At 42.7% G+C, this 117915-nt stretch overlaps 2 long non-coding RNA genes and 4 other non-coding genes across 9 annotated transcripts; 1 reads left to right on the forward strand and 5 right to left on the reverse strand.

The window, feature by feature from the left end:
* Positions 1 to 3545: 3545 nt before the first annotated feature.
* On the forward strand, positions 3546 to 48846 carry LOC136872072 (uncharacterized). 3 transcript variants are annotated; one of them, XR_010859865.2, is made up of 4 exons: positions 3546 to 3686; positions 4725 to 4963; positions 31979 to 32101; positions 48650 to 48846. It is a non-coding gene; the product is annotated as an uncharacterized lncRNA (long non-coding RNA). The 3 variants fall into 3 exon arrangements; XR_010859866.2 differs by having other exon boundaries at positions 3546 to 3590; XR_010859867.2 differs by lacking the exon at positions 3546 to 3686 and adding an exon at positions 3957 to 4182.
* On the reverse strand, positions 32087 to 67479 carry LOC136872073 (uncharacterized). 2 transcript variants are annotated; one of them, XR_010859869.2, is made up of 4 exons: positions 67410 to 67479; positions 44565 to 45017; positions 35061 to 35168; positions 32087 to 32376 (listed from the first exon to the last, which is right to left on the reverse strand). It is a non-coding gene; the product is annotated as an uncharacterized lncRNA (long non-coding RNA). The 2 variants fall into 2 exon arrangements; XR_010859868.2 differs by having other exon boundaries at positions 35061 to 35181.
* Positions 67480 to 78557: 11078 nt separating this feature from the next.
* Positions 78558 to 78676, reverse strand: LOC136873000 (5S ribosomal RNA). The gene has a single exon (XR_010860147.1). It is a non-coding gene; the product is annotated as a 5S ribosomal RNA (ribosomal RNA).
* A 9287-nt stretch (positions 78677 to 87963) lies between these two features.
* LOC136886945 (5S ribosomal RNA) lies at positions 87964 to 88082 on the reverse strand. Its single transcript, XR_010861896.1, has one exon. It is a non-coding gene; the product is annotated as a 5S ribosomal RNA (ribosomal RNA).
* Positions 88083 to 97363: 9281 nt separating this feature from the next.
* LOC137500607 (5S ribosomal RNA) lies at positions 97364 to 97482 on the reverse strand. Its single transcript, XR_011018115.1, has one exon. It is a non-coding gene; the product is annotated as a 5S ribosomal RNA (ribosomal RNA).
* Positions 97483 to 106760: 9278 nt separating this feature from the next.
* LOC137500618 (5S ribosomal RNA) lies at positions 106761 to 106879 on the reverse strand. Its single transcript, XR_011018126.1, has one exon. It is a non-coding gene; the product is annotated as a 5S ribosomal RNA (ribosomal RNA).
* Positions 106880 to 117915: the final 11036 nt, after the last annotated feature.

The following is a 117915-nucleotide window of genomic DNA, read 5'->3' on the forward strand; positions in this document are numbered from 1 at the left end:
CGCGGATAAGGAGAAGAAGTTTGGTATTGGAAAGTTCTCGTGATCATGCGGATCGCGTTCCAAAATTTCGTTGCTCGAAGTTGTGGAGTTAATTGAGAAATAAAAGATTGCCAAGCTTTTCGTTTTTTTGCATTAAAGACGAGCTTTGTTTTCGCAATGTGATTTCGCAATTGAAAATAATGCTGCTGCGTCATTGATTGGCGATATTGTTTGAATAATTGTTTGCGCTTATGAATAAGATCGTGACATTCTTTACCCCACCATTTTAGTTCATATTCCTGTGGATGGGTCGTCACGTTTAATGTTTTTTTGCTAGGGGCTTTACGTCGCACCGACACAGATAGGTCTTATGGCGACGATGGGATAGGAAAGGCCTAGGAGTTGGAAGGAAGCGGCCGTGGCCTTAATTAAGGTACAGCCCCAGCATTTGCCTGGTGTGAAAATGGGAAACCACGGAAAACCATTTTCAGGGCTGCCGATAGTGGGATTCGAACCTACTATCTCCCGGATGCAAGCTCACAGCCGCGCGCCTCTACACGCACGGCCAACTCGCCCGGTCACGTTTAATGGTCGACACGGATGAAATATGTTGAAATATTGGGTTAAATAAGGGAGTAAGAGGGAAAAGGAAAGAGGGGACTTGTGTTTCTGCTGCAAAATATAATTGAGGTATGATTGATAGTTAGATACATTGAAATTTTTATAAGATCGGACGTTACTTATACAGGAGGGTGTCTGAAACTGGGAATGTGGTGGGTGAATACCATATGTGATGAGAATTGGGAAGTGGTCACTAGTGTGAGTATCAGATAATGTATGCCAGGTGGTGACAGGGGCCATAGTTGTGCGGCAGAAAGTAAGGTCTACTGCGCTGGGTGGAGATCCAGGCGGAGTTAAACGGGTCGAGGAGCCGTCATTTAAAAGGAACAAATTCTGATGAGTTGAAGTAGTTAGTAAATTAGAACCTTTGATTGTATCCATCATACATCCCCATTCAGTGTGGTGGCAATTAAAATCACCAAGAAGGAAAAGATGTGGAAATGTGTCAAATTGTTGAAAAAAATGCATCCATTGATTCTGAGTAATGTAAATGTGGGGAGGGCAATAGATGTTTATGAAACAAGTATTATGGTGTACAATACCTACAGCATAAGTGTGCGGAATGATATATTGTAAAGAGAAATGTGTAACTGATAAGGAAGTATGAACACATGTGGCAACTCCATCAAAGCCGTTACCATCATGTCGGAAAACTTGATAACCTCGTAATCGAAAAATGAAATGCGGTTGAAACCACGTTTCTTGTAAGCAGATAAAATGAGCTCGTGTTTCATTCAGCAATATTTGTAACTCATGTCTTTTAGAGGCAGCACTTCGACAATTCCATTGGAGTAAAGTAATCATGCTAGTATGTTCATGATAGAGTCTCGTAGTTTATATAATACATGGTGAAGTTGAGGCTCGTGACCCATACTTTGGATTAACATTACCAGCAATTGCTGGATTTCTTGTTGAAGGCGTTCCTTGGAAGGAGGATAATGTATATCTTGAGGGGTTGCGGAGGGTTGCTGCCTAGCAGATGTGGGCGCACTTGAGGGATATGCTAGTTGCAGAGATTGTTGCATGGCACTCGTTGACGGGATCGAATGTACTGGAACCGAAGGTTCGTTTCGCAGAATGGCCATGTATTCTTGTCGGTCGAAACCGGGTTCGGGTGTAGGAGGGGAAGATTGCATGATTACTTGGGTGAACTTACGCTTACGCGGGTTTGGAATCGAAGGGGATGGGGGATTCGACGATAGAGGAGGGAACTGAAGTTCTTGTTGCTCGGAATGATAAATTGGAAGGGCGATTCGGGCTTTAGCTTCGGGAAAAGATATGTGTTCAGTACTCATTAATTTTTTAATGGTGACCTGATATTTATGTTCAGGACAAATTGAGGAACCTGTGACATGGTTTTTCTTACAGTACGCACATTGTGTAAATTGCTCAGTACACGCCTGGGTTTCATGTTGTTGCGCACATTTCCCACAACGAGCGTTTTTCGCTTGACATTGCCGAATTGTATGCCCATAGCGCTGGCATTTGCGACAGCGAATGGGTGAAAAGATGTAAGGTTCAACTTCCATGTACACCTTATATAAGGCGACATGGGAGGGTAATGTTTGTGATCTGAAAACAATTTTTACTGAACCCGTAGGAAGGTATTGGGTTTCTCCATCTTGAAATGCACGGCGATTAAGTCGTTGCACGCTTTTAACTGGTGCTTCGGATTCCAGGTACTGTAATATGTCATCATTCGATAAACCTTTTTCAACTCCACGAATAATGCCTACTCTTAACTCTTGTGAGGATGGAATGTAAGCTTTAATTTTGAGGGTTTCAAGCATAGGATTACTAAAAAATGCGTTTGCTTGAGAAGCCGTATGGAAAGTAACTTGTAGTCGATTACGTCCTTTACGTTGGATCGATTTGACATTGAGTTTAGTTTCATAAAATCGGCGACCAAGTGCCATAGGGTGTAAATTGCCGATGTTTTGCTCGTTTATAGATTCAACAAATACAAAGAAAGGTCCATGACGAAAGCGATTATAATATTCCGGGGTAGAAGCCACTTGGGCCACCTCGGATTGATTGTTAGATTGTTCGGAATTAGAACGGTCTACCACTTCCGTATTACGCCTCTGTACATCAGACTCAGTTGACTGAGAACCTTGCTGTCGTGTCGTATTACTAGATGAATTAGTTATGGGTTCCTCTTCCATAGGTACGACAATTTCACGCTCCACTCGTAAGGAATTCCCGGTTACCGCCGACGTTCCTCCACTGTCGGTCTCCATTGCTTGTCACTCCCGCACCACACTTGAACGAAAACACAAGTGATTACCACTACCGCGCACCACTGACTCGCACAAGTAGAGTAGTGTACCGTACCACTATCACTGCGTGACTGAGTGGGGATATCACTCATTTTAAGCCGAAAACTAATTCAATCGCTTCAAAACCCGCTCTTTTTCACTTTTCCAAACACGATCTGGATCAGCTGTTCTCTGATTCACTGCCACTTTGATGGCTCTGCTACACACCTTCCTTAACGAATCAACACGGCAGTGGTCACTAGTTGCGCTGTTGCCAGATATATTTTCTCCACAGATTCTCAATCAGTAAATTGGAGAAACCTGATCGAGGTTTAGGTTTCCTGCAACGCGCTCTGAAATTAAAGTTGATGGGCAATCAGCTGATCTCCCATCAAGGACTGATTTGATGGACCTTTCCTCACTCTCAGTTGTCTAGGTGATACGTCTTTTCATGAACTACGTCAAGTGCTTTGAAACCATTTTGTGAGTCCGCTGCATGGTCTACTTCCCTCAATCTTCAAGTACTTCGTACTCAGAACAAATTGTGAACTGCATTGGTGTACTACTTGATTGGAATTGTGTCCGCGTGTAGAACTAGTACAAATATAATACAGTATTGTGACTGGGTGAAATAACGAGCCCAAATCAACTTCACGAACAGAACAGGACAGAACATATACAGTAAATATAAACCAAACATGTGTGTGACAAAAACGAGTAGCATGCTTTTAAGTATGTAGGAATATAAAAGGTTTATTTTATTTTTGTGTCAGTCCCGGTAATTCAACGTAAAATGCACATGCCTCGACGTGTAGAATGTGTTCTGTTGTAAGTTTCTGGAGGATTATTTATTTATTGTGATGGCGTGTCGTTCTAACCTGTTGTGTAAGCGATTGCTGTTTGGGGTGGTTTTTACTTTAAAAGAACGTACTACTAGGTTAGCATCCCCTTTTGACAATAATCACAAGTAAAAGCATTATCAGAATGGGATATGCTCGCCGTGGTCGCCATCTCGCGTTCCCAACGTGATAGCGTCACCATTGGTCTTCACCGGTCTTCACTCCCTCTTTTTACAAAAGGTGGCAGCGGAGAGGAAAAGCTTATAGTTCGGCGTTGTTGTTGGCATGGTGGTTGCATCCAGTTATAACCTGTTGGTGACAACATTGTGTTTGTTCTTGCGGCAGACTGTCAGGCCGCTTGTAAATTTTTCATGATTGGAGCGCTCTTGCAACGACAGTCGTTTCAGGTGGTTGGAGGACCGTCAGAAGAGTTTGAGAATTGATTTTGGATTTCTAATGGCACATACACATCCGCAGCTCTTTGTGTAATATTATTGTAAACATACGTATTTATTCCGTGTTATTCCCAAAATATAAACTCTGACAGCAGTACTGCGATAAATATGTAATGTACATCTAATTCCTTGTAGGCCCTAATGAATTTTATATTTACTTGCTGTCCTACATAGACTGTTGTTAATAGAGCTTGTAAAGAGGGAGTAGGCCTACAAAATGAAATCGGCCAGAACCCGATATGTTTCCTTGGTTTCCCATTTTCACACCAAGCAAATGCCGGGGCTGTACCTTAATTAAGGCCACGGACGATCCCTTCCACTTCCTAGGCCTTTCCTATCCTATCGTTGCCATAAGACCTATCTATGTCGGTGCGACGTAAAGCAAGTAGAAAAAAAAAAGAAACCAATATGAAATAGAGCACTAATCTGGTTTGATTAAACCAGAGATGTCAGTTGTTTTACGGGCATAAATGTTGTGTCCACGCCACATTATAACAAATTATACCCGATCTCCTGTAGGATTGAGGTTATGTACATCTGTGAGTAAACCACTCTCTTCTGTATGTTGATAGCAAGAAGATCGGGCACGTGAACAGACGTAATCGGAGGGTGATTTTCAGTGATATGCCGATAGGCCATCAGCGCATACCCAAAATATTGAAAATTGGTGGCAGCATATGAAACAGAGAATGCACACTATTCCAAGGTTTGGAAGAATGGAGAGGCTGAGTTTCTGTTCAGAACTCCTTAGAGATGAAAGTGCACCCTTTCTTCAAAGCTGCTGGTGAACTACATCCTTCTCTGCATTAAGGTATATTTCATTGAATAATTTTTTTTGTGATATCCTGATATTTTTGTATTCTCAAATATTAGATTTGCAAAGCAAAGGGGGACTGGGGGCATAAGCTTTCATGTTACAGCTGTGAATACATACAGTGGTAAACTGAGGTTATGTTCGTATGCTATGACAGTTGTCTTCTTTGGATATTTTCTTCTGTGGTGGTTGTTAACAAAATCTGCGTGTGTTCATTTGTGAGAACGATGGAACACATTTCATGATACTTCACCCACTTAACGAAGAATTTATTTATGACTTTGGTAAAACTTTCTATGACCCTCACCAGTACAGACTATGAATCTCATTGTTGAATCCGTATTGACGGTTGAACTACTTACAAAATTGTACAGAACTATTTTAATTCTCCTAGTCAACACTACAAAAAAATTTATGTTTATAAGTGAACTTTTGTCTTAATTGGACGTAAAAAAAAAAAAAAAATACTGACTAGGAGGATTAAAATAGTTTTGTTCAATTTTGTAAGAAACCCTCGCCAGGATAAATAACATAATGATGATACTTGATCATCCTGGCTGACGGCCACAGTGGGACGAATGGACTCTGCCATTGGTTGCAGATTACGCCAATGAAACGTCGCTTCCATAATTCCAGACAGCAAGAAGTTATGACCAACCTACGCGGTATAAAAAGACCTAAACCAATGAAGCAACGTTGCCGACAAGATAATCATCCTTATAGTCCGGAGTAAGAATGGAATGAATATGCCTATGAAATTAATAAGAATAATATCATCTTGCTGTCTTGAATTATGGGAGTGATGTTTCAAGGGCAGATCTTCAGCCAGTGGCACAGTCCATTTGTGCCACCACAAGCCATGATTTAACATGAATAACAAAGGCAAATAACAACATGTTTAAATAGTTCAGAGTACCGGTACAATAATTACAGATCTCGTCACTGTAAAGCGTAGATTATGCTGTTGTCGCTCTTGGAATTCATACGACCCAAATAATGGAAACAGAATTATATGTATACTGTAGAAGCAGTAGCATTTGTAAATGGTCCAGATCTGACGGTAATGTAAAACTCATAACAGTAAGGTGTATATTGTGCTGATGTCAACAGGCCTAAGTTCGCTTCGCAGCCCTAACCCTTTGCTAGATCACCAGAGATGAGAATTATAGGCACTAAAAGCACTTAAAATAGGCAGGCATCGTCGCCATAAGACCTATCTGTGTCGGTGCAACGTAAAGCAACTAGCAAAAAAAAATAGGCAGGCATATAGGCTCTTAAAATAGCCAAAATAGGCATATAATTAGGCACTAACATGTAAAATAGGCTGGAAAAATTGCTTATAATTTACTTGCATATTCAATTACTATAGAGGGAGTTTACAACAAGCAACTTTCAAATATTTTCCAGTAACAATATTGTTCTCTTATCATGCAGAATGTTTTTTTTTTTTACTGAGAGAAAGTTCTCCCAACATCACGTGAAGTGATCGTACAAAACTTCAATGAAGTCACTTCATCTGGTCGTAATTCTGTTGTTTCATCTACCTCACCTCGTAGGACCGTGGCTACTTTTACCATTGCTTTCCATCCTGGATTTCGCTGCAGGATCCTATCAAACTGTTTGCTGACAGTGGCTACCTACCCGGAGGTTCGGTCGAAACTTCCCTTGACTTCTTCTACAATCCTAAATGACTCCACCAGCGGCATGCCACTCTTCTCCAACTTGGTGAATGCTCCGGGCAGCTTGCTGAAGTTTGCCTTCAGGTATGCCAAATCAGATGGACCAATGAGCAGGACAACAACAGATTGTTATACAACAAGTAGTAAGATTGCATAAAAGTAAAGTTAATAGTCATGGCGGTTATAATTAGATGATGGCGAAAAATCTTATATAATCAAAGTAAAGAGGAGAGAATAAAAGTCAAACTTTGACTTTTATTCTATCTGTTGTTTTATCCATTGTACTTATTTTAGCAGCCTTCTAATGTTAATTTTGTTAATACTTCCACTATTGTATCTCATCACATTGTATTTTCAAACCATCATTGTTATTTTTAATGTTATTTTACTTCAAATCTCTTCAAGATTTTAAAATTCATTTCATCACTACATGTTATTTAGACGCTTATTTTTAATTTAAGGTTAAGACTATGGCTGATGATGCCTTCAGGGAAGGCGAAACATGTCCCACTATTAGCTAACAAATTTATGTAAATCATCAATACGGACAAAAAATGATATTTATTACATGTAAAACCCTGGTATCATCCATGCAGTGAACATGGCCTAACCATCTCAGTTGATGAGCGATGATTGTTGCCTCAGTGCTTTTTAGCTGCGCTTTGTTGAGAACTACTGTGTTGGTCACATAGTCCTCCCACTTAATATTCAAGATGGATCTCATTTTCTGTTGGTGGAAGCACTCAAGTTTTTTGATATCACGGCGATAGTGTGTCCAATTTTCACAGCCATACAGCAGCGTGGAAATGACAACAGCTTTGTACACCATGAGTTTGGTATGCAGTTTTAGGTCGTTATTCATGAAGACTCTGTGCATTATCCGTTCGAATGCTGCATGAGCAGCCCCAATTCTTTTATCAATGTCTTGTTCACAGGTACACCGTTTAGTCAAGATGCTTCCAAGATATGAAAAGTGATCAACCTGTTGCAGTGTTGTGTCTAAGATGGATTTGATTTAATTTGTTTATTTATCATCAACAGAGTTATTGATTCTCCAATTACAGATGATATAATACATTCAAATAATAACAATATTAACAGAACTTACTACTACCACTAATTATAACTAAGCAATATATAATATATACATATATACAAAACACATAAGGAAGGAAAAAAAAGACATGAAAACAGAAAAGTGTTTATACATTTGAAATGACCGAAGGAAGGAAGTTTAACTTTCAGTTACTAAATGGGCAGAACAAGATACAAGGAACACTCTGTCTATGAAGCGTCCATAAGATGCCTGCGAATTTCACTAGCTAACGAGTGAAATATATCCACTACCCCGCTAATTTCGTTCAGGGATCTTAGGGCCTGCGTAAACCAAGAGCTCCTGTGTGATTCTGTTCTGCACCTGGGTAAGTGAAAGGTGACAGCCTGTCGGGTATTGCAGGAAGGAACATGAATTGGTAGCAACTGGAGGAAATTGGGACAGTCAAGGAAATTACTTATACATTTGTGTATGAAACGTGCGTTGACATACCTGCGCCTAGTCCTTAGCGACTCAATACACAAGTTTGTACAAAACAAATCATAATCTGTCGATGACAACTTGATACCCAAACACTTTTTACTGATCCATTTTGTGAATCTGATCTGCACTCGCTCTAAGGCATTAACTAAGTATTGCTGTGAAGGAATCCACACTTCAGAGCAGTACTCTAGACTAGATCGTTTAAGCGAAAAATACAGGGTTTTCAATGGGACAACAGATTTAAAACTCTTGCAATTTCTTTTGAGGAAGCCTAATGTTTTAAATGCCTTGTTAGCGATATTTAACACATGCTCATTGAAAGATAGACCATTTTGATTACATACACATACATACATTATCATTGTAGACTGTTATGCCTTTCAGCGTTCAGTCTGCAAGCCTCTGAGAATTTACTAAACGTCGCCACAATCCTCAATTTGCAACTAGTGTTGTGGCCTCATTTAGTTCTATACCTCTTATATTTAAATCGTTAGAAATAGAGTCTAACCATCGTCGTCTTGGTCTCCCTCTACTTCTCTTACCCTCCATAACAGAGTCCATTATTCTCCTAGGTAACCTATCCTCCTCCATTCGCCTCACATGACCCCACCACCGAAGCCGGTTTATGCGTACAGCTTCATCCATCGAGTTCATTCCTAAATTAGCCTTTATCTCCTCATTCCGAGTTCCCTCCTTCCATTGTGCCCACCAGTTTGTACCAGCAATCATTCTTGCTACTTTCATGTCTGTTACTTCTAACTTATGAATAAGATATCCTGAGTCCACCCATTTTTCGCTCCCATAAAGCAAAGTTGGTCTGAAAACAGACCGATGTAAAGATAGTTTCGTCTGGGAGCTGACTTCCTTCTTACATAATACTGCTGATCGCAACTGCGAGCTCACTGCATTAGCTTTACTACACCTTGATTCAATCTCACTTACTATATTACCATCCTGGGAAAACACACAACCTAAATACTTGAAATTATTGACCTGTTCTAGATTTGTATCACCAATCTGACATTCAATTCTGTTGGAATTCTTACCTACTGACATCAATTTAGTCTTCGAGAGGCTCATTTTCACACCATACTCATTGCACCTATTTTCAAGTTCCAAGATGTTAGACTGCAGGCTTTCGGCACAGTCTGCCATTAAGACCAAGTCGTCAGCATAGGCCAGGCTGCTTACTACATTTCCACCTAACTGAATCCCTCCCTGCCATTTTATACCTTTCAGCATATGATCCATGTAAACTACAAACAGCAAAGGTGAGAGATTACAGCCTTGTCTAACTCCTGTAAGTACCCTGAACCAAGAACTCATTCTAGCATCAATTCTCACTGAAGCCCAAGTGTCAACATAAATGCCTTTGATTGATTTTAATAATCTACCTTTAATTCCATAGTCCCCCAGTATAGTGAACATATTTTCCCTCGGTACCCTGTCATATGCTTTCTCTATATCTATGAAATATAAACACAACTGCCTATTCCTCTCGTAGCATTTTTCAATTACCTGGCGCATACTGAAAATCTGATCCTGACAGCCTCTCTGTGGTCTGAAACCACACTGGTTTTCATCCAACTTCCTCTCAACGACTGATTGCACCCTCCCTTCCAAGATGCCTGTGAATACTTTGCCTGGTATACTAATCAATGAGATACCTCGATAGTTGTTGCAATCCTTCCTGTTCCCTTGCTTATAGATAGGTGCAATTACTGCTTTTGTCCAATCTGAAGGTACCTTACCAACACTCCACGCTAATTTGACTACTCTATGAAGCCATTTCATCCCTGCCTTACCACTATACTTCACCATTTCAGGTCTAATTTCATCTATTCCTGCTGCCTTATGACAATGGAGTTTATATACTATCCTTTCCACTTCCTCAAGCATAATTTCACCAACATCATTTTCCTCCTCCCCATGAGCTTGACTGTTTGCAACACCACCATGATGACTTCCTTTTACATTGAGAAGATGTTCAAAATATTCCCTCCACCTCTCCAGTGATTCCCTGGGATCTGTTATGAGTTCACCTGAATTACTCAAAACACTGTTCATTTCCTTTTTCCCTCCCTTCCTAAGATTCTTTATTACTGTCCAGAAAGGTTTCCCTGCTGCTTGACCTAGCCTTTCCAGGTTATTACCAAAATCTTCCCATGACTTCTTTTTGGATTCAACAACTATTTGTTTCCCTCTGTTTCTTTCATCTACGTACCAATCCCTGTCTGCCTCGGCCCTTGTTTGGAGCCATTTCTGATAAGCCTTCTTTTTACGTTTACAGGCTGCTCTCACTTCATCATTCCACCAAGATGTTCGCCTTTTCCCAGCTTTACACACAGTTGTTCCTAGGCATTCCCTTGCTGTTTCTACTACAGCATCCCTGTATGCCACCCATTCACTTTCTATATCCTGAACCTGCTTACTGTCTACTGTTCGCAACTTCTCACTAATCATATCCATGTACTTCTGTCTAATTTCCTCGTCCTGGAGATTTTCTACCCTTATTCGTTTGCAGACAGATTTCGCTTTCTCTACTCTAGGCCTAGAGATACTTAGTTCACTACAGATCAGATAATGGTCTGTATCATCGAAAAATCCCCGAAAAACTCGTACATTCCTAAAAGATTTCCTGAATTTAAAGTCTGTTAAGATATAGTCTATTATGGATCTGGTACTCCTAGCCTCCCATGTGTAGCGGTGAATAGCCTTATGCTTGAAGAATGTATTCGTAACAGCTAAACCCATACTAGCACAGAAGTCCAGCAAACGCTTCCCATTCCCATTAGCTTCCATATCTTCCCCACATTTACTAATCACCCTTTCGTATCCTTCAGTTCTGTTCCCAACTCTCGCATTGAAATCACCCATTAGCACTATTCTATCCTTGCTGTTGACCCTGACCACGATGTCACTCAATGCTTCATAAAACTTGTCAACTTCATCCTCATCTGCACCCTCACATGGTGAATACACGGACACAATTCTTGTCCTAATTCCTCCCACTGACAAATCTACCCACATCGTTCGCTCACTTACGTGCCTAACAGAAACTATGTTGCGTGCAATGGTATTCCTGATAAAGAGCCCTACCCCAGACTCTGCCCTTCCCTTTCTAACACCCGTCAAGTACACTTTATAATCTCCTATATCTTCCTCATTATCTCCCCTTACCCGAATATCACTTACTCCTAGCACATCCAGATGCATCCTCTTTGCTGACTCAGCAAGTTCTACCTTCTTTCTTCCATAAGCCCCATTAATATTGATAGCTCCCCATCGAATTCCATTTCGTTCGCCAAGTTGTTTCCAAGGAGTCCCTCGCCTGTCAAATGGGAGTGGGACTCCATTACTCCCATAGGTCCGAGGCTTGCTTAAAGTGTTCTGAGCTCGGTAAATTCATGAAGCAGGATGCTGCCCTACTTGCACATAGTCCAAGTGAGGATCCCTCCTCTAACGGGTTATGGACCACCGGTGAATTGTGTAGTCCTAGCCGCCTGAGCACAAGGAGGGCCACGACTCAGAATATGTCCGAGATGCCCACTCCCATTCCATAGCAACTGGTATCCCGACTCTCAGGACCACTTACTAGGCCACGCAGCCGTTGTCCATGGTTCACGAACTAGGACGTGACTACAGTAACCCACAAACATGGACCATCCATTTGAATTACTAAAAATAATACCAAGATCGTTAATTTTATTAACACGCTTCACTTCTTGATCCCCTACATGATAACTGAATACATTAACTTGCATTTTTCTCATGAAGGATATTGCACTACACTTTGAAATATTTAGGGTTAAATGCCACTTTTTCGCACCTATCACTAATATTATTTATATCAGACTGTAACAATTCAGTCACTCATCTTTTCAATTACCCTGTAGATTTTAAGGTCATCAGCATAGAGCAGGTAGTTGCTCGAATGGATTTGTGATGGCAGATCATTAACAAACCAGTAGTGAACCTTGTGGGATGCCAGACATAGGCTGATAAGTGCGAGAAATGATACCCTCGTATATTACTGAATACCTTCTTTCGTAAAGATAGCATTTAAACCATTCAAGCAAGCTTCCATGAATGCCATATGCTGACAACTTAGTCAGAAGAGCATTATGCTGCACTGAGTCAAAAGCCTTGGAAAAGTCCGTGTACACGGCATCAATCTGCTTGCTATTGTCCAGAGCGCTAGATATGAAGTGGGAGAACACAGCAAGAGCGTTTTTGGACAAAACCATGCTGGTTAATATTAATTAAAACCACTGACTGCACTGTACATGGCTTTGTATACGACTCTTTCCGCTACTTTGGAAATGAGTGAAAGAAGAACTACTGGTCTGTAATTGACAAACGAAGATCTGTCACCTTTCTTAAAAACTGGAATAACGTATCCTTTCTTCCATTCGGACGGGAAATTGCCTGTACGAAGAGACCAGCTGATTATCGTGGCTAGTGGGGTTGCCAGCTCCTCAGCACACTCACGTAACACAATTCCTGGAATTTGATCTGGACCACAAGACTTTTTCGTATCCATCGACTTCAAGATATTGCAGACTTCCGATGCTGAAGTTTCTACTGATGATAAATTAATTTCCCCAAATTGTTCGGTGTGAGAATTACAGGGAACACTGGGTGGATGGAATGATTTGAAAGTGTCAGCAAAATTATCCAGAATTTCTTTCAATGAGCTAATTTCCTTGTCTTCATTAATCATCATAGATGGTAGCCGCCTAGATTTTGATTTGGAATTAATAAATTTCCAAAATCTTTGTGGATGTCTGATAATATCTTCCTCAACAGACCCGACATAATCGTTGTACTTTCTCTGCTGCATTTGTTTGTATTCCTTTCTTAGCGTCGCAAATTCAATGTAATCTGAGGGAAGTGAAGACCTTGCAGCTCGTTTCCTTGCTCTTTACTTTGCCCGCATTTTGTCTGTAAGTTCGGAATCATACCAAGAGGGAAGATGCCTAAACTTCATTATGCGGGAAGGTAGGGCGTCTTTAAGAGCGCTGTGCAGTAAGTCATCAAACAAGTCAACTGCGGCATCAAGAGATGGACAGGATTCAAGCAAGTTCCATGGACAACGGGATAAGATACTTCGTAGATGGGGAAAGTCTGCTTTTGTCCAAACGAATAATGATTTTGTAGTCTGTAGTAAGCGAGGAACACAGGAAATATGAAATCTGAGCTCAAGTGCAGAATGATCTGATTGTACTAACTGTTCTGTTGCCTCACACAGGGTATTATTAGTGACTTTTTCAGACATGAAATCAAGGTCCAGGAAGTTATTTCCTCGTGTTGGAAAACCGCAAACTTGGTGAAGGTTAAATTCGTCGGTGATCTCTAAAAGAAAGCAGGCTTCCTCGTTGACATGGGCGAGAATAGGAATAATAGATCCCGAATCGTCTGAGGCCCAAGCTAATTGGCTTATATTAAAATCTCCGCACACGATAATAGTGTCATTTTGTTTTGCTACGCGATTGATTCGAGCCAGGGTTTCTCGGAAGTCTGTGAGCCGTACTTTCACCTCATCCGGGGGCAGGTAACAGCAGACTATGTATAGCGCTCGGCCAGGGGATGGGGTGGCTTTCACAACAACACATTCCCAGTTTCCCGTTAAGTCAGGTCGTTGCACTGGACCGTACGCAGAGTTCACTGCTATTAAAACCCCACATCCCTTGTTCTTACTAGTAATGATATTTTGCCTATCTTGGCGGAAAATAACATAATTGTCGTGCAGTATTTCACTATTGTCGATTGAAGAGTCGAGCCAGAACTCCGCTAAACACACGCAGTCGTAATGCATGTCACTCAGAGCGACGTTAAAGTTCACGAGTGATTTCTTAAGACTACAGACATTCTGGTAGTAGATGCTAAGGCTGGTATTTACCTCCGGTCCTGGGTTTAGCTGGACATCGCCGGCAACTGCTAGTAGTAGAACACTCAGCGTCAGGATGGATGTGTCACTGGCCGAAGGCTTGTGCTTTACACGCTGACTGGACGCCATAATACACAACACGTGGGCACTTATTTGCAGCTTATTATTAGAGAGTATATCTTCCCAACAAGTTACACCGCACTTAACATCAAAGTATACTCTAGTCGGTTCAATTTCATTCACACGTAACCGCGATAAAAGCACTTGGACCACAAGAAACACGATTATTATCAGGAACACACAACACGCCTGCAACCGTCCGCCATCTTACCTACATACTGAACTCAGGAAGTGTTAATCTGGGAGCAGGTTGTGCAAGTACTTTCGTTTTTTTTTTTTTTTTTCCGCACTAATGGCAAGACCAAAGCGATCACATGCAGTTTTAAAGCCGTTGCCTGTCGTAGTTCTGCAGGTGTTAGAGCAGGAGATGCGGTGTCATCGGCATACTGCAGTTCTGTCACCCGGGTAACCAGAGTACGTCTTTGTGAGCGAAGTCTTGCCAGACAGTGTTGCCAACTTATATTTTCAAGATCCGCTAAATACTACTAAAAATCCGCTAAAATTCTGCCAAGAAATTCCATATCAAATAATGAGCAATAATAATAATAATAAAAGTAAATGTCTACACTCACCTGATCTGTGAGTTTCACAGGGTTAACACCCTGCCTGCGAGCTGGCGAGTTAAAACTTGTAGGTGTTTTAGTGCCGGGTGCAAACTAGGTGAATCGCCTACCTCAAGGGGCACACACAGAACAGACCAGTTCATTAAACGGTCTTCCTTCATAGCATAAATATAAATGCTACTCTCTCAGTTTCATTATCTGTCGTCATTCGTCAACTAAGAGGTAAGTAACCTTTCCCCACGCATTAGAAGTTTATGATAACATCAAATCCAAATAGCATGTTTTCCTCATGTGAGTGCTAGCTCCTGACAAGAAATACGGAATAGCTCGGAGACAGACTGGAGTACAAATTTAAAAAGAACGTAACATGGATAAAACATTAAATTCCGCTATAATAAATCTAGAATTCCGCCAAATATTCCACTGTCCGCTCAATGATATATTTCTCCGCCGACAGTCTTCTAATTCCGCCAAATTTAGCGGAAAATCCGCTAAGTTGGCAACACTGTTGCCAGATTGAAAAGGCCTCCATCAAAACAAAATTTAATATCCATGCCTAAGTTGTTTGCAGATGATTCATGCAGCATGGCAGCCCTGTACAGTGCAAAGAGTGTAAGAGCAAGCACACAGCCTTGTTTCAATCTGTGAGTGATTGGGAACGAATCTGATACTGAGTTACCATGAAGAACCTGTCCAGACATGCCATCACGCAGAGCTTGAACCAATTCCACATAACGTTCAGGACATCCAAAATGTCTCAATACTTTCCACACAGCAGATCTTGGTACTGAATCAAAGGCTTTTTCCAGATCATAGAAAACTGAATACAGAGGCGGCTGCTGTTCTCTGCATTTTTCCGGGAGTTGTCTAGCACAAAAGATCATATCTGTTGTGCCTCTGGAGGTTCAGAAATCACATTGAGACTCAGGCAAAATCCTCTCTGAGATAACTCGACGCCGGTTTAATAGAATTCTTGCGAGAATTTTACCTGCAGTTGGCAAAAGCGACATACCACGGTAGTTCCTACATACACTACGATTGCCTTTCTTGAAGATAGTGATGATGGAAGCATTCTTCAAGTCGTCAGGTACTTCTCGAGTTTCTCAATTCAAAAGGATGAATGTGAAAAGTCTACTCTTCAAGGGTATGCCTCCATTTTGTATCGGTTCCAGAGGGATATTAGGACCAGGAGCCTTTCTTGGTTTTAGTTGATTGAGTGCTTTGGGGAAGTCTCTGTATGTAGGTGGAACTGCCGTCCATGGTTGTTGGGGCTGCTGAGGGATATTACGAAAAAGGTCTTCAGCAACATTGGAGACAACGATTTAGAAGTGAAGAGAATTCTTCCAATGCTCTAAAATTTCTCCATTATCAGTTAAAATGGTGTTGTCAGCAGTCTTCAGTGACCCCGATGAAGATCGAATTGGACCATATATCTCCTTTATGCCAGCATAGAAGTTTTGCAGGTCACAGGCATCAGATAGTCTTTGCAGTCTTCAGCTTTTTGTTGCCACCAGTTATTCTTAATTCCCCTAATTTGTGCCTGCTATTTTCCTTTAAGTTCCAAGAAATGTGATTTCTTCACATTGGAAGATGGATCTTAAAGATAGGATAGGTGAGCTTCCCGCTTGGCATTGATGAGACATTTAATTTATTATTTTCATCAAATCAGTCCTGTCTTTTTTCCCTCAAAAAACCAATTGTTTCCTCAGCTGACTCAGTGAAGCGTAGCCCATTTCTAATTTGTACTATCGTTACTGACTGGATGACTAGCCAGTTTGTTTGAGATTGCGTTTCTGTAATGTGTAGCAATGGATTCAGTTAGAAGTTTAGAAGTATCACATTTCTTTCTGGGCAGGTTGTGGATGGATCTTTTTGGTTTGCGACAGATTGAGATTCTCAACTGGCAAAAAGGGAGCTTATGATCTGTCCAGCAGTCATCTGCATTTCTTGTGGTCCTTGAAACAAGGACATCGTTTTTATCACAATGCCTGGTGATGAGATAATCAATTATGTGCCAGTGCTTTGAGCGAGGATGCATCTAAGTGGTCTTGTAGCGATTAGGCAGGCGGAACTGAGTATTAGTAATGAAGAGTTCATGTTCAGCACATGAACCAAGGAGCAGTACACCATTGGCATTACAGTTGCCAAGTCCATGTTTTCCCATCACATTGCCCCATAATCAGTGACCTTTAGCAACTCTGGCTTTGAAATTGCCAAGTAGTAAGAGTTTGTCTCTTGGTGGTACTTTGGTGATGGTAGTGCTCAGCAGGTTGTAGAATTGGTCTTTAGCTTTTACATCAGCATCCAAGGTAGGAGCATATGCAGAGATGAGTGTCATAGATTTGGCTCCAGGCAGTGGGATTCGGAGAGTCATAATTATTTCACTGACTGCGGTTGGAGTTAGCTGGTAATCATTAGGGCCCGGACTTTTTAAAAATGCATATGCGCATATGCAAATGCATATTTTGAACGTTAGTGCATATTCTGAACATTAGTGCATATACAGACATATTTTTCTCTTGTGTGTGATCGATTATCTAAGATTTCTGAACGAAATGAAAAATTTAACGAAATCTGTATGTTGCACATCACTTGGTAACATGAGAAACCTTCCCTAATCAAGGAAAGTGCTTTCAGTGTCGCAATACAAGTAGGTAGATGGATAATGACGTTTTCCACAACTGCAATTTCCTTCTTTCTAACATTCCTTCCTCCTTCTCCTTACAGTTGCCTGCCAAGGTTTGCTTAAACAAGTGCGTTCATCTGTTAACTTGCTCTTCGTCCATTGCAATGTTTTACCAGATTAAACTGCAAAAATGCCTAAAGTCTTTGCCAGAAGTTTTCACCGTATAAATTACTTATGTCCGACAACAGAATGTCATCGACTCCTGAAAACATTGAAAAACTGTTGAATCCTACTGCCATGTATCATTTTATAAGGAGTGAAACTCGTTTATCAATTTAACACTGAGTTAAAATTAAATAATTTGTTTGCTAATTGCAATGTTTTATATTTAGTGCATATTTTCAACATTTTTAGTGCATATGTGCATGCATATTTTCGGAGCTTTTAGTGCATATGAATCCGAGCCCTAGTAATCATTCACCTATGTGGTCTTCACAGCGAATCCCACACCATGAATGCAGTGTTCTCCCTCATCTTTTCCCTTTCAGAAGATTGTGTAGCCTGAGCTGAACTATGCAAGTTTACCCGCTGGGTGCGGCCTCCCAGCCGGCTGAGAGTGTTACTACCGATGTTTAGCCCACATTTTCTAGGGCCTTCCCCATTCGGGGCGGGTAGCGGTGATCCTAAATAGGCCTGGCTAAACATAGATGCAGGACCGAATTCCTGAGTAGTCACGGTGTCTCAGAAAGATGACCATCACACATCTTTGCAAGAGACTATCCTCATTTTTTCCGTATGGTATTGAAAGTCTATTAAAAGGAGAATGATAAAAAAAAATTTCCACCTATTCAATACATTAAAAGCAAATACTAAATTAGGATCTCATCCTTATTTTATTATTTTATTGCTTGATTGTTAAAACATAGGACATGTTTCGTTCATTTTTTGAACATCTTCAACCATAAATATTTTTACAAGGTTGATTGGTAACATTGTTTCAGAACTTACAGTTTGCCATTAACAAACTTATCCATAATAAACTTTTAAAAACCTCTTAAATATAAATCGTTTATATATTACGTCGTCTAATTAAGAATGATATGACAATTTGTTGAGTTTGAAATAAACTTATTCTAATACTCAAAATACAATGCCATTAGTAGGTTTCTGTATAACTACATTTACAATCTATTAAGCTGCTGAATGTCTTAAAATTATTCCTTGTTTGAACATAAAAACATTTATTTTTAATTGGCATAAACTTTTTCACATTTGTACCATATGGAAATGAAATCTTAATACACTCTCAAAACAGCTGAGTTTAGGCATGTGTATTATTCTGTTCGTCCACAAAATGACTAAACTGATGCGTCATATTGATTATAGGTTATGAATTTTGTAACACTTTAAAATATTTAACATCATTGTTGAATTCACACATTTCCTGTAGTTTTAACCAGTGTATGACAATCTTATGAACGTGTACAGGGTCTAAGTCAGATGGTGACACTCAAGCTTTGGTGATATATGAGTAGTGATATCTTCCAAGCTATGTAAGTAAGCCTGTTGACAAATCTCTAACAGGGAAATATGCGTAAGAATATGCTAAATGGTGTGATGTCGGAAAACTAACATTGAAGGATCAGCACTTACCCCTTCTACTCCTGCCTGCATTTATGCTAGTGCTCTCAGCTGTTTGACGACTGCTTGTCGTTCTACTTGCACTCCTCGTGTTGTATGTGTGTCTCCGTAGTTGCGGGGTATTGGGAGGGGAGGTAGCAGAGGGCGGCGCCCTAGCGAATGGTGTGATTCATGGAGGGGAATGTTCAGAAGTAGTGTAGGAGGGGGTATATGTACTCGTAGAATGACTTATTATTGTCCGGAATAAAAATGCTTGCATATTATGTGATATCGAGTTTGAATGTTTGTATTAACTTTGGTATTTGTTCAGTTATTGGGTTTTTAATTTCTATTTTGTCATTCAAGTTTTTATCTCTGTTGAAGTGTTTGTCTAGGTGGATATATGTTCTCCAGTTCATTAATCAATTTTCCTTTATCGACCTTTCTGATTATTTTAAAATCTTTTTCTGTAGTAGTAAAATGGTGTCTTTTTCCTTGCATATGATTACTCATAGCACAAAATTTGTTATGTTTAGCATCATTTACATGTTCTAAATATCTAATTATAAAGCTTCTGCCAGTTTGGCCAACGTAAGAAAAAACACAATCAGTGCAAATAAGCTTATAGATTCCTGAATATTGGTATTTGTTATTGCGTGAATTTACACTATTATGGTTGCAAAAGATATTTCTATTTGTATTTTGTGTTTTAAATGCAGTATTAATTTGTTGTTGAAACTGGCCACTAACCTTATTCCGATCAAAACTGCAAAGCCAAAGTTTGCATTGTTTACATTCACCAACCCAGCAGTACATGAAATCACGAATCTGATTTTAAAAACGACAAATTAATATAGCATTGAAAACAGAAAATACCAATAGAAATATCTTTTTCAACCATAATAGTGTAAATTCACGCAATAACAAGTACCAGTGTTCAAGAATCTATAAGCTTACTTGCTCTGATTGTGGTTTTTCTTACACTGGCCAAACTGGCAGAAGCTTTAACTGAAAACACCAATTGGGACTGAGGGAAATTTAAAAGACTTGTCAAAAACGTCTTCCCCGCATAAGCAGGAAAAGAAGAAGAAGTAGAAGAAGACAGTAAGTGTAATCTACTCGTAAATATGGTAGCTTCGACGAAGGGAAGATGGAGCAATAGTAATGTGTAACCGGGTGTGTTGTACTGGCCATATAGATGTAGCTTGCATTCTGGAGATCGTAGGTTCGAAACTCATCATCGGCAGCCCTGAAGATTGTTTTCCGTAGTTTCCCTACTTTTATACCAGGCGAATACTAGGGCTGTTATTATGGCCATGGCTCTTCTTCTTCAGTCCTCCTCTTTAAACAATAATCACCACCACCTGCCTTTTCCTGTCTGATAGTCGCCGAAAACTTATATGATTATATACATAAAAAACCACATACAATCCATTTTTTAGTTAACTTGGCAGTAAATATAAGTGAATCCCTCCCGGTTGATGTATGTGACAGCCTTCTGATGATTGGGACAAGTACTTCTGACATGTATGTAGTCGAAGTGACCTATAATTCCATGGAAATTACCCCCATGTATATAATAAAATATATTGGTTGCCAAGAATTGTTTTCAGGTTGAGAGTTAGCGGACTGTCCTTTTGTCAGTGTCAAGAAACAAGTCTCTTGAAAAGCGAAACCGTATTTTAAGATCTATCTCCCCGTACATGTCGAATGAATTGCTGCTGTTTAGCAGTGGACGACCCACAGAGAGGCTAACCTTTCTTCCCGGAATCGTCTCAACATGATAATACAAATTACATGTTTCATGGTACGTAACCTCTGATTGTGATTCACTCCTCTCATTTGAGGTTAAGCAATGTTCTGGACAGTGTTTAAACATGTCTGGTTAAACATTGGTTTTAAACAGTGTCTAAGTTATAAATAACGTCTCTGCAATGCGGCAGCCATACTTATGCGTTGTTTAACCATAGACATCGTCTAAACACTGTTTCTGCAATCGGCCCACAGAGTCTAGTCAAAAAACACCATTATAAAAATATACAGCATCCATAACACACATTTTACATGTATGAAAACACACTGTGGTGTTAAATTGAGATCTGGCATTAATGGACTATACTTGAAAAATTTTAATGTTGTAGCCTATGTAGTAACACACAAAATATAAGTGAGAGTTTGTAAAAATCATAAGATGTTTTTATACAATTATCAGTCAATTATCTGAAAACAAGTCATAAAAAAATACATTCAACACTTTTGCTGAAGGCTGTGGTTCCTATTAGATTGGGCTATTTTCAAGGGGAACCTTACCTTAAAAGTTTTGCAAGCTGAATGTTGGGCTTGGCTTCATAAAGACATTAAAAATGAAATAGTATCCTCGCTAGTCTCGCATCAACCTGGTCAACCTGTGTGCCACCTTGAGTTGAACTGCATGGTGAAAGAAAGATGTACCATGTCCGTGTATCATGATTTAATGTTATTCTGAAAGGAATAAATTTAATTTGATTCCCTGCAGATAATCCGCTGAACGTTCCTATCATCTACGTGAGCCATGACTTGCCGATACATTTCAGCAATATCTGCAGTGAAGGCAAAGTTCTACATTCTAAATCTTAGAATAATAGAGTAAAGATCCTCTTGTATTGTCGTTTCATCTATTAATATATCATTCAATGAAATCTTGTGGGATATTTTTGCAGATGCTTCAAATACAACCCTTGTTTTTGTAGTTGAGCTATTAAGTATAAAAACAGGGTGATGGGGTAGATAATAGCTTCTACCTTTATTCCCTGACCTTAACCATATGCCCCATAGCCTCATACTCATGAAGAAAGTTACAGTACTCTTGCTTAAGTGAGGGCTGTCTACTGAAACGCAGTTCTAGTTGAGTTAGTCTTGACGTGGCATGATTAAAGGACTTTCCCAGAACCTCAGGTTTCTGCTAGAGGGGTAAGTGAACTATAAATCTACCTGTAGCTTTCTGTGGCATCCCTAGTGGTATTCTCTGTAAAGTGCCTTTCTGTGGTTCTCTCTTCTCTTGTTATGACTGGGGATGTAAGCTCTTCTATTTCCCAGAACTGCTGTAGCTGGGTGTCCAACCTGTCCTCTGACTTCAAGAAATATGTGATTAGAGTAAGACATTTCTCTTCCCTCTAATGGTAGTGTCCAGCAATAATCCATCCTAGTTCAGTGTCTTGAAGAATAGGATAATCTGTTGATCGAGTTCTGCAACCAAGTTTCAATAATGAAATAAAATGTTCTGCGCCTATTAACAACTCAGTGTCACCTGGCTGGAAGAACTTGGGGTCAGTGAGCAAGTTCCAATGCTCATGTTGAATGTAGAGCTAACCATTTTACCCCACCAAGTGCCAAAGTTTTGGATAGTGGAAGCCTTTACCTATCACCCTTCCAATGGCCTTTATGGCTTGTACGGAGTTCACTTACTAAATTACTCAATGGCTCTACAGTCCTTTTAGGACATTGACCTCCTTGACCACAGCTCTCCAGTTGTCCTGATTTTCAGCACGCCTATGCCACCTCCTAACTTCAGCAGTCCTCAGATCAGTCTGCACATCCTCCAGCCATCTCATCCGGGGCCTACCGCTCCTTCTCCTGCCCCCAGGGTGCCCTTTCAGTGCCTTACTTGGAAGTCTTCTCTCCTCCATCTGTTGCACATGCCTCAGCCATTCAATTCATCTCATTTTGACTGAGGTCACCAAGTCCAGCTCCTGACACAGTAATCTTATTTCTTCATTTGTTCTAATCTGGAACACACCTACATACAACCATATGCATGACTTAACCATCCAGAGTGTCACAGTTCAACTCAGCGACCTTGTAAACGATGGTATTCAACATTAATATCAGTCATTTTCGTTTATTTTTATATTTCACCACCTCCACTAGGAGTTCTAGGGGTGTTTTACCCAACAGTATTTTTTTCAGATAGTAAGTCATATGTGCGCCAATTTTATATGTGGGCTATGATGGAAGAAGCACTCGTACATTCGTAATTTTGGTCATTTTCGACTATTTCTTTTCCACCCCTTCTCATCTCCATACTGATGGGGGATGAAGATGGACTTCAACAACATCCAGAGTGTCACTATTATTCTCAGCGACCACGAAAACTATGGATTGGACACTACCATACCTCATCGCAGTTTGTCTTCTGATAGTAAGTCGTAAGGGTGCCAAGTTTGGTTGAAATCTCTCCCGTAGTTCAGAAAAGTATGGTTTCAACACGAATGTAGGTCGTTTTTACATATAATTATATTTTGCCCCTTCTTTAGGGCTTCTAGGGGTGTATTGTCCCCAGAGTATTTTTTTTTTCAGATAATAGGTAATATTTTTACCAAGTTTAGTTGACATCTATGCTGGAACATGCATACAAACATCAATAATTTTGGTCATTTGGACACTTTCATTTCTTCAACCCTTCTCACGCCCCTGCCGATTGGGGCTCAACTTGGACTTAAACGACATTGAGAGTATCACTATTCATTTCAGCGACACTGAAAAGCATGGACTCCACACTATTTTCGATTTTTATATCTCCCCCTTCCTCAACCCCCGCCCATAAGGGATAAAAAGTCCGGAGTGTCACTTCGTTTCAGGGCCACTGAGGACAAAGGATTCGACATTACTTTGTTTATTTTTGTATCTTACCCCTTCTCCTCCACCCTAAAGGGGGCTGATCGTGGACTTTAAAAATCCGTAGTGTCACTATTCATCTCAGCAACCCTGAATATGGATTCAACACTATTTTCGATTATTTTTATATCTCTTCTCTTTCCCCTCGCCCCTCACCAAAAAAGGGGCTGTTCCTGGACTTTAAAAAATCCGGAGTGTCACTATTTCAGCGACCCCGAATATTGATTTGATGCTATTTTTGATAATTTTTGTAACTCAGATCCCCCTCCCTGTCTTCAAGGATGCTTGTGGTGTCTTTCCCCAGGAGGTTTGTCTCCTAATACTAAGTCACAAGTGTACCAAGTTTGGTTGAAATTGCTCCGGTGGTTTGGGAGATCTAATACATAGATCTAATACATACATATCCACATACAATGACATCTATATAAATAGACCTATAGATATATTACATAGACTCGCCTTTGCTTGTTGGGAACCCCCAGTTGCTCTTCGTCAAGAGTAGGTGATAACTCGTGTCATTTAATTGTTGATATTCTATATTTTTCATATTTTCACAAATATTTTACGCATCTAATATACAACTGCATTCTTCAAACAAGGCAGACCTATCAAAGTTAGTCATATGACATGAAAGTACATTTGGTCATGGTATGTTGGATTGTTATTTCCAAATAACAGGCATAAGAATGAACCTGCTATCAAGAAAGGTACTTAATAAAACATGGCTGCATGTTCCCATCCTCCTATATACAGCATTTATTAACAGACTATGATGATATAGCGTAAAAGCTGCTGTCGCCTAGCGACAATCTGTCCATCAAGTCGATCCAATCTTGGTGCGGCTTTGCAATTTAATAAAATTACATAACATTACTCATAATAATAAAACTACCTATCCGATTTCATTCAAACTACTTCGTAAACCCTTTCAGATGTAATAAGAACAACTTGTGAAATTTTCAGCGAAATCGGTCTAGTAGTTCTTGAGTCTATTCAATCAATCAATACTGATCTGCATTTAGGGCAGTTGCCCAGGGTCAGATTCCCTATCTGTTGTTTTCCTAGCCTTTTCCTAAATGATTTCAAAGAAATTGGAAATTTATTAAACGTCTCCCTTGGTATTATTTCAATCCCTAACTCCCCTTCCTATAAATGAATATTTGCCCCAGTTTGTCCTCTTGAATTCCAACTTTATCTCCATATTGTGATCTTTCCTACTTTTATAAATGCCACTCAAACTTATTCGTCTACTAATGTCATTCCACGCCATCTCTCCGCTGACAGCTCGGAACATACCACTTAGTCGAGCAGCTCTTCTTCTTTCTCTCAATTCTTCCCAACCCAAACTTTGCAACATTTTTGGAACGCTACTCTTTTGTCGGAAATCGCCCAGAACAAATCGAGCTGCTTTTCTCTGGATTTTTTCCAATTCTTGAATCAGGTAATCCTGGTGAGGGACCCATACACTGGAACCATACTCTAGTTGGGGTCTTACCAGAGACTTATATGCCCTCTCCTTTACATCCTTACTACAACCCCTAAACACCCTCATAACCATGTGCAGAGATCTGTAGCCTTTATTTACAATCCCATTTATGTGATTACCCCAATGAAGGTCTTTCCGTATATTAACACCTAGACACTTACAATGATCCCCAACAGGAACTTTCACCCCATCAACGCAGTAATTAAGACTGAGGGGACTTTTTCTATTTGTGAAACTCACAACCTGACTTTTAACCCCGTTTATCAACATACCATTGCCTGCTGTCCATCTCACAACATTGTCAAGGTCACGTTGCAGTTGCTCAGAATCTTGTAAATTATTTATTACTCTATACAGAATAACATCATCCGCAAAAATCCTTACCTCCGATTCCACTCCTTTACTCATATCATTTATATATATAAGAAAACGTAAAGGTCCGATAATACTGCCTTGAGGAATTCCCCTCTTAATTATTACAGGGTCAGATAAAGCTTCACCTACTCTAAATCTCTGAGATCTATTTTCTAGAAATATAGCAACCCATTCAGTCACTCTTTTGTCTAGTCCTATTGCACTCATTTTTTCCAGTAGTCTCCCATGATCCACCCTAAAAAAAGCTTTAGACAGGTCAGTTGCGATACAGTCCATTTGACCTCCAGAATCCATGATATCTGCTATATCTTGCTGGAATACTACAAGTTGAGCTTCAGTGGAATAACCCTTCCTAAAACCGAACTGCCTTCTATCGAACCAGTTATTAATTTCACAAACATGTCTAATATAATCAGAAAGAATGCCTTCCCAAAGCTTACATACAATGCATGTCAAACTTACTGGCCTGTAATTTTCAGCTTTATGTCTATCACCCTTTCCTTTATACACAGGGGCTACAATAGCAACTCTCCATTCATCTGGTATAGCTCCTCCGACCAAACAATAATCAAATAAGTACCTCAGATATGGTACTATATCCCAACCCATTGTCTTTAGTATATCCCCAGAAATCTGATCAATTCCAGCCGCCTTTCTAGTTTTCAACTTTTGTATCTTATTGTAAATGTCATTGTTTTCATGTGTAAATTTTAATACTTCATTGGCCTTAGTCTCCTCTTCTATCTCGACATTTTCCTTGTAACCAACAATCTTTGCATACTGCTGACTGAATACTTCTGTCTTTTGAAGATCCTCACATACACACTCCCCTTGTTCATTAATTATTCCTGGAATGTCCTTCTTGGAACCAGTTTCCGCCTTAAAGTACCTATACATACCCTTCCATTTTTCACTAAAATTTGTATGACTGCCAATTATGCTTGCCATCATGTTATCCTTTTTTTTTTTTTTGCTATGGGCTTTACGTCGCACCGACACAGATAGGTCTTATGGCGACGATGGGATAGGAAAGGCCTAGGAGTTGGAAGGAAGCGGCCGTGGCCTTAATTAAGGTACAGCCCCAGCATTTGCCTGGTGTGAAAATGGGAAACCACGGAAAACCATTTTCAGGGCTGCCGATAGTGGGATTCGAACCTACTATCTCCCGGATGCAAGCTCACAGCCGCACGCCTCTACGCGCACGGCCAACTCGCCCGGTCATGTTATCCTTAGCTGCCTTCTTTGCTAGATTCAATTTTCTAGTAAGTTCCTTCAATTTCTCCTTACTTCCACAGCCATTTCTAACTCTATTTCTTTCCAGTCTGCACCTCCTTCTTAGTCTCTTTATTTCTCTATTATAATAAGGTGGGTCTTTACCATTCCGTACCCCCCTAAAGGTACAAACCTGTTTTTGCATTCGTCAACAATTTCTTTAAACCCATCCCAGAGTCTGTTTACATTTTTATTTACCATTTTCCACCTATCATAGTTACTTTTTAGAAACTGCCTGCTTTATCAGCCATATGGTACTGCCTAATAGTCCTACTTTTAAGACCTTCCTTTCTATCACATTTATTTTTAACTACGACAAAAACAGCTTCATGATCACTAATACCATCTATTACTTCAGTTTCCCTATAGAGCTCATCTGGTTTTATCAGCACCACATCCAAAACATTTTTCCCTCTGGTTGGTTCCATCACTTTCTGAATCAGCTGTCCTTCCCATATTAACTTATTTGCCATTTGTTGGTCATGCTTCCTGTCATTCGCATTTGCTTCCCAATTGACATCTGGCAAATTCAGATCTCCCGCTACAGTCACATTTCTTTCCATGTCGTTTCCCACATAGCCGACTACCCTATCAAATAATTCCGAATCCACGTCAATGCTACCCTTTCCCAATCTGTACACTCCAAATATATCAAGTTGCCTGTTATCTTTAGAAATGAGCCTTGCACCTAGAATTTCATGTGTCTCAGCTTTAACTTTTTCGTAGCTTACAAATTCTTCTTTCACCAGAATGAATATTCCCCCTGCCACCATTCCTATCCTATCTCTACGATACACACTTCAGTGCCGTGAGAAAATTTCTGCATCCATTATATCATTTCTCAACCATGATTCAACTCCTATTACAATATCTGGTAAATATATATCTATTAAATTACTTAATTCTATTCCTTTCTTTACAATACTTCTACAGTTCAACACTAACAATTTTATGTCATCCCCACTTGATTTTCAGTTCCCTGTTCCCTTATCACCACTCCCTAGGCCACGCTGTTTCCCTGAATGTACCTCCCTATTACCCTTCCAAACAAATTTCCTAACTTATACGTACCACTGCGGTTTAAGTGAAGGCCATCAGAGCGCAGATCCCTATCTCCTACCCACCCATTAGGATCTAGAAATTTCACTCCCAGTTTCCCACATACCCACTCCATAATCTCATTTAAATCCCCAATAACCCTCCAGTCATTATCCCTCCTACACAGTATTCCACTAATAACAATCTCTGCTTTCTTAAACTTTACTTCATCTCAAATATACCAACATCTTGTTTTATATACAGTATAGATATTATGGCTGATCGATTACTTGACCATAAACCCTGTTCCTATTCTATTTTCTTCCTCCCCACTATTGAACAAAATGTAGTGCTGTAGATCTGCTGCCTCGATTGTCTTCCATCTTATCTTCTGTAATGCTGCCACTTCTATCTGATATTTAAGTAATTCCTCCTCCAATTTTCTACTAGCCCCAGCCTGAAAAATACTTCTCACATTCCATGTTCCAATATATCTGTATCGTTGCCAATTAGCACGCTTTAGTCGTCGTAAGTTTGGGACTGTCTGGTTATCTCATTTTGGTTTCTGAACAATATGTAGTTTTTTGGTGGTGGGGTTGTTAGTCCCATGTGCACCAACCCCAAACCTGGAAGACCAGGGTATCACTCTTAGTCTGGATCATCACCTTAGACCTGTCCGGCTTGTGTGGCCCTACCAGGAGCATATGCTCCCGCTGGCGTAGCTCTAAGGATCATTTCAACATTCAAGGTGGTGATACCATCGGGAGGACAGAGATGACTTTGCTTTTTAAATACGAGTACTCATGTTTATTATTATGTTTGACCGGGCGAGTTGGCCGTGCGCGTAGAGGCGCGCGGCTGTGAGCTTGCATCCAGTAGATAGTAGGTTAGAATCCCACTATCGGCAGCCCTTAAGATAGTTTTCTGTGGTTTCCCATTTTCACACCAGGCAAATGCTGGGGCTGTACCTTAATTAAGGCCACGGCCGTTTCCTTCCGACTCCTAGGCCTTTCCTATCCCATCGTCGCCATAAGACCTATCTGTGTTGGTGCGACGTAAAGCCCCTAGCAAAAAATAAAATAAAATATGTTTGTGTATTCTTACCCCCTGCTTTGTAATTCAGTGACAGTGGAATGGCTCATGATGTGTAAAGTACAATATTTTTATTTTTATTGCATACTTTTGTTGTTATTATTATTACTACATATCCCTTAACATGTAAACAAACTAATCTATATATATAAAATAAGAGTTTTGTCTGTACATTGCTCAGAATTTGAAAAGAATGGTATTTCTGTATCGGCCATATCCACAGTAACAAGAAAATACATTTTTTACTTTTCCGTAATTTCTGTCTGTCTGTCTGTCTGTATGTATGTATGTATGTACATGCATCACAAGAAAACGGCTGAAGAGAATTTAATGAAAATCAGAATGTAAAGTCGGGTGATGAACTGCTACAATCTAGGGTATAAATTATTTTAATCACGCTGAGTGAAATGGTAGTTTAGGGGAAGGCCTGAAATGTTTTTTCTCAAATATTTATGTTATTAGTGGTCGTGTCTTAATGAAAATCGCTAGACAAAGATGGGAAATAGGCTGTACACGCTGAGAAAAATGGTAGTTTAGGGGAAGGCCAAACATTTAATTGTCAAATATTTATTTTATTAGTGGTCGTATCTTCACGAAAATTGGTTCGCAAAGTCGAGGAATAGGTCGCTATAATCTAGGCTATCAATAATGTTATTCGCACTGAGTGAAATGGTAGTTTAGGGGAAGGCCTAATGTAATCTATATATATAAAATAAGAGTTTTGTCTGTATATTGCTCAGTATTTGAAAAGAATGGTATTTCTGTATCAGTCATGTCCACAGTAACAAGGAAATGCACTTTTTACTTTTCCATAATGTCTGTCTGTATGTATGTATGTATGTATGTATGTATGTATGTATGTATGTATGTATGTATGTATGTATGTATGTATGTATGTATGTACACGCATCACTAGAAAACGGCCAGAGAGAATTTAATGAAAATCGGTATGCAAAGTTGGGGAATAAGTCGCTACAATCTAGGCCATAAATAATTTTATTCACGCTGATAGAAATGGTAGTTTAGGAGATTGCTCAGAATTTGAAATGAATGATATTTCTGTATCTGCCATGTCCACAGTAACAAGGAAATGCATTTTTTACTTTTCTGTAATTTTTGTCTGTCTGTCTGTATGTATGTATGTATGTATGTATGTATGTATGTATGTATGTATGTATGTATGTACACGCATCAATAGAAAACGGCTGAAGAGAATTTAATGAAAATCGGTATGTAATGTTGTGTGATGAACCACTGCAATCTAGGCTACAAATTATTTTATTCACATTGAGTGAAATGGTAGTTTAGGGGAAGGCCTGAAATGTAATTCTCAAATAAGTTATTTATGTTATTAGTGGTCGTATCGATAAATACTAAATAACTAACATAACTTTTGTTATGTTGTAAGTTAGTAGTAGTTATGTAAGAAGTTATTAAATTTCCGATCACTTATGTCTTTTACATTGTTACCGTACCGCATATAATGAGAGATATTCATGAATTTCGATTTTTGTTACTAAGTCCATATCAGCGCCGAGTCACGAGAAAATGGGTAAACAGAATTTAGTGAAAATCGGTATGTAAAGTCTGAGAATAAGGAACTACAGTCTGCGATATAAATAATTTTGTAAGAGACCCTAATATCACAGAGTCGAAAGAAAACGAATGTGAAGGCCTGCAATATAGAAAGCTCATAAACTTTATCAACAATAACATTACATTGACCATTGTTTGTTGTGATGTGCTTTTAGTCTTCTGTTTCCTCTCATCCCCGATAGATAGGATTACTGCAGCGTACCAAGGTTTTTTTAATTTGCTTGACGTCGCACCGACACAGGTAGGTCTTATGGCGACAATGGGATAGGAAATGAATAGTGGTGTGAAGGAAGCGGCCTTGGCTTTAAGGTACAGCCTGGTGTGACTGGTGTGAAAATGGGAAACCACGGAATACCATCTTCAGGGTTGCCGGCAGTGAGGTTCGAATCTACTATCTCCCGGATGCAAGCTCACAGCTGCGCGCCCCTAACCACACGGGCAACTCGCCTGGTCGTACCGACTGTAACAGCCTGCCTGTATATTGGCGGGAAGTAGCTGGGGAGTAAGATAACTTTCTTCTTTAGCATGCCATTCCACTGGTTCATACATTTTCTGATATATCTGGTACGTAACACACTGGTTCATCGTAGTATTCGAGCTATTCAATCCCTACTCTGAGGCACTGATTGGAATGAGTAGTGTGCATATTTAACGGAATAATGACAGAGGAGTGTTCACGGCAGTCTGCGACCTGGTTATTCCAGCTCTGGAACTTTGGACTCTTAGATCGGCACCGTAGTACTGTTCGTTGAAAGTGAGAAAGTGTGCGGTTTTTCATTTGATTGAGTATTTTATTTGATAACATTGCTTTCAATCGCTACATTCCTACTGACGTTTTTGTAATGACCTATGTTGAATTCAGTTAGGAAAACCACCAAGTCAGTCTTTCTGAGAATCCCGTAGCAAAGCACGGGTGCATCAGCTAGTATTTAATAATAAATTTGCTTATCTCTTTGAATTCATTTAATTCATTGCATATTGTTATTGCTATGACAAAATGACTTCTTTATGATGTAGATTCAGTATAAAAGTATTTCTTCCCAAAGAGATTTGTTATACTATAATCTGTTAGCTTCCTGGTCCTTCTTGATATTTCATGTACAAGTATGAAGGATGAGTTCTCCACCTAATCAGTACTTTATTTTACATAATGTCATTAGTGTCAGAATACAATCGCAAATTTGGTAGAATACATACATGTACAGTTTATAGTTCTTTATACCTAGAAGTCATTATTGCATATTGTACCCACCCTGTGCCCTTACTTTGTACACCTATAAAAGCAGAGAAACAGGGGTCTAATATATGAGGAAATATGGCATTTTAGCAGGTTTAAATGAATTGTATCTGCTACTGTGATGGACGAGGGATTCTGTTCATGACGTTGAGGGAACTCTGCATGAAGTGGTAAAGTATTTAAATATTTGAAGTCTATTCTGAGGTAGTCCAATTTGCTTGTTTGCAGAACACTGTGAAGGAAAGAAGTTTACATCTTGGCCATGAAAGCTAACAGAGAAGAGGGCTGACACGGGAGTGAACTGGAAAATGGACCGCAAGCACTGTAGGCTCGCTGTAGTCGGCAAGTACTGTAAGTAATTTGCTCATGTTATAATCTTCAACTCCATAGTCGAATGTTGAGAATATTTAGTAGCCGTATTGACAAGTTTTTGTTCTGACCAACTTAACCCATTTATGCTCAAATTCTTTTTTGCCTCATTTTTCTCTGAAAACTTGCTGTGCTATCTTCATGCATCGTAGATGAGGGCTACATAAGTTGTTTTGGTCAAAAATAGATCTTGGGTTTTCTGTTGCAAAAATGCATCTTTAGGAAGATTCCATTTGAATCCAGCTTTTAATGTTGACCTAGAAATAATGAAACACAAATTTACACAGAAACTTCATCAGTGCTACAAGAAATTAAACTGCTTTCAAAATCATTCAAATAAAATTAATTAAAAATTTTGTTCACTGACTACATTGGGTTAGATGTAACTGATGTATTTTATCTTTGATGAAAAGCCTCAAAACACTTGTCGCGCAATGCTACATTGCATTTCTTACATTTTTTTGTGGTCTGCGATTTATGTATGGCACAACACAATCTTTTGATGTGTCTGTTCCAGTTAAATGCTCTTTCTTGTCAAATCGAACCTGAACAGGAACCCGGCTGGCAGCAGGAGTTTTAACTCTACCGCCTTTGATTCTCTTGGTCCCATCTTTCTATGGAAATGATAGAGCTACAGTCCTGCGAGATTCAAGTAAATCTACAGGAGGTTGGTGTAAAGAATCATGCATCCTGCGAGACAGAATCCATGCATTTTGTAGAGCAACGTCAGTACCCCACAAAAACAGGCCACCACCAGTTTTTACTACAGATGTTTATTCTGCATGTACCCACATTTTGGTCCATACCTCTGTGCCTCCCATATGCCAATTAGTTTAGGCTGAGACATTTTACCTTCTTATTTTTAACTGCAGAATACCTGGACAGCTCGTTCGTTGGCAAGACGTCTTTACGCTTCCAAATTACTCTAACCACACAATTGTCATGCCAGCATCACAATATTTAGGGGCGAACTGTCAGTACAGAAGTGAAACGAACCCCTTGTTTCCTTTGCAAGGGAACTCACACTCAGAGGACAATTCTCAATTCTAGCATTTCTTATTGTCCCGCCCAAACCAACACTACGACCACCTTTATTGACATGAAATAATTATCAGCGAATATGTGGAAAGGAGGTGTATTAAGAGTCATCTCATAGCAAGGCGTCACAGAATTGCAAAAGAACACTCCCACCAAGACCAAATTCAGATTTTTACTGATTTTGAGCATCTTTGATGGATGTCAAAACCATGTCTGAGATTCATACACCAAGTTTTTTAGCCAAATCGGACTGCTTTAGGCCATGGCAGCTGCAGTAAGGTACCATTCTCCCATGGGGCATGATCAATAAATACATTCTTCAAATGTTCAAGATTGGGTCTTACTTTAGATATTCGGTCATTTTTGTCAAGAAAATCATTATCATTTAAGTGAAAATATCCCATAATTTCTTCAAAGTGTCATCTCCTTCATTGTTTGTGTCAGGCACATTCGTCTCTGTGGTGCTGGTAAATATCCACTAACAACGAGAATTCCTAAGAATGTTTACACCGAGCTTAAGTGTGGCCAGTATCCAGTATTTAGGAGATAGTGGGTTCGAACCCGACTGTCGGCAGCCCAGAAGATGGTTTTCCGTGGTTTCCCATTTTCACACCAGGCAAATGCTGGGGCTGTACATTAATTAAGGCCACGGCCGCTTCCTTCCCAGTCCCAGCCCGTTCATGTCCCATCGTTACCATAAGACCTATCTGTGTCAGTGTGACGTAAAGCCAATAGAAAAAAAATGTTTTCAACTTGTCTGTACCCAATGTAAAAGACTGGCATAAATCACAATATGAGAACATTATTATAAAAAAGACTCGAAAAATATCTGCAGGGCTCACTATTTGGTCAAATGCTAGGGGTCGATACAGGGTACAGTTGGTGAGATTACGAGACCATTTTATTTGTAATGTTTGTCTTTTATTGGTGATAAGGGTAGTTCTGCTGCTGATTGTCTCCTACATGTGAGCTGGTGTCAGATGGCCAATTTTCAGGTATTTATTTATTTAATCGTATGGTGGTATTATACAATATATATACAAGGCAAAATCAAACTTTAAAGTCCATCCTTCTCAGCCATTCAGTTAAATCGGGTGTGAGAGTGAACAAGTCATCAGGAGTGCCTGGGTACAAATGAAGAGTACAGTGTTGGACCAGGTGCTCAATCGTCTGTTCTTCCAGATAACAGTCACACATTGGTGAACTGATCCAACCCCACTTGTATCTGAAATAATTGCAACAACCATGTCCAGTCCTTAACCAGTTGATACGGCACCAGAGGTTCCTCGGTAGGTCAAAACCATTTGGCTTCTTTGTGGGATCAGGATGGTGGACACTTGTTCCCAAGGTTTTTGTTCAGCTTCCAGCTTTCATTTAGGTCGAATCCATCCGCAATTAGTTGCCCTGCAGTGACACTTGCTAATTTACAGGTAAACATGTAGTGGCTAGTGTTATGGGGCCATTTCATTACTAGACAAGTATTTTCAGCTATATTCAGCTTGGAGCTGATTGTTTATGGTACCACCTTGGTCTTCATCAGTGTCTACACTAACTTTGGAAGCAGACTGACATCACATAGACAGTATACCATCTGCATCATTCTATGGGACAATATCTGCAAAGAGAAGCCTGAATTACAGCATGATGAATAGCCACTGGTATTATATACACTCTACCCTCCCTACACTCTTCCAGAAACAAAATTTTATACTTATGTTTGAATCCTATGGAAACCCCATGTGCCTATTGTTGCAAAAACACAATGTTCATAATTTCCTGGCAGTTGCACAGAAAGAGTGAGAAACATAACATCAGTGGTACACTAGAAGTCATCTTTCATATTCCAAAATTGGAATAACACCAATAAAACATGCTTTCTTTAGTTTAAAAGCTTTATACAAACCTTTGATTGGACATGTTGCACACATTACACTCAGTAAAAATGTACTGTGTGACAAAGGCAGCCACTGACAGCAACGAAATGCCTCTCTGTCAGAATTGTTGATGTGACCTGGAAGAGACAACTGTTTTCCAAGTGCTAAGCACAGCAGAATGTACAATTTAACAAAATAAAATTTCATACATGGTTAAATGTTACTTGTAGTAAAATGTTGCAGTAATGCATCACTAGACATAAATAGGTTAAGTATTTATCAAAAAGTGTCCTTGGTTCGTTATAAAATCTTAAAATGTTTGTGAGACTGGGAATGGTTATGTCTTGTAGTTTATCAATTAATCAATTCTTCTTCTGCTTCTTCGTTTTGCCTCATGACTGAGGCGTCGTGACTATCATAATATTCAGCCCTCTAGCCGATGAACCATACTCCGCCATTCTTCCCTATCTAAGGCTTTCAATGTGGTTACTCTGAGAGAACACTGTAGGGGGCCGCTCACCATGTCAATCCATCGTGTTGGTATTCGTCCTCGTTGTCTGGTTCCCTGGACTTTGCCCTCAACAATCAGCTTTTGTAGACTACCATCTCGGCGCATTATATGTCCAAAGTAGCGTACAATTCGTTGAGAGACCTTACACGATAGACGAACTTTTATCTGAAGTTGGTTCAGGATTGATGTGTTCGTGCGATGAGCTGTCCAAGGAATCCTTAACATTTTCCTCCAGCACCACATTTCAAAGCTTTCTATCCGTTCACGATCACGTTTGAGGATGGTCCACGTCTCTGCGCCATACAAGAAGACTGAGAAGACTAGAGATTCAACGAGCTTCTTTTTTGTCTTAATGGTGGTGTTGTTATCTTTCCAGATCTTCCGCAGACGGATCATTGCTACCTTCGCTATTGCAATTCTGCGCTTTATTTCATTATTTCATTTAGGACAGTCACCCAGGTGGCAGACTTCCTATCTGTTATTTTCCTAGCCTTTTCTTAAATGATTTCAAAGGAATTGGAAATTTATTGAACATCTCCATTGGTAAGTTATTTCAGTCCCTAACTCCCCTTCCTATAAACAAATATTTGCCCCAATTTTTCCTCTTGAATTCCAACTTTATCTTCATATTGTGATCTTTCCTACTTTTAAAGATGCCACTCAAACTTACTTGTCTACTAATGTCATTCCACGCCATATCTCCACTGACAGCTCGGAACATACCACTTAAGTAAAATTCTTTCAAGAATAAAATTACTTTGTCCGCCTATTCAATACAATTATATTTTGTAGTGATTAAATTCTACATGAATTATAAACGCCAGTTAGGGACATGTTTCACCCTAGTTTCGGGCATCTTCAGCCTAATACTAATCTTAAGGTCAAGTCTTAAATCTATTAACATTGGAACTTAATACAGTAGAACCTCGATAATTCGAAATCGGTTAATTCAAAATCCCACGTAATTCGAAGAAGCTCTCGTTCCCGGAAACATGAGATACAGTTTTGCATGTTATTTAAATTGTTTAATTCGAAATACGGATAATTCGTAATTCGAAGTACAATGTCGGCCCCATTACCGAAATTCAGACTTTTAATTCGAAACTGCCTTTACGTTTTAAAACAATAGTATGTTACAGAGTAATTCCAACTCGAAATTTATCCGCGTCATAATAGAACGCGTGTTCCAGAACGTGGAGGGGTAGCTTTCCGCACTTCCACTCACTTCGGTGGGTCTACAGTGCGCTTCATGATTGCCAAGTTGAATGAAATCGGAATTCTTTTGTATTCAATCTTTTCAGGAACGCCGTAATATCACGCAACAGGCAGTGTGCGGGAAAACAGAATGAGCGAACACTGGCGATGCCGACAGTTGACGAAAAAGCGTGGCTCATATAATAAATTCGTAGGCACCGAACAATATTGTCATTGCCGACGAAACTACATTGCTTTATTTTAATGCGAGCCCAAACGGTCTTATGGTTTTAAAGGAGAAAGTGCCAGCCGGAGAATCGTACAAGGGTCGGGGATGGGGGTCGTAGTAGTGCGTTGCAATTGCAATGCACATGGAAGCGAGAAACTTTATCCCTTCGTCTTAGCAAAGTTCGATAAGCTACCATGTTTAAGGGTGTCGGGCACTTTCCATCCCAGTACAAAGCATCTAAAAATGCAAACAGTACAGATATCCAAAAAATAATGCATTTGCATAGAGGAACCGGCATAATTTATCCTCGTCTTTGAATTGTGTGATTTTTTTTCTTTTGTTGCGTGAGGTTATGTTCGTCTGTGATTTATCCAAGTGCATTATTTGAACATTGTAAATGCACCTTGTTGGATACATTTTGGAAATAGTTTTTCCATGGCATAGGAAAGGTTTAAACTGTGAATCGAGGTGATTGCATGTATTAATGGGTCTTAGAATACTTTGTGAGGTGGCAAGTGTTTACATTTCTGAAGTACGAGAGAAGTGCCATGGCGGGAAATCGTACAAGGATAGAGTCCTAGGAAAGTTTGATTTTAAGGGCATCGGGTCCTTTCTGTGTAAATACAAGGCATCTAAAATGCATACAGTATAGTACTCCAATGAATAAAGCACTTGCACATGGGAGCCAGCATAGATTTCTCCTCGTCTTTGAATCATGCTTTTTTTTTTTCTTCTTTCTTCATTTCTTTCGTTGCGTGAGGTTATATTTGCCAGTGAGATATGCAAGTGCATTATTTGAATACTGTAAATGCACCTTTTTGGATACATTTTGGAAATAGTTCTTTTTTCATGGCATTTGAAAGGTATAAACTGTAAATCAAGGTTAACTGCATGCAGTAACGGGCGTTAGAATATTTCGTAACGCGGCAAGGGTTGGTACTTCTGAATTGCGAATTAGCGGTTAATTCGAAATCACGTAATTCGAAGTCCGATTTTTGAGTCCCAACTACTTCGAATTAACGAGGTTTTACTGTAGTAAACTTAACTTAATACTAAATACAATGGTTTTATGCTTTTTACAAAACAGTTGTTTTAGGTGATATTTACATAGTTTATAATATGTACAATAACTATCAGCCAGAATTTGTGAACAAGGAAGCAAATAAATTATTTTATTTTATAATGACTAGAAAACATCCAAAGTGTAGATTGGATTGATCACAGCGTGAATTGGGGCACGCAGTAATTTTCTTCTTGAATGAATTTTACTTATTGTATCTTCAATACAGAACAAAATGAGATTAGTTACTTATAACATACCACTTAGTCGAGCAGCTCATCTTCTTTCTCTCAGTTCTTCCCAGCCCAAACTTTGCAACATTTTTGTAACGCTACTCTTTGTTGGAAATCACCCAGAACAAATCGAGCTGCTTTTCTTTGGATTTTTTCCAATTCTTGAATCAAGTAATCCTGGTGACGGTCCCATACACTGGAACCATACTCTAGTTCGGGTCTTACCAGAGACTAACATGGCCTCTCCTTTACATGCTTACTACAACCCCTAAACACCCTCATAACCATGTGCAGAGAGCTGTAGCCTTTATTTACAATCCCATTTATGTGATTTCCCTAATGAAGATCTTTCCTTATATTTACACCTAGATACTTACAATGATCCCCAAAAAGAACTTTCACCCCATCAATGCAGTAATTAAAACTGAGGGGACTTTTCCTATTTGTGAAACTCACAACCTGACTTTTAACCTTGTTTATCAACATACCATTGCCTGCTGTCCATCTCACAACATTATTGAGGTCACGTTGCAGTTGCTCACAATCTCGTAACTTATTTATTACTGTATACAGAATAACATCATGAGCAAAAAGCCGTACCTCTGATCCCACTTGTTTACTCATATCATTTATATATATAAGTAAACATAAAAGGTCCAATAATACTGCCTTGAGGAATTCCCCTCTTAATTATTTCGGCATGTGATCTTCATGGGTTTACTTTCAGGTAATGGTGGGTGCTAGTCCAGTCTTTAATATTTGCTAACTCTTTGCTTTGTCTCTTGGTTTTGTGTGAATATCATCTGCATAAACATATTTGATAGTTTGTCAGTATCTCTGATTAATTTTTCTTGTAGGGTAAGTCTACCTAACTTTGTTATATTAAGGATTATTAATGAGAAACCAAAACAAATACTGGTTCTAGAAGTTGTATGTTTTACCTTTAAGAAACGTATACATTGTTTTTCCAACCCATGATAAAGAACATTCAGAAAAATGCAAAGCTGTTGGAGTTATAAAATGTAATGAGTGAAGTGGGCATGCTATTTCATTTCGTGATAGCAGTGTAAGACGTCACTCTATTAGCTGAGTAGGAGCACCAAGTTTGCAATCCACCAATGAACGCTACGCTTTGTGTAACCAATAGGCTTTGCCCATCAACCAATGTAAGATGTCACACTATTGACTGAGTAGGATTGCGATGTTTGTAATCCACCAATGAACGCGACGGTTTCATCGCATCATGCATTGCATGTTTCTTCTTCGAATTTAATTCGCAAAGCAACATGTTTCTGCAAAGGTTATATCATTAAACTTGCAAAGCTCATGTGCATTTCGTTAAATAAATAAGTTCATATCATCGCAAATGGATAAGCAGAAGCGACAGCAGTTTTTGTTGAGTGAAAAGTAGAGAAAGGCGGAAAGAAAGGAGCAGTAGCGAAGTAGCATTAGCCCGTCAACACTTTCTACTTTTTTTAAAACAGGAAAGTAATGTAGAGGAAAACATTGATGCTGATGCCCTAGGTCCACAGCGTAAGATGATCAGGACAGCCGACTACAAGGAGGTGGACCAAGCCATCTACACGTGGTTTGTGGAAATGTGGAGTAAAAACATTCCAATAAATGGCCCTCTGTTATGTGAGCGTGCGACACGTTCGTTTGGGTCCCCTGAGTTTATGGGTAGTGCTGGTTGGCTTCATAGGTTCCGGGAGAGATATGGCATATCCCACAAAATTATAAATGGTGAAGCTAACGATTCCCTGAAGGAAGTTGCATCTTCGTGGCACCAGAAGACTCTGACGGATGCCTTGAAGGAATATTCACCGACAGACATTTATAATGCAGACAAAACTGCATTATTTTATAAAATAATGCCGAACAAAACCCTTGATTTCAAGAGAAATAAGTGTTTTGGGGGCAAACATTCAAAAGAACGTATCACGGCTCTTTTGTGCACCCATTTCACAGGGACAGACAAACTGAATCCCCTCATAATTGGAAAGCCAAAGTGCTTCAAGGGGGTGTAACATCTGCCCTGTGAATACAGGCACAACTCTTAAGGCATGGATGACATCTGTGCTATTCAAAGAGTGGTTGTTGGACTTGGAACGTCGGATGAAGGCCGAAAAGAGGAGAATTCTTCTATTTTTGGACAATTCCCCTTCTCATAATTGTGTGTCTTGCCATTTGGAGCATGTAGAATTCTTATTTTTGCCTCCAAATACAACATCAATTCTGCAGCTGCGGGATCAGGGTATAATTCATGCAGTAAAGTGGCATTACCGAGCTCGTGTGGTCCGTCAAATGCTGTACAACGTTGCCACGAATAGAGACATTAACATCAACATATTGGGAGCAATGCAGATGTTTAATGCTGCATGGAAATCCCTGAATGCAGACATCATCACAAACTGCTTTAGAAAAGCTGGAGTGGTTTTTGCAGAAGACGTCGCAGAAAGTGAAGTGTTGGATGATGTGGAAAGCGAGAATTGGAAGCGTTTGTGTACAATGTTGGATGTGCCATCTATGGTAAGTCTTACTGACTACATCAATGTAGATAGTGATGTAATAGTCCACAAAGAAATCACCAATGAGGAAATTGTGGAGGACATTATGAATTATAGAGATCCATGTGATGAGGACGAAGAGGAAGACAACCCCCAAAATTATTATGATCGACAGAGCTTAACTCTTCAGCAGGCAACGAATATGGCACGTAGCCTTCAAGATTTTCTTGTGTCACAAAGTGATGTACCAGAATCTGTTTTAAATTCATGTGCAGTGGTTGGTGACTATTTGGAACGAGCTTTTGTGTCTGGATCTGTTCAGAAGAAATTCACATACTTTTCAAAAATGAGGTTCTGGAACAATGTAAAAAATAGATTTTCTGAAAACATCTGTCAATACTGTAACTCATAATTAGGGCCCGGATTTTTAGGTTTTAACCTATTTTTTTCCTCACTATTTAATTCACAAATTTCGATATATTTGTTCGTTTCGCACTTCCTGGAGCAGAATATGTGAATTTCATTGCACCTAAAATAACCTAAATAGCTGTTTTACCTTCTTCAAATAAAGAATGTTGTTTTCCCTGCATTGTAAAATTATTTCCACCGCAATTACAAGCAGTAGGATGGAGATAGTTCATGTTACTACCATTAAATGCAGCACATCCAAGTTTCCCACTACATATGTGACATCTGGTGGCTCCTTGATGCATCTGATAGAAGGTCAGGAGGAACGTAAACAGTTTCGCCTCCAGTCGTCCATGGAGAGTACAGCTGGCAGAGTGTGTAGTGACTAGCTGGCTAGCGTAGCGAGGAGAAATAAGACCAGCAGCAACAGTAAGCAAACGTTTATTTCTTCCACAATTGGCAAACCTGAAGATAACTTTAACTTTCGCCTATGTCAGGCGTTGGTGTCTGCAAACGTCCCATGGAACGTGCTAAGTAAGCTAACCATGAAAACTTTCTTAGGAGATCATCAGCGGCCGTAGTATACCTTATGAATCCACTTTAAGGAAGAATTATTTGCAACCTGTTTACCAGAAGACATTACATGAAATAAGAGAAGATATAGGCGATCACTGTATTTGGTGTTCTGTCGATGAAACATCTGACAGTTGCGGTCGCTTCATTGTGAATGTGGTAGTAGGTAAGCTGGATCAAAATGAACCAGGTAACGCTCATCTAATTCTTTGTAAAGAAATAGAACAAACTAACAACAGCACAATAGCCTGCGCCCTGAGGGGTGCTTTACGCATATTGTGGCCAGCAGAGAATCAAGATAGTAAGTTCCTTTTGTTAGTGACAGACAGTGCTGCCTACATGTTGAAGACAGGGCAGGTTCTACAGTCCTACCCGAGAATGCTACACGTTATGTGCTTGGCCCACAGCCTGCACCGCCTTGCGGAGGAGATTAGAAGCAACTTCAGTGACGTCAACAGCGTGGTTTCTTCAGTCAAGAAAGTTTTCCTCAAAGCCCCAACACGTATACAGTTGTTCAAAGAGAAACTACCAACAACACCTCTTCCACCTGAGCTGATACTTACCCGCTGGAGAATTTGGTTGTCTGCCGCTATTTACTATGCAGAGCACCTAGAAGGAATTTAAAATGTTGTCAGTGACTTGGATGAAACAGAAGCTTCCTGCATTGCAAAGGCCAAGAAATCTCTCGAGTGCCCGACCCTCGTCACTTCCGTAGCAGATATTAAGACACATTTTTGTTTTATACCAGAACCTATTCTCCAGTTGGAAGGTGCAACCTTGCCACTCAAAAGATCATTGGCAATGTTTCCAGAAGAGAAATACATGGGGCATTGGGAGTGGCATGTTCTTCAAAGCTGCAGACGATTCTTCAACGCAATCCTGGTTTTCAAGATATGAAAGTCATCAATTCATTATTACAGGGAGAAAAGTATTCAGGAAAATTACTCCTACAACCTAATGCATTAGCATCTATGTACTACGCTCCAATGATGTCATGTTCCGTTGAAAGAACTTTTTCGCCATATAAGAATGTGTTAAGTGACAACAGGAAATCATTTACGCCAGACAATTTGGGTATGTACGTTGTTATTTACTGCAATGCCAAAAAATAACTTACAAAGGAAACTGTACAGTGTATTCTTTATGTATTTTTATGAATATGACAATGTAAACTTTTGTGAAATAAGTACATAAATAAATTTTACAGAACTACGAAAACCAAAAACTACTGCTGCCTGGAGGCAAAACCTAAAATAACCTATTTTAAGAATACAAAAAACCTAAAGTGAAGGTTTATGCCACCTAAAAGTCTGGGCCCTACTCATAATGGTATTTTGAAGTTATATAGATCCTACAACGGATATAACAAGGCAGATGACCTCGTAGTTCCGCCCCTAAAAACAACAATAACTAGCGGATGTAATACTAGGTGAGTTCTTATGAATTGACTTATCTCAGTATAACCAATTAATTTCCCAAAATTTTGTTATACTGGTATGCAATGCCTATTTATTTATGGATTTTCCTTACAATAGACCTATTATCTTCTGAGAGTACAGTACTGATGTGATATTTTCAAGCCTATGGGTAAGTTTTGTTCTGCTTTAGACACACATTAGTTGCTAAGTAGAATGGCAGTCACTTATACCATTGAGGGACATTGACCTAGACGTTAGGCCCCTTTAAACAAGCATCATCAGAATGGCAGTCCCTTAAAATAATAAAGGATATGGAGACTGGTATATGTGGTTATGATTACCTTATTCCAAGAAAAATAAAGTGATTCTGAAAGAAAGTATAGAATTTTAATTACTTATCTCAGTCGAACAGAACAGGAACAGGAAATGTGATTAAAATATCTGCTCCCATAAATTCATATAAAATACTGGACAGGTATTAGGTGCATCAGCGACTTAAGGTCTCCAAGTTTGGCTTCAGGGATAGGTTTTCCAAGTGACCTGATTAAAGGGAACTCTAGTTTCCCGTGGTCGTCCCAGTCTTGACGTATGTAGATTTACTTCCATATATTCACAATCAAATTTAGTTTTGACATACGTACTGAATAGCTGTGATTTCAAGAACCAGATTTCTTTTAGTTCTTGCCAGTTTATCTTGCAACTATGGACATCTGTTTCCTGATACACGATCAGTTTTTCAAGTTCTACTGAACTGAAGAACGACGTGCGTTCCATCTGGCGAACAACAATGGAGTTTTTCCGTCTGCAGTTTCTCATAACGTTTACGTAGTCCTCTGCAGTGTATAAATGCTGATGAAATATGGGGGCATGCAAAATATCTGCTAAGTCACTGCTTTCATTGTTCTGATCTGGAATTCACAATTTGGTGTGTATTACCTAGCATAAAATGTTAAAATACTGTTACAGTGAAGCCTTCGCAACTTATCCCACGACACAATGTGAGGAATGAGGCACTTGGTCTAATGATGCGAAATGGAACGTTGCATAGTCTACGGATGCAATTTACAGTTTAACTGATTCCCGCTATGTCGCTTAAGTTTTCAGTTTACTGACAACTAATGCACTCTTGTAAGACAGTGGGGAATTTATTGTAAGTAGTTCAAGCTTTCCTCTACAAGATAATGCTAAAATCTCAATTTTTGTCAAATGGCGCTTAGTCTGTTGATGCATAACTCATCTGATTCGTTCTTAATGCAATAAACACTGTAACACAAGGACACTACATAAAAGAGAGTAGGCCTATATCCTTAACATACTGAAATGTTGAACATGTAATTGATTAAATACCATTCATTAATGCAGTAAAGTTAAATTAGAAGTGATTAACTGATTATGCTTACCTTCTTTTTACCTTTAATCTCTTTATGTTTTTAAATAATCCCTTTCTTGTGAACATATTTCCCTTTTTTGGTCCTTTTTTTAATGAATATTTTTCCCCTTTTTGGTCCATTTTTAATGAATACTGGCTGATGTACCCATGCTTAGTTACGGAATTGTACATTATATACGGAATTCTAGTGTACACGTTGTGAGCAAGATTGTATTTGATTGCATAGTTCTTAACGTTCAATCAATCAATCACTACTGATCTGCATTTAGGACAGTCACCGGGAAGGTCACCAAACATCTTTTCTCATATGAAGACTGATTTAGGGAATTTTCACTGTAATGGTAGACCTGCTTGCATACCATCAGTCACAATCAGGTTGGGGAGTTTTCATTATAATGGTAGACACTCACTTTCCACCTGCCTTTTTACATCCTCAGAAAGTTTGTCTTGGTGGTTTTCCAAACTGAAATGAACATACATTACAATGATGTCAGTAGGAATGGCGCAATTAAAAGCAATGCTTTTTTATGAAATACTAGATCAAATGAAATGCCACACATTTTCTCACTTTTAACAAACAGGACTACATTGCCGATCTAACAGTCCAAATTTACAGAGCTGGAATGATCAAGCCGCCGACAGCCGTGATTCGTGAACACTCTTAGTCTTTTTTCGGCGGGGAGAGGGTTGAATAGTAGAGACTCGCAGGGCAAAAACTATGCCCTTGTACAAATCTGTTTCCTAGGAGTACCCGATGAATCGGAAAATCTCTATTCACTACACTGTCGGCGCAAAAATCTATCTGACTTGGAGGCAAATTTTTTTTCCAAACCAGGTGAGAAACCCCCTCTTCACTGATAATTTGGAATAAAATGAATGTAGAATTTAATAAAAGTGAAGAGGAAGAAGCTTTTCTTGGGAAACGGCTCTTTTCAGGGTTGAATTTTGAGTTATTTAGTGAATTGTGGTGCTGTAATTTGGAATACGCCTAAATTGTTATTCTAGACCAGACCATACTACACCGGGCGAGTTGGCCGTGCGCGTAGAGGCGCGCGGCTGTGAGCTTGCATCCGGGAGATAGTAGGTTCGAATCCCACTATCGGCAGCCCTGAAAATGGTTTTCCGTGGTTTCCCATTTTCACACCAGGCAAATGCTGGGGCTGTACCTTAATTAAGGCCACGGCCGCTTCCTTCCAACTCCTAGGCCTTTCCTATCCCATCGTCGCCATAAGACCTATCTGTGTCGGTGCGACGTAAAGCCCCTAGCAAAAAAGACCATACTACTACTACTACTACTACTACTACTACTACTACCAAGTCAGCCTCTGCCTTAAGTATACACACTGCTTATTCAAAACAGTGCGTCAGAGTAGGGATCGAATAACTGGAATACTACGGAGAACCAGTGTGTTATGTACCAGCTGTATCAGAAAATGTATGAACCAGAGGAATGGCATGCTCAAGAAGAAAGTTTTCTAACTCCCCGGCTATTTCCCGCCAATATTCAGTCAGGCTATTATACTCGGTACGCAGCAGTAATCTTATCTGTCGGAGTTGAGAGGCAGAATAAGAGACAAATAACATCACAACAAACAATGATCAATGTAATGTTATTGTTAATCAATGTTATGCGCTTTTGATATTGTAGACCTTCACATTTAGTTTTCTTCCGACTCTGAAATACCACTCTTATCATAGTTGGTATGGTAAAACTGAATAATATATAAATGATCAGAAAGTGTATTCTCTGTAACTTTTGTTATGTAGTAATTTTCGATGGGACCAAAAACATAGGTATTTAAAAATTAAATTTTAGGCGTCTTCCCCTAAACTACAATTTCATTCAGGATGAATAAAATTGTTTACAGCTTAGACTGTAGTTTCTTATTCCCCGACTCTATATACCGATTTTCATTAAATTCTGTTTACTCATTTTCTCTTGGCTCGGCATCGATATGGACTTAGCAACAAAAATACAAATTCATGAATATCTGTGTTATAGCCGGTACGGTAAAAATGTATAAGACATAAATGGTTGGAAATTTAATTCTATATAACTTTGGTTATGCAGTATTTATAGATATGACCACTAATAACGTAAATATTTAAGAATTAAAATTTTTTTTTTTGCTATTGGCTTTACGTCGCACCGACACAGATAGGTCTTATGGCGACGATAATTAAAATTTTAGGCCTTCCCCTAAACTACCATATCACTCAGCGTGAATAAAATTATGTATAGCCTAGATTGTAGCGACTTATTGCCCGACTTCGCATACAATTTTTTTTAAAGATAGGACCACTAATAACATAAATATTTGAAAATTAAAATTTAGGCCTTCCCATAAACTGTCATTTATATCAGCGTGAATAAAATTATTTGTGGCTTAGATTGCAGCGATTTATTCCCTGACTTTTGCATACCGATTTTCATTAAATTCTCTTTAACCGTTTGCTAGTGATGCATGTACACACAGACAGAAATTACGGAAAAGTAAAAGGTGCATTTCCTTGTTACTGTGGACATGACGATACAGAAATACCATTCTTTTAAAATTCTGAGCAATGTACAGACAGAACTCTTATTTTATGTATATATCCTCTCTCTAGTCATTACGTGAGTGAGTGAGAGGCGCAGAAGTGTTTAGTGACCAGATGATAGCAACACAAAATGGTGCTCACGATAAAACAGTGAGTGTTTGTTGTCAAGTGTTATGCGAAGCACGATTCGTGGAAAACTTGTGCGGAACAGTTCGCGCATCAGTGTAAGACTGAAAGTGTTCTGGCAAAATCTCCAGCAAAGTCCACAATGCAAAACTTAGTGGCAAAATGGCGTGAAACGGGCTCTGTGGTGATTAAAAATTGTAACTATCCGAAAAGAGTTCAAACAGCAGAAAACATTGCTTGAGTGAAGTAAAGCCTGGAACGAAGTCCGACTAAATCTCAATGCTGTTTATATGTGCAAGCGGGAATTAAGAGATCATCGTGCATATGTATCCTGAAAATTTACTGTTGTGCATGCGTAAAAGCATCCAGATGAACCTTTGCGTGTTGAGTTCTGCCGGTGATATCTGAGTGAAGCGGAGTCTGTACTTTTGGATCGTCAGTTTTTCTTTTCTTCAGATGAGGCCATTTCCAGGATCTTCTTGTGATTTTCATGAACAAGGGTCAATCCCACATCAGTCCTATTGTAAATATGTTCCGGACCCACCTAGCAGGCCTATTTCTTGTCAGAGGGGGATGTATGACGGTGGTGGGTAAGACAGTCGTTAAGATGTTAAGGTGCACTACACGTGATGTATTATGGTGGTGGGTAAGACAGTCGTTAAGATGTTAAGGTGCACTACACGTGATGTATTATGGTGGTGGGTAAGACAGTCATTAAGATGTTAAGGTGCACTACACGTGATGTATTATGGTGGTGGGTAAGACAGTCGTTAAGATGTTAAGGTGCACTACACGTGATGTATTATGGTGGTGGGTAAGACAGTCGTTAAGATGTTAAGGTGCACTACACGTGATGTATTATGGTGGTGGGTAAGACAGTCATTAAGATGTTAAGGTGCACTACACGTGATGTATTATGGTGGTGGGTAAGACAGTCGTTAAGATGTTAAGGTGCACTACACGTGATGTATTATGGTGGTGGGTAAGACAGTCGTTAAGATGTTAAGGTGCACTACACGTGATGTATTATGGTGGTGGGTAAGACAGTCGTTAAGATGTTAAGGTGCACTACACGTGATGTATTATGGTGGTGGGTAAGACAGTCGTTAAGATGTTAAGGTGCACTACACGTGATGTATTATGGTGGTGGGTAAGACAGTCGTTAAGATGTTAAGGTGCACTACACGTGATGTATTATGGTGGTGGGTAAGACAGTCGTTAAGATGTTAAGGTGCACTACACGTGATGTATTATGGTGGTGGGTAAGACAGTCGTTAAGATGTTAAGGTGCACTACACGTGATGTATTATGGTGGTGGGTAAGACAGTCGTTAAGATGTTAAGGTGCACTACACGTGATGTATTATGGTGGTGGGTAAAAAAGGCTGTTATCATGTCATCAGTTATAAGTTACACATCTCTCTTGCAGGATTTGTCCGCATGTGATCCTGCAAAATGACACGGATATGAAGACTTCCCCGTTACTCAGGATGAGAACAAAGTAATGGTCTTGTAATTTTGTGATGATCTTGATACATTGTGAATGTGACTTCCTTGTAAAGTTTGTTGGAAATGACTATTTTATCTATTGGGATGGATCTTCTATGATTGATAATTAAAAATGTGAGATATATATCAACAAACCTGAGTACGGTATTCTATTTCTTCCATTGCTTTTATAATGCACTGATCCCTTGTGATGAGTTAGTGGCAATGAAAGGCCTGCTTGACCACTTATCTGCTCTACAGTACTCAGTGGATTCTGTATGTGTCTTTATATGCTTCATGGTATTCTGAATCGTAAACAGAACATTAGAACATTAATGTTTTAGTTCGTTGTAACTATCGTCGCCATATTAACCAACCACACCATTCTTCAGCTTTATATCTAGAATTACTCAAATGCTATTCCAAGAACATGCAAAATAAAATTATGTTTTTCCCCGTAAGATTTCTGATTCAGAATACCATAAAACATAATACAGTAGAAGTTCGCTATAGCGAGTACGGCATATAACGAGAACTCCGTTATAGCGACGACATTTTTCTGCCCCTTTAAAATTCCTATATTAAACTGTGTGTCGTCCATCGGTTACAGCGAGAACCCTATCACTGGCGCATCCGTTATTACGAGCGATTAAGCGCGCGCGATTTTTTCCGTTACCGATATTTATGCACCCCAGCGATGATATTGCATGCAATCGATTACCTTCGGTATCGTTTCCTCACTATGTGCACTAGCGATTTCTCTCGTCGACATTCGAAGGCGATGTCAGAGTCGATTAGTAATATCCGTCGACAGTTGTTCCGTAAAGAAAATTCAAAATGAAAGAGAACATATTTTCGTAATAAATGCGTAAATAACGTGTCCGATAACGGTTGTTAACTTGTTAAAATTAAGGCTGACTATATGACCGCTTAATTTTGAGGCTAAATACTGCAATTAAGTATGAATGGGATACACCTTGAGATATGGCAGAGTGCTTAATTGATTTCAGAGGTTAGTTTATATTTTGTCGCGTCTGGTTAAATTACGGAAAGGCTATTATGAAAATTTATAGCGGGAAAGGTATAATTTCTCTACTGGCGCTTGAAGTGTGTTTTCATCATACGTATTGTACGGTTAAGTTAGGATACGTGACGCTGTTTGAATAAGAAAACTGAAACGTTTGCAACAAAATGCTATCGATCATCTTTGGTACGGTATAGTTTTCTCACTTTGTGCATTTGCGAGCTCTCTCGTTGACATTCAAAGGCGGTGTTGGAGTTTATTAGTAATACCCATTGACTGCTGTTCTCTAAAGAAAATTCGAAATGAAAGAGGAAAACACGTTTTCGTAATAAATGTGTAAATAACGTGGCCGATAGCAATTGTTAACTCGTTAAAAATAAAGACTGAAGTAAACGATATCTTAATGTTAATGTTATATACGGAAATTAAGTAAGAATGTGATACACCTCAAGATATGGCAGAGTACATCACTGATTTCAGAGGATATTTCATATCTTCTCGCGTCTAGTTACGGCTATTTACACGTAATTTCTCTACATGCGTTTCAAATATGTTTTCATGATAGGCTACATATACGGTTAGGTTAGGTGACACTGTTTGAAGAAGAAAGCTGAGGTGTTTGCCACAGAAATCTCTGGAGTGATACCGCATTTCTCCGAATCCAAGACTTTTTTTTCTCAGAATCACATGCGAAAACTCAAGGGTTGTTGCATTCGCGGCCTAACAGTAAGTTAATGGATACCACTGGCAACTACCGCGGTAACCACGCTGCTTCTTTTCACACACGCACAGAACTCGTTGACAATAAACGACCGCCTCTTTACTACACATCACTAGCCGCGACAACCGGTTGTACAGAGCCTGTGTGTTTCTCAAATCTGCAGAATGGCATCAAAACATGCGACCCTTCGAATTCTTAGAAAAGCCATGGCTACTCAGTGGCAGAGTCATAACGCGTCTATTGTACTTGACACTTAGTAAAATTAAGGTTTATAGACAGCAGGAATTGTAAAGATGCGTGGAAAAGGTATTGCCGGCAAATTTTCAACGGGTTCTAGTTGATATTATGCCAATTATAAGTTAATGTTTATTAAATACACGGAAATGTAGAATAATTGTGCAGCCGCAAGAAAATACGGCATAGGCCTAACTAAAGCCAATATTTGGCGTTAGCGTGAAGACAAAGAGCTAAAAAAAAAATGCGTACTCTACAAAAAATGCATTCAGTGGTCCGCAACAAGGACACTTTAAAGAAGTCGAAGATGAAATTGTGAGGCAGGTGCACGAAAAACGCAAGGGCGGAATGGCTTACCGTGGCGTAATAAACTGGTTCGTTGACTTTCAACGTTCGCGATTAGGCCAATACATCGCTAGCCGCTGAATTTGGCCGAACCCGGCAAGCGAGACGTGCGTGTAGCGGCAGCCGGTTATATCTGACGCTGCGTAAAAGTAACAGTTTTATAGACAGCAAGAATAATTTACTGATGGATCGTTGTATTGTAGAGACGCATGGAATAGATATTGCCGGAAAATTTTCAACGGGTTCTCTTCGGTATTATGATGCCAATGTTGAGTTAATGGTCCTTAAACCCGCGGAAATAAATAATTGTGCAGCCGCCAAAAATAAAGAAATACGGTGTGATGAAAGTCAATGTTCGGCGTCTAAACATAGTGTAAAAATGCGTAGGCCTACTGTAAGACAAGGCATTCATATGATTTTACAAACTTCCTTTTGAGCCTGATTTAAATTTTTTAAAAGAAAATGTGGGGTTCATCTTGGATTCGGAGATATACGATACTATATATTTTTCAGAATGAAATTAAACATACACTTTCACGTACTATCGGATTACGAAAAATAACAAACAAGTAAGCCGTAGTGTGGATATCATCTACGGTAACACAAGTTTTGAACAAACTGATTGCCGTTTCATACCGATTTTAAAGTGCATGAAGGGTTTTCCGACTTTCATACAAAAATCGGATATAACGACAATCCGTTATAGCGAGCAAATTTTTCGCTGTTATGAATTCTCGCTATAACGGACTTCTACTGTACAACATTCAGACGTTACTTAACAAGCTTGCTTAATGGTTGTACATCGTATATTATTATATGCGTATTGATATCACGGCAGGAGTCAGACTGTGCTCTGGCTTGGTGATCAACATGAGGAACACATTCTGTCAACAGAGAACTTCGCTAAAACAGACACGATGAAGAATGAGTAGGCCCCAAACAACAGTTCAAGTTCGGCAAGACTGCAAACAAAAGCTTCCCTTTTAGGATCAAATCATTTAATTCTAAAGATATGATGAGTTTATAAATGTGAACTGAAATAAGAAATATTCAAAAACTCACAGGCAGGAAACATCAATGAATTGTTATGTTCTAAGAACCCCACCTATCTCTTGATGCAGGAAACGAAATTCCATGACAATGAACTCTGAACTTCTCACTCTCCACTTCTTGACTGGTTATTGCATTATGCTGTGTAGAAGCAGTACTGGAAATAAGTACTCTTGCTTTAGCTGCCAGAAGACGTATCTTAACCAAAACATTGGACTCGAATCTTATGAACACAGTTGGAACATAAGCTAGTCCACGGGCATCACAGAAGGAGTGAAGACTTACACCGGAGTTGTTGGTAACATGGTGAAACCAACATGCCACTTCCCAAGGTCTTGGTATCCTGTCAAAAAAATTCCATTCATATGTTTCATCCCAAGATATCCTGTTCCTCCTAAGTTTTTGTAGTATCAGTCTGGGAATTAATACAGTAAAACCTCTCAAATTCAAAGTCATTGGGACACAAAAATCGGACTTTGAATTACGTAATTTTGAATAACCAGCAAATCGTAATTCAGAAATGCCAATCCTCACGGTGTCACGATATTCTAAGACCCGTTACTGTATGCAATTAACCTTAATTCTCAGTTTAAACCTTTCTAATACCATGGAAAACACTATTTCCGAAATGTATCCAACAAGTAGTCTTTTTCTTTTTCTTATTGAAAGCGACTGTACTCAATACTCTCCTGCTGACTTGCTAGGCCTAACGCATAAGAGGATTTTCTTTCAGGGTTTACTGCCTTAGCCTTTGAGGATGCCTTCCTCGTCCTACAAGGCAGTAGGTTCCATCTGTACACCCCAGAAGGATGGGTTGCCTCTTCCACCATCTCCACCGTATTGAAGTCAATCTTCTCCGCCGTAGATGCCGTTGAGGTCTTCACCCTTAACCCAGGGCAAGGGCCCTCCATATTTATGACCCCTGGAGAGAGGGTGTCCCAGTATTTTAAAACCCCCAGGAATTGGGCTACCTGTTAGTCCGGGTTGTATTGGTTATTTCAACCAGCCCTACATACTGTAGGGGCCCCCTATCTGCCACCTGGGGACGCGCTCTGTAGGGGTCAGGTTCCCCTGGTGGAAGTTAACCCCACCCACAAGGAGTGAGGGGAGCTCATTGTCACCACTTCTGTTTATTATTGTAATGGATGTAGTAATGAAAAATTAAGTGCGGCCAGTATCCAGTATTACAAGTGATTATTTTCATTTTGACCGTATTAAAATCAATTTTAAATGTTGAACAATGACATTGTTATAGTCATAAAGACTTAACCAGTATTGAATAGGTGGTTTCAATAAATTAATGTTCAACAGTATCCAGTAATCGGGAGATAGTGGGTTCGAGCCCCACTGTCGGCAGCCCTGAAGATGGTTTTCCATGGTTTCCCATTTTCACACCAGGCAAATGCCAGGGCTGTACCTTAATTAAGGCCATGGCCGCTTCCTTCCAATTCCTAGGCCTTTTCTATCCCATCGTTGCCATAAGACATATCTATGTCAGTCCGACGTAAAAAAAAAATAATAATAATAATAAAAAAAAGTAGTAATGAAATCTATTAAAAGGAAAGAACATGGAGATATCAAAGCCTTCACATTTGCAGATAGTGTTGCGATCTGGAGTGACTCAGAAGAGGAATTGGAAGGGAGAATGCAAAGCTGGAATGAGGAGTTTAAGAAATATGGTTTATAAACATCAGCAAGACCAAGATGGTGGTGATGAAAATGATGGGGAAGGAGCAGAACCAATAGTCATGTTAAATGAAGCCCAACTGGACAGCGTTCCAGTTTTCAAATACTTGGGTAGTGTTATATCAAATGACAACCAAGCAAAACATGAGGTGAACAATCGAATCTATAAGGCAACACAATTTTACCACCAGGTAAGACACCTGCTGTGGGATGAGCAAATACCCATGAAAACAAAATTGACATTGTACAAGTCGTATTATACTCCAATTCTTACGTACAGTCTCGAAACCACAACAATGACCAGTAGAGATAATTCCAAACTTCAGACAGCTGAAATGAAATTCCTACGCACTATGATCCAGGAAACCAGGAAAGACAAGATTAGGAATGAGAAAATTAGAGAAGTAGGAATAGATGATGCTCACCTCAATAAAATTCAGATATCAAGACTGAAGTGGTTTGGTCACATGAAGAGGATGCCAGTAAACAGAACTGCAAGGAAGGAATTTGACAGAAAAGTAGAAGGAAGACGACCCGTGGGAAGGCCACGAAGGAAATGGATAGATTTAGTTATGAACGATGTACTGCTGAGAGGTCATGATTGGGACAAGTTGGTGGAGGAAGCATGGTACAAGGACAGGATGAGATGGAGGAGGCTCATATACCACACCCGGGAAACTAGAGATGGTTTAGGATGATGATGATGATGATCCAACAAGTTGTACAATTTACGAACCTCGTCATATAGATCCATATTGATACAGTTAAAACTAAGAAACAATGTTAGATTTTGGTCCACCCAATCAATACACGTCACTTTACAATTTAAAGTCTCTTGCTTCCATGTGCATTGCAACACAGTACAGTGACCCCTACCCTTGTACGATTTCTCAGCTGGTACTTCTCTCCTTTAAAACCGTAAGTCCCTTCGGGGTCGGCATTAAAAAAACAAAAGAATGCAGTTTCATCGGCACTAACAATATTCTTCGGTGCGTATGAATTGATTATATGAGCCACGCTTTTTCGCTGTCAGCATCGTCAGTGTTCGTGGATAATGTTTCTCGCCACACTGCGTGCTATTATGGCCTTCCCTAAAACGCTGAATACGAAAGATTTCACTCGAACTTAGCACATATAAAGCACACTGTAGACGCACCGAAGTGAGTGAAAGTGCAGAAAGCTACCCATGCACGTTCCGGAAGACACGTTCGTTCAGGACGCGGATAAATTTTTAATTTAAAATACGATTTTTATAAAATATGAAGGTAGTTTTGAATTAAAAGTCTGAATTTCAGTAATGGGACTGACACTGTTCTTCGAATTAAATAATTTAAATAACATGCAAAACCATACCTCATATTTCCGGGAATGAGAACTTCTTCGAATTATCAAGGTTTTACTGTAATACGAGGCTAGCTTTCCCTGTAGGGTCGAAGTTCGTCACTCTTCAACGTCATTGTATCTAAAAGTGTATCCCTCAGCAAACCTAATACCACAACCTTTGTAGACTCTGTACTAGTTACCACATTATTGATATTGAGGCTTTGTTTCAGTTCCAGTGTACCCCCTGTGGGTGGGGGACACAGACGAAGAATACACCCACGGTATCCCCTGCCTGTCGTAAGAGGCAACTAAAAGGGGCGCCCAAGGGATGAATGTCTTGGAACCATGAAACTACTTGTGATTAAATCACCACGCGGAGAACATCATGGATCGCTTTTACTTGCGCGGAGTACCACTATATTAGGTACCAAATAGGTTTGTGATTAGTAGCACACGGGAGTACCGTGTGGTCGGCTTTTGCAGTACCTGTGATTAGTACCACCATATGAGCAGGATCATGGGATGATAGCTACCATGGTTCTGCCTTGCCTGAGATTAGTACCCACTATATGACAAACACCACGGGATAGTGCAGGTCCCTGTGGTTACTACTCGTATGTGATGGAACACCATAGGTTTGCGTTGCTTATATATGGCACCGCAAAGTGACAAAAACCATAGGTCTGTATTATACATCGAATTTCATAACCTATGAGTAGTACCATAATGTGTGCAATACCGCGAGTCTCTACTACTTTTGATTCATGCTGCAGTATGACAAATACCATGGTTCTATTTTCCTAGCGATAAGTACCGCTATGAGGGGCCGGTAACTTGGATTTTGAACCCCCTTTAGACTGCAAGCATTATCGATTCAGTGTTATGCTATAGCAGCAGTCCCTTGTTCAGTAATCCTGTATTTTTACGTCATTTTCTGTGAATGTAAGGCATTGTGGGTCGCATCCACTGATTGTTTTAAATTCGTGTCCATCCATTCATTCTTTGTCCTCACGTTTTGAATTGTGGTCAGTGGAGACTTTTGGACTTTTAATTTGTCATTCCATTTCGTCTCGTTTCATACCATTAGGGGCCGATGACCTCGATGTTAGGCCCCTTCAAACAACAAGCATCATCATCAGTTCCAGTGTAACCTCATTGTACAGGGAGCTATTACTTCTTACTTGTCATCTTGGCAAATACCGTATTTTTCTGAATTGAAGACTTTTTTTCTTGGAAATTCACGGGTCGTCTTGTATTTGTGACAACCATAATGAACAGCACTGGCAGCTACCACTGTAACCACACTGCTTCCCTTCACCCTCCATGCGTGCATAAAACTCTATCTTCAATGTCCGCATATATGTTTCTCAGAAAATAGTGCAGACAGAATGACATTCTACGAGCCTCTACAAAAACATTTCTCAAGTCTGCAGAATGGCATCAAAACATTAGGCCTACTCTCTACTCTGATTGCTATGTCGACCATAATGTACCATACTTCTCATCCCCAGTTGCGTAGGAAATGTCATTCTAATTGGAATAGCAAGGATATGACCCGTAGAATTCTTAGGAAGGCCACGGTTACTCAGGGACAGAGTTATAACTTGTCTACTGTAAAAGTAACTGTTTTATTGTAGAGACACATGGAACGGGTATTGCTGGCAAATTTTCAGTGGGTTCTCATCGATATTATGATGCCAATATTAAGTGAATGGTTATTAAACACGCAGAAATTAAGAATAATTGTGTAGCCTCAATAAAGTACGGCATAACTAAGCCAATGTTTGGTGTTAGCGTGAAGTCAAAGATAACTGAAAAATGGATACTGTAGAACAAATTCATTCAATGGCACACAACAAGGACGCTTTACGGAAGTCAAACATGAAATTGTGAGGTATGTGCGCGAAAAACGCAAGGGTGGAATGTCCATATCATTGTATCATATTTTCAACGGGTTCTCTTCGATATTGTGATGCCAATTTTAAATTAATGGTTATTAAACACGCGGAAATGAAGAATAATTGTGTAGCCTCAATAAAATACGGCATAACTAAAGCCAGTGTTCGGTGTTGGCGTGAAGACAAAGGTAGTCTAAAAGTTCATACTGTACAAGAAAGGCATTCAGTAGCCCGCAGTAAGGACGCTTTAAAGAAGTCATTAATGGTTATGAATTTCATGTTTTTGGTCCGTATTGAACTGAGAATAATATATAAGTAATAATTTAAAATTTATAATTTTGTGAATATATTTTAGTATTGAAAAGGTGGAAACGTTTACGTTGTTATTATTATTACTTATATATTAAAGAAGTCAAACATGAAATAGTGAGGTATGTGTGCAAAAAATGTAAGTCGAAATGGCCATAACACGAGATGCGATACGAATGTGGGCTTGCAAATAGGAATTCCCTGAACTGTCAGAGGCAGTATCAGATACCTCTAATGATAATGATTAGGGAAGTAGGTAGGATTTACATGATACTTATGTGTGTTTATTTTATTTCTCAAATTAAATTTGAAATTTGTTATAAATAAATTTTTGATTTCACAAAGCACTTTAGCCTTATTTAATTGTATTGAAGGAAAAAGTGGGGGTCGTCTTGGATTCGGAGAAATATGGTACTTATTTGCAGGAAGGTTTTTTCTATATCTGATACTACCCCAAACTTACCTTTCTGAAATGTGAGTAATACCGAAAGGCCCACACTCCAAACACTGGTTCAGAGAGGGTGAACTTCTCTCATGTAGTGCTGCTCCTTAATTGACAGCTCAATGAGGTAAAATAGTGCCTATAATCTCCCAGTGCCTGAGATGGCATTATCCCCAGTTGTTCCCACTCGGTCTAAACAGCATCATACGAACTAAACTAATTTTGTTCATGCAATTTTTTGGTTTGGGGACTCTAGGCTCCAAAGTGCCAAATCCGTGTTACTTGGAAGAGTCAAATGGTCTTGACCACAATTGAGGAATCTCGTGCTGTCCATCATCACTTCAGAAAATTTGCTAGAATCTCCCATTCACTTTATTCTTTAGTCTTCTGTGTGACTGAGTTCGATATTTATTTTCGTCCAGATGTACAGGGTGGCGCCCAATAAGTCACCTGATTTGTTTCAAGAATAACAGATTTATTGTTAACAAGATTTGCAATTTGCGGATGTAGAAGTAAAGAATACAGCTTGGAAATACAACCTAATGAATGACATGTTCAATATGACTGCCGTTTTGTTTTACAACTTCTTCAAGTCGCACACGTGCATTTGTAACAACTCTCCGACACAAGTCTTCCGGAATGGTGCGATATAACTCCAGATGGCCCGAAGTTGCGCAGAATTTTCGAGGTTTGTTTGGTACACCTCTTAAAGTAACCCCCAAAGGAATAAGTCACATGGGTTAATGTCCGGGCTGTGAGGCGGCCATATTCCTCCTCCATAACGTTCTGAAAATCTGTTTGACAATACCCTAAGGCCAAGTCTTTCGTGTAGGAAATCAAGCACAGCGTTGGCAGTATGGGGGCGTGCTCCATCCTGTATTAACCATTGTGTCTGCAATGGACGACCTGTAGCCATGAGTTGAGGAAAGAACTGGTTTTGCAGCATGTCTAAATAGTGTTCAGTGTAGCATCGAAGAAAAACGGACTGATGATTCCATGGCTTGACATCGCGACCCACATGCACAATTTCTCTCCGTAGGTGTCTTTCACGTGGATTATTCACGGAGGTTCACGTGCCCAAAATCGAATGTTCTGTTTGTTCACAACACCGTTCATGTAAAAATAAGCTTTGTCTGAAAACCATGTGTTGTGTAGCACTGCCTTTGGTCTTGTTCGATTGCCCACCTTGCAAACTCTAGTCTCCGCTTCTTATCTCTCGCAGAAAGCTTATGCGCCACAGTCATCTTGTATGGATACAAACGAAGCTCGGATTTAATAATTCTTTGTACAGATCGGCGTGAAATTCCCAACTCGGCACTGGCTCTTCTTGTTGATTTACTTGGACTACGAGTCAAAGCCACTCGAACTGCTTCAATGTTTTGCGGCGAACGTACGGTATATACAAATTTGTGATGTAATCTGCATATTATCTGTGGACTGGGAGCCCACTGTGTGCGAAAATGACCACAAAACCTTCTCTGTATCAATGTAACACTGTTCGTCGCTGTGAACAGTAACACAATCTTCGTCTTTTGTGCGGCAGTCAACCGTCCTTTGTCCGCCAACGCGGCAAACTGAAATGGCGGACTCAAAACGGAAGCGATGAACTCGTAATGACACCTGGAGTAATTTCCATGAACTGCACGAATTTGAGCGCACAATTTGAAAGCTATTGCCTCTATAGTATACTTGTAGGATCAAAATTCAATCGGGTGACTTACGTGTGCCACCTTGTATAACAGAGAAAAATAACAATGTTCAATCATTCAAGAAACCTCTACTGCCAGAGTCCAGCGTAATTTAGTTTCAGTAGCTACTAAGCCTTAATCCAATCATTTCAGTCTTACCAGCCACATCTGCCCCAGTCAGCAAGTCTATAGGTCCATCCCTTCTGCCTACATTTGTTAAAGAAATATTCCCCTCTGCAAGTTCCTCTAACCAACGTCTTTTATTGAGAGAAGGAATAGCATCACAGATGACTAATCCAAATTACATGGAAATTAACCAACTCAGCTTCGTAGCTCTACATTGTAAAACAAATGTTCCCTCAAATTAGTATTTACACCATGTAATAGATCCTTTTTTAATTGCTTCTCCCCTCAATGGCTTATGACCTAATTTGTGCAAAATTTCTTGTTGGATATATGACTGAGAGCCTGAGTCAATTAATGTTCGTGTAATTTGTGTTTCCAAGCATTTTATCTATTCTGTGGGGATTGTGGCCATTTGTTTTATAATTTATTTCTACATTCCACAGATAAGGGTACTTATAATGCTGCAGCCCTTCCAGAAAGTATTGATAATAAAGGAACAGAAGTTAGTTTAATGGTGGCTTGTAATATCAACTCATAAAAAGAAGCCGTCAATTATGAGGTCCTCAAAGAAGTGGCAATGGTGGATCATGTTGCAGGCAAAGAGAAAGATATATGGCCAGAAAGTACTCAATCCAATTTGGAACCTCGAGCAGCCTGATGTATGCGTGGAGAGTGGTAAGGAGCAAGTACTGAGTACGGACGGCATACTGTGTCAGTTTTTGGATGTCCATGTTTTATTTTTAGCAGTGCTACACTTGAGACTTTTTAACCATTCCAAAGGGATCAAGTCTTTAAACATTTGTTAATATCGTCACTTTCATTTTATACTTTGACCAACAAGCACATAACTTGTTTACATTCTTTTAAGCATTGTATTTTTACTTCATCCTATTAATGTCACTTATTACTAAGGGTCTATTATATGTACAACATACTTGTATATCTTTGTTCATACAACCTGTTTCAGCTGATGATGGTGTCCATAGACACCAAAACCAGTACTGAATAAAAATGTTGTGATCATATTAACAACATATTATGTATTGAAGAAAGGTGGATCAATCAAATTTCCTTCTATTGTATGTTATCTCCTTTCAACACGGACCAGATATGAAGATTTTAATGTTGTATGAAGTAACTCGAAATCTTGCTATTTTTTGCGAGGTTGGGTGACATGAGCAGTTATGTATGGTTGCATTTACTGCACATAGAATAAACTTAATAGTGAACATAAAAGAAAAATTACACCATAACTGCATTACAGTCAAAGTCCGACTCCTTGGCTGAATGATCAGTGTTGAGTCCTTCGGTTCAGAAGGTACCAGGTTCGATTCCCAGGCAGGTTGGGGATTTAATCACATGTGATTAATTCTTCTGTCTTGGGGACTCGGTGTTAGTATTTCTTCCAAGATCCTCTTCCTATTCAGACATCACACCACACTACTTAACCACCTTAGAAACACGCGATAGTGATTACATCCCCCCCACATAGGGCTGGCATCAGGAAGGGCATCCGGCCATAAAACAGGGCCAAATCCCCACGTGTGACGCAGTTCACATGCGCGATCGGACAGGGTCAAAGAAACCAAAGATGTAAGGAATATGAGCCCACAACCTCCAGTAATGCAATCTCAACCTGAAAATCAGAAATCTGGGATCCCTATCAGACAAATCGTAAACTCCAGGAATAGCGCAGCTTATAAATTAAACAAGAAGCCATGACACATCTTACAAATATTCTATTCACTTTGTTGATAAACTAATCACTTTGACAGTTACAGAAACAAATTTATATCAGGGAAAAGTAAGGGAAATTCTAATCTCAGGCAAAATTAAATCTGAAAAGTAGGATTCGCAAATGGTGAGAACTTTTTGATGACATTTATAGTATCACTAATTATGATATAACGTTAAGAAACCAGCAGTAAAAATGTACCGGTGAGCCGATGAAATGCTTTCTACACCTTTCTTTAAGAAATGTATAAGATGATATGTTCCCTTCACTACTTTACCAGTGATGACCCACCAAATGATGACAGATCCGACCTATGTTTGTACACCTCATAAATATATTTAGAGACAGTTATCGGCCTAGCAAAAAAAAGTCACCGTAGACAAGATTCTAAAGTTGTGGAATTGGGATTGAAGCAGCACATTTACACAGGGAAGGGTACAGAATAACACTGAAGACCAGGATCAGGACCAGGAGATGCCCCATCCACGCAGGGGTAAAAAATAAACAATGCCGTCTTTCAGGGTGCGAAATCGGAAAAATTGGTGATGGGGGGGGGGGGGGGGAGAAGGAACATAGGGCTTATCTACTAGTGTTTATTTCAAGCAGTTCCTGGTCGGAGAGGAGTATATAATTCCCCTCCCCCTGAAAAATGTAAATATAACATATTTTTGTTTTAATTCCGTTGTTATAATAAGAATGATGTTCAATGGAATATTATTCCTGGATTTTTTGATGGACTTACCAGAGTGCAGAGCTGCCACAGTTACGTTGCTTTATTGCTCAAGGTCTGGCAGTCATCCTATTATATCTATCTTGTGTTTATTATTGTTGTTTTTATGAAAATATGCACAGTGAAAAACACTGATTTCAGTAATATATGTGTTACATTTTCCTAATTTTATAATGAAAGAAGAAAGAAAGAATAAGAATGAAAGAATCCCCCTGAGCAATTTTAGTGGGGGGGGGGGACCTTTGCGATAAAATCATCGATGGGGGGGGGACCCTCCCTTCTCCCCTGCGATTTTGCACTCTGCAGCCTTTGCCCTTTAGACTAAAAGAGACTTATTTCATCTCCAAGATTCCATCCACAGACAAGAAAAGATATGCTAGCTGGCAATATGTGTTGGTTCAGAAAAAGGTGTTAGGAAAGACATAGGAACGTCTGGTGCCTGCGGAAATGTATTCTTGTGCTTCAACCTGTTACGGGGCATACCGTACTAAACCCACTATGTAAAGGTAAGATACATTTTATTAGTATTATTATTGCAATAAAAGTATTTTTCTGTTTCTTATTTGGAAGTTGCAAATTTTAATAGATTCAATGAATTTTAGCGAATATTCGAAACATTTCCCCGTAAAAGGTGTTAACACTGTGTGTAACGTATACAGACTCCCAGACAAGAATAGACTAATGACTGAGCTCAGCGTTCTGCATGAAAGAACTGATTTCAGAGAAATTGACGGTGCAGTTCCTTTGCTTCAACTGATCCTGAAGAACAAACTGCAGGATACCTTCGCCCAGATAACAGAATTGCTCAGTACTTTGATTACGATTCCAAAGACTACTTCCGAACCGGAAAGATGCTTTTCGAGTCTTAAAAGGATTAAAACGTTCCTTCGAAATACTATGTGTCAGGAACGGTTAAAAGCATTAGCGATGCTATCAGTCGAGAAAAAGCTTATCTCGGAAATAAAGACTTTAACCAAAAGGTGATCGACAAGTTTTTGCAGCAAGAAAGATCGCCGTATGGACTTCGTATTTCGCCATTAGGTGAGTAAAAACAATCTTTCTCGAAAGAAATATTTATCTCGTAGACAATTGTCGGAAGTATTCATCTGCTTCCAAATTAATATTATTTTTGTTTGTTCTGTGTTATAAATTGTGAGAAAAGCTGTTAAAATAATAATAATAATTTATTATTATTAACAAGTTTGAAGTAACTTATGAGTGTTTCATCATGGCAATATGCAGATTGAAAACAGCGTATTTAGCGTTTTTTGTAGCACGTATGACGATTTTTCACGGGCCGCCTCTGAATGTTATGTTGTCTTTGGGCGTTGGTTTCCCACTTTTCTGAAGGTCACTTGTACTGTCTTTTTTTCATTTATCTGTAGGCTGTTAAATGTTGAATACTGTTTCATTTACCATTGTGTCCATACTTAATAAACAAGCTAAACTTGACTTTCTTTGTTTATATATAGGTAGTTCATCATATCAATTTGCGGTAATATATTTAGGTGGTGTCTAGTATTTTCATACAAGGACAATGGACTCAGATGAAGAGGATTCGGCCTTCGTTATTGCCACTGTTGCTTCTTGTTATGATTTAGAAATGCAGTTTCATTAGACAGATATCCTTCCCTCATCCTGCTCATTGCTTCAAAAGCAAAGCGCTATGAAGTATGAACTTCGTCCGTCCCCGACTTCAGATTTCTCTGATTTTTTTAAAAGTACTCGACTGTACTGGGAGTGGAGGGACGCTGGGTTTTTTTCGATGCACTCTCGGAAATAATTATAGATAATTTAGAGTTCCTGGAAACTGTGGGCTTTCTTCGCATTATCACTGTATTCCTTTGATGAGACATCCCACAAACCAGGCCTTTCTATTATGTCATGAAGTCCAAAGTAATCGTGCTCCACTTCATTTCTGACTATAAATTTTAGTATAGTGCAGAGAGAACGACACGCGTGCGCGTACCTGTGCTGTACTTGTAGCTTAGAACAAAGAAAATGAGTGTTGTAACTATATAGGTCGATTCACACATCTCTGGGACGTGACGGCGCTCTCCGTGTCCGTCCTTTCCGACATGAATATTTCACGTATGTTCTCACACTTCAGTTCCGCGCAGTTATAAGTCGGCAATCAAGTATTCCACGATGAGTTTTCTTTTAGGGATGATGAACTGTTAATGATAGCTATAATCTTGGGTGAAGAGGAGAAAGAGAGGAAGAAACACTGGGTTCATCCTATATGGAAACGCAGGGGCAAGGAAGGAGAGTTTTCACTCTATATAAGTGCTTGAAGGACGAAGAAGTAAAATTTCATGGATATACTACATTTGCTTTTAATTACTTGAAAAATTAAATAAATGAAATTGTTAATTAATTTTTAATACCCCTGACTTTGTAGGTTGGAGCAGAAAGTGCCTTGCCGCGCCAAAGTCGGTGCCTATGTACAGACAGACCGATTTCCTTGATCTTAAAAGCAAAACATGTTAGTTACCTACCTTCAGCTTCCATTTTCTCGCCAATTTCGTCCCATACACGCTTCTTCAAACCACTATCCATATATTTATTTCGAGTCAGCTAAATTATATAGAAAAGACTGTGCCTTCACTCGTTCAATCAGCAGTTCGTCCTTCATTTTGGGAGGTAAAGAACAGTTCAAACGTACACAGATAACCTCAGTACTGGAAGAAAGCAGGAAGGTGGGAAGAAAGAAATCACGTCCGTGAAAACAAGAAAATATCGTCGGCGAGCGAATGCGTATTGCCGGCACGGAGAAGGACAGAAGGTCACGGCGAATTAAGTTAACGGAAGTGTTGGAACTCATCCCTTCGTTCACATGGGGACGATATTTTATTTTCACGCCCGGAGATGTGTGATTCGACATTAATCCTACTTCACGAGCAGCACGTCGTTCGGATCGTTTGGCTACCTGTTGACATGGAAACGACAAGGAAGTTGTTGCACTGTATTGGTAAAGGGGCTTGAAGACACAATAACTGTTGACGGCTCTTCGGTAGCTATGACATAAAAATGACCGACGTCTGCAACAGGCCTCACATACCGTAGCATTGAGTAAAGTATCCTGTATTTACTGAGAATTCACACTCGAACATGTTTGAATGATTGTGCCATGGTATTTTCAGATGGGTCACAAGGGTCGTGACGAACCTAAATCAAGATTATAAGCAGTCTCTTGAAAATGGTACAGGGGGATTTAAACGGTAACAAAATATAAGGATCTACCCCCTGAATTTCTGGCTGCATATAGAAAAGTGTACACGCCAAAGCAATTCCCTCCATGCATTGACAAAGAAGTATGAAGCAGCAGCAGCGCTATACAATATGAAATAGAATCTTAACCAGGGGGGAGAAAGTCTAATGGGGCTTATGGTTCCAATCTGTAGCTAGTTTCAGGTAGTTTTAGTCTCTCCTTTTAGATGGCGCTGGAGGTCATTCGTAACATATACAGGTTCTGTAGATGGCACGCAAGTAAAAAATGAAATGAGCTATGTTAATAGTTAGAGGCAGTTTGTCTCAAAGTGAAGTATTTCAAGTCTAACCTCAATCAGTGGGCCCTTCTAACAAAATAGTCATATAACGTCAAGCATTGTGGAGATAATATTGCTGGATTGCATCGAATTAGACTTTACCCAATCGATTAACCTTGTTCGACCTTATATGGATTTTAATCGATAGTTCCCATGCTAAGGTATTTGTGTTGTTTGAATTCCAAGTAAGTGCAAATACAGTAGAGACAATACACGACACTGAGCGAGATATCGAGGGACAGCTATTGGAGCTCACTCTAGCGGATAGACCTGAACGGTACTGATTCTGTCATAAGAGCACGTGTATTTTTGTGTGAAGTTATTGGTGTTATTTATGCGTTTTCAGTGAGTTGACATAATTAAATAGTAGCGTGTGTCATTCCTTGATATCTCCTCTCAACATGAGGGGAAAGGTATGTGCTGTGTTTGGCTGCAGTAATTACGAAGTAGAGAAAAATGCGCGCTCGTTCTTCAGGTTACCTCGTGACAAGAACATGCAAGTAATATTGTGTTTGCATATATATTCTTCCAGTGACAGAGATTTTTATAGTACTTCATAATCTTCTGACCTGCTCGACCCATGTTTTAACGGGCTTAAAATATAATACGCATATTTTATTGTATAGTGCAGCAGTTAACCTTCAATACCGATGTGTTGTAGGTGTGATCTGTGGGTTTTGAAATGTCACAGAAGCGATTTGGATAAAGTGTACAAGAAAGAAGGGACGTTACGCTTGTATAAGAATTATAAGATCTGTTCAGATCATTTCCAGGCCAGCGACTTTAAAAATCCTCGACTATACAGCCAAGGGTATGTTACATTTTTACTCTAATTGTACGTAAATATTCCTCAAAGCATCACTATCGACAACATTTTCAAACTTTTCTTTCTTTTATCCCTCTTCTCAGATTAAAGCCGGGATTTTATAGATTTTCTTTCTGTTAGTAGGCTTCATGTTAAGAGGAAAATTGTCCAGCTATTAAATGTTAATTCATTGCATCATATGTGTAAGGAATGTTCCGATATTTTTATTGACAAATGTCTTAATGTGATGATACATTGTTTTTAAATGAGGAAAAAAGACAAATCCAACCGTAAGATTTCAGGCAGGTATGCTAAAGCTAAAAAAGTAATGCATAAATGAAAGATCAAGCCATTTCACAGCAGTCCATTTCACACCTTGTTTGTATGTCTAATTTAAGTCTTTGAATAATAACCTTTTAAATAATTCTTCATTCATTTATCCAGAATTGCTTTAGCAACTTCGAAGTTAATATCTCAATACCACTGTCTGTCTGGACGTAATTTATTTATCCATTTCCGTATATACATTTCCATTGATATTTGAATTTAGCGCGATTTGTTCAGGTCAAGTCACTAGGAGCGCCACCGTCGAATTGTCTCCCATTTTAGCAAGGCGAAATCCGTAAGTGTCGTGTATTGTCTCTACTGTATTTGGTAAGTGACACAGATATTTGCACCTGTAAGCAAGCAAGTGGTACGATTCATCACATAGTATTCCAATGTTGTAACTATTCTAACCAACGAAGAACGTTTTTTCAAGCACTAATAAATCATAACGTTCCTCTACCAACTAGTGTCGCTTGTCTTATTCATGCTCCTACGGAACCATTAGTAAATATGCTCACTAATTTCCTTGATGAATGTAAAATCGCCCTATAAGTCACCTTTCTTAGCCTACACATGTTAACAACAGTACAAATCAGCCCACCGATAATAGAAGAACTTCCATATCTATCACGGATATCATATATCGGCGAAAATTATATTTTGATTACAATCTAATATAGGGTTCAATTAATAATTTAATCATTCTTTACCAGCACAAGCCTACTCCTCTGATTCTTCCTCAACCATGAAAAGCAACTTCCAAAACTTGCAATGACCAAGATAACCAACCTAGAACCTACGGCTATTATTTCAACACAAATAAGTGCATTACCAAACGGTGTGGTTATTGGGTACGGAGTTAAAACTAAGACCAACAACATACAAGAAGAAGAAGAAGAAGAAGATTTTCAAGTGCTCATGTGCTTGTGCTGTAAATCTTTGTTCCTTATGCTTGTTTATTTGAAATATATCTTCGCCAGTCCTCCTGAAATCCTATATTTACTGTTTGAGTACACATCAGGGGCTGAAAGCTGAATGGTTCTATTAATGTAGTTATATATATTTCCTGTCTCAGTGCATTTAATTCTGTTATTTTTATTTTCATGTGGTACTTGGATATTGATGTGATACCCCATTCTCTTGCATATGGTGTGCTCTGCTGTCTTGCTTTGGAAGGGATTTCGTATTTGTTATAATGTCAGCTTTGTGTTAAAGTGTCAATCATTCATTTGAAGTTAAAGCTGATGTGAGGTGTGTGGTTATGTTCTCAGTTACATAGTATGCCATACGAACTAGGGGTATCAGATCATAATTTACAACATAGTAAGTACTTGGAAATAAAAATATATGAATTACAATGTATTGGGCATGGAAGTAGTAGAAGTGCATTATTATCGCCGGTGGGTCGGCGGGTGGAGGGCCTGGGGTCAGAAGGGGGGACGAGCTGTAAGCATACCCGGATGTGCGTCACTGCGCTATCTGTTGATAATAGCGCTAAGATAGTGCACAAAATGCGCACTGTGGCGCTATCTCTGGTGAGAGACTGAAACTACTAACGCCGAGTGGCTTGGTACCGAAATTTATCATTGAGTTTCATCTCTATTCTATCCTCTTTGATCTTAACCATGTGCCTGAGAAAGTAGGTGGTGACGAGTAAGGTCAAGCTATTCAATACAAGTATTACTCGAGATAAGTTACAATTAGTACATGTTTCAGCTTGTTTCAAGCCATCATCCGCTGACTCATTTGTTTCAACAATTAGGGCCTTGTTGACATAGCGTCACAAGATAAAATACCGTTATCTACTTTGTTCCAAGAACGTATATAATCAAAATAAAGAAACTGTTACATCAAGGCAACATACTGCACATCATAGTTAATATCTACATACCTCAGCATCGCAATTCAGAAACATTTGATTTTATTTCAAGGAATTCAATCAATCCAAGGTCTATGTTCTGTATTTATTTTATTTACTTTAAGAGTATGCAGCAGTGCCCTCCTCATATTTATTATATTCACTTTTAGTAATAGCAGTAGAAAGAATATTCATTTGTTAATTTTATGATAAATTAGCAATGTATGATAATTAAAACGTACACGTCTAATTTATTGCGCGCACAGTAGATGGCCGCATACACAAACGAGTCGATTACTCAGGAGGTACAGTAAGTAACCCGAACGAATTACAAGAAATTAACCTTATGTGAACGCAAATAGAGCTATATGACACGTGAAAGGAAAGTAAAAATTGAAATTTGATCCCAACAAAAAGAAGCCTCAACAGACCTCTCTTACAAAACCAATAGAAGAATACCAAACAGTTCTGAATTTAATACTGATGATAAGTAACCACACGAGTAAAAATAGTTCCATCATCACAGCAAACAGAAAGGAAGATTCGGAGAATCTAACAATATGATCCCGGTAAAATCCACTAATAATAATAACCATTAGTAATTAACAAAGTAAATACTACGGCTCACTATATTGAACATAAAAGAAAGATTTTGCACGGAACTTAAAGCCTAGGAATATTTCACTCCAAAGAGAGTGTATACATGGATGAAGTTGCAGTTCGGAAATACTTTAAGAGCATGCATACGAACCGCAAAGCGAGTTTCCTGGAGGTCTTTGTGGCGCGGGGGCGTTGGCAATGGTGCAGGGGTGTGCTCGGAGGTCGCCGTCGCGGAGCGGGCGCGGGTGGTTGTCGCGCTCCGCGGCGAAACGTACCCTAACTCGACTTAACCCCACTTCTCGTAACCTAACCCCAAAAAAACGCGCGCGCTGGCGCGCGCGCGCACACACACACGGGAAGTGTCGAGGGTTGTAATAATAATAATAATAATAATAATAATAATTACTGAAGGTGGTTGTGAAGGGGCCGGCGCTGTAGCGCAGGGGCAGCGTGCCTGCCTCGTAGCTGGGGGGCCCGGGTTCAATTCCCGGCCAGGCAAAGGAATTTTACCTCGATCTAATGGCTGCTTTGAGGTCCACTCAGCCTGCTTGCTTAGGGGCTGTAGTGCCATGGGGCTTGGTCTGGTTTTCATTGTAAAGGACAAAGCAGGAGGATTTTTAGCAATAAGGTAATGTAGTAGTAGTAGTAGTAGTAGTTCTTCCCTCCTTAGCTTATGATTTGAATGTTTTGCACTGTCTTTCGATGTATATGAAGTAGGACAGATAGATAAAATCAGAGTGGAGTTGATAACAAGGCTAACAGATGCTGCTCTTTTTTTTAAAGGTGTGGTGGCCCTGAAAAGGGCCGTTTGTTAAGAATGCAGCAAGGCAGAAAACCTGGCACCTTACTTGGAGCTGGTGTATTTGGTAACTGCCTTGGTACCCTCACTGACGGCGTGCTTGGCCAGCTCACCGGGCAACAGGAGGCGGACGGCAGTCTGGATCTCCCGACTGGTGATGGTGGAGCGCTTGTTGTAGTGGGCCAGACGGGAAGCCTCAGCGGCGATGCGCTCGAAGATGTCGTTGACAAAGCTGTTCATGATGCTCATCGCCTTGCTGGAGATGCCAGTATCAGGATGTACCTGTTTAAGCACCTTGTAGATGTAGATGGCATAGCTTTCCTTCCTCTTGCGCTTCTTCTTCTTGTCTCCCTTGGAGATGTTCTTCTGGGCCTTGCCGGCTTTCTTGGCTGCCTTTCCGCTTGTCTTGGGTGGCATGGTTGTCTGGGATGTCTCCTAGAAAGTAAATTTTTCGGCCCCCTTGCAATTCTTTTTAAGACCGAGAGGGCTGCATGCGACTAGCCAATGAGCGCAAGCTTACTGCAGCCTTATTGGTTGGCTCGTAACGTTGAGCAACCTTGCAGGCTACAAAACTGGTGCGCAGAGTGATTCGGTATCATTTTCCCTTCGAAGTAGAGCAGCAGAGCATCATAGCATCATGTCAGGACGAGGAAAGGGAGGAAAAGTGAAGGGCAAGTCCAAGAGTCGCTCCAGCCGTGCAGGCCTGCAGTTCCCTGTCGGCCGTATCCACCGTCTCCTCCGCAAGGGAAACTACGCTGAGCGAGTGGGTGCTGGGGCTCCTGTGTACCTGGCTGCAGTCATGGAATACCTGGCAGCTGAAGTTCTTGAGTTGGCGGGCAATGCAGCCCGTGACAACAAGAAGACCAGGATCATCCCTCGTCACTTACAGTTGGCCATCCGTAACGACGAGGAGTTGAACAAGTTGCTGTCTGGAGTGACCATTGCCCAGGGTGGTGTTCTGCCCAACATCCAGGCAGTGCTCCTGCCTAAGAAGACCGAGAAGAAGGCTTAAGTTCCTGTTCTCGGTCAGGGCGTTGGCTCACCGGAAAAATATAAATAAACGGCCCTTTTCAGGGCCACCAACTCCTTAAGATAAGAGCTGTTTGTCTATCATGCTGCTATAGCTATCTTAGCAGAAGTATGGAGAAATCCTGAAGTGATAGAGCAGTTCAGACAACTCTCCTAATAATAATGATAATAATAACAATAATGAGACACTGCAAATATGAGGGCATCTGTAACATTAGCCAGGAGAGCACAAGAATAGCCTTTCCTTTGAGGTTATTTATTTAAGGGGGAAATGAGTAAGGTAGCTCCAGGCCCCTCTTAATATTTAATTTTCAGAAGGGAAGGAAGAAGGAAGTACATTATAGATTTCTTTTCATTTCATTTATGCTGTATAATTCTGTTCTTGACTGCTGGATACTACCAACCTATGCATGTAAGAACACACACTTAACTAGAAAGGAAAGGAAAGGATACTTAAAGTAGTATATTTACAATACTTTGTCTTTTAGACGTGCACAGCAAGGAAGATAATGTTTGTTTTCTCTTGTTAGCATTAAAATGTAGACATCATAACTGATAATGAGGGCTTTTTTCCGTGCAGGTTTCGGGGAGATGACTGTTTTGAGAGGGAGAATAGCGCAAGCTACGTTAGAGGAGTACTGTAAGTGGGACTCTGTGCTCTTTTGAGAGGTAAGTGGTGGCCCTGAAAAGGGCCGTTTTTTAAATACTGCATGCTCACAAACGGGAGCACGCTCGGAGGAGACTTAACCACCAAAACCGTACAGGGTGCGTCCCTGCCTCTTGAGAGCATAGACGACATCCATGGCGGTCACGGTCTTCCTCTTGGCGTGCTCGGTGTAGGTGACGGCATCCCGGATAACGTTCTCCAGGAATACCTTGAGCACGCCACGGGTCTCCTCGTAGATAAGTCCCGAAATACGCTTGACTCCACCTCTGCGAGCGAGACGTCTGATGGCAGGCTTAGTGATGCCCTGGATGTTGTCTCGGAGCACCTTCCTGTGACGCTTGGCGCCTCCTTTGCCGAGTCCCTTGCCTCCCTTGCCTCGTCCGGTCATGATAGATCAGTAGAGCTGCGAGTTCAGAGCTAGAATGCGGCTGGCACTCGAGGCCCCTCGCTTTTGTTGAAAGTGCCTGGCCCCGGTGACGTCAGCACCGCCCGGCCAATGGGAGTGCAGCTGCTACCGAGGGTGGGGGAAGCGAAGCAATAAAACAGTCGGGCAGCAAGCCCCCGAACCATTCTTCCTGGGACGAGTCGACAGTGAGCACGTGATGGCCCGTACTAAGCAGACTGCACGTAAATCTACCGGAGGCAAGGCCCCGCGCAAGCAACTGGCCACCAAGGCTGCCCGTAAGAGCGCGCCTGCCACCGGAGGAGTGAAGAAGCCTCATCGCTACAGGCCCGGTACCGTGGCCCTGCGTGAGATCAGACGCTACCAGAAGAGCACTGAGCTTCTGATCCGCAAGCTGCCCTTCCAGCGGCTGGTGAGAGAGATAGCTCAGGACTTCAAGACCGACCTGCGCTTCCAGAGCTCGGCTGTCATGGCCTTGCAGGAGGCCAGTGAGGCCTACCTGGTGGGTCTTTTTGAAGACACCAACTTGTGTGCCATCCACGCCAAGCGTGTCACCATCATGCCTAAGGACATCCAGCTCGCCCGCCGCATCCGTGGCGAACGTGCCTAAGTCCGGTGCTTGTCTTATGGCTGGAGCTTTACCAAACGGCCCTTTTCAGGGCCACCAAAATTTCCTAGAAGAGTAGTTATTGTCTCTCTGGTCTAGGATAGAAGGAAAACGAAAAGAAAAAAAGCTAGTGGTTCCTCTAGGTTCAAGGAAAAATCTAAGAGTAACAGAATATAATAATAATAACAATAATAATAATAATAATAATAATAATAATAATAATAATAATAATCTTGAGTATTGAGTACAATAATTCATTAATTAATATCTAGGACGTGATAGTAATAATAATAATAATAATAATAATAATAATAATAATAATAATAACAACAACAACAGCAACAGCAAAAGTGCAGTAAGTAAGGATAAAGAAAAATGTAGTTAAGTACAATAATAATGAAATTTGAAGAGTGAGTCGCCCCGCAATGAGACAAACTAGCCTGTTTAGGAGGCAGAGATAGGAGAGGCCAGGGTTCCAGCCTTGGACAGTGACTGACATAATATGCTCTCTTGGGGAATAAAATTGATGGCCCTGATAAGGGCCGTTTTTCCTCTGCTCCTACGAGAGCAAGAGGTGCGTGTAGAAGGAAGCAAGAACATGAAATGTCCTCACTTCCTTTTTGCTGGTGCCTTTTTAGGCGAGGCCTTGGGCTTAGCGGCCTTTTTAGGCTTAGGTGCCTTAGGTTTCTTAGTGGGCACCTTGGCGGCCTTCTTAGCCTTGGAAGGAGCCTTCTGCTTGGGTTTGGGAGCAGGAGCGGCCTTCTTCTTCTCGGCAGGCTTTTTGGAAATGGCTTTCTTGGCTGCAGCCTTGGCTCCACCAGCCTTCTTCGCCTTGGGGATGCGCTTCTCCTTGGGGGCAGCGGACCGCTTGACAGGGGCTGCGCTGGCCTTCTCCGGCTTGGCAGCCGAAGCGAGCTTGAAGGAACCTGAAGCTCCCTTCCCCTTGGTCTGGACCAGCTCTCCGGAAGCCACGGCAGATTTCAGGTACTTCTTGATGAAAGGGGCCAGCTTCTCAGAGTCCACCTTGTAGTTGGCAGAGATGTACTTCTTGATAGCCTGCAGAGAAGATCCACCTCGTTCCTTCAGGCTCTTGATGGCACTGCCCACCATCTCGGAGGTTTTCGGATGGGCAGGCTTGGTGCGAGGTTTCTTCGATGCAGAAGCCTTGCTCTTCTTGGGCGACGCCTGGGCCGGAGCCGAGGCGGGTGCAGATGCTGCCGATGCTGTTGCTGTGTCAGCCATGGTCACGATGAGAATGTGTTCGCGCGCTCCCCTGGTTATCTGAGTGTATCAGGCTACTCGGACCGCGCAGGAAACAGCAGTGGCTGGCTGTCGGGTGGGTTGCGCGGCGACAAGTTGGGGACGTGCTTCCTAGCTCCTTTCTCGTGCTCCCTGCGTCTTTAAGGGGTGGGTTACAATCAGGGTTCGGTTAGGAAGGGATAGTCAAAGGTTTGACGCTGCTCCTCAGGTGGCAGAAGTACTCGTCACCTTGCTTCGGGCGTCCTGATGGAGGTGCGTTCGATGGGCAGCATTTCACCAGCCGCCTCTCCATGCCGACGTTTAGGGGCGGCCGTCGTCGTCGCGACGCCCCCGGGAGTGACCCCCTCTTACCTGAAGGAAGCCCAATCCTTCCTCTAGCAATGGAGCTGAACGGCCATCCTCAGGCTCTAACCCCTTCCGAGTGAGAGCAAAGGCAAGTCAGCCTTTAGGTAGTTTTCCACAGAGTGAAGCAGACCTGCTGTAATCTGCCTCTTGTAGCTTTGCTTGAAAGGACCTACAGGATAAAGGACATAAGTTAGAAGCTAGCCTCCATGACTCGTTCGACTCCTGCTTTCCTGCTGGTAGCGCCAATCTCGTAAAGTCCTAGCCTTTAGGCCTCTATTTATAAGGCTCTCAACTCTGTACAGTCTCTCACATCCAGCAGCTTTCAGCCCCTGTCGGGGGTCGAAAGCTCAGGTTGGGAAAAGGGACAGCCTGCCCAAGGGAACCTCTAGATGTTTCTTAGGGCATAATTAAATTTCCAGTTCGCTACAGAGCCTGTACCGCCTCAGGAGAGGCTTCACCCCTCGCCTGCTGGATGGAGGCATTGTGAGTCGTATCTTACTGCCTCCAGTGGGCTGCGAAGGCAGGATCGAGAACACCGTGACGGAGGAAGGGGCAGTCAGTCCAGACTCTTCAAAGAACAGATTTCCTGTACCAGGAGATGATAAGTCTGTCAGTTTGATAGACCTGGCAACATCCCTTACCTTCGGTCAAATTTCTTTAGGATGAGAGACCCTTTGAGACAGCAACTCAGCAGATTTATTGGAAGGAAGGAAGGAAGGAAGGAAGGAAGGAAGGAAGGAAGGAAGGAAGGAAGGAAGGAAGGAAGGACCATGGTTTCCCAACAAACTTCTCTGCAAGACATTGCCACAACTTACAAGGGAAAAAATGTAAAGGTTTGAGGTGCTGCAACACTCATACAGCTAACATCTCACTTAAATGGTCCTGAAAGAAAGAAAGAAAGAAAGAAAGAAAGAAAGAAAGAAAGACAGAAAGAAAGAAAGAAAGAAAGAAAGGAAAATAATAATAATAATAATAATAATAATAATAATAATAATAATAATAATAATAATAATAATAATAATAATAAGAAGAAGAAGAAGAAGAAGAAGAAGAAGAAGAAGAAGAAGAAGAAGAAGAAGAAGAAGTTGTGTTTAATGACCCTTCAATAGGAGTTTATTTTTTGAGAGAAGCTAGTGTTTTTACCTTGAATATGTATACTCTGAACGAGGTGAAGCAGAATTTGAAGCCAACTGATCGCGCCGAGACTCGATCTTGCTACCCACCTTCATCATACAGAGTAGCGTATGACGATGATGATGATGATGATGATGATGATGATGATGATGGTAGTAATAACTGTATCCAAAATTCAGGTAACATCAGTTTTTACTCGCAAAATGGTTTCATGATTTCTTTGGCTAAGAGAACCAAGCGGTAACCCTAACCTCGAAAATGAATTGTCGCTCTCGATTTATAAGATGCCCTTTCTTTCTTCGGCCTAGTCGCTATCTAGTCGGCAGTCGTTTGAAATCGTGCAGGTTTCTGCATGGTTCGACGTGCGTATCCTACTAGCAGTTGAAGTCAGCGTGAAATTAAGTACAGTACAGTAACTATGTGTAAGATCTCCTTCACTTGGTGAGACAAGTTGTAGGGCCAAATAAAGGTACAGAGAGCAGAGAGAGCATTACATAACATAGAGCTAAATATGCACTGTACTTGGGTTGATGGTGTATTATACTGAACGCCCTCTTCCCCCCCTCCCCCTGCCATTACATCTTTACTGAATGATTCTGCACAACGTTCCCTGCTGTTAATAAATCCCCTACTGGGTTTTAGCTTAACGGTATCACTCGGTAATCATCATCATCATGACAGCCTCTGTCCTTCATGCTAAAAATCAGCTGCAGAGAAAAGGACCCTTTGTGTTCTTGCCATTATTATTATTATTATTATTATTATTATTATTATTATTATTATTATTATTATTATTATCATTATCATTTACCTCAGCGAATGAAAGCCCATGTATGAACATTTTTTTGTACATAAGCAACGATCAGCTGCTTTACCGACACCTTGTAATCCAAGAAAGAAAGAAAGAAAGAAAGAAAGAAAGAAAGAAAGAAAGTAAGTATAGGGGTACCTAACCACTCCTGAAAACTACTTTCATTGAAGGTTGTACTAGGCCAAACTCTAGAGACCTCTTACTAAATGGTACCATACTACAGGGCAGGTGTAAAAAATAGTTAATGAAACCGTATAATGAAAGGTACAGACTTAAGAGCAAGTGGCGTACTGGCTTATTATCCCTCCCTTCCAGGACCCTTCTTGCAACCACTAACCACCACCTACACCCCTGCCCAAGCAGTATTCGAGCATCGGGCTGTGTGATGTGGTCGCCTTAGAAGTTTGTGCTAGACAATACCCCAAAGAAAGTAGGTGGTTTAAGACAGGCAATAAAGTTTTAAGTTTTACTCCTCTTCCCTCAAATATGAAGAGAAGTACACCATAATGAGGGGTACTAAGCCATTTAAATTCATGACAGAGACCTGATGATTCTTAGCCCTGCTGATCTAGGGTGACACTTGATATAACCAGGCCAGACCCAGTACCTGAATATTTTTAGGTTATCCAAGCCAAACCTGGGTTATATATTGCCCGAAATATGTAGCATCTACCCTGTAATTAGAAGATGCAGGTGTGACTTCACGACTGGTGATGATATAACGGAGCACAATTTAGCATGTTAGGTACTAGTAGATCCACGATCAGCCCTAGCCGTGTCTGATGCAGAAATCCTAACCTGACTTGGGAAGAACGGTAACTTATTTCTTTCTTTCTTTCTTTCTTTCTTTCTTTCCTTGAACGCTAGCCTGTAGTAGTAAGGCAAGAGGCAGTGATCAGGTGGTCAGCAAAAGGACACATTATTGCTTGAGTTCGAAATTGTCCACTGCCTTAAGTAATAGTCGTATTAGTAGCAGTAATGGTGGTGGTGGTACTACTAGTAAGGTTATGTTCACTATTATCTTACGCCTTTCGTAGATGCCGAGGTGCCGGAAGTTTGTCCCGCAGGAGTTCTTTTTATGCGCCCATATCTACAGACCATCGAAATATCACACGAGTGAGCCGGTGTCGAACCTGTCAAGTAGGGCTCAGAATGGTCTAATTTTAATTCTAGGACGGTAACAGTAACTATACGGAGTTCCGATTCGTTCTACTCAATTTATCACTTGCCAAAAGATCGGTCAGCTGACGTACAAACAACAAAAACGAGTGCTTTCCTCCCTTCACCTAACCTAAAACGTCACGACTCTTTGAACTAACCCTTGTCGTCAAAAGGTTACCTTCTCAGTCTTATTTGAAGGGCGTCTCGTCTTTGATAGAAATGAAAGAGTTTTACAAGTTCCTAGGCTTCAAAACTACGTTACATCGCAACACACGCACTTCGAAGATAGCGGGCTGTGTGTAGGCCACTGTACTGCACTGGTGCCCTACCGTTCGTAAGGAAGCCCGGGAGAGACACGAGCGTACTACAAACTTGTAACTTATTGCCGAACCGTGTCGTAATTTGAATAGCTACTTACCTGAAAGAACATAAAAGGAAATTGTTCGACTCTTTGAGGGGCTGCTAAATGCCGCGGTCGGTTGCTAGGACATGGCTTTCATTGTAATCACGACAGTGTCGATGACGTTGCATGGAAACCACCTTCCTCGCGATTTTCAAGGTGGGCGGGGAGTTTAGAAGCCTCGTTCCGCCCTTTAATAATCTTAATATTGGGAGAAATAGGACGTAGAATGATGTTATGTGCCATAAGAGGCCTGCAGGATAAGCTACACTAACCTAAAAGAATAAGAACAGCAAGTTTAGACATAGGGACGTACGATAGGAGGTACGAAAGTTAAAATCCTGGCACGAGTAATTGGAAGCGGTGCTAGGCTCAGCAAGGGTCCCCTAGGTCGACACACACACACACACACACACACACACACACACACACACACACACACACAGAGAGAGAGAGAGAGAGAGAGAGAGAGAGAGAGAGAGACGACGAATAATAATAATAATAATAATAATAATAATAATAATAATAATAATAATAATAATAATAATAACAACAACGATGATGATGATGTCGCCGCCGCCAGGTTAGGCCGGTCACCTAGGAGGAAATGCAATACTACGCTAAGCTTCGTTCCTGTATAGCCACGGGGTCGAAGAGCAGCAAAAGGTCTAGCTAGTTTCAGACGTAACAAAAAACGTGATTTAAGCAATTTCTGCTGGCCTGAGGCAAAAGTTGAAAGTAAGTTGTCGTACTGGGACTGGGAAACTTGGTAAAAAGGGAATTGAGCCAACGGCACGTGGTGTTCCCAAGCGGTCACCCATCCAAGTACTGACCACGCCCAATGTTGCTTAACTGCGGTGATCGGACGAGAACCGGTGTATTCAACATGGTATGGCCGTTGGCGAGAGAACGGAGCTTGAAACGTCCATACGAACCGCAAAGCGAGTTTCCTGGAGGTCTTTGTGGCGCGGGGGCGTTGGCAATGGTGCAGGGGTGTGCTCGGAGGTCGCCGTCGCGGAGCGGGCGCGGGTGGTTGTCGCGCTCCGCGGCGAAACGTACCCTAACTCGACTTAACCCCACTTCTCGTAACCTAACCCCAAAAAAACGCGCGCGCTGGCGCGCGCGCGCACACACACACGGGAAGTGTCGAGGGTTGTAATAATAATAATAATAATAATAATAATAATTACTGAAGGTGGTTGTGAAGGGGCCGGCGCTGTAGCGCAGGGGCAGCGTGCCTGCCTCGTAGCTGGGGGGCCCGGGTTCAATTCCCGGCCAGGCAAAGGAATTTTACCTCGATCTAATGGCTGCTTTGAGGTCCACTCAGCCTGCTTGCTTAGGGGCTGTAGTGCCATGGGGCTTGGTCTGGTTTTCATTGTAAAGGACAAAGCAGGAGGATTTTTAGCAATAAGGTAATGTAGTAGTAGTAGTAGTAGTAGTTCTTCCCTCCTTAGCTTATGATTTGAATGTTTTGCACTGTCTTTCGATGTATATGAAGTAGGACAGATAGATAAAATCAGAGTGGAGTTGATAACAAGGCTAACAGATGCTGCTCTTTTTTTTAAAGGTGTGGTGGCCCTGAAAAGGGCCGTTTGTTAAGAATGCAGCAAGGCAGAAAACCTGGCACCTTACTTGGAGCTGGTGTATTTGGTAACTGCCTTGGTACCCTCACTGACGGCGTGCTTGGCCAGCTCACCGGGCAACAGGAGGCGGACGGCAGTCTGGATCTCCCGACTGGTGATGGTGGAGCGCTTGTTGTAGTGGGCCAGACGGGAAGCCTCAGCGGCGATGCGCTCGAAGATGTCGTTGACAAAGCTGTTCATGATGCTCATCGCCTTGCTGGAGATGCCAGTATCAGGATGTACCTGTTTAAGCACCTTGTAGATGTAGATGGCATAGCTTTCCTTCCTCTTGCGCTTCTTCTTCTTGTCTCCCTTGGAGATGTTCTTCTGGGCCTTGCCGGCTTTCTTGGCTGCCTTTCCGCTTGTCTTGGGTGGCATGGTTGTCTGGGATGTCTCCTAGAAAGTAAATTTTTCGGCCCCCTTGCAATTCTTTTTAAGACCGAGAGGGCTGCATGCGACTAGCCAATGAGCGCAAGCTTACTGCAGCCTTATTGGTTGGCTCGTAACGTTGAGCAACCTTGCAGGCTACAAAACTGGTGCGCAGAGTGATTCGGTATCATTTTCCCTTCGAAGTAGAGCAGCAGAGCATCATAGCATCATGTCAGGACGAGGAAAGGGAGGAAAAGTGAAGGGCAAGTCCAAGAGTCGCTCCAGCCGTGCAGGCCTGCAGTTCCCTGTCGGCCGTATCCACCGTCTCCTCCGCAAGGGAAACTACGCTGAGCGAGTGGGTGCTGGGGCTCCTGTGTACCTGGCTGCAGTCATGGAATACCTGGCAGCTGAAGTTCTTGAGTTGGCGGGCAATGCAGCCCGTGACAACAAGAAGACCAGGATCATCCCTCGTCACTTACAGTTGGCCATCCGTAACGACGAGGAGTTGAACAAGTTGCTGTCTGGAGTGACCATTGCCCAGGGTGGTGTTCTGCCCAACATCCAGGCAGTGCTCCTGCCTAAGAAGACCGAGAAGAAGGCTTAAGTTCCTGTTCTCGGTCAGGGCGTTGGCTCACCGGAAAAATATAAATAAACGGCCCTTTTCAGGGCCACCAACTCCTTAAGATAAGAGCTGTTTGTCTATCATGCTGCTATAGCTATCTTAGCAGAAGTATGGAGAAATCCTGAAGTGATAGAGCAGTTCAGACAACTCTCCTAATAATAATGATAATAATAACAATAATGAGACACTGCAAATATGAGGGCATCTGTAACATTAGCCAGGAGAGCACAAGAATAGCCTTTCCTTTGAGGTTATTTATTTAAGGGGGAAATGAGTAAGGTAGCTCCAGGCCCCTCTTAATATTTAATTTTCAGAAGGGAAGGAAGAAGGAAGTACATTATAGATTTCTTTTCATTTCATTTATGCTGTATAATTCTGTTCTTGACTGCTGGATACTACCAACCTATGCATGTAAGAACACACACTTAACTAGAAAGGAAAGGAAAGGATACTTAAAGTAGTATATTTACAATACTTTGTCTTTTAGACGTGCACAGCAAGGAAGATAATGTTTGTTTTCTCTTGTTAGCATTAAAATGTAGACATCATAACTGATAATGAGGGCTTTTTTCCGTGCAGGTTTCGGGGAGATGACTGTTTTGAGAGGGAGAATAGCGCAAGCTACGTTAGAGGAGTACTGTAAGTGGGACTCTGTGCTCTTTTGAGAGGTAAGTGGTGGCCCTGAAAAGGGCCGTTTTTTAAATACTGCATGCTCACAAACGGGAGCACGCTCGGAGGAGACTTAACCACCAAAACCGTACAGGGTGCGTCCCTGCCTCTTGAGAGCATAGACGACATCCATGGCGGTCACGGTCTTCCTCTTGGCGTGCTCGGTGTAGGTGACGGCATCCCGGATAACGTTCTCCAGGAATACCTTGAGCACGCCACGGGTCTCCTCGTAGATAAGTCCCGAAATACGCTTGACTCCACCTCTGCGAGCGAGACGTCTGATGGCAGGCTTAGTGATGCCCTGGATGTTGTCTCGGAGCACCTTCCTGTGACGCTTGGCGCCTCCTTTGCCGAGTCCCTTGCCTCCCTTGCCTCGTCCGGTCATGATAGATCAGTAGAGCTGCGAGTTCAGAGCTAGAATGCGGCTGGCACTCGAGGCCCCTCGCTTTTGTTGAAAGTGCCTGGCCCCGGTGACGTCAGCACCGCCCGGCCAATGGGAGTGCAGCTGCTACCGAGGGTGGGGGAAGCGAAGCAATAAAACAGTCGGGCAGCAAGCCCCCGAACCATTCTTCCTGGGACGAGTCGACAGTGAGCACGTGATGGCCCGTACTAAGCAGACTGCACGTAAATCTACCGGAGGCAAGGCCCCGCGCAAGCAACTGGCCACCAAGGCTGCCCGTAAGAGCGCGCCTGCCACCGGAGGAGTGAAGAAGCCTCATCGCTACAGGCCCGGTACCGTGGCCCTGCGTGAGATCAGACGCTACCAGAAGAGCACTGAGCTTCTGATCCGCAAGCTGCCCTTCCAGCGGCTGGTGAGAGAGATAGCTCAGGACTTCAAGACCGACCTGCGCTTCCAGAGCTCGGCTGTCATGGCCTTGCAGGAGGCCAGTGAGGCCTACCTGGTGGGTCTTTTTGAAGACACCAACTTGTGTGCCATCCACGCCAAGCGTGTCACCATCATGCCTAAGGACATCCAGCTCGCCCGCCGCATCCGTGGCGAACGTGCCTAAGTCCGGTGCTTGTCTTATGGCTGGAGCTTTACCAAACGGCCCTTTTCAGGGCCACCAAAATTTCCTAGAAGAGTAGTTATTGTCTCTCTGGTCTAGGATAGAAGGAAAACGAAAAGAAAAAAAGCTAGTGGTTCCTCTAGGTTCAAGGAAAAATCTAAGAGTAACAGAATATAATAATAATAACAATAATAATAATAATAATAATAATAATAATAATAATAATAATAATCTTGAGTATTGAGTACAATAATTCATTAATTAATATCTAGGACGTGATAGTAATAATAATAATAATAATAATAATAATAATAATAATAATAATAACAACAACAACAGCAACAGCAAAAGTGCAGTAAGTAAGGATAAAGAAAAATGTAGTTAAGTACAATAATAATGAAATTTGAAGAGTGAGTCGCCCCGCAATGAGACAAACTAGCCTGTTTAGGAGGCAGAGATAGGAGAGGCCAGGGTTCCAGCCTTGGACAGTGACTGACATAATATGCTCTCTTGGGGAATAAAATTGATGGCCCTGATAAGGGCCGTTTTTCCTCTGCTCCTACGAGAGCAAGAGGTGCGTGTAGAAGGAAGCAAGAACATGAAATGTCCTCACTTCCTTTTTGCTGGTGCCTTTTTAGGCGAGGCCTTGGGCTTAGCGGCCTTTTTAGGCTTAGGTGCCTTAGGTTTCTTAGTGGGCACCTTGGCGGCCTTCTTAGCCTTGGAAGGAGCCTTCTGCTTGGGTTTGGGAGCAGGAGCGGCCTTCTTCTTCTCGGCAGGCTTTTTGGAAATGGCTTTCTTGGCTGCAGCCTTGGCTCCACCAGCCTTCTTCGCCTTGGGGATGCGCTTCTCCTTGGGGGCAGCGGACCGCTTGACAGGGGCTGCGCTGGCCTTCTCCGGCTTGGCAGCCGAAGCGAGCTTGAAGGAACCTGAAGCTCCCTTCCCCTTGGTCTGGACCAGCTCTCCGGAAGCCACGGCAGATTTCAGGTACTTCTTGATGAAAGGGGCCAGCTTCTCAGAGTCCACCTTGTAGTTGGCAGAGATGTACTTCTTGATAGCCTGCAGAGAAGATCCACCTCGTTCCTTCAGGCTCTTGATGGCACTGCCCACCATCTCGGAGGTTTTCGGATGGGCAGGCTTGGTGCGAGGTTTCTTCGATGCAGAAGCCTTGCTCTTCTTGGGCGACGCCTGGGCCGGAGCCGAGGCGGGTGCAGATGCTGCCGATGCTGTTGCTGTGTCAGCCATGGTCACGATGAGAATGTGTTCGCGCGCTCCCCTGGTTATCTGAGTGTATCAGGCTACTCGGACCGCGCAGGAAACAGCAGTGGCTGGCTGTCGGGTGGGTTGCGCGGCGACAAGTTGGGGACGTGCTTCCTAGCTCCTTTCTCGTGCTCCCTGCGTCTTTAAGGGGTGGGTTACAATCAGGGTTCGGTTAGGAAGGGATAGTCAAAGGTTTGACGCTGCTCCTCAGGTGGCAGAAGTACTCGTCACCTTGCTTCGGGCGTCCTGATGGAGGTGCGTTCGATGGGCAGCATTTCACCAGCCGCCTCTCCATGCCGACGTTTAGGGGCGGCCGTCGTCGTCGCGACGCCCCCGGGAGTGACCCCCTCTTACCTGAAGGAAGCCCAATCCTTCCTCTAGCAATGGAGCTGAACGGCCATCCTCAGGCTCTAACCCCTTCCGAGTGAGAGCAAAGGCAAGTCAGCCTTTAGGTAGTTTTCCACAGAGTGAAGCAGACCTGCTGTAATCTGCCTCTTGTAGCTTTGCTTGAAAGGACCTACAGGATAAAGGACATAAGTTAGAAGCTAGCCTCCATGACTCGTTCGACTCCTGCTTTCCTGCTGGTAGCGCCAATCTCGTAAAGTCCTAGCCTTTAGGCCTCTATTTATAAGGCTCTCAACTCTGTACAGTCTCTCACATCCAGCAGCTTTCAGCCCCTGTCGGGGGTCGAAAGCTCAGGTTGGGAAAAGGGACAGCCTGCCCAAGGGAACCTCTAGATGTTTCTTAGGGCATAATTAAATTTCCAGTTCGCTACAGAGCCTGTACCGCCTCAGGAGAGGCTTCACCCCTCGCCTGCTGGATGGAGGCATTGTGAGTCGTATCTTACTGCCTCCAGTGGGCTGCGAAGGCAGGATCGAGAACACCGTGACGGAGGAAGGGGCAGTCAGTCCAGACTCTTCAAAGAACAGATTTCCTGTACCAGGAGATGATAAGTCTGTCAGTTTGATAGACCTGGCAACATCCCTTACCTTCGGTCAAATTTCTTTAGGATGAGAGACCCTTTGAGACAGCAACTCAGCAGATTTATTGGAAGGAAGGAAGGAAGGAAGGAAGGAAGGAAGGAAGGAAGGAAGGAAGGAAGGAAGGAAGGAAGGACCATGGTTTCCCAACAAACTTCTCTGCAAGACATTGCCACAACTTACAAGGGAAAAAATGTAAAGGTTTGAGGTGCTGCAACACTCATACAGCTAACATCTCACTTAAATGGTCCTGAAAGAAAGAAAGAAAGAAAGAAAGAAAGAAAGAAAGAAAGAAAGACAGAAAGAAAGAAAGAAAGAAAGAAAGGAAAATAATAATAATAATAATAATAATAATAATAATAATAATAATAATAATAATAATAATAATAATAATAAGAAGAAGAAGAAGAAGAAGAAGAAGAAGAAGAAGAAGAAGAAGAAGAAGAAGAAGAAGAAGTTGTGTTTAATGACCCTTCAATAGGAGTTTATTTTTTGAGAGAAGCTAGTGTTTTTACCTTGAATATGTATACTCTGAACGAGGTGAAGCAGAATTTGAAGCCAACTGATCGCGCCGAGACTCGATCTTGCTACCCACCTTCATCATACAGAGTAGCGTATGACGATGATGATGATGATGATGATGATGATGATGATGATGGTAGTAATAACTGTATCCAAAATTCAGGTAACATCAGTTTTTACTCGCAAAATGGTTTCATGATTTCTTTGGCTAAGAGAACCAAGCGGTAACCCTAACCTCGAAAATGAATTGTCGCTCTCGATTTATAAGATGCCCTTTCTTTCTTCGGCCTAGTCGCTATCTAGTCGGCAGTCGTTTGAAATCGTGCAGGTTTCTGCATGGTTCGACGTGCGTATCCTACTAGCAGTTGAAGTCAGCGTGAAATTAAGTACAGTACAGTAACTATGTGTAAGATCTCCTTCACTTGGTGAGACAAGTTGTAGGGCCAAATAAAGGTACAGAGAGCAGAGAGAGCATTACATAACATAGAGCTAAATATGCACTGTACTTGGGTTGATGGTGTATTATACTGAACGCCCTCTTCCCCCCCTCCCCCTGCCATTACATCTTTACTGAATGATTCTGCACAACGTTCCCTGCTGTTAATATTAATCCCCTACTGGGTTTTAGCTTAACGGTATCACTCGGTAATCATCATCATCATGACAGCCTCTGTCCTTCATGCTAAAAATCAGCTGCAGAGAAAAGGACCCTTTGTGTTCTTGCCATTATTATTATTATTATTATTATTATTATTATTATTATTATTATTATTATTATTATTATCATTTTATCATTTACCTCAGCGAATGAAAGCCCATGTATGAACATTTTTTTGTACATAAGCAACGATCAGCTGCTTTACCGACACCTTGTAATCCAAGAAAGAAAGAAAGAAAGAAAGAAAGAAAGAAAGAAAGAAAGTAAGTATAGGGGTACCTAACCACTCCTGAAAACTACTTTCATTGAAGGTTGTACTAGGCCAAACTCTAGAGACCTCTTACTAAATGGTACCATACTACAGGGCAGGTGTAAAAAATAGTTAATGAAACCGTATAATGAAAGGTACAGACTTAAGAGCAAGTGGCGTACTGGCTTATTATCCCTCCCTTCCAGGACCCTTCTTGCAACCACTAACCACCACCTACACCCCTGCCCAAGCAGTATTCGAGCATCGGGCTGTGTGATGTGGTCGCCTTAGAAGTTTGTGCTAGACAATACCCCAAAGAAAGTAGGTGGTTTAAGACAGGCAATAAAGTTTTAAGTTTTACTCCTCTTCCCTCAAATATGAAGAGAAGTACACCATAATGAGGGGTACTAAGCCATTTAAATTCATGACAGAGACCTGATGATTCTTAGCCCTGCTGATCTAGGGTGACACTTGATATAACCAGGCCAGACCCAGTACCTGAATATTTTTAGGTTATCCAAGCCAAACCTGGGTTATATATTGCCCGAAATATGTAGCATCTACCCTGTAATTAGAAGATGCAGGTGTGACTTCACGACTGGTGATGATATAACGGAGCACAATTTAGCATGTTAGGTACTAGTAGATCCACGATCAGCCCTAGCCGTGTCTGATGCAGAAATCCTAACCTGACTTGGGAAGAACGGTAACTTATTTCTTTCTTTCTTTCTTTCTTTCTTTCTTTCCTTGAACGCTAGCCTGTAGTAGTAAGGCAAGAGGCAGTGATCAGGTGGTCAGCAAAAGGACACATTATTGCTTGAGTTCGAAATTGTCCACTGCCTTAAGTAATAGTCGTATTAGTAGCAGTAATGGTGGTGGTGGTACTACTAGTAAGGTTATGTTCACTATTATCTTACGCCTTTCGTAGATGCCGAGGTGCCGGAAGTTTGTCCCGCAGGAGTTCTTTTTATGCGCCCATATCTACAGACCATCGAAATATCACACGAGTGAGCCGGTGTCGAACCTGTCAAGTAGGGCTCAGAATGGTCTAATTTTAATTCTAGGACGGTAACAGTAACTATACGGAGTTCCGATTCGTTCTACTCAATTTATCACTTGCCAAAAGATCGGTCAGCTGACGTACAAACAACAAAAACGAGTGCTTTCCTCCCTTCACCTAACCTAAAACGTCACGACTCTTTGAACTAACCCTTGTCGTCAAAAGGTTACCTTCTCAGTCTTATTTGAAGGGCGTCTCGTCTTTGATAGAAATGAAAGAGTTTTACAAGTTCCTAGGCTTCAAAACTACGTTACATCGCAACACACGCACTTCGAAGATAGCGGGCTGTGTGTAGGCCACTGTACTGCACTGGTGCCCTACCGTTCGTAAGGAAGCCCGGGAGAGACACGAGCGTACTACAAACTTGTAACTTATTGCCGAACCGTGTCGTAATTTGAATAGCTACTTACCTGAAAGAACATAAAAGGAAATTGTTCGACTCTTTGAGGGGCTGCTAAATGCCGCGGTCGGTTGCTAGGACATGGCTTTCATTGTAATCACGACAGTGTCGATGACGTTGCATGGAAACCACCTTCCTCGCGATTTTCAAGGTGGGCGGGGAGTTTAGAAGCCTCGTTCCGCCCTTTAATAATCTTAATATTGGGAGAAATAGGACGTAGAATGATGTTATGTGCCATAAGAGGCCTGCAGGATAAGCTACACTAACCTAAAAGAATAAGAACAGCAAGTTTAGACATAGGGACGTACGATAGGAGGTACGAAAGTTAAAATCCTGGCACGAGTAATTGGAAGCGGTGCTAGGCTCAGCAAGGGTCCCCTAGGTCGACACACACACACACACACACACACACACACACACACACACACACACACACAGAGAGAGAGAGAGAGAGAGAGAGAGAGAGAGAGAGACGACGAATAATAATAATAATAATAATAATAATAATAATAATAATAATAATAATAATAATAATAATAACAACAACGATGATGATGATGTCGCCGCCGCCAGGTTAGGCCGGTCACCTAGGAGGAAATGCAATACTACGCTAAGCTTCGTTCCTGTATAGCCACGGGGTCGAAGAGCAGCAAAAGGTCTAGCTAGTTTCAGACGTAACAAAAAACGTGATTTAAGCAATTTCTGCTGGCCTGAGGCAAAAGTTGAAAGTAAGTTGTCGTACTGGGACTGGGAAACTTGGTAAAAAGGGAATTGAGCCAACGGCACGTGGTGTTCCCAAGCGGTCACCCATCCAAGTACTGACCACGCCCAATGTTGCTTAACTGCGGTGATCGGACGAGAACCGGTGTATTCAACATGGTATGGCCGTTGGCGAGAGAACGGAGCTTGAAACGTCCATACGAACCGCAAAGCGAGTTTCCTGGAGGTCTTTGTGGCGCGGGGGCGTTGGCAATGGTGCAGGGGTGTGCTCGGAGGTCGCCGTCGCGGAGCGGGCGCGGGTGGTTGTCGCGCTCCGCGGCGAAACGTACCCTAACTCGACTTAACCCCACTTCTCGTAACCTAACCCCAAAAAAACGCGCGCGCTGGCGCGCGCGCGCACACACACACGGGAAGTGTCGAGGGTTGTAATAATAATAATAATAATAATAATAATAATTACTGAAGGTGGTTGTGAAGGGGCCGGCGCTGTAGCGCAGGGGCAGCGTGCCTGCCTCGTAGCTGGGGGGCCCGGGTTCAATTCCCGGCCAGGCAAAGGAATTTTACCTCGATCTAATGGCTGCTTTGAGGTCCACTCAGCCTGCTTGCTTAGGGGCTGTAGTGCCATGGGGCTTGGTCTGGTTTTCATTGTAAAGGACAAAGCAGGAGGATTTTTAGCAATAAGGTAATGTAGTAGTAGTAGTAGTAGTAGTTCTTCCCTCCTTAGCTTATGATTTGAATGTTTTGCACTGTCTTTCGATGTATATGAAGTAGGACAGATAGATAAAATCAGAGTGGAGTTGATAACAAGGCTAACAGATGCTGCTCTTTTTTTTAAAGGTGTGGTGGCCCTGAAAAGGGCCGTTTGTTAAGAATGCAGCAAGGCAGAAAACCTGGCACCTTACTTGGAGCTGGTGTATTTGGTAACTGCCTTGGTACCCTCACTGACGGCGTGCTTGGCCAGCTCACCGGGCAACAGGAGGCGGACGGCAGTCTGGATCTCCCGACTGGTGATGGTGGAGCGCTTGTTGTAGTGGGCCAGACGGGAAGCCTCAGCGGCGATGCGCTCGAAGATGTCGTTGACAAAGCTGTTCATGATGCTCATCGCCTTGCTGGAGATGCCAGTATCAGGATGTACCTGTTTAAGCACCTTGTAGATGTAGATGGCATAGCTTTCCTTCCTCTTGCGCTTCTTCTTCTTGTCTCCCTTGGAGATGTTCTTCTGGGCCTTGCCGGCTTTCTTGGCTGCCTTTCCGCTTGTCTTGGGTGGCATGGTTGTCTGGGATGTCTCCTAGAAAGTAAATTTTTCGGCCCCCTTGCAATTCTTTTTAAGACCGAGAGGGCTGCATGCGACTAGCCAATGAGCGCAAGCTTACTGCAGCCTTATTGGTTGGCTCGTAACGTTGAGCAACCTTGCAGGCTACAAAACTGGTGCGCAGAGTGATTCGGTATCATTTTCCCTTCGAAGTAGAGCAGCAGAGCATCATAGCATCATGTCAGGACGAGGAAAGGGAGGAAAAGTGAAGGGCAAGTCCAAGAGTCGCTCCAGCCGTGCAGGCCTGCAGTTCCCTGTCGGCCGTATCCACCGTCTCCTCCGCAAGGGAAACTACGCTGAGCGAGTGGGTGCTGGGGCTCCTGTGTACCTGGCTGCAGTCATGGAATACCTGGCAGCTGAAGTTCTTGAGTTGGCGGGCAATGCAGCCCGTGACAACAAGAAGACCAGGATCATCCCTCGTCACTTACAGTTGGCCATCCGTAACGACGAGGAGTTGAACAAGTTGCTGTCTGGAGTGACCATTGCCCAGGGTGGTGTTCTGCCCAACATCCAGGCAGTGCTCCTGCCTAAGAAGACCGAGAAGAAGGCTTAAGTTCCTGTTCTCGGTCAGGGCGTTGGCTCACCGGAAAAATATAAATAAACGGCCCTTTTCAGGGCCACCAACTCCTTAAGATAAGAGCTGTTTGTCTATCATGCTGCTATAGCTATCTTAGCAGAAGTATGGAGAAATCCTGAAGTGATAGAGCAGTTCAGACAACTCTCCTAATAATAATGATAATAATAACAATAATGAGACACTGCAAATATGAGGGCATCTGTAACATTAGCCAGGAGAGCACAAGAATAGCCTTTCCTTTGAGGTTATTTATTTAAGGGGGAAATGAGTAAGGTAGCTCCAGGCCCCTCTTAATATTTAATTTTCAGAAGGGAAGGAAGAAGGAAGTACATTATAGATTTCTTTTCATTTCATTTATGCTGTATAATTCTGTTCTTGACTGCTGGATACTACCAACCTATGCATGTAAGAACACACACTTAACTAGAAAGGAAAGGAAAGGATACTTAAAGTAGTATATTTACAATACTTTGTCTTTTAGACGTGCACAGCAAGGAAGATAATGTTTGTTTTCTCTTGTTAGCATTAAAATGTAGACATCATAACTGATAATGAGGGCTTTTTTCCGTGCAGGTTTCGGGGAGATGACTGTTTTGAGAGGGAGAATAGCGCAAGCTACGTTAGAGGAGTACTGTAAGTGGGACTCTGTGCTCTTTTGAGAGGTAAGTGGTGGCCCTGAAAAGGGCCGTTTTTTAAATACTGCATGCTCACAAACGGGAGCACGCTCGGAGGAGACTTAACCACCAAAACCGTACAGGGTGCGTCCCTGCCTCTTGAGAGCATAGACGACATCCATGGCGGTCACGGTCTTCCTCTTGGCGTGCTCGGTGTAGGTGACGGCATCCCGGATAACGTTCTCCAGGAATACCTTGAGCACGCCACGGGTCTCCTCGTAGATAAGTCCCGAAATACGCTTGACTCCACCTCTGCGAGCGAGACGTCTGATGGCAGGCTTAGTGATGCCCTGGATGTTGTCTCGGAGCACCTTCCTGTGACGCTTGGCGCCTCCTTTGCCGAGTCCCTTGCCTCCCTTGCCTCGTCCGGTCATGATAGATCAGTAGAGCTGCGAGTTCAGAGCTAGAATGCGGCTGGCACTCGAGGCCCCTCGCTTTTGTTGAAAGTGCCTGGCCCCGGTGACGTCAGCACCGCCCGGCCAATGGGAGTGCAGCTGCTACCGAGGGTGGGGGAAGCGAAGCAATAAAACAGTCGGGCAGCAAGCCCCCGAACCATTCTTCCTGGGACGAGTCGACAGTGAGCACGTGATGGCCCGTACTAAGCAGACTGCACGTAAATCTACCGGAGGCAAGGCCCCGCGCAAGCAACTGGCCACCAAGGCTGCCCGTAAGAGCGCGCCTGCCACCGGAGGAGTGAAGAAGCCTCATCGCTACAGGCCCGGTACCGTGGCCCTGCGTGAGATCAGACGCTACCAGAAGAGCACTGAGCTTCTGATCCGCAAGCTGCCCTTCCAGCGGCTGGTGAGAGAGATAGCTCAGGACTTCAAGACCGACCTGCGCTTCCAGAGCTCGGCTGTCATGGCCTTGCAGGAGGCCAGTGAGGCCTACCTGGTGGGTCTTTTTGAAGACACCAACTTGTGTGCCATCCACGCCAAGCGTGTCACCATCATGCCTAAGGACATCCAGCTCGCCCGCCGCATCCGTGGCGAACGTGCCTAAGTCCGGTGCTTGTCTTATGGCTGGAGCTTTACCAAACGGCCCTTTTCAGGGCCACCAAAATTTCCTAGAAGAGTAGTTATTGTCTCTCTGGTCTAGGATAGAAGGAAAACGAAAAGAAAAAAAGCTAGTGGTTCCTCTAGGTTCAAGGAAAAATCTAAGAGTAACAGAATATAATAATAATAACAATAATAATAATAATAATAATAATAATAATAATAATAATAATAATCTTGAGTATTGAGTACAATAATTCATTAATTAATATCTAGGACGTGATAGTAATAATAATAATAATAATAATAATAATAATAATAATAATAATAACAACAACAACAGCAACAGCAAAAGTGCAGTAAGTAAGGATAAAGAAAAATGTAGTTAAGTACAATAATAATGAAATTTGAAGAGTGAGTCGCCCCGCAATGAGACAAACTAGCCTGTTTAGGAGGCAGAGATAGGAGAGGCCAGGGTTCCAGCCTTGGACAGTGACTGACATAATATGCTCTCTTGGGGAATAAAATTGATGGCCCTGATAAGGGCCGTTTTTCCTCTGCTCCTACGAGAGCAAGAGGTGCGTGTAGAAGGAAGCAAGAACATGAAATGTCCTCACTTCCTTTTTGCTGGTGCCTTTTTAGGCGAGGCCTTGGGCTTAGCGGCCTTTTTAGGCTTAGGTGCCTTAGGTTTCTTAGTGGGCACCTTGGCGGCCTTCTTAGCCTTGGAAGGAGCCTTCTGCTTGGGTTTGGGAGCAGGAGCGGCCTTCTTCTTCTCGGCAGGCTTTTTGGAAATGGCTTTCTTGGCTGCAGCCTTGGCTCCACCAGCCTTCTTCGCCTTGGGGATGCGCTTCTCCTTGGGGGCAGCGGACCGCTTGACAGGGGCTGCGCTGGCCTTCTCCGGCTTGGCAGCCGAAGCGAGCTTGAAGGAACCTGAAGCTCCCTTCCCCTTGGTCTGGACCAGCTCTCCGGAAGCCACGGCAGATTTCAGGTACTTCTTGATGAAAGGGGCCAGCTTCTCAGAGTCCACCTTGTAGTTGGCAGAGATGTACTTCTTGATAGCCTGCAGAGAAGATCCACCTCGTTCCTTCAGGCTCTTGATGGCACTGCCCACCATCTCGGAGGTTTTCGGATGGGCAGGCTTGGTGCGAGGTTTCTTCGATGCAGAAGCCTTGCTCTTCTTGGGCGACGCCTGGGCCGGAGCCGAGGCGGGTGCAGATGCTGCCGATGCTGTTGCTGTGTCAGCCATGGTCACGATGAGAATGTGTTCGCGCGCTCCCCTGGTTATCTGAGTGTATCAGGCTACTCGGACCGCGCAGGAAACAGCAGTGGCTGGCTGTCGGGTGGGTTGCGCGGCGACAAGTTGGGGACGTGCTTCCTAGCTCCTTTCTCGTGCTCCCTGCGTCTTTAAGGGGTGGGTTACAATCAGGGTTCGGTTAGGAAGGGATAGTCAAAGGTTTGACGCTGCTCCTCAGGTGGCAGAAGTACTCGTCACCTTGCTTCGGGCGTCCTGATGGAGGTGCGTTCGATGGGCAGCATTTCACCAGCCGCCTCTCCATGCCGACGTTTAGGGGCGGCCGTCGTCGTCGCGACGCCCCCGGGAGTGACCCCCTCTTACCTGAAGGAAGCCCAATCCTTCCTCTAGCAATGGAGCTGAACGGCCATCCTCAGGCTCTAACCCCTTCCGAGTGAGAGCAAAGGCAAGTCAGCCTTTAGGTAGTTTTCCACAGAGTGAAGCAGACCTGCTGTAATCTGCCTCTTGTAGCTTTGCTTGAAAGGACCTACAGGATAAAGGACATAAGTTAGAAGCTAGCCTCCATGACTCGTTCGACTCCTGCTTTCCTGCTGGTAGCGCCAATCTCGTAAAGTCCTAGCCTTTAGGCCTCTATTTATAAGGCTCTCAACTCTGTACAGTCTCTCACATCCAGCAGCTTTCAGCCCCTGTCGGGGGTCGAAAGCTCAGGTTGGGAAAAGGGACAGCCTGCCCAAGGGAACCTCTAGATGTTTCTTAGGGCATAATTAAATTTCCAGTTCGCTACAGAGCCTGTACCGCCTCAGGAGAGGCTTCACCCCTCGCCTGCTGGATGGAGGCATTGTGAGTCGTATCTTACTGCCTCCAGTGGGCTGCGAAGGCAGGATCGAGAACACCGTGACGGAGGAAGGGGCAGTCAGTCCAGACTCTTCAAAGAACAGATTTCCTGTACCAGGAGATGATAAGTCTGTCAGTTTGATAGACCTGGCAACATCCCTTACCTTCGGTCAAATTTCTTTAGGATGAGAGACCCTTTGAGACAGCAACTCAGCAGATTTATTGGAAGGAAGGAAGGAAGGAAGGAAGGAAGGAAGGAAGGAAGGAAGGAAGGAAGGAAGGAAGGAAGGACCATGGTTTCCCAACAAACTTCTCTGCAAGACATTGCCACAACTTACAAGGGAAAAAATGTAAAGGTTTGAGGTGCTGCAACACTCATACAGCTAACATCTCACTTAAATGGTCCTGAAAGAAAGAAAGAAAGAAAGAAAGAAAGAAAGAAAGAAAGACAGAAAGAAAGAAAGAAAGAAAGAAAGGAAAATAATAATAATAATAATAATAATAATAATAATAATAATAATAATAATAATAATAATAATAATAATAAGAAGAAGAAGAAGAAGAAGAAGAAGAAGAAGAAGAAGAAGAAGAAGAAGAAGAAGAAGAAGTTGTGTTTAATGACCCTTCAATAGGAGTTTATTTTTTGAGAGAAGCTAGTGTTTTTACCTTGAATATGTATACTCTGAACGAGGTGAAGCAGAATTTGAAGCCAACTGATCGCGCCGAGACTCGATCTTGCTACCCACCTTCATCATACAGAGTAGCGTATGACGATGATGATGATGATGATGATGATGATGATGATGATGGTAGTAATAACTGTATCCAAAATTCAGGTAACATCAGTTTTTACTCGCAAAATGGTTTCATGATTTCTTTGGCTAAGAGAACCAAGCGGTAACCCTAACCTCGAAAATGAATTGTCGCTCTCGATTTATAAGATGCCCTTTCTTTCTTCGGCCTAGTCGCTATCTAGTCGGCAGTCGTTTGAAATCGTGCAGGTTTCTGCATGGTTCGACGTGCGTATCCTACTAGCAGTTGAAGTCAGCGTGAAATTAAGTACAGTACAGTAACTATGTGTAAGATCTCCTTCACTTGGTGAGACAAGTTGTAGGGCCAAATAAAGGTACAGAGAGCAGAGAGAGCATTACATAACATAGAGCTAAATATGCACTGTACTTGGGTTGATGGTGTATTATACTGAACGCCCTCTTCCCCCCCTCCCCCTGCCATTACATCTTTACTGAATGATTCTGCACAACGTTCCCTGCTGTTAATATTAATCCCCTACTGGGTTTTAGCTTAACGGTATCACTCGGTAATCATCATCATCATGACAGCCTCTGTCCTTCATGCTAAAAATCAGCTGCAGAGAAAAGGACCCTTTGTGTTCTTGCCATTATTATTATTATTATTATTATTATTATTATTATTATTATTATTATTATTATTATTATCATTATCATTTACCTCAGCGAATGAAAGCCCATGTATGAACATTTTTTTGTACATAAGCAACGATCAGCTGCTTTACCGACACCTTGTAATCCAAGAAAGAAAGAAAGAAAGAAAGAAAGAAAGAAAGAAAGAAAGTAAGTATAGGGGTACCTAACCACTCCTGAAAACTACTTTCATTGAAGGTTGTACTAGGCCAAACTCTAGAGACCTCTTACTAAATGGTACCATACTACAGGGCAGGTGTAAAAAATAGTTAATGAAACCGTATAATGAAAGGTACAGACTTAAGAGCAAGTGGCGTACTGGCTTATTATCCCTCCCTTCCAGGACCCTTCTTGCAACCACTAACCACCACCTACACCCCTGCCCAAGCAGTATTCGAGCATCGGGCTGTGTGATGTGGTCGCCTTAGAAGTTTGTGCTAGACAATACCCCAAAGAAAGTAGGTGGTTTAAGACAGGCAATAAAGTTTTAAGTTTTACTCCTCTTCCCTCAAATATGAAGAGAAGTACACCATAATGAGGGGTACTAAGCCATTTAAATTCATGACAGAGACCTGATGATTCTTAGCCCTGCTGATCTAGGGTGACACTTGATATAACCAGGCCAGACCCAGTACCTGAATATTTTTAGGTTATCCAAGCCAAACCTGGGTTATATATTGCCCGAAATATGTAGCATCTACCCTGTAATTAGAAGATGCAGGTGTGACTTCACGACTGGTGATGATATAACGGAGCACAATTTAGCATGTTAGGTACTAGTAGATCCACGATCAGCCCTAGCCGTGTCTGATGCAGAAATCCTAACCTGACTTGGGAAGAACGGTAACTTATTTCTTTCTTTCTTTCTTTCTTTCTTTCTTTCCTTGAACGCTAGCCTGTAGTAGTAAGGCAAGAGGCAGTGATCAGGTGGTCAGCAAAAGGACACATTATTGCTTGAGTTCGAAATTGTCCACTGCCTTAAGTAATAGTCGTATTAGTAGCAGTAATGGTGGTGGTGGTACTACTAGTAAGGTTATGTTCACTATTATCTTACGCCTTTCGTAGATGCCGAGGTGCCGGAAGTTTGTCCCGCAGGAGTTCTTTTTATGCGCCCATATCTACAGACCATCGAAATATCACACGAGTGAGCCGGTGTCGAACCTGTCAAGTAGGGCTCAGAATGGTCTAATTTTAATTCTAGGACGGTAACAGTAACTATACGGAGTTCCGATTCGTTCTACTCAATTTATCACTTGCCAAAAGATCGGTCAGCTGACGTACAAACAACAAAAACGAGTGCTTTCCTCCCTTCACCTAACCTAAAACGTCACGACTCTTTGAACTAACCCTTGTCGTCAAAAGGTTACCTTCTCAGTCTTATTTGAAGGGCGTCTCGTCTTTGATAGAAATGAAAGAGTTTTACAAGTTCCTAGGCTTCAAAACTACGTTACATCGCAACACACGCACTTCGAAGATAGCGGGCTGTGTGTAGGCCACTGTACTGCACTGGTGCCCTACCGTTCGTAAGGAAGCCCGGGAGAGACACGAGCGTACTACAAACTTGTAACTTATTGCCGAACCGTGTCGTAATTTGAATAGCTACTTACCTGAAAGAACATAAAAGGAAATTGTTCGACTCTTTGAGGGGCTGCTAAATGCCGCGGTCGGTTGCTAGGACATGGCTTTCATTGTAATCACGACAGTGTCGATGACGTTGCATGGAAACCACCTTCCTCGCGATTTTCAAGGTGGGCGGGGAGTTTAGAAGCCTCGTTCCGCCCTTTAATAATCTTAATATTGGGAGAAATAGGACGTAGAATGATGTTATGTGCCATAAGAGGCCTGCAGGATAAGCTACACTAACCTAAAAGAATAAGAACAGCAAGTTTAGACATAGGGACGTACGATAGGAGGTACGAAAGTTAAAATCCTGGCACGAGTAATTGGAAGCGGTGCTAGGCTCAGCAAGGGTCCCCTAGGTCGACACACACACACACACACACACACACACACACACACACACACACACACACAGAGAGAGAGAGAGAGAGAGAGAGAGAGAGAGAGAGACGACGAATAATAATAATAATAATAATAATAATAATAATAATAATAATAATAATAATAATAATAATAACAACAACGATGATGATGATGTCGCCGCCGCCAGGTTAGGCCGGTCACCTAGGAGGAAATGCAATACTACGCTAAGCTTCGTTCCTGTATAGCCACGGGGTCGAAGAGCAGCAAAAGGTCTAGCTAGTTTCAGACGTAACAAAAAACGTGATTTAAGCAATTTCTGCTGGCCTGAGGCAAAAGTTGAAAGTAAGTTGTCGTACTGGGACTGGGAAACTTGGTAAAAAGGGAATTGAGCCAACGGCACGTGGTGTTCCCAAGCGGTCACCCATCCAAGTACTGACCACGCCCAATGTTGCTTAACTGCGGTGATCGGACGAGAACCGGTGTATTCAACATGGTATGGCCGTTGGCGAGAGAACGGAGCTTGAAACGTCCATACGAACCGCAAAGCGAGTTTCCTGGAGGTCTTTGTGGCGCGGGGGCGTTGGCAATGGTGCAGGGGTGTGCTCGGAGGTCGCCGTCGCGGAGCGGGCGCGGGTGGTTGTCGCGCTCCGCGGCGAAACGTACCCTAACTCGACTTAACCCCACTTCTCGTAACCTAACCCCAAAAAAACGCGCGCGCTGGCGCGCGCGCGCACACACACACGGGAAGTGTCGAGGGTTGTAATAATAATAATAATAATAATAATAATAATTACTGAAGGTGGTTGTGAAGGGGCCGGCGCTGTAGCGCAGGGGCAGCGTGCCTGCCTCGTAGCTGGGGGGCCCGGGTTCAATTCCCGGCCAGGCAAAGGAATTTTACCTCGATCTAATGGCTGCTTTGAGGTCCACTCAGCCTGCTTGCTTAGGGGCTGTAGTGCCATGGGGCTTGGTCTGGTTTTCATTGTAAAGGACAAAGCAGGAGGATTTTTAGCAATAAGGTAATGTAGTAGTAGTAGTAGTAGTAGTTCTTCCCTCCTTAGCTTATGATTTGAATGTTTTGCACTGTCTTTCGATGTATATGAAGTAGGACAGATAGATAAAATCAGAGTGGAGTTGATAACAAGGCTAACAGATGCTGCTCTTTTTTTTAAAGGTGTGGTGGCCCTGAAAAGGGCCGTTTGTTAAGAATGCAGCAAGGCAGAAAACCTGGCACCTTACTTGGAGCTGGTGTATTTGGTAACTGCCTTGGTACCCTCACTGACGGCGTGCTTGGCCAGCTCACCGGGCAACAGGAGGCGGACGGCAGTCTGGATCTCCCGACTGGTGATGGTGGAGCGCTTGTTGTAGTGGGCCAGACGGGAAGCCTCAGCGGCGATGCGCTCGAAGATGTCGTTGACAAAGCTGTTCATGATGCTCATCGCCTTGCTGGAGATGCCAGTATCAGGATGTACCTGTTTAAGCACCTTGTAGATGTAGATGGCATAGCTTTCCTTCCTCTTGCGCTTCTTCTTCTTGTCTCCCTTGGAGATGTTCTTCTGGGCCTTGCCGGCTTTCTTGGCTGCCTTTCCGCTTGTCTTGGGTGGCATGGTTGTCTGGGATGTCTCCTAGAAAGTAAATTTTTCGGCCCCCTTGCAATTCTTTTTAAGACCGAGAGGGCTGCATGCGACTAGCCAATGAGCGCAAGCTTACTGCAGCCTTATTGGTTGGCTCGTAACGTTGAGCAACCTTGCAGGCTACAAAACTGGTGCGCAGAGTGATTCGGTATCATTTTCCCTTCGAAGTAGAGCAGCAGAGCATCATAGCATCATGTCAGGACGAGGAAAGGGAGGAAAAGTGAAGGGCAAGTCCAAGAGTCGCTCCAGCCGTGCAGGCCTGCAGTTCCCTGTCGGCCGTATCCACCGTCTCCTCCGCAAGGGAAACTACGCTGAGCGAGTGGGTGCTGGGGCTCCTGTGTACCTGGCTGCAGTCATGGAATACCTGGCAGCTGAAGTTCTTGAGTTGGCGGGCAATGCAGCCCGTGACAACAAGAAGACCAGGATCATCCCTCGTCACTTACAGTTGGCCATCCGTAACGACGAGGAGTTGAACAAGTTGCTGTCTGGAGTGACCATTGCCCAGGGTGGTGTTCTGCCCAACATCCAGGCAGTGCTCCTGCCTAAGAAGACCGAGAAGAAGGCTTAAGTTCCTGTTCTCGGTCAGGGCGTTGGCTCACCGGAAAAATATAAATAAACGGCCCTTTTCAGGGCCACCAACTCCTTAAGATAAGAGCTGTTTGTCTATCATGCTGCTATAGCTATCTTAGCAGAAGTATGGAGAAATCCTGAAGTGATAGAGCAGTTCAGACAACTCTCCTAATAATAATGATAATAATAACAATAATGAGACACTGCAAATATGAGGGCATCTGTAACATTAGCCAGGAGAGCACAAGAATAGCCTTTCCTTTGAGGTTATTTATTTAAGGGGGAAATGAGTAAGGTAGCTCCAGGCCCCTCTTAATATTTAATTTTCAGAAGGGAAGGAAGAAGGAAGTACATTATAGATTTCTTTTCATTTCATTTATGCTGTATAATTCTGTTCTTGACTGCTGGATACTACCAACCTATGCATGTAAGAACACACACTTAACTAGAAAGGAAAGGAAAGGATACTTAAAGTAGTATATTTACAATACTTTGTCTTTTAGACGTGCACAGCAAGGAAGATAATGTTTGTTTTCTCTTGTTAGCATTAAAATGTAGACATCATAACTGATAATGAGGGCTTTTTTCCGTGCAGGTTTCGGGGAGATGACTGTTTTGAGAGGGAGAATAGCGCAAGCTACGTTAGAGGAGTACTGTAAGTGGGACTCTGTGCTCTTTTGAGAGGTAAGTGGTGGCCCTGAAAAGGGCCGTTTTTTAAATACTGCATGCTCACAAACGGGAGCACGCTCGGAGGAGACTTAACCACCAAAACCGTACAGGGTGCGTCCCTGCCTCTTGAGAGCATAGACGACATCCATGGCGGTCACGGTCTTCCTCTTGGCGTGCTCGGTGTAGGTGACGGCATCCCGGATAACGTTCTCCAGGAATACCTTGAGCACGCCACGGGTCTCCTCGTAGATAAGTCCCGAAATACGCTTGACTCCACCTCTGCGAGCGAGACGTCTGATGGCAGGCTTAGTGATGCCCTGGATGTTGTCTCGGAGCACCTTCCTGTGACGCTTGGCGCCTCCTTTGCCGAGTCCCTTGCCTCCCTTGCCTCGTCCGGTCATGATAGATCAGTAGAGCTGCGAGTTCAGAGCTAGAATGCGGCTGGCACTCGAGGCCCCTCGCTTTTGTTGAAAGTGCCTGGCCCCGGTGACGTCAGCACCGCCCGGCCAATGGGAGTGCAGCTGCTACCGAGGGTGGGGGAAGCGAAGCAATAAAACAGTCGGGCAGCAAGCCCCCGAACCATTCTTCCTGGGACGAGTCGACAGTGAGCACGTGATGGCCCGTACTAAGCAGACTGCACGTAAATCTACCGGAGGCAAGGCCCCGCGCAAGCAACTGGCCACCAAGGCTGCCCGTAAGAGCGCGCCTGCCACCGGAGGAGTGAAGAAGCCTCATCGCTACAGGCCCGGTACCGTGGCCCTGCGTGAGATCAGACGCTACCAGAAGAGCACTGAGCTTCTGATCCGCAAGCTGCCCTTCCAGCGGCTGGTGAGAGAGATAGCTCAGGACTTCAAGACCGACCTGCGCTTCCAGAGCTCGGCTGTCATGGCCTTGCAGGAGGCCAGTGAGGCCTACCTGGTGGGTCTTTTTGAAGACACCAACTTGTGTGCCATCCACGCCAAGCGTGTCACCATCATGCCTAAGGACATCCAGCTCGCCCGCCGCATCCGTGGCGAACGTGCCTAAGTCCGGTGCTTGTCTTATGGCTGGAGCTTTACCAAACGGCCCTTTTCAGGGCCACCAAAATTTCCTAGAAGAGTAGTTATTGTCTCTCTGGTCTAGGATAGAAGGAAAACGAAAAGAAAAAAAGCTAGTGGTTCCTCTAGGTTCAAGGAAAAATCTAAGAGTAACAGAATATAATAATAATAACAATAATAATAATAATAATAATAATAATAATAATAATAATAATAATCTTGAGTATTGAGTACAATAATTCATTAATTAATATCTAGGACGTGATAGTAATAATAATAATAATAATAATAATAATAATAATAATAATAACAACAACAACAGCAACAGCAAAAGTGCAGTAAGTAAGGATAAAGAAAAATGTAGTTAAGTACAATAATAATGAAATTTGAAGAGTGAGTCGCCCCGCAATGAGACAAACTAGCCTGTTTAGGAGGCAGAGATAGGAGAGGCCAGGGTTCCAGCCTTGGACAGTGACTGACATAATATGCTCTCTTGGGGAATAAAATTGATGGCCCTGATAAGGGCCGTTTTTCCTCTGCTCCTACGAGAGCAAGAGGTGCGTGTAGAAGGAAGCAAGAACATGAAATGTCCTCACTTCCTTTTTGCTGGTGCCTTTTTAGGCGAGGCCTTGGGCTTAGCGGCCTTTTTAGGCTTAGGTGCCTTAGGTTTCTTAGTGGGCACCTTGGCGGCCTTCTTAGCCTTGGAAGGAGCCTTCTGCTTGGGTTTGGGAGCAGGAGCGGCCTTCTTCTTCTCGGCAGGCTTTTTGGAAATGGCTTTCTTGGCTGCAGCCTTGGCTCCACCAGCCTTCTTCGCCTTGGGGATGCGCTTCTCCTTGGGGGCAGCGGACCGCTTGACAGGGGCTGCGCTGGCCTTCTCCGGCTTGGCAGCCGAAGCGAGCTTGAAGGAACCTGAAGCTCCCTTCCCCTTGGTCTGGACCAGCTCTCCGGAAGCCACGGCAGATTTCAGGTACTTCTTGATGAAAGGGGCCAGCTTCTCAGAGTCCACCTTGTAGTTGGCAGAGATGTACTTCTTGATAGCCTGCAGAGAAGATCCACCTCGTTCCTTCAGGCTCTTGATGGCACTGCCCACCATCTCGGAGGTTTTCGGATGGGCAGGCTTGGTGCGAGGTTTCTTCGATGCAGAAGCCTTGCTCTTCTTGGGCGACGCCTGGGCCGGAGCCGAGGCGGGTGCAGATGCTGCCGATGCTGTTGCTGTGTCAGCCATGGTCACGATGAGAATGTGTTCGCGCGCTCCCCTGGTTATCTGAGTGTATCAGGCTACTCGGACCGCGCAGGAAACAGCAGTGGCTGGCTGTCGGGTGGGTTGCGCGGCGACAAGTTGGGGACGTGCTTCCTAGCTCCTTTCTCGTGCTCCCTGCGTCTTTAAGGGGTGGGTTACAATCAGGGTTCGGTTAGGAAGGGATAGTCAAAGGTTTGACGCTGCTCCTCAGGTGGCAGAAGTACTCGTCACCTTGCTTCGGGCGTCCTGATGGAGGTGCGTTCGATGGGCAGCATTTCACCAGCCGCCTCTCCATGCCGACGTTTAGGGGCGGCCGTCGTCGTCGCGACGCCCCCGGGAGTGACCCCCTCTTACCTGAAGGAAGCCCAATCCTTCCTCTAGCAATGGAGCTGAACGGCCATCCTCAGGCTCTAACCCCTTCCGAGTGAGAGCAAAGGCAAGTCAGCCTTTAGGTAGTTTTCCACAGAGTGAAGCAGACCTGCTGTAATCTGCCTCTTGTAGCTTTGCTTGAAAGGACCTACAGGATAAAGGACATAAGTTAGAAGCTAGCCTCCATGACTCGTTCGACTCCTGCTTTCCTGCTGGTAGCGCCAATCTCGTAAAGTCCTAGCCTTTAGGCCTCTATTTATAAGGCTCTCAACTCTGTACAGTCTCTCACATCCAGCAGCTTTCAGCCCCTGTCGGGGGTCGAAAGCTCAGGTTGGGAAAAGGGACAGCCTGCCCAAGGGAACCTCTAGATGTTTCTTAGGGCATAATTAAATTTCCAGTTCGCTACAGAGCCTGTACCGCCTCAGGAGAGGCTTCACCCCTCGCCTGCTGGATGGAGGCATTGTGAGTCGTATCTTACTGCCTCCAGTGGGCTGCGAAGGCAGGATCGAGAACACCGTGACGGAGGAAGGGGCAGTCAGTCCAGACTCTTCAAAGAACAGATTTCCTGTACCAGGAGATGATAAGTCTGTCAGTTTGATAGACCTGGCAACATCCCTTACCTTCGGTCAAATTTCTTTAGGATGAGAGACCCTTTGAGACAGCAACTCAGCAGATTTATTGGAAGGAAGGAAGGAAGGAAGGAAGGAAGGAAGGAAGGAAGGAAGGAAGGAAGGAAGGAAGGAAGGACCATGGTTTCCCAACAAACTTCTCTGCAAGACATTGCCACAACTTACAAGGGAAAAAATGTAAAGGTTTGAGGTGCTGCAACACTCATACAGCTAACATCTCACTTAAATGGTCCTGAAAGAAAGAAAGAAAGAAAGAAAGAAAGAAAGAAAGAAAGACAGAAAGAAAGAAAGAAAGAAAGAAAGGAAAATAATAATAATAATAATAATAATAATAATAATAATAATAATAATAATAATAATAATAATAATAAGAAGAAGAAGAAGAAGAAGAAGAAGAAGAAGAAGAAGAAGAAGAAGAAGAAGAAGAAGAAGAAGTTGTGTTTAATGACCCTTCAATAGGAGTTTATTTTTTGAGAGAAGCTAGTGTTTTTACCTTGAATATGTATACTCTGAACGAGGTGAAGCAGAATTTGAAGCCAACTGATCGCGCCGAGACTCGATCTTGCTACCCACCTTCATCATACAGAGTAGCGTATGACGATGATGATGATGATGATGATGATGATGATGATGATGGTAGTAATAACTGTATCCAAAATTCAGGTAACATCAGTTTTTACTCGCAAAATGGTTTCATGATTTCTTTGGCTAAGAGAACCAAGCGGTAACCCTAACCTCGAAAATGAATTGTCGCTCTCGATTTATAAGATGCCCTTTCTTTCTTCGGCCTAGTCGCTATCTAGTCGGCAGTCGTTTGAAATCGTGCAGGTTTCTGCATGGTTCGACGTGCGTATCCTACTAGCAGTTGAAGTCAGCGTGAAATTAAGTACAGTACAGTAACTATGTGTAAGATCTCCTTCACTTGGTGAGACAAGTTGTAGGGCCAAATAAAGGTACAGAGAGCAGAGAGAGCATTACATAACATAGAGCTAAATATGCACTGTACTTGGGTTGATGGTGTATTATACTGAACGCCCTCTTCCCCCCCTCCCCCTGCCATTACATCTTTACTGAATGATTCTGCACAACGTTCCCTGCTGTTAATATTAATCCCCTACTGGGTTTTAGCTTAACGGTATCACTCGGTAATCATCATCATCATGACAGCCTCTGTCCTTCATGCTAAAAATCAGCTGCAGAGAAAAGGACCCTTTGTGTTCTTGCCATTATTATTATTATTATTATTATTATTATTATTATTATTATTATTATTATTATTATTATCATTATCATTTACCTCAGCGAATGAAAGCCCATGTATGAACATTTTTTTGTACATAAGCAACGATCAGCTGCTTTACCGACACCTTGTAATCCAAGAAAGAAAGAAAGAAAGAAAGAAAGAAAGAAAGAAAGAAAGTAAGTATAGGGGTACCTAACCACTCCTGAAAACTACTTTCATTGAAGGTTGTACTAGGCCAAACTCTAGAGACCTCTTACTAAATGGTACCATACTACAGGGCAGGTGTAAAAAATAGTTAATGAAACCGTATAATGAAAGGTACAGACTTAAGAGCAAGTGGCGTACTGGCTTATTATCCCTCCCTTCCAGGACCCTTCTTGCAACCACTAACCACCACCTACACCCCTGCCCAAGCAGTATTCGAGCATCGGGCTGTGTGATGTGGTCGCCTTAGAAGTTTGTGCTAGACAATACCCCAAAGAAAGTAGGTGGTTTAAGACAGGCAATAAAGTTTTAAGTTTTACTCCTCTTCCCTCAAATATGAAGAGAAGTACACCATAATGAGGGGTACTAAGCCATTTAAATTCATGACAGAGACCTGATGATTCTTAGCCCTGCTGATCTAGGGTGACACTTGATATAACCAGGCCAGACCCAGTACCTGAATATTTTTAGGTTATCCAAGCCAAACCTGGGTTATATATTGCCCGAAATATGTAGCATCTACCCTGTAATTAGAAGATGCAGGTGTGACTTCACGACTGGTGATGATATAACGGAGCACAATTTAGCATGTTAGGTACTAGTAGATCCACGATCAGCCCTAGCCGTGTCTGATGCAGAAATCCTAACCTGACTTGGGAAGAACGGTAACTTATTTCTTTCTTTCTTTCTTTCTTTCTTTCTTTCCTTGAACGCTAGCCTGTAGTAGTAAGGCAAGAGGCAGTGATCAGGTGGTCAGCAAAAGGACACATTATTGCTTGAGTTCGAAATTGTCCACTGCCTTAAGTAATAGTCGTATTAGTAGCAGTAATGGTGGTGGTGGTACTACTAGTAAGGTTATGTTCACTATTATCTTACGCCTTTCGTAGATGCCGAGGTGCCGGAAGTTTGTCCCGCAGGAGTTCTTTTTATGCGCCCATATCTACAGACCATCGAAATATCACACGAGTGAGCCGGTGTCGAACCTGTCAAGTAGGGCTCAGAATGGTCTAATTTTAATTCTAGGACGGTAACAGTAACTATACGGAGTTCCGATTCGTTCTACTCAATTTATCACTTGCCAAAAGATCGGTCAGCTGACGTACAAACAACAAAAACGAGTGCTTTCCTCCCTTCACCTAACCTAAAACGTCACGACTCTTTGAACTAACCCTTGTCGTCAAAAGGTTACCTTCTCAGTCTTATTTGAAGGGCGTCTCGTCTTTGATAGAAATGAAAGAGTTTTACAAGTTCCTAGGCTTCAAAACTACGTTACATCGCAACACACGCACTTCGAAGATAGCGGGCTGTGTGTAGGCCACTGTACTGCACTGGTGCCCTACCGTTCGTAAGGAAGCCCGGGAGAGACACGAGCGTACTACAAACTTGTAACTTATTGCCGAACCGTGTCGTAATTTGAATAGCTACTTACCTGAAAGAACATAAAAGGAAATTGTTCGACTCTTTGAGGGGCTGCTAAATGCCGCGGTCGGTTGCTAGGACATGGCTTTCATTGTAATCACGACAGTGTCGATGACGTTGCATGGAAACCACCTTCCTCGCGATTTTCAAGGTGGGCGGGGAGTTTAGAAGCCTCGTTCCGCCCTTTAATAATCTTAATATTGGGAGAAATAGGACGTAGAATGATGTTATGTGCCATAAGAGGCCTGCAGGATAAGCTACACTAACCTAAAAGAATAAGAACAGCAAGTTTAGACATAGGGACGTACGATAGGAGGTACGAAAGTTAAAATCCTGGCACGAGTAATTGGAAGCGGTGCTAGGCTCAGCAAGGGTCCCCTAGGTCGACACACACACACACACACACACACACACACACACACACACACACACACACAGAGAGAGAGAGAGAGAGAGAGAGAGAGAGAGAGAGACGACGAATAATAATAATAATAATAATAATAATAATAATAATAATAATAATAATAATAATAATAATAACAACAACGATGATGATGATGTCGCCGCCGCCAGGTTAGGCCGGTCACCTAGGAGGAAATGCAATACTACGCTAAGCTTCGTTCCTGTATAGCCACGGGGTCGAAGAGCAGCAAAAGGTCTAGCTAGTTTCAGACGTAACAAAAAACGTGATTTAAGCAATTTCTGCTGGCCTGAGGCAAAAGTTGAAAGTAAGTTGTCGTACTGGGACTGGGAAACTTGGTAAAAAGGGAATTGAGCCAACGGCACGTGGTGTTCCCAAGCGGTCACCCATCCAAGTACTGACCACGCCCAATGTTGCTTAACTGCGGTGATCGGACGAGAACCGGTGTATTCAACATGGTATGGCCGTTGGCGAGAGAACGGAGCTTGAAACGTCCATACGAACCGCAAAGCGAGTTTCCTGGAGGTCTTTGTGGCGCGGGGGCGTTGGCAATGGTGCAGGGGTGTGCTCGGAGGTCGCCGTCGCGGAGCGGGCGCGGGTGGTTGTCGCGCTCCGCGGCGAAACGTACCCTAACTCGACTTAACCCCACTTCTCGTAACCTAACCCCAAAAAAACGCGCGCGCTGGCGCGCGCGCGCACACACACACGGGAAGTGTCGAGGGTTGTAATAATAATAATAATAATAATAATAATAATTACTGAAGGTGGTTGTGAAGGGGCCGGCGCTGTAGCGCAGGGGCAGCGTGCCTGCCTCGTAGCTGGGGGGCCCGGGTTCAATTCCCGGCCAGGCAAAGGAATTTTACCTCGATCTAATGGCTGCTTTGAGGTCCACTCAGCCTGCTTGCTTAGGGGCTGTAGTGCCATGGGGCTTGGTCTGGTTTTCATTGTAAAGGACAAAGCAGGAGGATTTTTAGCAATAAGGTAATGTAGTAGTAGTAGTAGTAGTAGTTCTTCCCTCCTTAGCTTATGATTTGAATGTTTTGCACTGTCTTTCGATGTATATGAAGTAGGACAGATAGATAAAATCAGAGTGGAGTTGATAACAAGGCTAACAGATGCTGCTCTTTTTTTTAAAGGTGTGGTGGCCCTGAAAAGGGCCGTTTGTTAAGAATGCAGCAAGGCAGAAAACCTGGCACCTTACTTGGAGCTGGTGTATTTGGTAACTGCCTTGGTACCCTCACTGACGGCGTGCTTGGCCAGCTCACCGGGCAACAGGAGGCGGACGGCAGTCTGGATCTCCCGACTGGTGATGGTGGAGCGCTTGTTGTAGTGGGCCAGACGGGAAGCCTCAGCGGCGATGCGCTCGAAGATGTCGTTGACAAAGCTGTTCATGATGCTCATCGCCTTGCTGGAGATGCCAGTATCAGGATGTACCTGTTTAAGCACCTTGTAGATGTAGATGGCATAGCTTTCCTTCCTCTTGCGCTTCTTCTTCTTGTCTCCCTTGGAGATGTTCTTCTGGGCCTTGCCGGCTTTCTTGGCTGCCTTTCCGCTTGTCTTGGGTGGCATGGTTGTCTGGGATGTCTCCTAGAAAGTAAATTTTTCGGCCCCCTTGCAATTCTTTTTAAGACCGAGAGGGCTGCATGCGACTAGCCAATGAGCGCAAGCTTACTGCAGCCTTATTGGTTGGCTCGTAACGTTGAGCAACCTTGCAGGCTACAAAACTGGTGCGCAGAGTGATTCGGTATCATTTTCCCTTCGAAGTAGAGCAGCAGAGCATCATAGCATCATGTCAGGACGAGGAAAGGGAGGAAAAGTGAAGGGCAAGTCCAAGAGTCGCTCCAGCCGTGCAGGCCTGCAGTTCCCTGTCGGCCGTATCCACCGTCTCCTCCGCAAGGGAAACTACGCTGAGCGAGTGGGTGCTGGGGCTCCTGTGTACCTGGCTGCAGTCATGGAATACCTGGCAGCTGAAGTTCTTGAGTTGGCGGGCAATGCAGCCCGTGACAACAAGAAGACCAGGATCATCCCTCGTCACTTACAGTTGGCCATCCGTAACGACGAGGAGTTGAACAAGTTGCTGTCTGGAGTGACCATTGCCCAGGGTGGTGTTCTGCCCAACATCCAGGCAGTGCTCCTGCCTAAGAAGACCGAGAAGAAGGCTTAAGTTCCTGTTCTCGGTCAGGGCGTTGGCTCACCGGAAAAATATAAATAAACGGCCCTTTTCAGGGCCACCAACTCCTTAAGATAAGAGCTGTTTGTCTATCATGCTGCTATAGCTATCTTAGCAGAAGTATGGAGAAATCCTGAAGTGATAGAGCAGTTCAGACAACTCTCCTAATAATAATGATAATAATAACAATAATGAGACACTGCAAATATGAGGGCATCTGTAACATTAGCCAGGAGAGCACAAGAATAGCCTTTCCTTTGAGGTTATTTATTTAAGGGGGAAATGAGTAAGGTAGCTCCAGGCCCCTCTTAATATTTAATTTTCAGAAGGGAAGGAAGAAGGAAGTACATTATAGATTTCTTTTCATTTCATTTATGCTGTATAATTCTGTTCTTGACTGCTGGATACTACCAACCTATGCATGTAAGAACACACACTTAACTAGAAAGGAAAGGAAAGGATACTTAAAGTAGTATATTTACAATACTTTGTCTTTTAGACGTGCACAGCAAGGAAGATAATGTTTGTTTTCTCTTGTTAGCATTAAAATGTAGACATCATAACTGATAATGAGGGCTTTTTTCCGTGCAGGTTTCGGGGAGATGACTGTTTTGAGAGGGAGAATAGCGCAAGCTACGTTAGAGGAGTACTGTAAGTGGGACTCTGTGCTCTTTTGAGAGGTAAGTGGTGGCCCTGAAAAGGGCCGTTTTTTAAATACTGCATGCTCACAAACGGGAGCACGCTCGGAGGAGACTTAACCACCAAAACCGTACAGGGTGCGTCCCTGCCTCTTGAGAGCATAGACGACATCCATGGCGGTCACGGTCTTCCTCTTGGCGTGCTCGGTGTAGGTGACGGCATCCCGGATAACGTTCTCCAGGAATACCTTGAGCACGCCACGGGTCTCCTCGTAGATAAGTCCCGAAATACGCTTGACTCCACCTCTGCGAGCGAGACGTCTGATGGCAGGCTTAGTGATGCCCTGGATGTTGTCTCGGAGCACCTTCCTGTGACGCTTGGCGCCTCCTTTGCCGAGTCCCTTGCCTCCCTTGCCTCGTCCGGTCATGATAGATCAGTAGAGCTGCGAGTTCAGAGCTAGAATGCGGCTGGCACTCGAGGCCCCTCGCTTTTGTTGAAAGTGCCTGGCCCCGGTGACGTCAGCACCGCCCGGCCAATGGGAGTGCAGCTGCTACCGAGGGTGGGGGAAGCGAAGCAATAAAACAGTCGGGCAGCAAGCCCCCGAACCATTCTTCCTGGGACGAGTCGACAGTGAGCACGTGATGGCCCGTACTAAGCAGACTGCACGTAAATCTACCGGAGGCAAGGCCCCGCGCAAGCAACTGGCCACCAAGGCTGCCCGTAAGAGCGCGCCTGCCACCGGAGGAGTGAAGAAGCCTCATCGCTACAGGCCCGGTACCGTGGCCCTGCGTGAGATCAGACGCTACCAGAAGAGCACTGAGCTTCTGATCCGCAAGCTGCCCTTCCAGCGGCTGGTGAGAGAGATAGCTCAGGACTTCAAGACCGACCTGCGCTTCCAGAGCTCGGCTGTCATGGCCTTGCAGGAGGCCAGTGAGGCCTACCTGGTGGGTCTTTTTGAAGACACCAACTTGTGTGCCATCCACGCCAAGCGTGTCACCATCATGCCTAAGGACATCCAGCTCGCCCGCCGCATCCGTGGCGAACGTGCCTAAGTCCGGTGCTTGTCTTATGGCTGGAGCTTTACCAAACGGCCCTTTTCAGGGCCACCAAAATTTCCTAGAAGAGTAGTTATTGTCTCTCTGGTCTAGGATAGAAGGAAAACGAAAAGAAAAAAAGCTAGTGGTTCCTCTAGGTTCAAGGAAAAATCTAAGAGTAACAGAATATAATAATAATAACAATAATAATAATAATAATAATAATAATAATAATAATAATAATAATCTTGAGTATTGAGTACAATAATTCATTAATTAATATCTAGGACGTGATAGTAATAATAATAATAATAATAATAATAATAATAATAATAATAATAACAACAACAACAGCAACAGCAAAAGTGCAGTAAGTAAGGATAAAGAAAAATGTAGTTAAGTACAATAATAATGAAATTTGAAGAGTGAGTCGCCCCGCAATGAGACAAACTAGCCTGTTTAGGAGGCAGAGATAGGAGAGGCCAGGGTTCCAGCCTTGGACAGTGACTGACATAATATGCTCTCTTGGGGAATAAAATTGATGGCCCTGATAAGGGCCGTTTTTCCTCTGCTCCTACGAGAGCAAGAGGTGCGTGTAGAAGGAAGCAAGAACATGAAATGTCCTCACTTCCTTTTTGCTGGTGCCTTTTTAGGCGAGGCCTTGGGCTTAGCGGCCTTTTTAGGCTTAGGTGCCTTAGGTTTCTTAGTGGGCACCTTGGCGGCCTTCTTAGCCTTGGAAGGAGCCTTCTGCTTGGGTTTGGGAGCAGGAGCGGCCTTCTTCTTCTCGGCAGGCTTTTTGGAAATGGCTTTCTTGGCTGCAGCCTTGGCTCCACCAGCCTTCTTCGCCTTGGGGATGCGCTTCTCCTTGGGGGCAGCGGACCGCTTGACAGGGGCTGCGCTGGCCTTCTCCGGCTTGGCAGCCGAAGCGAGCTTGAAGGAACCTGAAGCTCCCTTCCCCTTGGTCTGGACCAGCTCTCCGGAAGCCACGGCAGATTTCAGGTACTTCTTGATGAAAGGGGCCAGCTTCTCAGAGTCCACCTTGTAGTTGGCAGAGATGTACTTCTTGATAGCCTGCAGAGAAGATCCACCTCGTTCCTTCAGGCTCTTGATGGCACTGCCCACCATCTCGGAGGTTTTCGGATGGGCAGGCTTGGTGCGAGGTTTCTTCGATGCAGAAGCCTTGCTCTTCTTGGGCGACGCCTGGGCCGGAGCCGAGGCGGGTGCAGATGCTGCCGATGCTGTTGCTGTGTCAGCCATGGTCACGATGAGAATGTGTTCGCGCGCCTGGTCATCCGTATGTTCCACCTATCTCCGTAGAGATAGATGGTTTGTGAGGTGCCGATACCGGTGCGCTGTTCCGCGCTCCTCTGTCGGCTTTTATGTGTTATTGACTGTTGTGTGATTTTTCCTTATGTGTATAATTGATCAGTTATGTGTTAGATTCATGTTGTAGTGGATTTCTGTGTGCGTATGTGTTTTGGTCACCCATCCAGTGGGTGACCATTCCCAATGTTGCTTAACTGTCTGTGTGTGTGTTTGTGTGTATGTGTGTGTGTGAGTGTTGTACGTCTGAGTAGTAGTGTTGTGAGTGTGTTAGTTTGGCCGGGGAAAACGTGACATTCTGTGATCATGGCTGGCACAGTTTGTATATACGATGTTGCTCGCTCTGATTATAGGGCTTGCATAGCTAGTGTTGCTTTCAGAAGTTTGCAACGCTACATCGTATTTACTGTCGCAGCATACTATTTTGTGTTGTAAAATAGCAGCTATTGCGGGTGTTATGTAAAGAACAGCACTTGGTGTTAAATTTGGAAAATAGTGAGCATCTGATATGTGCAGTTGTTGGCACACCGCCTCGGCTGTACCCGAGTTCCAGTGCTTTGGAAGTGAGGACATTGCTTGGTGGTTCTTCTTGGCGGGAGGGGGGGGGGATTAGTTAATGATAAGCTGTCTAGTGGGCATGGGAATTGTGGGCTGATTCTGGGGTGTAATGAGTTTGAGTAGTAGTAGGTGGATGAGGGTAGAGATGTCCTGGTTTGTTTGGATGGGTTGCTCTGGGGTGGTAGGTACTGGGTTCGACTGGGTAGGTGCTGGGTTCGACTGAGGAGAGACTGGTGTACTGCGTGTGAATAGGTGCCGTGAATGTTTGTGATGTGCTTTGACTGCCTTCTTGATGAAGGGGCATCCAGGGAAAGAGGCGGCGTGGCCGCCTTGACAGTTGGCACACTTAGCCTCGTTCCGTGGGACCGTGCAGACAGTGTGACGGTGGGAACCACCACATCTGTTGCAGCGGGTGGGTTCAGTGCAATTGGCAGCTGAGTGATGGAGTTTGAGGCAGTTAAAGCACTGAGTTACAAGTGTGGGTCTGGGGGGGGGACGGGTTCGAGTTTCTGTAGTTGTGTGAGGTGTTGGTGTTTGCTTGGACTTGGGAGCAGGTTTTTTACGCCTGCTCCTAGTCTGAGTGTATTTGTGCAGTGTTTCCGTGCCCGGTGGTGAGACTGATGAGATCCCACGCCCGGGCTCGGGGGTTGTTTGGGGGGGGAGGGGAGGGGTCTGTTGTGTGTCGGTGTTTGCGAGTAGACTAGAGGCTGTTTCCTGGGTAGTTTCTGCCTCTGTCTCGTCAGTTTGAGTGTTCTTGGCGTAGGTGGTTGGGGGAGGGAGAGGGGGGGGAAGAGGAGGGTACGTTTGGGAGGATGATTCTATGGTTTCGGTGGGTACAGGATGGATTAGGATTGGAGTTGGGATACCTGCCTTTTGTAAAATATTAATTATATCTGGGATGAATTTATTCCTGATGGGGGTGATGAGGAGGTGACAGTTGTGTGTTTCCTCAATAACTGCAATGAATTTACGGATGAAGGGTTGGATAGTTTCAATGATGATTTTACGGGTAAGTGGTATGGGGCCTGGAGAAGTTAGGGGTAGTAAAAGGATGTCGCATTTTTGAGAAGTGGGGAATGGAGAATCGTGTCTGATGTAGCGGAAGGGGTGCTCAAAATCGTGCTGTTCCTCCTCTTCTTCTGCCTCTTCCTCGGATGATTCAGTCTCTTCCTCAGAAGTTTCTTCTTGCTCGGTGGGGGTGGGTTGGTTTTCACGGAATTGGTATTGGATTTCGCTGCTGGTGAGAATATCGGTTATGGCTTGATTATTGGAAGGGTGGTTGGTGAATAGGAAGAAGAATACTGCATGTTTTTGGATGCGGTGGATGAGGTGGGTTTCTTCTCTGATACTATGGATGAGGTGGGTGCAGGGTCGGAATTTTGAGGCGAGCATTTTCCTGAAGGATGGTAGGTTGTCAAGGTTGGGGCAGGCTATTATAAAATAGTTGGTTTGATCGTGCTTTGATTGGTGGTTGAAAGTAACGTTCAAGGGCTGGGCGAAATCGGAATATGGGCCCCAGCTACTCAATCCACCAGGGTTGTCCATATTCCTTGCTGTTATTGTCGGACTTGGCAGGTGGGTTGGGAAAAAGAAGCACTGGAACGGTCAAACTCCGTGGAGGACCAATCGCCTATTAGGGTGTACACAGCAGGTACCAGTCGTGCCAGGTGTAGATTTGCCGGGTCGCACCGGGACAAGTCACGAGCAGGCAACCAAACTGTGCACTAGACAAAAGCTCTTTTTCTTTTTCAGGCTTCTTTAGTGTGCCCGCACAAGGCAGGCTGACTGTAATGGTCTGGAGGTAGCTGGGTGACTGATGGCGACCGCAGAAGGACTCGTTGGAGTATATCCGAAAAGTCGGACCGCGCTGGGAACGGCTGTGGTCGACAAGATGGCGGCCGTTGCCGGGTGAACCTTGGTGCGGCTGGCGGTCGGTGACTGGAGGGCGAGCCGGGCTCGCTTAGCAGGATAGCTCGGTGGAGCGCTCCAAGCGGCGGGGAGCAGTACTTTAGTACCGAAGGCGAGAGTAGCTAGCGGGAGACGGCAAAGCGCTGTCGGTAGTCAGGGTACTCGCTCGGTGGCTGGGCTCTCTGGCGATGTTGACTGCTCAGAGCATAGGCTTGGAATGTGTGTGTGTTCGCGCGCTCCCCTGGTTATCTGAGTGTATCAGGCTACTCGGACCGCGCAGGAAACAGCAGTGGCTGGCTGTCGGGTGGGTTGCGCGGCGACAAGTTGGGGACGTGCTTCCTAGCTCCTTTCTCGTGCTCCCTGCGTCTTTAAGGGGTGGGTTACAATCAGGGTTCGGTTAGGAAGGGATAGTCAAAGGTTTGACGCTGCTCCTCAGGTGGCAGAAGTACTCGTCACCTTGCTTCGGGCGTCCTGATGGAGGTGCGTTCGATGGGCAGCATTTCACCAGCCGCCTCTCCATGCCGACGTTTAGGGGCGGCCGTCGTCGTCGCGACGCCCCCGGGAGTGACCCCCTCTTACCTGAAGGAAGCCCAATCCTTCCTCTAGCAATGGAGCTGAACGGCCATCCTCAGGCTCTAACCCCTTCCGAGTGAGAGCAAAGGCAAGTCAGCCTTTAGGTAGTTTTCCACAGAGTGAAGCAGACCTGCTGTAATCTGCCTCTTGTAGCTTTGCTTGAAAGGACCTACAGGATAAAGGACATAAGTTAGAAGCTAGCCTCCATGACTCGTTCGACTCCTGCTTTCCTGCTGGTAGCGCCAATCTCGTAAAGTCCTAGCCTTTAGGCCTCTATTTATAAGGCTCTCAACTCTGTACAGTCTCTCACATCCAGCAGCTTTCAGCCCCTGTCGGGGGTCGAAAGCTCAGGTTGGGAAAAGGGACAGCCTGCCCAAGGGAACCTCTAGATGTTTCTTAGGGCATAATTAAATTTCCAGTTCGCTACAGAGCCTGTACCGCCTCAGGAGAGGCTTCACCCCTCGCCTGCTGGATGGAGGCATTGTGAGTCGTATCTTACTGCCTCCAGTGGGCTGCGAAGGCAGGATCGAGAACACCGTGACGGAGGAAGGGGCAGTCAGTCCAGACTCTTCAAAGAACAGATTTCCTGTACCAGGAGATGATAAGTCTGTCAGTTTGATAGACCTGGCAACATCCCTTACCTTCGGTCAAATTTCTTTAGGATGAGAGACCCTTTGAGACAGCAACTCAGCAGATTTATTGGAAGGAAGGAAGGAAGGAAGGAAGGAAGGAAGGAAGGAAGGAAGGAAGGAAGGAAGGAAGGAAGGACCATGGTTTCCCAACAAACTTCTCTGCAAGACATTGCCACAACTTACAAGGGAAAAAATGTAAAGGTTTGAGGTGCTGCAACACTCATACAGCTAACATCTCACTTAAATGGTCCTGAAAGAAAGAAAGAAAGAAAGAAAGAAAGAAAGAAAGAAAGACAGAAAGAAAGAAAGAAAGAAAGAAAGGAAAATAATAATAATAATAATAATAATAATAATAATAATAATAATAATAATAATAATAATAATAATAATAATAAGAAGAAGAAGAAGAAGAAGAAGAAGAAGAAGAAGAAGAAGAAGAAGAAGAAGAAGAAGTTGTGTTTAATGACCCTTCAATAGGAGTTTATTTTTTGAGAGAAGCTAGTGTTTTTACCTTGAATATGTATACTCTGAACGAGGTGAAGCAGAATTTGAAGCCAACTGATCGCGCCGAGACTCGATCTTGCTACCCACCTTCATCATACAGAGTAGCGTATGACGATGATGATGATGATGATGATGATGATGATGATGATGGTAGTAATAACTGTATCCAAAATTCAGGTAACATCAGTTTTTACTCGCAAAATGGTTTCATGATTTCTTTGGCTAAGAGAACCAAGCGGTAACCCTAACCTCGAAAATGAATTGTCGCTCTCGATTTATAAGATGCCCTTTCTTTCTTCGGCCTAGTCGCTATCTAGTCGGCAGTCGTTTGAAATCGTGCAGGTTTCTGCATGGTTCGACGTGCGTATCCTACTAGCAGTTGAAGTCAGCGTGAAATTAAGTACAGTACAGTAACTATGTGTAAGATCTCCTTCACTTGGTGAGACAAGTTGTAGGGCCAAATAAAGGTACAGAGAGCAGAGAGAGCATTACATAACATAGAGCTAAATATGCACTGTACTTGGGTTGATGGTGTATTATACTGAACGCCCTCTTCCCCCCCTCCCCCTGCCATTACATCTTTACTGAATGATTCTGCACAACGTTCCCTGCTGTTAATATTAATCCCCTACTGGGTTTTAGCTTAACGGTATCACTCGGTAATCATCATCATCATGACAGCCTCTGTCCTTCATGCTAAAAATCAGCTGCAGAGAAAAGGACCCTTTGTGTTCTTGCCATTATTATTATTATTATTATTATTATTATTATTATTATTATTATTATTATTATTATTATCATTATCATTTACCTCAGCGAATGAAAGCCCATGTATGAACATTTTTTTGTACATAAGCAACGATCAGCTGCTTTACCGACACCTTGTAATCCAAGAAAGAAAGAAAGAAAGAAAGAAAGAAAGAAAGAAAGAAAGTAAGTATAGGGGTACCTAACCACTCCTGAAAACTACTTTCATTGAAGGTTGTACTAGGCCAAACTCTAGAGACCTCTTACTAAATGGTACCATACTACAGGGCAGGTGTAAAAAATAGTTAATGAAACCGTATAATGAAAGGTACAGACTTAAGAGCAAGTGGCGTACTGGCTTATTATCCCTCCCTTCCAGGACCCTTCTTGCAACCACTAACCACCACCTACACCCCTGCCCAAGCAGTATTCGAGCATCGGGCTGTGTGATGTGGTCGCCTTAGAAGTTTGTGCTAGACAATACCCCAAAGAAAGTAGGTGGTTTAAGACAGGCAATAAAGTTTTAAGTTTTACTCCTCTTCCCTCAAATATGAAGAGAAGTACACCATAATGAGGGGTACTAAGCCATTTAAATTCATGACAGAGACCTGATGATTCTTAGCCCTGCTGATCTAGGGTGACACTTGATATAACCAGGCCAGACCCAGTACCTGAATATTTTTAGGTTATCCAAGCCAAACCTGGGTTATATATTGCCCGAAATATGTAGCATCTACCCTGTAATTAGAAGATGCAGGTGTGACTTCACGACTGGTGATGATATAACGGAGCACAATTTAGCATGTTAGGTACTAGTAGATCCACGATCAGCCCTAGCCGTGTCTGATGCAGAAATCCTAACCTGACTTGGGAAGAACGGTAACTTATTTCTTTCTTTCTTTCTTTCTTTCTTTCTTTCCTTGAACGCTAGCCTGTAGTAGTAAGGCAAGAGGCAGTGATCAGGTGGTCAGCAAAAGGACACATTATTGCTTGAGTTCGAAATTGTCCACTGCCTTAAGTAATAGTCGTATTAGTAGCAGTAATGGTGGTGGTGGTACTACTAGTAAGGTTATGTTCACTATTATCTTACGCCTTTCGTAGATGCCGAGGTGCCGGAAGTTTGTCCCGCAGGAGTTCTTTTTATGCGCCCATATCTACAGACCATCGAAATATCACACGAGTGAGCCGGTGTCGAACCTGTCAAGTAGGGCTCAGAATGGTCTAATTTTAATTCTAGGACGGTAACAGTAACTATACGGAGTTCCGATTCGTTCTACTCAATTTATCACTTGCCAAAAGATCGGTCAGCTGACGTACAAACAACAAAAACGAGTGCTTTCCTCCCTTCACCTAACCTAAAACGTCACGACTCTTTGAACTAACCCTTGTCGTCAAAAGGTTACCTTCTCAGTCTTATTTG

This window comes from Anabrus simplex, chromosome 4 (genome assembly GCF_040414725.1).
Source record: "Anabrus simplex isolate iqAnaSimp1 chromosome 4, ASM4041472v1, whole genome shotgun sequence".
NCBI lineage: Eukaryota > Metazoa > Arthropoda > Insecta > Orthoptera > Tettigoniidae > Anabrus > Anabrus simplex.